General features: G+C 40.2%; 6 protein-coding genes and 1 long non-coding RNA gene across 11 annotated transcripts in view; 5 read left to right on the top strand and 2 right to left on the bottom strand.

Annotated features, from left to right (window-relative positions):
- Window positions 1-476: 476 nt before the first annotated feature.
- Window positions 477-9,221, top strand: LOC114562973 (phosphoethanolamine N-methyltransferase 3). Of its 3 annotated transcripts, none has more exons than XM_028589695.1 (12): window positions 477-560; window positions 3,016-3,187; window positions 3,400-3,555; window positions 4,357-4,493; window positions 4,721-4,872; window positions 5,019-5,207; window positions 6,238-6,327; window positions 6,440-6,529; window positions 6,612-6,734; window positions 7,184-7,315; window positions 8,865-8,981; window positions 9,072-9,221. In XM_028589695.1, the coding sequence occupies exons 2-12, from the start codon at window positions 3,027-3,029 to the stop codon at window positions 9,180-9,182; spliced, it is 1,458 nt and encodes a 485-aa protein (XP_028445496.1). In that variant the 5' UTR covers window positions 477-560; window positions 3,016-3,026; the 3' UTR covers window positions 9,183-9,221. The 3 variants fall into 3 exon arrangements, with proteins under 3 accessions (XP_028445496.1, XP_028445495.1, XP_028445494.1); XM_028589694.1 differs by lacking the exon at window positions 477-560 and adding an exon at window positions 970-1,107; XM_028589693.1 differs by lacking the exon at window positions 477-560 and adding an exon at window positions 1,264-1,527.
- Window positions 9,222-12,818: 3,597 nt separating this feature from the next.
- On the bottom strand, window positions 12,819-14,599 carry LOC114562498 (uncharacterized). The gene is made up of 3 exons (XR_003693505.1): window positions 14,232-14,599; window positions 13,928-14,142; window positions 12,819-13,568 (listed from the first exon to the last, which is right to left on the bottom strand). It is a non-coding gene; the product is annotated as an uncharacterized LOC114562498 (long non-coding RNA).
- An 11,903-nt stretch (window positions 14,600-26,502) lies between these two features.
- zgc:152774 (MORC family CW-type zinc finger protein 3) lies at window positions 26,503-50,107 on the top strand. Its single transcript, XM_028588887.1, has 18 exons — window positions 26,503-26,588; window positions 28,337-28,475; window positions 28,587-28,659; window positions 31,626-31,758; window positions 34,479-34,699; window positions 34,840-34,987; window positions 37,531-37,684; window positions 40,458-40,586; window positions 42,046-42,165; window positions 42,283-42,386; window positions 42,677-42,805; window positions 43,687-43,803; window positions 44,510-44,587; window positions 46,512-46,551; window positions 46,677-47,050; window positions 48,204-48,684; window positions 48,860-49,035; window positions 49,630-50,107. Exons 2-18 carry the CDS (start codon window positions 28,437-28,439, stop codon window positions 49,799-49,801), a joined length of 2,688 nt encoding a protein of 895 aa, XP_028444688.1. The 5' UTR covers window positions 26,503-26,588; window positions 28,337-28,436; the 3' UTR covers window positions 49,802-50,107.
- A 918-nt stretch (window positions 50,108-51,025) lies between these two features.
- f8 (coagulation factor VIII, procoagulant component) lies at window positions 51,026-68,729 on the top strand. 2 transcript variants are annotated; one of them, XM_028590045.1, is made up of 29 exons: window positions 51,026-51,346; window positions 51,620-51,906; window positions 52,064-52,297; window positions 52,600-52,700; window positions 53,040-53,162; window positions 54,343-54,555; window positions 55,123-55,305; window positions 55,475-55,578; window positions 56,092-56,212; window positions 56,333-56,621; window positions 56,718-56,883; window positions 57,040-57,127; window positions 57,312-57,523; window positions 57,718-57,862; window positions 58,214-58,423; window positions 59,078-59,889; window positions 60,031-60,173; window positions 61,559-61,724; window positions 62,018-62,257; window positions 62,487-62,715; window positions 62,826-63,008; window positions 63,586-63,702; window positions 64,212-64,283; window positions 64,929-65,014; window positions 65,130-65,285; window positions 65,827-65,971; window positions 66,172-66,317; window positions 67,769-67,951; window positions 68,260-68,729. In XM_028590045.1, exons 3-29 carry the CDS (start codon window positions 52,125-52,127, stop codon window positions 68,413-68,415), a joined length of 4,962 nt encoding a protein of 1,653 aa, XP_028445846.1. In that variant the 5' UTR covers window positions 51,026-51,346; window positions 51,620-51,906; window positions 52,064-52,124; the 3' UTR covers window positions 68,416-68,729. The 2 variants fall into 2 exon arrangements, with proteins under 2 accessions (XP_028445846.1, XP_028445847.1); XM_028590046.1 differs by lacking the exons at window positions 51,026-51,346; window positions 51,620-51,906 and having other exon boundaries at window positions 51,924-52,297.
- A 10,833-nt stretch (window positions 68,730-79,562) lies between these two features.
- slc16a2 (solute carrier family 16 member 2) lies at window positions 79,563-104,401 on the bottom strand. Its single transcript, XM_028589701.1, has 7 exons — window positions 103,156-104,401; window positions 89,029-89,173; window positions 87,738-88,236; window positions 86,525-86,668; window positions 85,000-85,228; window positions 80,293-80,556; window positions 79,563-80,189 (listed from the first exon to the last, which is right to left on the bottom strand). Exons 1-6 carry the CDS (start codon window positions 103,577-103,579, stop codon window positions 80,309-80,311), a joined length of 1,689 nt encoding a protein of 562 aa, XP_028445502.1. The 5' UTR covers window positions 103,580-104,401; the 3' UTR covers window positions 79,563-80,189; window positions 80,293-80,308.
- LOC114562979 (LRRN4 C-terminal-like protein) lies at window positions 104,091-117,506 on the top strand. 2 transcript variants are annotated; one of them, XM_028589702.1, is made up of 2 exons: window positions 104,091-104,230; window positions 116,069-117,506. In XM_028589702.1, the coding sequence occupies exons 1-2, from the start codon at window positions 104,189-104,191 to the stop codon at window positions 116,858-116,860; spliced, it is 834 nt and encodes a 277-aa protein (XP_028445503.1). In that variant the 5' UTR covers window positions 104,091-104,188; the 3' UTR covers window positions 116,861-117,506. The 2 variants fall into 2 exon arrangements, with proteins under 2 accessions (XP_028445503.1, XP_028445504.1); XM_028589703.1 differs by lacking the exon at window positions 104,091-104,230 and adding an exon at window positions 115,248-115,351.
- A 529-nt stretch (window positions 117,507-118,035) lies between these two features.
- The window catches only part of tstd1 (thiosulfate sulfurtransferase like domain containing 1), a 2,328-nt gene continuing 1,290 nt past the window's right edge, over window positions 118,036-119,073 (top strand). Inside the window, exon 1 of the mRNA XM_028590044.1 lies at window positions 118,036-118,137. Coding sequence (XP_028445845.1) covers window positions 118,125-118,137 — 13 coding nt within the window. The 5' untranslated portion in view covers window positions 118,036-118,124. The remainder of the gene's footprint in view (window positions 118,138-119,073) is intronic.

Below are 119,073 nucleotides of genomic sequence, written 5' to 3'. Positions count from 1 at the left end.
AGTTTGTAACTTGGCAGAAAATACAACAGTGGGCCTGTGTAGACCTGGTTTTAACATCGGCCTTGAGTGATCCAATCACAAGTGGACAGCTGTAAATAACCCATTAAATCGTTGGAGGCCTACAGGAGTGAGGATAAAGAACCACTAATACCACAGTGACAAAGGAGCTATGAGTAGCTAAGAGGACTTGCACTACAGATATATATTAATAACTAAAATGGCAAGACTTACAAGACCTTATTGGCATTTATTGTAGAGATTTTTCACAAAACGCTGTACAAATTAACTGCTTATAACCACATCTATAATGAATTAATAAATCATGTATTATTAGAAAGCCATTGGTTACAACATACACTGTAACGCCTTATGAGGTAGTGGTACCCAATCATTTTTGGTCTTCACTGCACTTTCACTCCCTCTTGCGTTTCACCATCACCTTGACCACAATCTAAATAATTATTGACAAGTGATCGCTGCAGGCTTGGACCATTTGTGTAAAAGACCGATTTAACATCAATAATTGAATTGCTAACTTTTCCCTGATGGCTTATTAGAAAGTGAGAAACTCTTAATTCTTTTTTAAATGATTGTATTGCTTTTCACCATCACCTTGTTTGGTTCACCACTCCTGCACATATGAAATTATGTAATTCGCCAAACATCGCTGAAAACGTTTGCAGCTTTAAAGGCAAGCTGCACCTCAAGAGTGACTCAGCAGCTTTTTTTGTTTTAACTGGGGCTCAAAAACAATCATTTCATTATCGATTAATTAATATAGGCCAATAGATTTATTGCACGAATTTTCTTTAAAATCAGAAATTCGTCTTGCATCGTCACCCCTTCGAACCTTGAACCTTCGCGTGGCCTCTTGTCGCATCAAAAAAAAAAATGTAAACAAGGCCGATATAGTTTAACAATTATTGTTAGGTCCCGGGGGATCTCCACCTTAACAGCGCAGAGGTTTTCAGCTGCAGCATGACGCAATGTTGCGCCATGGGCGCATGCCACGGCACAAATACTGTTGATCAGCAAAAGTTGCCTATCCGGAAGCCGATGAGTGGAGAGTGCCGCTCTCTCACACCACTTCACAATTTAACATAAACCGTGAGTGTGCATCATTGTCAAACTAATCTCTATAAAAAGTCGTCGGGCCCGTAGCCGATGGCTTCCGTGATTGATGACACTCGTGTCTTTAATGGTGGTTTATTAGCTCATGTGTGCACACTGCCAATGGTATAACTTCCATAAACGTGTCTCTGATAGTCCGTAGACACTCCCCTCCCCGTTCCACCCCTGTCCTGCCTTGTCCTCATGTTGGGCGCATCCTAATGGCCAGTTTCCCACCTGGCGACCATCTCCTCCACGCGTTCTGTTATTTAAAGAGCACCATACACGCTGAAACCTGCACTCTGTCAGAGAGGCGTTACTCATAGTAGCCCTCTTTTGTTAATTGCCAGACTACATTGGAAGTGTAGAATAATTTTGCAATAAGTTCAAATCCACCAAAGACCACCATGGAAAAAGGTATGAGTAGAGTAAATATGGATTATTTTACTGGTGTGGAGACCTGCTTGTAACTGGTCGAACTAACTGTAACTAAGTCTGATGTAACTGATGTTTGGACTTTGTTGGAGCTGCCACATGTTTTGTTTAAATTGTTCACTCAGCTGGTGGAAGTAATCCTACTGTGACACAGTGCTGGAATGTGATTTGACTAAAGTTTTCAGCTGTCAAATGATCCCTGCAGTGTTTGTCTGTTTGGATGTCATCCTGCAGTTATCCTAGTGCTTAGTGTGTAACCAGGTAGAAGACTATGAAGACATTTACTTTACCTCAGTTATCATCTTTTTACTGGAGCATTGGAGGTTAGTACCCACTTTATGATGTGCTGCTGGCAGCTTAGCAACACATTCTTTATGAGGTTTCTGTGGATTTAAAGCAACAGAAGATTGGGGGAGAAGGAGGAGAAAAAAGTTAACTTTTATGTTTTTCCTTTGTACAGTATCATTTCTGTTGTTATTCCTCATAATATTAAGACCTTATTACAGGCTACTGTTTTTTTAACCACCAGTGTATTATTGCAACATGTCCTGAAGCTGATTGCATTTTCTGCTGGTACATATTACAAACCAATGACTTTCTTGGTTTTCTACCAAGTTGATGACTTTAATGCAAATATTTGTAGCATTTTGAGGCATTTTATTTTTTTAGCCACATTCACAGTTACCACATTATGCATAAATCGCCCTTTTGACAAAGCAAGTAAACCTGATGTATCATAAAAGTAAATACTGCATACCTATACAGACAAAAGCATGCAAAACATCAGAAAGTGTGATTGAGAGCAAGTGAAGATGAAACTGTGTGTGTGTGTGTGTGTGTGTGTGTGTGTGTGTGTGTGTGTGTGTGTGTGTGTGTGTGTGTGTGTGTGTGTGTGTGTGTGTGTGTGTGTGTGTGTGTGTGTTATAAGATTGATTGCTTGAATTTTAGCTCGAAAGTAAAAGCATTTCTGTAAAATGTCACTTATAAATTGAATGAATATAACATGAGTGGACTTGTTTTTTGAACTGCTTGATAGATGATTCACAGGCCCAGGAGTCCATGAACTTTGCCACATATTCCAGAGAAAATATAATAAGGCAAACTACTTGTATTTTCTAGTTCTGTGTTTGCATTTAAGACCCAATTATGAATAGTTATTTGAACATCCATGTGGTATAGGGAGTGGTATTCAACTGTTTTTTTTAGTCTGATTACAGTTTGGCTGAGCATACATTTGTACTTCAGGAGTTGTCCTTTTCTCTTGAAAATGAGCTAAACAGAAACGTACAACACTGTTATGTTTTATGTATTTATGTAATGTAGTCTTGTTGCCTTTTTGTTTAAACAAGCAAGAAAAAAAGTAATTATACAGTTGCTCTTTTGTGTCATCCTCCTCCTCTAATAATGAATAGTATTATTGTATTTTATGGCTTTTTGCTAATCTAATCTGGACACCTGTGTGCTTCACAGCTCGTAGCAACATGACAGAGTTTTGGAAAGAGCACTCCAAGGCCGCCACAGTGGAGGAGATGATGCTGGACTCTCGTGCCAGGGAGCTGACCCAACATGAGCTGCCCGAGATCCTGTCCGTACTGCCCAGCCTGGCTGGATCCAGAGTGCTGGAACTGGGAGCTGGCATCGGGTGAGCATGCAGCTGCATTAGACTTGTCTGTAGTAGTGGATGTGTGTGAGCAGCTTGTTCAGGGTTTCCATTTAATTTAGGGGCCTGAAGCAAAAGGCAGATTTCATAATTCAGGGGATCAGATTATGCTTTTGATGTTGTGTTGGAGAATTAATCTAGAAAACAAACTAGAAGTAAACTAGATGGATTTACACTGACGTGTGCCTCTGCAGTCGTTTCACCAGCCACCTGCTGACCAAGGCTGGCCATGTGACTGCTGTGGACTTCATGGAAAGCTTTGTGGAGAGAAACAGACAGGACAATGGTCACCATAGCAACGCTACCTTCATCCAAGCTGACGTCACGAAGCTGGATATCCCCCAAAACAGGTGTGTGTTAAACTTCATTTATATAGCGCCTTTAGTACAACATTGCAATACAAGGTGCTTAACAATACAGCAATAAAATGAAAATAAATTTAAAATAAAAACAAATTGATGAATGCTAAGCTAAAAGGGTAAGTTTTAAAGTTCCTTTTAAAGGTATTTACAGATTGTGACGCCCTCGGCTCTTCCGGTAGGGTATTCCAGAGGCGAGGACTATAGAGACTAAATGTCGCCTCCCTGTAGTTCTTTGTCCTCACTCAGGGGACAACTAAATGAGCTAATGTCGGAGGACCCGAGTGATCTAAGGCACGCATATGTTGAGAGCATGTCTGACAGGTATTCAGGCGCTAGTCCATTGAGTGATTTAAACACCAAAAAAGGATCTTAAAGTCTGTTCTAAAACTAAGATACAGCCAATGAAGGGACTTTAGGACGGGTGTAGTCTATATCCTTGACGTTCCACCTCTGGGATTGCTCCGTAGCTGACGGAAATTCCACCGGAGTTCACTCATTTAGGCCGGATGTCCGTTGCCTTGGGCTTTCTTTGTGTTGTCATTTTAAACTCGATTTATGAGGGCTATGGTTAACCTTTTCTCAGATCTCTGCAGGGTAAATCCAGACAGCTAGCTAGACTAAATGTCCAATCTGAGTTTTCCATTGCATAACTAAAGCAACTTTTGAACGTACACGTTCCACCAAAAGAAGTTTGAAGTTCCAATATCTGCGCTGAAACCAGAGCGGCTTTATTTAAACAATTTTAGCTTTTTAATGTATTTTAATGTTTCCATTCATTGTTCCCCTCAGCATTGACTTTGTCTTTTCCAACTGGCTGCTGATGTACCTGAGCGACACAGAGCTGAAGTCGTTTATAGAGAAGACGCTGAGCTGGCTGCGGCCCGGTGGCTTCTTTTTCTTCAGAGAGTCCTGCAACCACCGGTCAGGTACTTAGCTAACAATAAAACGTCCACATCTCCCTTATGAATAATAATGGTTTACACATTAATGAGAACTGAATCTCACTCAAGAAATTTAAATAGGGACATTTGCTCTTTCTTTCTCATTTACTCTGTTTTTCTCAGTTGATTATGAATGTTCAGCAACAGTAGCCAATATCTCTTTCAAAAACAAATGGTGAAGGATTCGTTTTAACTTGCAATGTTCTACCAAGGTGACTCCAAGAGGGACTTTAACCCCACTTGCTACCGCACTGAGGCACAATACAGCCACCTGGTATCATCACTACAAGTGGAGGTGCCAGAGGGGGGCCAAAAGTTTGGTTTTGACATTGTGTTGAAAAAGAAAGTTCAGGCCTATGTTGAGGTAGGCATTTAAGTCTTGTAGTAAAACCTTGGGTATGAAATTGGACATAGCAGTGTGAGATGTAGGCGCAAGGATGTGTAGTTAACCCTCTCCTTTCTCCCCTCCTCTCCATCTACTTCTCCATCCTTTTTGTCCTCCTTTTCCAGATGAAAAATAATCAGAATCAGATCTGCTGGCTTCTGGAGAAGGTTCCCCGCTCCTCAAGTATCCAGGACGGATTCAAGACCTTTCAGCAGTTCCTGGACAACCAGCAGTACACCAACCGCGGCATCCTGCGCTACGAGAAGATGTTCGGGGCTGGTTATGTCAGCACAGGGGGGCCCAGCACCACAAAGGTAGGAATAAAGGAAGGAATCAGTGAATAAGTGCTTCTTGGAAAGGATACAACAAGAATACTGAACAAAGCGAGTAAAGCGAAAAGCTTAGCAAATAACTTATGTGATGGAAGTTGATAATGTTTGCAACAGTGTAAAATAAATGTCTAAATGACTTCCACTCAGGTCCACCACTTGAAATCCAGGTCCCTATTGAAATATCTCAAAAACTATTGGATGGATTGCCATGAAATGTAACAGTTAACTCTTTATCTCGAGGCACCATCAGTCAAAATTCCAATTTGTCCAATACTTTGGTTTACGAACAATTACCAGCTAAAAATACTCAGCTGTACTTTGTGTCGTACCAACTGTTTGCATGCCAACATGCTGAACTAAGATGATGATCATGTTATAAACATTATACCTGCTTAACATCGGCATGTAAGCATTTTCCGTAGCATGATGACATTAGCATTTAGCTGAAAGCCCCACTGTTCCTGAACGCAGCCTAAGAGTCGAAAGTGTGGTTGTAGACTCTAATCAAAAATTATACTGTCCGCTGGGGTCTGCGTGACGTTAATGTCATCATCAGAAGGTGTGCGCGTAGGTCCTGTGTAGAATTGTGCCAATTTTTTGTGCCTGTGCGGACCCACTCTGCAACAAGTGGTAGCGTAGCGATCTACTGCGCATGTGTGGAACGTGTCCTTCAAGCAGATAGTATAAACAGAGCTACTGTGCGACCGCCATGTACACATCTGTTCCGAGTATAATCAAGCCTTTATTCTTCCTACCAAATGACCTTCAACAGCAACAGAACCAGCCTTTATCGTAGCAGCTTTATCAGGTATAAAAGTTTCTGTTCTATTTTTTTTTTGTTGGGGAAGCTGTGCTATCTTTCTATAATGCACCCTCTCTCCATGCCACATGAGTAAACATATGCCAAACAGACTTCAGACCTGAGAGTGTTTTATTCAACATTATTATAGACATATTTCCATGACTAAGAAAAGTGACATATGACTTGTATCCTTTTTTTTTGTACTGACAGGAGTTTGTGGACCTGTTGAACCTGAAGCCCGGACAGAAGGTTCTAGATGTTGGCTGTGGCATTGGTGGAGGGGACTTTTACATGGCAAAGGTAAGGAATCTGACATTTGACTACTGTAGTTAGGGTAATGCTTATAATGATGATAGAGGGATTTTCTAATGATTGAAACTACAGCAAAGCTGATGGTTATGTTACTTTTCAGACCTTTGGAGTGGAGGTGCTTGGCCTGGATTTGTCAAACAACATGGTGGACATCGCCATGGAGAGGGCGATCACTGAGAAGCTGCCATCAGTATGTCTAAATGTTCCCTTGTCCATTTAGTTTAAATACCACGGCTAACAGTTTTAAATAATGTGCATGCGCTCTACCTCAGGTCCAGTTTGAGGTGGCTGATGCCACAAAGAGGTCGTTCCCAGAAGGTTCCTTTGATGTGATCTACAGCAGAGACACAATCCTGCACATAGATGACAAACTGGCCCTCTTCAAACGCCTCCATGTTGAGTATTTTCTCATACTTTAAACGGTAGCATTAAGCAGTGGTGGCTAGCCAATAGAGGGTGCCAGGCCAACGCCCCTCCTGCTCCTCTTCAAATTTAATTTAGTTAGGGAGGGGGAGTATGTTCAGTTCAGTAACAAAAATGAGTAGGGACAATATGAGCTGTTGTATACATTATAGTAACACACATTTTTTTCATTGTTGCCAATTATATTATTTTTCAGCAGAAAGTCTGGTTAATTTTTGTCATATCCCCCCTGAAATAAATTCCACCAGTAGCCCCTGGCATTAAGTCATTACATTGATTTCCAAAAAACAAATGAAAAGAACATTTTTATGTCCTACAGTATACTGTACATATTTCGTTGGGAGACTAGTGCCTTTTTTGTGACTTGATCCGGTCTAACTTTTCTGCCTTGTTTTTCATTCTCTGTGTTCTTTGTATCCAGTCATGGTTAAAGCCAGGTGGAAAGTTGCTCATCAGTGATTACTGCTGCGGGGAGAAGCCCTGGACACCGGTGTTTGAGGCCTACGTCAAACAGAGAGGCTATGTCCTCTATACACCCTCACAGTATGGCAAGGTAACTATTCAGTAGAGCCTACTTATGTAATAGTTTGTAAAAGGGCTACACTGCCCTACGGGGAGCTAAAACCCTTTGGTCCTCTTTACCAATATGTAACGAGGCGATTGGCACACAAATTATTGCAGAGCACACTGCAGTGTCTGTTTTTACACTGTATCATCCAATATATAAATTAAGTGATATTTTTCATGTTTCTTTTTTCCTCATTTCCAGTTATCTTTGTACTGTACTAATAAATGCATAAAAATCCCTAAATAAAAAACACAACTTGTAATAAATGAGCTAAAATGCACAATAGAAAGAGTATGATCCTTTAACTGTGTGGCCTCTGTACATAAAACAAGCTAAGATCTCAAATTAAGTTAAAATCTTCTATTATTAAATAGAAGTTGCATACTTTTAATGAATCCTATGTCTGTTTTACCAAGTCCCTAGTTTATATGCTCAATGTTCCACTTCCAGGATTGCTCCTGTGCCGCAGGAAATTCCGCCGGATGCATGTCTTTTCGCCGCTGTCCGTTTCCTTCCTCTTTCTTTATGTTGGAATTTTAAAACTCCGGTGGATTTATGAGGACTATGGTTAACTGCTCCTCAGATCTCTGCAGGGTAAATCCAGACAGCTAGCTAGACTATCTGTCCAATCTGAGTTTTCTGTTGCACGACTAAAACAACTTTTGAACGTACACGTTCCATCAAAACAAGTTCCTTCCCGAGGCTATTTTGCAGAGGCTCCGTGTGGAGCTTAGCGCCGCCCATGACAATTGTGATTGGTTTGACGTGATGCCTATAAACCAGAGCACCCGGAATGCTGTGTGGACTAGCCAGACTACCAAGTCCCTAAACATGCCTGTCATGTTTAGATGTTTGCCTCCACACCAGACAGATATGTTAAAGGTCCCATGGCATGAAATTGTCACTTTTATGAGGTTTTTTAACATTACTATGAGTTCCCCCAGCCTGCCTGTGGTCCCCCAGTGGCTAGAAATGGTGATAGGTGTAAACCGAGCCCTGGGTATCCTGCTCTGCCTTTGAGAAAATAAAAGCTCAGATGGGCCAATCTGGAATCTCCTCCTTATGAGGTCATAAGGAGAAAGGTTACGTCCCCTTTCTTTGCTTTGCCCGCCCAGAGAATTTGGCCCACCCATGAGAGAGAGAGAGAGAGACATCATAGCTTTCAAATGAGCAAAGTGGCAGTTGGTCAAGGCCACACCCCCACCCTCCACCTTGCCCCCCCTCTCTCCTCCTCAATAGCATTTAAAGCTACAGACACAGAAATGGCACATACTAAGGAAAGCTCATTGTGGGACTGGCTCTAGTGGCTGTAATTCTGCACCAAGGCTGAATTTCGGGAAAGAGACTTCAGATACAGTATTAGGGGACCACTAAGGTCTATATAAAAGCATCTCAAAAGCAGCATGTCATGGGACCTTTAAAGGTTTGTTGCTTTTCAGTGAAGACTTTCTGAAACAACAAGATTTGCTTATTGGGTAACTCTTCTATACAGACAGCCCACTCTACTTCACCCATTCTGTCTCTTCTCCTGTAGTTCCTCCAGGAAGCTGGTTTCTGCAATGTTTGCTCAGAAGACCGGACAGCCCAGTTTATCCAGGTGATAAAGACAGAACTCCAGAGAGCTGAAGTCATCAAGGATGAATTCATTCAGGTTAGCATGCACGTCCTTTCAACCTAACTGAACCTAAATGTCTCTCTTCTTTGGATGAGTGCTTATCATACCTGTGTCTGTCCTCTGCAGGAATTCTCTGAAGAGGACTATTTTGCAATAGTAAATGGATGGAGTGAAAAACTGGAACGTTCCAACAGTGGAGATCAACGATGGGGACTCTTTTATGCGACAAGGGATTGAGTGATTGCACTAAGAATTGAGAAGACAATAAAATAAAAGAAAAAAGATTTCTTTCCTTATTTCCATATTGTCTATGCTTTTGTCTGATTAATTGTTTGTTTAAAAAAATATGGTTTATTTTTTCATTAAGGATTAAAAGTAATTTGTGAAGAAAACATGCAGAATTTGTTAAACCTGAAAGTTACAGCAGCAATTAAGAAACAGACAGATATAGACAGACAGACAGACAGACAGATACACTCACCTAAAGGATTATTAGGAACACCATACTAATACCGTGTTTGACACTATCCTATCAATATTGGCCAACATTTCTAAAGAATGCTTCCAGCACCTTGTTGAATCAATGACACAAAGAATTAAGGCAGTTCTGAAGGCGAAAGGGATCCCCCCCACACCATTACACCCCCACCACCACCAGCCTGCCCAGTGGTAACAAGGCATGACGGATCCATGTTCTCATTATGTTTACGCCAAATTCTGACTCTACCATCTGAATGTCTCAACAGAAATTGAGACAAATGCTCAGGGCTCTCAAGTCTCACGCATTGGGCGTGAGACACACGCATTTCAACCCGTTCACCTGCTCACACGCCACACCTTGTATTTCTCACGCAGAGAAATTACCAGGATAACGCCCACCAAGTTGCGCCGCTATTTTTAACAGTGGAACAGGTAGAGGAATCAAGTGAGTCCCTTTGGTCCCCCATAGAGTTCAGAACGCCCTGCCACCACCCGCGGCGCTACCATTGGTCATTTTAGGTCCGGGCCCGCCCATTTTGACCCATCTAGCAGTTCATCCAATAAGCAGCCTGAGGAAAGCTTTGAGTGAAAGCTTCTCAGCCAATCAGCGGCTTCTACCCGCCTGCCCACAGGCTGCGTTGTCACCAGCAAGTGATCCAATGAAATGAATGACGTTTGTGCGCAAGCTTTTCAAGCAAGCTCAATGAGACAGACACAGAGTGTAGCTATTAGCTAGCTAATATGAAACGCAAAGCGAAGCAAAGCAGCTTGTTTTCATCTAAATTCAACAAGAAACACTCCAAGGAGCAGGAGGAGGACATTTTAAGTAACACGGTTACAAGTGACGATTTACCATCCTGCTCGGCCGCGCTCTCCCCATCAAGTCCTCCCGTAGCCACACCATCACACCAGCAAGGCAAGTAATGTCTTAACGTTATTAGTGTCTGGCTGTCTGAATGAAGGGGGAACCTGAATACATTTGGCTTATTTTAATTGGCCCGTCCAGTTTTCTGGAGGCCCACCTACAATTAAAATCCTGGCGCCGCTAGAGCCTGCCACGCACAAGCTGAGTGAGTGCGGATTTCAAGTTGCGGCTTTCGTTGCTGTTTGTGACTTTGCCTGAGATTGAGTGACAAGTGTACTCGGTGTACTCGCCCTGTTGTTTATCTGGCTGCTTTGGCAAGCACTTTTAACATTTAAAAGCTAAGTTTGACTATCCGGAATTAACATTGTAGATATCAACAACGTCTTTCTGACTAGTCGTAATTACATTTTGGATAGTTGGAATTGTCATTCAAGATATCTGTAACGTAATTGTGACTAGTCGAAACGACAGTTAGAGATATCTGTAATTCAGTTTTGACTAGGCAAAACTGAATTACAGATATCTGCAATGACGTCATTGGAAACGACATTCAACTCGTCACACATCTTAAATGACAATTGCGGATATCTGTAATTCAGTTTTGACTAGACAGATTGAAAGTTAAAGATATCTCAAACGTCATTATGACTAGTGCAAATTATTGTGCATGACGTTGCTCTATTTTAGATAAACAGAAATACGTAATTTCCCCTCCCCGCCACAATCAAAGTGAATGGAAGAAGGAGCAGTCATGGCGTTGGCTGTAATTGAAAAAACCACCAGAAAATGGCATGAAATTGAACGAGCCCTCACACAGGGGATTTGTGGAGAGAGAGAACGTCGTTCGTTCTATTGAAAACTGTGAAAGAAATCTCGGAAGAATTGAGCATTTGCTGTCACCAGACACAAACAACGAACTCAAAAGCAGTTTGGCTCAACTGAAAACTCTAATAGACGCAAATTTCCGTGCTGGGGAAGACCGACGTTTCTCTGTCAGGTGCATTAGTTCAGGTGAGTGTCTTTATCACTGCATTCATGCATTATTATATGCATTACCGTATGGGGAAATGATCCGACCTAGCCGGCTATCTACGGCCAACTACAACGTTAACCTATGGGGGCAATATTTGTAACAGCTTTTGGGGCTTTTAACACTCAGAATTTTTCAAGAGCTCATACTGTCTATGATTAAGAGCTCCGGAACGTGAGTTGGGTCCTTACCAAACTCAAATGGTGTAGGAAAACAATAACCTTTGTTTTTTTGCAGGCAGGCAGTCAGCCTGTTGTTTAATTCCGAAACACAACAACAAGGTAAACAGAGCTAGCAGACTGCCTGCAAAAACACAAACCATGAAATGATCTTTTACCGGAAGGCTAGTAACCAAAAAATAAAAAGCCTGTCCCAGTTGCATCTTGATATCCTAATACAAATGAATTATGTTTAGCAATAATTCTTTATATTTATCAATTTACTGTAGGCTATGTATCCATGTAACCTGACTACGCCAGATGGATTGCTTCGCATTTGCTCGGCATATCCATCTGGGAACTTTCCGTTGGAGAACTTTTGGGAAGGGGCAGAAATACTGGTTAGCTGATTGGATGAACCATCTGTTTATCACCTATGTTGGTAATAGACGGGCCAAATCAACCAATCAGATCCACGAAGCGTATGAAAATACAACCACAAGCCCGCCCCTGCTGCTGCAGGCAAAGCATAGCTCGTTAGCTCAGCATGCAAGCAACATGTCGGTAAAGGAGATTTTCCGTTTGTGTAACGAGAATTTAGGAATAAAAGGAACCATTTCAGGTTCCCGGACCATATTCCAAAAGAAGGATCCAAGAGAAAAAAAGCATTAGCGAGCGGCTAACAGAATTAGGGCTACCGCTGTCTGAAAATACTGGTTAGCTGATTGGATAAACCATCTGTCTATCACCACCTAACCCAGCTCAAAACCAACGCTGATTGGCCCGGTCGTTTGGCTAATGGCTCCAAATTTTCTCTGCCTCAAGATGCCAGACTGATCTGCAAGTGGAAAACTGGAGCTCGCGAGATCAGGACGGTCTCACGAGGCTAGTATCCATGTGCTTATTTATGCAATCATTAAATTTATTGGTCTTACACCGTTATGTCCACTGCTCTCAGCAATAAACACTGTATTTTTGCAATTCCACAAGTCTCTCCATTTCCAGTGATGAAAAAGCTCTTTAAAAAAAAAAAAAAAACACACAAACCATTTTGATCATTTTTCCAGTGTATATATATATCCCCCCCTTCTGTTGCCTTCCCGTCAACCGCCTTTTTTTCACAGTTTGTTTTTGCTTTTTCCAATGTTTTTAATTGTAAAATTGTTCTTCTACACATGTGCAGCGCTTATTTCTACGTCCCATATTTTCTGATATAAAACAAAAATTGAAAACGGGTCAATTTGACCCGAAGTCAACACAAGGGACATATATATATATATATATATATATATATATATATATATATATATATATATATATATACAAAAAATAAACCGTAATGCTGCTTAAACACGTAAACTTAGGGAGAAGAGGCCGACCAGCCATTGATGTTACCAGAGAACACATTGAATTTCTGCTGAAGCAAGGCCATACAATTGCAAAAACTGCTGAAATACTGGGATGCTCCTCATCATTTCTGTACAATAAGTCAAAGTTGATGGGTATACCTGTTAGAAGTATGCTGTCTGCAATAGATGATGGTGAACATCATGTGAAAATCATGTCAATTTAGAATCTTCAAAAATATAAAAATATTTTCAAAAGAAAAAGCAAAAAAATAAATAAATTTGAGTTAACTGAAAAACTCAATATTGAATAACCTATAAACTGAAGTTAACTGTTAGTCATGCAAAATGAAAAAAATTACTGAATCTAAAAAAATAAATAAAAAAAGATTACATTCTGAACCTTTGACTTGCTTCAACACAGCATTCTATCAACTAGCTTCCAAGCAAAAATATAGCTCAAGTGAAAACTGAATTTCCATTAATAAATTTTACACACTGACATCATGCAAGTCCAAAGGTTGGAGCTTGCAAAATTCCCTCCATCATGTATTGTTTGAAGGCTTCATAGGAAGAGTGCAGTGGCAGGCGGAGTAGAAGAGCACAAGTATTGCTTCTGGGAAGATTCTGTTGCCCTCATGAAGGAACTGAATTGACGGTGTGGAAATCCCAGCGGAGGTACTGTTGAGGCTCCAGATGTAAACTCCAATACCTTCTCCAGGGTGACTGGACTGCATTCTCCTTCTGTAACACAAGAAAGTGGAGAGAAATAGTAATTTAGGTCCCTTAAACACATTAAGGTTGATTTAATTTTTTGCCCAGCCCTAGTCTTTTGTATGTGTTACTTTGGAGCAATTTGGAAGTTGCATACCGACAGGACTTTTTGTGGTGAATATCAACCACAAAAGCCTCAGTCAAGTACGTTTTTGGTAAAATATTACACAATATTAACAAGTTTAAGGGAGCTACCCATGTTCACACAGCCAGACTTCAATGTCACTTCAACTACAGCATAAACTTTCCTGCCAACCAGGACAACAAAATAACCACTAATAATTGTACTTATGAAGTCCGTGTTATAACTTTTACAATAAATAGTACACCTTCAATTTCAATTAACCAGTCACGCCAAAAGCATATTGTCTGGTTTTCTCGGTCTCTCCTGTTGCTGCCCTGTACAGAGAAGTCCACGTCAAATAAAGTGCATAGGTCCTTCGCCTGTAGTGGAATCTCCTCACTGACAAACATGTTGTAGAACACTGCTGGATTTTTCCTCAGCTCCTCCAGTAAACCAAGGGTTTTTAACCCCTCAGCAAACCTATAAAAACATGGGACGTAATGTGTGAGTCGTCCTTGGTCAATGACAGGTTCATTTTTCGGAAAGATGAAGACAGGTGAGGCACTTACTGGTCCAGGGCAGTCACCAATCTTCCATTGATGAAGAAGTCTGCAGCTGACTGTACAAGGGAGTCCTTCTCCTTCAGGCTGGAAACATGTCTTAAGGAACCTATAATGCTGAGACTATCTGCTGCCTCTGCAATTGCACTGTTTGCCTCTCGGACTGTTGTTGCTTCCTGTATCTAAAAAGAAAGAGAAAGAAATACAGAAAAAGACAGAATGGAAGACAATGAAAGAGTGAGTGAGTCAGTCCAAAATTGGCGTGCAAGAATACCTTCCTTTTATAAAATCAGATGTTTAAGTAATATAGCGCTCGTGTTCATGAGGATCTCCACAAACATTCTCATGAAAACAAATGTAAATGGACTGTTCTTATATAGCGCTTTTCTAGTCTCAACGACTACTCAAAGCGCTTTAACATAGTGCAGGAACCATTCACACACACTCATACACTGTGGCCGAGGCTGCCGTACAAGGTACCACCTGCTCATCAGATAATCAGTCACACACATTTACACTCCGATGCGCAGCATCGGGGGCAACTCTGGCTTCAGTGTCTTGCCCAAGGACACTTTGACACGGGACTGCAGGGCCAAGGATTGAACCACCAACCTTCTGATTGGCAGGCAACCGCTCTACCACTGAGCCACAGCCGCCCAAAACAAGTGCTATATTGCTTTTTTACAGCAGTTCCACTTGCATCTGAACATGTTTAAAAAGATTCATAAATAGAAAGTTAATAGAAAATAACAGGGCTGTGTCACAGTACTGTACATTCAATGTATAACCTTTTCTCCTGCTTACTTTTATTAACTGTTCCCTGAAAGTATGGTCACCAACTTCCTCCACTGTGGCGGGGGGTGTTGGTATCCCACAGATTTGATGGAAAAGCCTTTCGGAAAAGAAGTGTGGACCGACTCCTCCATGGACGACACACAGAGCAATGATTTTTGCCACCCATGTGTAAAGTTTAGTCTGCAAAGCTAAAATTAAAGACATAACTGTAAAATATTGCTCTGCTGTAATGCTTCTTAAAAATGCAATACCTTAAAATGCTATGATTAATAGCATTTTAATCATGATTAATAGCATTTTAAGCATTTTTAGTGCTACAACGAATAATAAGTATTGCACCTTTCGAAACATCAAGTACAAAAAGACAAAGAAATGAAGAATCATGGAAAAATCCTAACTGAGAATTAACAAATCAAGGCAAAATTAAACAAATAAAGGCAAAATTATACAACACAAATGAAACCTGCCCAACACAAAAAAAAACAGAATACAATAAATCAGACCAGAGAAATAAGGGAGCAATCATTTTTAAATGGGTTTCTGTGTATACATTTCTAAAATTCTGCCAGTTGAATGAGGACAGTCTTTTGGGCTTCCCTACCTTGAGTATCAAGAGACAACTGCCGGTCTTTCTCATGGCCCTCAAAGATATTGGACTGGTGGACAGCCCTCATTAACAGCCTTAGGTACTCTCTTGTCGGGCCGCCTTCGTCAACTGCCCCTTCACCATTGTCATCTTCATCCACAAACACAACATCCAATTTTGCTTCAGGGTTGAAGAACCTACGCTTGAACGCCCGCAGGCTACACAGTAAAACATTCTCCCTGCACACATTTATTTGGTTGCTTGTTGGACAGAAGCTTCCATCAACTTTGCTGACCATTTTTTTTCAATATAGTTTGTAGATCAATCCTGCAACCAAAGAAGTTCATGCATTTTATTAATAAGCCAAATATGTACCATATTTTATAAGTTTTAACCACCTGATTAAATGTAACAGGATATAGAAAATGCAAAATTTACATTAACAAAAAAAATTAGGTCAAGTTAAGTGAAAAGCATACTCATCCACAGGTCCTCTGAGGTGATGTGTTGATACAGGAGACTGATTTTGTGTAACTGTCTCATCTTGTTCATCAAGAATAATGATGGGCAGATGGAGGGAGTGATGGTTCATCATGAAGAGTCAGGATTTCTTGTGGTTGTGAGAACAGAGTGAGTGGTGGCTGGGAGGAGGGCTCAGACAGCAGTGAGCGGGTGGAGGTCTCACACAGCAGTGGCTGGAGAGAGGGTACAGAGAGACTTGGCTGGGTGGTCTCACACAGCAGTGGCTGGAGAGAGGGTACAGAGAGACTTGGCTGGGAGGAGGTCTCAGCCAGCAATGACTGACCATGAGATGTATCGTCTAGGGCATGAGCTCCATCATTTTGTTGATCCGAGAGAATTTCCTGAAAAACATGCACAATACATGAGCTTGCACAAACCAAAAAACATTCCGTTTTCATTTGAGACAGGAAATAAAATTCTACACACATTTACTATTACATCCTGATTTGAATACCAAAGTACATATAGAGTTGAGGATGCTTTTATGCCATGATCCATTATTGACCCGGATGAACTGCTCTCAATTGATCTGGAGGATGTGGCTTCTTGCACTACAAAGATTTCACTGGCAATATCATCTTGTCCCACAAAGTCAAACAAGATCTAAAAAAATTTGAAAGTGTTACACTAGTCCAGTTTTACAACCCACTGAGAAGACACTTGATATTTCTCAAGCTGAACACACATCACCTGGATTGGCTCTGACAAGCTGAATTTCCTCCCATTGATGTGTCCATTTGGATATTTAAATTTGATTAAAACCCCATCTGAGGGTTCCTCACATGCAGACATTCGCTGACGTCTTGCCTCAATAGCCTGAAATGCGATTTGTCTCATTAAAAAATAAAAAAAAAATCTTCAGCTAGTTTATCAAACTAATATATTATAAACAAACCTTTTGACGTCTTTCCTCACAGGCCTGATAGGCTAGTTTCTTCCTCTCCTATTAAAAGACTACATTAAAATGTATGTATGCATTCTGTAAGAGAATGTAAATCATAAATAGAACTTTGAAGTATTACCTTCTCCTGATCCACCAACAAACTTGTATTATACTCCTGGTCTTGCTGAGCACGTATTGCTCGCCATTCTTGAAGAGCCTAAATAAAAAAGAAATAAATTAAAAAAAAGAATTTCTCACAAATCACCATCAAAAAAGTACACACACAAAATGAATAAATACTTTAAAAAAATAGATTCTATACATTGTCAAAATTGAGTACCTGATTTGCAACCACACTTTGAGCTTGGGTACTCTCAGCCACAGGCTGAGTTTCATCTTGTACTAGAGCAATTGGGAGCGATGGGAATGAATTAATGGATATGGCAGAGGATGTGGATGCCACCCGGTAGTACACAGAAAATCCAAATGATTTCTCCTTCAGCAAGAGAACACACTCACTCATATGTAACTACTCAGACAGAATACATACATAACACATTAGAAAAAGACAATAATGTGTATATATCATAGTGGACATAACAAAACATCATTAAATGTGCAACCATTTTAATATGGACCTGATCTGAAACCACTTGTGAGGTCTCATCTAATGCTGGAGCTGCGAGTGGTGGGAATGAATTCTGGGACATTCAATTCAATTTTATTTATAGTATCAAATCAAACATAGGTTATCTCGAGACACTTTACAGATAGAGTAGGTCTAGACCACACTCCAACAATTACAGTAATTCCCTCAAGAGCAAGCAGTGCGACAGTGGCGAGGAAAAACTCCTTCTTGGGAAGAAACCTCGGACAGACCCAGGCTCTTGGTAGGCGGAGTCTGACGGGCTGGTTGGGGGTGTGATGAACAGTGGCAATAATAGTCACATTAATAATGAAACAGTGACTGGATGTAGCGGGAAGCTGCAGGGTTCAGCAGGAAGCAGCATGACATTGCAGGGCACCGCTTAGCTCGGCAGGGAGTGCAGCAGGACCACAGCAACAGATGGAACCAGGATCTTGGTGCCAACGTTCTCCAAGGAAATACGCTGGGGGAAAAAACATAAGGACTCCGGGGAGTAAACTCCCCAGAAGCTAGGATTAGTAACAAGCATTTCTGGGACGGGATACACACAAATAGTAATAGTAATTGAAAGGGAGAGGAGAGAGCAGCTCAGTGTGTCAAAGGAAGGAAGGAAGTCCCCCGGCAGTCTAGAACTATAACAGCGTAACTATAACAGCGTAACTAAGAGAGACAGGTCATAAGGAGAGGTAGCTTTTTCGGGCTTAGAACTCTCCCCCTGCCGGATCGGGCTTGGCTGGCCTGCCTCCCTCTACTTTGTTATGTATTATTAATCTAACAATTATGAAGAGAAGCAGGTGGGCCAGTTAGGTGAACACTGCAACTCCTCACTCCCTAACTATAAGCTTTATCAAATAGAAGAGTTTTAAGTTCATTCTTGAAAGCAATTACAGTTTCTGCCCCCCGAACCCAGATCGGGAGCTGGTTCCATAGGAGAGGAGCCTGATAACTGAAGGCTCTGGCTCCCATTCTATTTTTAGAGACTCTAGGTACCACCAGTAACTCTGCATTCTGGGAGCGCAGTGCTCTAGTGGGACAATAGGGTATTAGGAGCTCTTCTAGATATGATGGTGCTAGACAATTTAGAGCTTTGTAGGTCAAGAGAAGGATTTTAAACAGGAAGCCAGTGCAGAGAAGCTAATACAGGAGAAATATGATCTCTTTTCCTAGTTCTTGTGAGAACACGCACTGCAGCATTCTGGATCAGCTGGAGAGTCTTAAGGGACTTATTTGAGCAACCTGACAGTAGGGAATTACAATAGTCCAGCCTGGACGTAACAAATGCATTTAAGTTTTTCAGCGTCGTTTTGAGACAGGATATTCCTAATTTTGGCAATGTTACGAAGATGAAAAAAGGCTGTTCTTGAGGTTTGTTTTAGATTGGCATTAAAGGATATATCCTGATCAAAAATAACTCCTACATTTCTGACAGTAGTGCTGGAGGCCAGGACAACACCATCCAGAGTAGCTATGTCTTTAGATAATGATGTTCTGAGGTGTTTAGGTCCCAGTACAATAACTTCAGTTTTGTTAGGGTTTAACATCAGAAAATTCAGGATTTTATATCTTTAATGCACGCTTGAAATTTAGCTAGCTGACTGGTTTCGTCTGGTTTGATTGACAAGTATAATTGGGTGTCATCCGCATAACAGTGAAAGTTAATTGAGTGTTTCCTAATAATATTGCCTAGAGGAAGCATATATACAGAGAATAGAATTGGTCCAAGCACTGAGCCTTGAGGACCCCATGGCTAACTTTAGCGTACTTGGAGGATTTATCATTAACATTAACAAATTGAGATTGATCAGAGAAATAGGACTTAAACCAGCTTAGAGCAATTTCTTTAATGCCAACCAAGTGTTCCAGTCTCTGTATCAGGATTGAAGGGTCAATAGTGTCAAATGCAGTACAAAGATCTAGTAAAACAAGAATGGAGACAAGTCCTTTGTCTGCAGCAGTTAAAAGGTCGTTAGTAATTTTCACCAGTGCCGTCTCTGTGCTATGATGCTTTCTAAATCCTGATTGAAAGTCATCAAATAAACTATGGCTATGTAGAAAATCACATAACTGATTAGCAACCACCTTCTCAAGGATCTTGAAGAGAAAGGGAAGGTTAGATATAGGTCTATAGTTTGCTAAGACCTCAGGATCGAGGGTGGGTTTTTTCAGAAGAGGTTTTATCACAGCTACTTTAAATGACTGCGGTACATAACCTGTTAATAAGGACATATTGATCATATCTAGTAATGAAGTGTTTACCACGGGTAACGCTTCTTTGAGTAATCTCGTTGGGATGGGGTCTAAGAGACAGGTAGATGGCTTAGCTGAGGATATCTTAAACATTAATTGTTTAAGGTCTATAGGATAAAAGCAGTCTAAGTATATGTCGAGACTAGTCGTTATTTCTAGCGACTCTGCGTTTAAAGGTGAACCGTTAGAAGTTGAGGGCAAAAGGTGATGAATTTTATCTCTAATTGTTATAATTTTATCATTAAAGAAGCTCATGAAGTCATCACTACTCAGAGCTAGAGGAATAGATGGCTCAGTAGAGCTGTTGCTATCTGTCAGCCTGGCTACAGTGCTGAAAAGAAACCTTGGGTTGTTCTTGTTTTCTTCTATTAGTGATGAGTAATAGTCTGATCTGGCCTTTCTTAGGGCCTTCCTATAGGTTTTGAGACTTTCTTGCCAATCCAAACGGGATTCTTCCACTTTTGTGGAACGCCACTTACATTCGAGGTTTTGCGAGATTTGTTTTAATTTGCGAGTTTGGGAGTTATACCAAGGTGCTAATTTCCTTTGCTTCATCATATTCTTTTTCAGGGGAGCAACGGAGTCTAAGGTCGTCCGTAGGCAAGTCGTAGCACCGTCTACAAATGTATCAATTTGAGAGGGACTGAGGTTAACATACAGGTCCTCTGTTATGTTAAGGCATGACAGAGTCAAACCAAATTTAAACTGACGCCAGGGTAGCTTTGGCAAACAAAGTTGTTCAATTCAGATAAACTCCAGTTTAACCCAATCTTTGAGTTTGTGCGTCCAGCCTCTGATGACTCATGCACAGGTTTTCCTAAAAATGGAAATGTAAACATCAGTATAATCTGTTCCTAGTGGCAAAGTAACATTCATTAGTTGCTATATACAAGATCGTTCAGGACTCCTAGCAGTCCTGAGAGATCTTGCCCTGACTCCTATGTTCAAGTAAACAGTTTCAAAGACAATACATTTCACAAATCAAGGCATCCAAACTGTTTTCAGACATAATCGTAGTGTTGCCAAACCCCAAAAGTAGACCTGTATGACTACCACAATTAATCTAAGATAATTTGTGTTTCTAATAAGTTTACAGCTTTAAAACTAAACAAACCTTACACTCTCACTCACAAGGCCATCACACATTTGAGCATAATATGTGAAAGAACATAAACATACGATATATGGTGTAGCTTAGCCTCTGAATGCACCACCCAAATCCTCACACATTAACCATAACCACCATTGACTAATTTCAGATAGTTGATGCAAAAGGTTTCATTGGAAGGTATTCCTGGACACTTTCTAAGTGATGCCTTGGCATGAGAAAGTGTTGCATAGGTGTTAACTATTAAAATGGCTACATGGGAATTTATGAAAATGCATCAAAGAGTAAACTGCTCTATAATATTTCTTTAAAACAAATGCTAAATGTATTTTAACATAGTCAAATGTTTCCCAATATAGAGACAGTATAACAAATGGGACCAGACAGGGTCAAGCCAACAAAATTCAAAGCAGCTCATTCCATAGCTTCCTTTGCAAGAAGGTTAGATAAGGTGTAAAAGTAAATAACACTCAATTATTATGTGCTTCAATCTCACATTTACCTAATCCAAGTTTAGCCAGTTCCTCGAGTTCTTTTGTGGGAGGCAGAAAACCATTATCTGGCCCTGGAAGGAGGAAATGTTTTGCTTGCCAAATAGGGTTTTCCCTGCGGCCACCAGATCCTCCTGTAAACACAAATACATAACTGTCAGCAGTCATTCTTGGCTAAAATGATTTTTGAGCATTAAGCGTACATATTTATGGAGGCTGGTATATCAGGCCAGTACATTATGCTACAAATAACTTTACTGTGAGGAAGCAAGATAAGTAAACCCAGCAAAACAAGCTAGGAAACCAAAAACCGTGGCCAAAATACAACCTAGGGTCTTTTTGTGAATGTACACGAGTCAAACGTTCGTTTAAAAAGGGTGTTGACGACAAAAGCTGCACTTGAACTAGAGCATTTTTCGTGTACAAGGAGTTTACTTAAAATAACGTTTTTAACACTGGAACTTTGCTAGATAGCTAGCTAGCTACACATGGCAGTAGCCATGTAGCTAGCTAGTATTTTAAAAATAGTGATTTTTGTGCTAGTAGTGCCCCTAGCGTTGACCCTAAAACTAAACAACCGTCAATCTTAAAAAGTGCAGTTTTTGTCGTAGTTAAGTATAATTTTAAACAGACGTTTGACTCGAGTACATTCACCAAGACCCTAGAATGCATTTTGGCAACGGTTTTGCTTTAAGTTAGCATATTATTAAACAGCTACCCCGTACTTCTGCAAACACATTAGCAATTCTGATGTTAAAAAAGAAAACTTACCCCGAACTCGATGAACTTGCCGGCGAAATAGTTGTCTTGTTGTGGAAAGTAACGTTGAATCATTATTTCTCGCTACCAGCTCCTGTCTTGCACGGGCTGCAGCATTAAAAAGACGATTAAAAACTCTTTCGGCCTCTGGCTGCTCCGACATGGTGCTAATCAGTGCTAATTACAAGTTAACAGTTAACAGGTGCTCTGCCTAAAGTGGGATGCGGGCCTAATTTGCATGCAGATATCTGCAACGTAATTTCGCCTAGTCAAAACTCAAATTCAAGATATCTTTAATTACATTTTGACTAGGCAGAATGAAAGTTACAGATATCTCAAATTTCAGATATCTCTAATCAAAATTAATTTCAAGATATCTATAACTTGATAATAGATATCTACAATTAAATTATGACTATCCCTAACTGCAGTTTAAGATATCTACAACGCCATTTTGACTAGTCATAATTCCAGTTACAGATATCTACAACGTAATTTCGCCTAGTCAAAACTTAATTTAAGATATCTCAAAATGAACATGTAGATATGTTGAATTGAGGTGAATTAAAGATATCTTGAACTGGAGTTATGACTAGTCAGAATCAAATTGTAGATATCTCAAACTGGAATTACAGATATCTACAATTCAGTTGCAGATATCCGTAATTCACATAGTGGATATCCGCAACTGAATTGTAGATATCTGTAATGACAAACCCCATACAAATGAATGTCAAAAGTGACGTAATTTGTCCTAGGAAGAATGTCTTTGTGGATATCTGAAATGACAATTATGGATAGGAAGAATGTAGTTGCGGATATCTGAAATGTTCTTTTTGACTAGGCAAAACTGAATTACAGATATCTGCAACACATATCCAGTCAAGATGTTAAATGTTAAATGTTGCCATGACTTCGCGAGTGATGACGTCACTGTTCCAGTTGAGGGGAGAGAGAGCGGATGACAGTTGGCTTGAGTTCAGTAGAGCACACGGCTCTGTAGAGTCGTGGAATTATGACTTTATATACTACATGTACATAGGAACAGGAAACCCTGTTGTGTGTCTGCCCTTTTTCTGATACTGTGTTGGCAGAAATCAACATAGAGAAAACACTGGGTAGCTTTGGCGCCTGTTATTATTATTATTATTATTATTATTATTATAGCCACATGTTGCATCGGCTGCAGGGCTACTCTGACAGTTTTATATTTTTATAAAGATACCCATTTTAGGTCTACCAATAATACTTTTATAACAGTACCCATAATAATTTGGAATATTTTTAGTTTTTTCTTTCCTTTTATTTTTACTGCACAACCTCCTGGCCCCCACTGTGAAAACCTTTGGCCTCCTAGGCTATTTCATTATATTGTATCCAGACAATTGATAGTATTAATTATTGCACACACACACACACACACACACACACACACACACACACACACACACACACTGAATTAAATAAAATAAAAATTATTTGTACGAATTTATGTAGGGCTGCTCCCTCTTAGTGGATTAGTCGACTAATCTGTGATTTTGGTCTTAGTCAACTTAGATCTCTTTAGTCCATTAGTCATGTTTGATGCTTTTTTCATGCTGAATGACTTATTTCCAAGAAACGTACGAGCACATCTCTAGTAAACACAAGAATTAAGGGTTGACATTTTACCTAAGAGATATCACCGTGAAACCTACTTTGATTACTTTCATTAAGGCAATTTTTTGTTGTATTACACGTTTTCTGAAATATGCAAAGGAGGCGTTATCTTATTCAATATATGCATCCTTTTGCATAACTCTTTGTAGAAAAACTCAGATTTACAGATCTGTCGATTAAATCAACTAATCGATTAGTCCAGTGGTTCCCAACCTTTTTTCCTTGGCAACCCCCCTACTCATGTCTAAGAAAAGCTGAGCCCCCCCCCACCCAAAACCGAAGTTGAGGTAACTCTCGAGATAGAGCCTCTCTTTCTTTTTTGATACAGAGGAGTTATCAGCACTGTTTCTCCGGCATGTTTCATTCATAAAATAGTGATGCCGTGGCGGCAGGAAAATTGAGGATACAACAAAATATATAGTTTTCATACAGACTTTTGTATACATTAGATATTCTAGTGTATTATAATTTGTTTAACATGTGCAAAAAAATTTTTTTTACCTCAACCTCAAACCAGATAAAGACTCATGCCCCCCCTGTGATCTTTGCCGCCCCCCCTGGGGGTGCCCGGACCCCAGGTTGGGAACCACTGGATTAGTCGATACAATTGAATGAGTGTTAGTCGACTAAGAATTTCTTAAATCGAACATAGGCCTACATTTATGTCATTTATCAGATCAGACTCCGTCCCCACCCAAACCCCTGCCGCCAAAATCTCACTCTGAACTCTGTTCAAAACTTGAGAGCCCTGAATGCTTTACTGCATACCTCGGGTTGGTCGAGTGGTTATTTGAGTCAAAGTTGATCTTCTATCAGCTGGAATCAGTCGGCCCATTCTCCTCTGACCTCTAGCATCAACAAGGCATTTTCGCCCCCCAGGACTGCAGCATACTTGATGTTTTTCCTTTTTCAGACCATTCTTTGTAAACCCTAGAAATGGTTGTGCGTGAAAACCAGTAACTGAGCAGATTGTGAAATACTCAGACCAGCCTGTCTGGCACCAACAACCATGCCACGCTCAAAGTTGCTTACATCACCTTTCTTTCCCATTCTGACATTCAGTTTGGAGTTCAGGAGGTTGTCTAAACCTGGACCACCCATATATATATATATATATATATATATATATATATATATATATACATACATACACTCACCTTAAAGATTATTAGGAACACCAGCAAGATTTCTCGTTAATGCAATTATCTAATCAACCAATCACATTGCAGCTGATTCAATGCATTTAGGGGTGTGGTCCAGGTCTAGACAATCTCCTGAACTCCAAACTGAATGTCAGAATGGGAAAGAAGCAAATTTGAGCGTGGCATGGTTGTTGGTGCCAGAGGGGCTGTTTTGAGTATTTCCCAATCTGCTCAGTTACTGGGATTTTCACGCACAACCATTTCTAGGGTTTACAAAGAATGGTCTGAAAAAGGAAAAACATCCAGTATGTGGCAGTCCTCTGGGCGAAAATACTTTGTTGATGCTAGAGGCCAGAGGAGAATGGGCTGACTGATTCCAGCTGATAGAAGATCAACTTTGACTTAAATAGCCACTTGTTATAACCGAGGTATGCAGCAAATTATTTGTGAAGCCACATCACGCACAACCTTGAGGCGGATGGGCTACACCAGCAGAAGACCCCACCAGGTACCACTCATCTCCACTAAAAATAGGAAAAAGGGGCTACAATTAGCACAAGCTCACCAAAATTGGACAGCTGAAGACTGTAAAAATGTTGCCTGGTCTGATGAGTCTCGATTTCTGTTGAGACATTCAGATGGTAGAGTCAGAATTTGGCGTAAACAGAATGAGAACATGGAGTAGTACCAATTGGGCATCATTTAAATGCCACAGCCTACCTGAGCATTGTTTCTGACCATGTCCATCCTATTATGACCACCATGTACCCATCCTCTGATGGCTACTTCCAGCAGGATAATGCACCATGTCAAAAAGCTTGAATCATTTCAAATTGATTTCTTGAACATGACAATGAGTTCACTGTACTAAAATGGCCCCCACAGTCACCAGATCTCAACCAAAAAAGAGGGTCAAACACGGCATTAGTAGGGTGTTCCTAATAATCCTTTAGGTGAGTGTATATAAATAAAGAAATCTTAATTCCACTCCATTATAGACAGAATACCAGCTGAGATAAGTTGCATTGTCTTTTTAACCAGGGCAGCAGTTTTCAGATTACATTATGTGCTTACATAATGGGGGGGGTTGCGCGATTGCGACTTACAATGACTTACAGAGATACATAACGGCTACAAGTGTATGCACTATACAGGATTTACCCTATTGTACTTTATCAACAGGAATTGATAGGTCAAACAGCCAACAGCCATCCACAAATAGTCGATAAACAAAGCATCAGGCTGTCTTTGAGATTTCACATGAACAATGGTTAAAGTTACTCAGGCTACCGAAGAATACCATAAGAGCTTCCATCCTTAACAAACAGCCATGTATATCGGCTCTTCCAGTCTCTCCACGCTGGTTGTTCCAATTTAATGGGAGAAAGAAGCAAGAGGGGTTAGGATGATGACCGGCCTCTGACGAGCTGTTATCACCTCCATCTTGAGCCAGAGAGGACATTATTTATTCAGCTTCTTCTTGTGTTGCACCACCCGGCGGGAGGTGTGCCAACATGGCTGGCAGCAGGTGAATCAGTCGTGCTATTAACGTCATCGCTACACAACTTAAATGAATTAAACTGCCTAGTTTTCTTTTTGCCATGGCTATATGATGCTTACTGCGGAATGGATTTCAAGGACTTTGTGCGCCGTTTAATGGCCTCCAACATTTATATTTTATCTACGAATCTTTAAGTTAACATGTACTAAACATGAGTTGGATTTGCACCGCAATGTATAAATAGCATGTATAGTTATCTTTATTGAAGTGAATTAGGTTTAAATCGCCGTCATGCATGAATGAATGATATTTTTCCAATTTTACACATTATCCACAATGATCGCGTTACACAAAACTGAAATTGCATGTCAAAGTGACACATTGTCAATATTTTTAGAGACACCCACAATTTCACAAATCACGTTTTCAGGGGAGGCCATGTCTTAAGGGAGCCGAGCTCCCCCTAGCTCCCCCGTAGTTCGCACCCTGAACAGAATGTGCCTCTGTAACACTGGATGAATGGTTGCTGATAATGGGCAATGTAGATATTGCATTAGGCTAAAGATCAGTCACTTCTTTCTACAACAGTCGAGAACCCTTTTGCAATTATGTAAGCACATAATGTAATCTGAAAACTGCTGCCCTGATTAAAAAAGCAATGCAACTGATCTCAGCTGGTTTTCTGTCTATAATGGAGTGGAATGGAAATTTCTAAGTGACCCCAAACTTTTGACCGGTAGTGTATATAACAACAATGATCACAGCATTACAATATTGACATGTTATTGATATGATGTAACAACGGATAAAGCATTTATATATCTTATTTTGATCAAATTAAGTTGGTTCTTATAGGAATATACTGCAAAATTAGCACCACAAGTTCTGTTGTTAACGGGCTGTTGGCTCAGTGACTACCACACAGTCTGCAAATGAGCTCAACAGCCGCACAGTGTAAAAAAGGCCTACATACAGTTACTTACTTAATTAAGCTGTCAAACTTGTGTTGAGAGCTCATGAAGTGTCAGTATAAATCTCCTCTGCGAAGTGCAATGAGCAGGAAACCTAGAAAGGACCTTATTATAAGGCTTGTGTCTTCTGAAACATGTAACTAATTACCAAATGTGTCATTTTAATTGACACACAAGACAGAACTGTCGAATTCCCGTATGTTCTTGTTGAATGTGTTACCATTATCTAATTGTCCAAACATTCCTGTCTGTGAAGCTTTGGAATGGAAATTCTGGTGAAAACTTTCTTTACGACATCGCTAAAGGACCAGCCTTTTGGTCGCAGATATTTTTGTTCTTCTTTGTTGGCTTTAGCTTTTTTTTGTTGAAAGCCTGATCAGGCAATGTTCAGGCATGGGGGCAGAGAGATGCACATATCATTTTGTGATATTTTGCCGTCTTTTGACAATAGATGGTGCTAATTGGTGCTTCGGTTTTGTATTTTTCCCACAACTACTCTCTTTTGGGTGTTTTTACATTATTTTAATAGCTTGGTAAAACATAAATTATCACACCAAAGAGACACACTGACAACACAACAAGGGCACGTGGCTTTTCAGAAGAACATTGATGGGACTAGGAAAAGCAAAATTGTGTTTGAGAACTGTATCAATCGCAGGCAGTGTGACAGAGAACTAATAAGTCATATCCTCCAAAATGTAAAAAAGCGGGCAGGGGGGTCCTGTTAGAATGTTTGTGTTCCAGTGAGCCGTTGCATTCGTGCTTGTTCTCCTATTTAATCTCTCAGTTGACTTCCTTTGACAGCGTAGACAAGAGGAAGCAACGCCCACTGCGTGTGACTGGTTAACGTGCCAGAGCGCAGAAGTCACAGCCACCACAGCATGCAAAACACTCAGTCGCAATAATGGCGAGGTTAAGCGAGCATGGGATTCGTCTTAGTTCCGTACGTATTTTTAACAGGATTTGTAATCTGTACAATATTCACTTGAAAAATAACCTTTCTAGAAGAATTGAAACTAAAACTATCTGACTTATTTTTTCATTTCTTTTCAAGATGAGCCCTTCCTTCCTGAACAGCAACTCTACAAGTCACACCTGGCCCTTCAGCGCGGTGGCAGAGTTAATAGGTAGGTCTCAATATGAAGGATTAGGCCTAAAACCTAGTCCCCGTCTAGCGCACCTGCAGCTCCGCTGCGCTCTGTACTTGCTGGTTTGCTTGCTGTCATGTCATCCACTCTTCCGCTGTCGCCCGCAAAGTGGACTTTGAACAGATATTTGTGTTGCTGCTAAAATGGACCTTATGGACTTCCTCTTTCCCGCAGTCAACGGCTGTATTACTGTTACAGCCTCACGGTGTCTGTTAACAGCTACCTTATTAAGAGATTGTAATTTTATGTTACAATAGTCATAGTACTCCGAAAAGTTTTATAGTAGCCTAATCGCATATGAAGTCCCCATATCTGTTTGTTGTTCAGATCTCTGTGTTAAAAGGGACGCAGATTCCATACTTTGGTACAGCATATGAATTAGGCATATGAATTAGGCTACTAGAGGATTTGTCCCTCCACTTGAAACAAAACGGTTTCTGGCCTGTCAACATTGTCATTCCTCCACTCTGTGCTCTATCATTGGTTCAGACGTGCTGACCGTCTGTTGGCTGCTCTGTGTTTTAACAGGAAGAGCAGTGTGCTGTATGCAGATTGCACAATTGTATATGACATCACTGCTTTCTCTGCTCACAGTCCAGGGCATTACACCTGGAGTTTGTTTGCATAACAAAACGATGTGTATAAAGGGAATGCATGTGGATCTAAGCATAGTTACACAGTAATACACAAAACGTTGGACAATCATAGCCCAGCAGCAAAGTCAAGCTCTGAGAACATTATGCCTTAATGTTAGTTGAGAGTGTCTGAGATGTGTTGATTAAGATATGAGATGAGCAATAAGATGAGCATGTCAAGTAAGAAAAGTAAAGGGTGTTGTGAAACAATTTTATCTATCAAACCTATCATGTACTGGCTGGAACTCTGTGAGTTGATTCTGGAAGCAGTTACGAGATCTCGGAAAACTAAGCGACACAGCAGGATTCAGTTCACAGTGTTCACACAAGGATATAGGGCTGCTCGATTATGGAAAAAAATATAATCACGATTATTTTTTGTCAATATTGAAATCACGATAATTTAACACGATTACTCGTTGAATTCTGGAAAGATTATTGAACTTAAAAAATCAACAGTAAAAAGAAAAACACAACTGTGAAATTTGCCTTGATATTTTTCCTATTTAAACTTTTTTTTTCATTCAGAACAAAAGAGAAAATAAGAGTTTACTTGCAAAACGTAATGAGCTAAATTAATTGTTTTTCCTCGATTATTCTGTTTTTGTGATCATTGTGAGCCAAAATCATAATCACAATTAAATTTCGATTAATTGCACAGCCCTACAAGGATATATACATTTTCTAGATTATGTGAGAGTAGAAAGATAAGAAAGAGGCTCCATAGGAAAGGAGGATAGGTTCAAGGTTGATTAACTAAGCTAAGTCTTCAGAAAGGAAAACGGTGTTACAATGTGCTGGTTGTACATTGCACAAATGTAGCGAGAGAATCAAAAACATGGGTGTTGATATCTACTGTTGGAAAGAACCCTTCCCAGTCCTGCAAGCTATTGTAGCGATAACTACCAAAACAGCCCAAACTCAGTTGGAGCATGCATTCTCTTCACAACATGGTGTCATCAGACATTTTTTTCAAAAGTGAAATTTGGGGTCTCCCCAGTCCTCAAATTGTGTACATTGTGAATTGCCATGGCTTATACATTCATAAACTAATGATAAAGAAAACAACAAACCATGAATTTGAAATGCATATGAAATGTATTGCATTGCACCTCAATCTAGGTTCATGAGAAGAGAGAGAAGGGGGGGGGTAAACAATCTAGCACACAGGATCTGACACTTTTTTACTGTACAAACCATATACACATCAATAGCTGTGTATCAAATGTTTCCCTGTACATAGCTTAGAGCAACATAACGGAATACTCTCTATGTGTTATAGTAACAGTCGGAAAAATGTTACAGGAAATTTAACGTTAAATAGGACTGTAACACACAGAGCTGACGAAGATAATTGATTAATAAGGTTGAACATGAGTTTAGCTCCAGCTGAAAGTGGCAACTAGGTATGTTTAAGGAATGTATTTGTAAGGATTTTAAGTTTATTTGATGTGATATTTATGTCTAATTTTGCTAACTTTGTGTTGTTATTAGCCAATTAAAGGTGCACTATGAGTTAATGCATGGTTTCAGCGCAATTTCATTTTTATCGCAAATCGTAGGCATCTCTCCTTGATCCGCTAGCTGCCTGTCCCCCAATACACTGTGAAAAAGCTCGGTCTCGGGAGACAACACAGCGGTCGTAAATGTCAAACAAACGCTAGGGGCACAGGCTGTGCACCAAAATGCAACAAACCACTCCAGCCAATCACCAACAAGATGGTTGGGGGAGGGGGTTAGTGACAGTTAGTCAGTTAGTCATGACAGTTACAGAAACATGGGTGGAGGGGCGAGCTTGCTCTGTTTTGTTTGGTTTTTACTTTGAACATCAACAGAAGTGACGTCATGCAGGAACTCATAGTGCACCTTTAACGTAGCGCATGACAAAGGAAGCAACTGTAACTAACCAATTACAACCCGAACTGTTGTACGTCCATCACAATTTAAGTTCCAACTTTCTGATTCAACTTTGAGCTATCTACGTTACCATCTTATCGTTGCTGTGTATGCACACCGTTTTCCTGTGCAATGATGGATTATTGTCAATATTTCTGTCGGGCTCACTTTCAGTTTTTACCCCAAAACACTTTTCGAGTGGCTTAGATTTATACCCACTTGTTAAATTTGTCATACAGTATGTTGTAGAAAAAAGCAGTAATTACAGTTTTTTAAAAGCAGATTTATGCTTGAACGCCTAAATGCATGTCTCCCTTCCTCTTGTGTACCAAGAGTGGACCTCCCTCCAAACCCCAATGTCTTTGACGTCTCTCTTTCGAGGTTGTTAATTCATTTCTTTCTCCCATGTTCTAGACAATGCATTAGATCCTGGTGTACTAGCTAAACAGATCTGGATTGATGTATTTGATGAAGGTGATCACCTGTGTCTAACCTTCACCGATAATGGCAGCGGCATGACCCCCAACAAACTGCACAAGATGCTCAGGTAAGACACACACATGCATATCAACATTAAGTTAACATGTAAATGAAAAACCCTTTAAAGATGTATTGTAGGATGTTAATTCAGAAACATTTTCTTGCACATTGTCATTAGACTGCATTTTGGACCAGGCACACATTCTCCCACAAATAAGCAGATATCTCAGTGTCGATTAAATTCACACAAATAACAATTACAACTACACACATATACATAATACAGGGCTCTCAAGTTTTGAACAGAGTTCAGAGTGAGATTTTGGCTGCAGGGGTTTGGTTGGGGACGGAGTCTGATCTGATAAATGACATAAATGTAGGCCTGTGTTCGATTTAAGAAATTCTTAGTCGACTAACACTCATTCAATTGTATCGACTAATCGATTAGTTGATTTAATCGACAGATCTGTAAATCTGAGTTTCTCTACAAAGAGTCATGCAAAATGATGCATATATTGAATAAGATAACGCCTCCTTTGCATATTTAAACACATTTCAGAAAATGTGTAATACAACAAAAAATTGCCTTAATGAAAGTAATCAAAGTAGGTTTCACGGTGATATCTCTTAGGTAAAATGTCAACCCTTAATTCTTGTGTTTACTAGAGATGTGCTCGTACGTTTCTTGGAAATAAGTCATTCAGCATGAAAAAAGCATCAAACATGGCTAATGGACTAAAGAGATCTAAGTTGACTAAGACCAAAATCACAGATTAGTCGACTAATCCACTAAGAGTGTGTGCGCAATAATTAATACTATCAATTGTCTGGATACAATATAATGAAATAGCCTAGGCCAAAGGTTTTCACAATGGAGCCCGGGAGGTTGTGTAGTAAAAATAAAAGGAAAGAAAAAACTATAAATATTCCAAATTATTATGGGTACTGTTATAAAAGTATTATTGGTAGGCCTAAAATGGGTATCTTTATAAAAATATAAAACTGTCAGAGTAGCCCTGCAGCCGATTCAACATGTAGCTATAATAATAATAATAATAATAATAATAATAATAAAAGCTACCCAGTGTTTCCTCTATGTTGATTTCTGCCGCCACAGTAGCAGAAATAGGGCGGACACACAACTGGGTTTCCTGTTCCTATGTACATGTAGTATATAAAGTCATAATTCCACGACTCTACAGTGCCGTGTGCTCTACTGAACTCAAGCCAACTGTCATCCCTCTCTCTCCCCTCAACTGGAACAGTGACAGGACGTCATCACTCGCCAAGTCATGGCAACCAGATAAACAACAGGGCGAGTACACCGAGTACACTTGTCACTCAATCTCAGGCAAAGTCACAAACAGCGACGAAAGCTGCAACTTGAAATCCGCACTCACTCAGCTTGTGCGTGGCAGGCTCTAGCGGCGCCAGGATTTTGATTGTAGGTGGGCCTCCAGAAAACTGGACGGGCCAATTAAAATAAGCCAAATGTATTCAGGTTCCCCCTTCATTCAGACAGCCAGACACTAATAACGTTAAGACACTACTTGCCTTGCTGGTGTGACGGTGTGGCTACGGGAGGACTTGATGGGGAGAGCGCGGCCGAGCAGGATGGTAAATCGTCACTTGTAACCGCGTTAGTTAAAATGTCCTCCTCCTGCTCCTTGGAGTGTTTCTTGTTGAATTTAGATGAAAACAAGCTGCTTTGCTTCGCTTTGCGTTTCATATTAGCTAGCTAATAGCTACACTCTGTGTCTGTCTCATTGAGCTTGCTTGAAAAGCTTGCGCACAAACGTCATTCATTTCATTGGATCACTTGCTGGTGACGACGCAGCCTGTGGGCAGGCGGGTAGAAGCCGCTGATTGGCTGAGAAGCTTTCACTCAAAGCTTTCCTCAGGCTGCTTAAAATGGGCGGGCCCGAACCTAAAATGACCAATGGTAGCACCGCGGGTGGTGGCAGGGCGTTCTGAACTCTATGGGCGACTCACTTGATTCCTCTACATGTTCCACTGTTAAAAATAGCGGCGCAACTTGGTGGGCGTTATCCTGGTAATTTCTCTGCGTGAGAAATACAAGGTGTGGCGTGTGAGCGTGTGACTTGAGAGCCCTGCATAATATATATAAGGCAAGGCATTTTTTATATAGCACAAATTCAGACACAAAGACAACCTAAAGTGTTTTACATTATCACAAACATTTAAAACAAATAATACAGAAAATACGACATAAAAGAGAGAGAAAAACAAACAAAACGGTAGATTTAAAAGACTTCAAAAGCATAGAAGTATAGTAGTATAGTATAGTATATATTTACTCCAGATCTGCGGGGCATAGAAACTGAAAGCTGCTTTAACATGTTTGGTTCTGACCCTGTGGGCGGTGTGCAAGCTTGTCCCAGGTGATCTTAGAGCTCTGGGTGGCTCGTAACAGAGCAGCGTATCAGACATGTATTTTGGGTCTTTACTAGAGTGACATGAATTTAATTGACAACAAGTTTGGTAATCCATTAATTCTTTAGGTGTATAAATAAGATAAATGCTAAACATTTCACATCTCAAATGTGAGGATTCGCTGCTTTTTCTGTCATTGAAAAGTATATGTCTTTGGGTTTTGGACAAAACAAGCAATATGAAGGCACTTTTTCACTGTAAAAATCTATTGATTATGGATGACAGTTTATTCTACAATAAAAATGATAATTTAATCATTATTTTGTAGTATACTGTATACACACAAAACGTGCATCCTTATTTCCTCACTCTCCCTTTCACCCTTATGTCCAGCTTTGGTTTTACAGAGAAGGGTTCAGGTAAGGCCAGTCAGCAGGCCATCGGCGTGTATGGGAATGGTTTCAAATCTGGTTCCATGCGCCTGGGCCGCGACGCGCTCATCTTCACCAAGAACGGCGGCTGCCAGACTGTTGGAATGCTGTCTCAGACCTACCTGGAAAACATCAAGGCCCAGGCCGTCATTGTCCCTATTGTTCCCTTCAACCAACAAACCAATATCCTTCATGAAACAATAAGGCATGAGAAATAAACAAAATAGAAAAATAAGACTTTTTTTTTTCTTCACACTGATTGGAAGAGAATATGTTTGTAATCTTGCAAGCTCCTTTATGTCCTGACCTTAACCCAGTGTTACGGTCTCTGGTGGTGACTGAGGACTCGGAGGCCAGCCTGGCAGCCATCCTCCAACATTCCATCATCACCTCCCAGGAGCAGTTACATGCACACTTTGACTCCATTCTCTCCAAAAAAGGCACCAAGATATTAATCTGGAATATCCGCAGGTCAGAATCATACATTTTCATATAGCTGGATTTATGTCAAAAGTAAACAATAAAAGATTTTTTTCACCTGCATGTTTGTAATTTAAAATTCCCTTAAAAGATTTGCGAAATACACTAATCACTTTCTTGCAGAGAGTTAGATGATAAGACTAATAAAAGACTCTTATATCGCCCATTATATATGAACTACAGCCAGGAGATGGTTACCTAAGCATAAAGACTGAAAGAATGGGGGAAATTGTGCCCAGCACCTTCCATCACATTTATTAACATGTTTTATTACAAAACTTGCCATTTCTACACTTTTTTATTGAGTAAACAACCATTTAAGTGTTCATTTGTGAGATTTAAAGCTGGTAGTAGGCCGATTTTGTTAGCTTTGTAGTGCCAGGCTAGCTGTTTTCCCCTGCTTCTAGTCTTTATACTAAAGTAACCATATCCTGGCTATAGCTTCATATTTACTATACAGACAAGACAGTGGAAAAGATCCTCTCTTCTACTTCTTAGCACATACCCAATAATCATATTTCCCGAAATGTTTAAACTAATCTTTTAGTTTGAGTTCACAAAAAAATTATTGGTTTAAGTTTAGATGTGTAGTAGACAGTAGGTCTAATGTACCGCACATGAGATTGATAATGAGTATGCAAACACAGACTCGAACAGAGACAGGCGAATTAACAAGAACACACACATGATATTTGTTTAGGCAAAACAACAGGTTGAAAAACAAAGCATCATCATCATCATGATTACAAATACATCCGAAAATGCTTCTCACCTTCATTCACTTTAAGTGAATGTAACCTTGGCCAGGAGGGGTTGATGTCGTCAGGCGGTACCCATCGTTCATTGGGTGTTTCAACCCTTATCCGCAACACCCTCCCGATGGTGGGTCGGCAGTGGTGGCCAAGTCATTGCCCATCTTCCCCTCCTGGCTTCCAGCTCAACTCCTCCCTCCTGCTCCATACCCAGCAAGAGGGTCTTTCCGCTGCCTCTCCCATCCTGCGAGCTGCTGTCTTTCTCTCCTTCCCTGTCATTCCAATGGCTGTAAGCATTCTCCACATTGACTGAGCAGGAAATCCTCTACAGCCAACCTCGACCAGGAACAGCCATGCCTGCCATCCTTTCCCCCTACAATCATACAGAAGGTCTTGGTATTTGGCGCTCTTCCTTTCAAATGCCTGTTCACACCCCTCTTCCCATGGGACTGTAAGTTCTATGAGGATGATCTTCTTTGCCTCTTCAGACCACAGTACCACATCTGGCCTCAGGGTTGTCTGGACAACCTGGGGGAACCGCAGCCTTCCTCCCAGGTCGACCTTCATTTCCCACGATTGGGCCTTCATTGTCATCATAATATTAAATTTGAATTTAAAGTCCTTTTCCAGTGTTTTAAGTAGTAGTTTTTAGTAAGTATAAATACATGGTTTTCCCACATAAAAAAGGGACTAGAAGCACATCTCTCTCTCATTGAGAAATTCTGGATCTCTTCACTCAAATATGCAAAAAAAAAAAAAACGGTGCGTCTCGCCCACCACTGCAGCAGTAGGTTAAGTGAAAGAGCAATGGGCATTAAGATGGCCAAAAACATTGGAGATATTTAGCCATACATGTTTGAGCCTCACGCCAGGTTCAGACGGGGGGGTGATAGTTTTGGCGTCCTGTACCCGGCGTCAGTCAGACCTAGACTCAAGTGAGGATTCTATTGTGCACCAAAATCGGCAACTTGCAAATGTATCAGAATGGTACGTATGGTTAGCATCTTTTATTTGTTTCTGTTGTTTGTTAGCTTGTAACCTGCAGTGGCTGACACAGCTACGATGACAGTGTGCTTTCCCTCTCTCTACTGACAAGCTCGCTCTGCACTGGAGGTTTTCAGGTTTCTATTACGGCTTTTGAATATTAGTCCGTGATTGGCTTTTGAATCTGTGACGTACAAAATATAGGTTCCCCGTGATACGATACGAATCATAGATTTTAGGGAAGTGCATAGAAATCTTCCCCTTTAGTAAAGGAATGTGAACACTTTTCTAGTGACAAACTTTGCACAGATAGGTCAGTATAGTCAAGGTGTAGACATTTTAGTTGATATAAACATAAGAAAAACCCATTTTTGAGTAGAGAGGATCTTTTAAAGATTTGAATACCTTTTCACACGTGGCTTTCTTAAGAAAAGTTCTCTAGATTCAGAGAAACAGTTACAAAAACATATGTAGGAGTTTCTCAGACATTCTCCTATTTCACTTCCTCTTTATGTTAGAGTCAGAAAAGTGTCTCCACTATGCTCATTGTCATCAAACAATACTAAGCACCACACTTAACAAGATTAGCCGGAGTAAATAAAAATCGATTGAACTCCAATGCACACATATTGATTTGGAATCTTGGGGCCCATAAGACACTTTAAAAAACCCATGGAATGGACTGGAAAATCTGCCAAATGTTATTATTGCTGCTCTTAAAACAGTAGCCTGAGAGCAGTGATATAAAATGCGTCAATACCTGTTTTAACAACTCCTCCCTTTGATGTTATCCTAAAGGGCCAAAGATGGCAAGCCAGAGATCGACTTTGAGACCGATGTGAGTGACTTCCGTTTGCCCGAGATTCAGATCGAGGAGCTGAAGAAAGGTCTGAGGAACAGTGGGTCCCTGAGAGCCGAACATGACATCCCAGAGATGCACTACAGTCTTAGGGTGAGTGGAGAAATGTCACCTATGTGAGTCAAGAGAGATGTTGGATGTTCCACCTGTTTGCAAGAAATCTTTGAAGGTCTGGTTCTGACAAAACAACTCCCCTTTTCTGTTTCTACAGTTATTGTTCTTTAGGTCCAGTAGATCATATCTAACCAATGTAAAGGCTGATATTTATGGTGGTAGTCTTGTTCAAGTTCAAGTTCAAGTTCAAGTTTATTGTCATATGCATATTAGTACAAAGTACCACAGCAATGAAATACAATGTGCCTTAGCACTCCCTCAGCACCAGTCAATAATAACAATTTTAAAAACTTAATAGTATTAAAAACATTATAAAATATCCAACATAATATATACAAGTGACTAAATTCAGACCACAGCCCTCCTTCCTGTTGTGTTATTGTTCAATAACCTTATTACCTGAGGGTAAAAACTATCCCTAAAACGTGTTGTGCGCGTTGGGATGCTCTGTAGACGTCTCCCTGATGGAAGATGGGAGAAGAGATTGTGTGCCGGATGACTAGAATCCTGCAGAATACCTTGTGCCTTTTTAGTGCTGCGTTTCCAGTAAATTTGTTGGAGCGATTCAAGTGGAACCCCGATGATTTTAGATGCAGTCCTGACCACTTTTGTCAGTAGATTAAGGTCATGTGAAGTAGCCCTACCAAACCACACTACAATATTACCTGTCAGTATACTCTCAATTGTACAATGGTAGAAGTTCAGTAGAATGTTAAGAGACATACCGTATTTCTTAAGACACCGCAAAAAGTAAAGCCTCTGATGTGCCTTCTTAATGGCACAGCTGATATGGAAGGACCATGTGAGGGTGTCTGAAATGTGGACGCCTAAGAATCTATAGGTGTTAACAATTTCAACTGGAGAGTTGTTAATAAAGACAGGTGTATGTGTAGATTTGTTCTTCCTAAAATCTATGATGACCTCCTTAGTTTTCCCCACATTGAGAGACAAATTATTTCTTTGGCACCACATGATCAATTTGCTTACCTCATCTCTGTAGGCAGTTTCATTATTGCTGTCAATAAGTCCTATCACAGTAGTATCGTCTGCAAATTTTACGATACTATTAGTGGGATGTTTAGCAATACAATCATAGGTATACAGACTGTATAATAGAGGACTGAGACAGCAGCCTTGTGGTGCTCCAGTGTTTAGCACTATAGAGGCTGAGTATGTAGTGCCAACTCTAACTGTCTGGGGACGGCCTGTTAGAAAGTCCTGTATCCAACTGCAAATAAATTTGCAGAGGCCCAGGTCTAACAGCTTAGATATTAAAATGGAAGGTCTAATAGTATTAAAGGCACTGCTATAATCAACAAATAGCATCCTGACATACCTACAGTATCCCTGCCCTCTAGATGTTGGAGTGCAGTATGTAACGCCAGGGATACAGCGTCATCCACAGCTCTATTTGATCTATATGCAAATTGTAATGCATATAGAGTCTTGTGTGTTTGTGGTAATTATAGTATAGTATAGCTTAGCAATACTACTACAGCAAATACATACAGTGTATAATTACAGTAAATTATTGTACTGCTGTTTTAGTATAAGTATGGTACTGATTTATTGACGTGCAAGAGTCATGTAAAACACTCTTAAAGAATGATGCCACTTTTCCACTGCATGGTACGACTCAACTCGCTCTTTTTTGGTTTTCCATTAACAAAAGTTGTGGATAGTACCTAGTACTATTTTAGGTACCACCTCGGTCGAGGTACCAAAGGAGCTGAGCCGATACTAGAAGATGGAGTTAAAACGTTCTTCTGTTTGGTTGTCGATGAAAGGATTCAGCGATTGTCGCATTGAAGATGATGTCATGGCAGTTTCACGCGCCGTTGCTTTGGCGATCAGCTGAGAATCCCACCTAAACTATCCGCATTTGAAAACAAAACAAAAAAGTACTGGTACAAAAAAAAGTAAAGTGAGTCGAGCAGAGCTGCACCATACAGTGGAAACACGGCAATAGTCTGTCAGTCTGTCAACAAATAGTCTGTCAACAAAGGCAGTAGAGTTTGCCCAGTTAATATAAAAGAATAAAATAAAAGTATAGATGTTCATATTTTTTTTAGCACTTCTCATCAGTGTTGGCTTACAAGTTTCAATTGAAAGTTCATTCGTGGATACAGAGTTTGTCCTCAATACTGTATTTAGGCTTGTTAGGACAGTTAGACCCTGAGAGAGTTCTGCATTTGTTTAGTTTTGGTAGTTAAGATGGGGGTTAGAGTACAAGTGGGAAGAGATTTAGTGGTTGTGGTTAAGGTTTGGGTAAGCGCCTACAGTACATAGCAAATATAAGTCAAATGCAATGTGTGTGTGTGTGTGTGTGTGTGTGTGTGTGTGTGTGTGTGTGTGTGTGTGTGTGTGTGTGTGTGTGTGTGTGTGTGTGTGTGTGTGTGTGTGTGTGTGTGTGTGTGTGTGTGTTTTCAAGCATGAAAGAGCACTTCTTCACTACCGGAGAAGTACCTGTGGTTTTGTAGTAACACTGACCCAGTTTCCTTTTAAAGCCATGTTCAAATTTTTGTTCGTAAATCCCATCTCGGTTTTGACAATCTTAGAGTCATTATAAGATTCATAATTAGATGTAGTGTAAAAGCTCAAGTTATGTACCTTCAGGCTAATATACCAAAATGTTAGTAAAGAGTGTTGACAGATGATGTCAGACCAAAAAACATTAATTAAGAGTATGTGTTTTGAATTTAAAATGTCTTGCTTTTTACACACTCTCTGTCTGTTTCTGTGTTCTTATCAGGCCTACCTCAGTATCTTATATCTGAAGCCGAGGACACAGATTATACTGAGGGGGAAGAAGATTCTGGCTAAGCTGGTGTCGAAGAGGCTGACACACATTGAGCATGACGTCTACAAACCCCATTTCAGTGTATCCCTACAATATCTGTGTGTTAGCTAATGTGTGAGGATAGTGGTATAAAGCCAAGTCATTATCTGTATTTGCATTTATTCACATGCAAACAGGAAGTGGGAAGTTAGTTGATTTTGGAGATCAGGTAGTGTTTCTTTCGCTAGGATCTGATAAGATAACATATGTATATGAGAGGAGAAGATGAAACTTCATGTGGTCTTCATCTCTTTTTAGAATGTATTAGTTTCATTTTTATATTTGATGTTTGTCTCATATCCTCTCAATCACTTTACATGGAGAATTTTGGAACAGTTTCTTTGCTTTAGCCAGGCAAAGACTTCCCACTGTATTGGTTTGGCATGACCAAACATGTTGCACAATACAAGTAGTACAAGTATTACAAGTTCTTGATGCAAGTTAGGCATGAGGCACAATTAAAATACACTACTATCTTGGCTATCAGGGATTTTTGTTATCAGTTTTTAAAATGGAAAGACACAGTGGCTCTGAAAATGTTTGTTCAACAGTATCCATCAAAACTTTGAATACCAACTTCATGTGCCAAAATTAACCTGAGTCAAGTTAAAGGCCATGCAAATGCAGAACTATGCTCAATTTCATATCTACAGTGCCTGAACAGTGAATGATAATGCTAACACATTTCTGTAATTTGGAGAACTAAGTCACTTATGAAACATTTGCTAATTGTTGAGCTGATTATCGAACCTTGATACTTTTTTGGTAACAACTGAAATGTATCTATAGTAGAGCGTGGATCGGGCCGCGTTTTTCTGTCCGAGCCGAGTCCGCGTCCAGCAGAGCAGTAACCGAACCTGACCCGAAACCGACAGGCATTAAGATATTTATGTCCAAGCCCGACCTGAGCCCAACACAGTTAAAATCTAATTTTTTCTCATACTAATGACACATGTATGTTTGTTTGTGTGGAAAGCCCGCTTTTATTAAGCAACTGTAGGAAGGCATTCGGAAATGTCAACAGATGAGCGCATCTTCGCACACGGGGAAACAAGCGCATGTTAACACAGGCGCGCACAAGAGGCCCAATCTTATAGCCATTGAAATTAAATTAACATTAGCAACAAACGTTTGCATCGAGTGAAACAGGCCCATTGGCTACCTACATAATAAGCTGTTTCAAATTTAAAATGTTGTGACTGAGCCCAACCTGAACATAATTTCTAAATATCTGTCCGAACCCGTTGGGCTCAGGTCAGGTATCAATCCTCTAATCCAGTGGTTCCCAACCTTTTTTTCTTGGCGCCCCCCCTTATTATGTCTAAGAAGGGTCTAAGAAAAGCTTGCATTAATATTCCTGTAATTCATATCAACCATAATATGGGATTTTTGGCTTTTGCTTCTGTTGAACTCTGAAATTGTGAGTTTGCAAAATAGTTAGTGATATTATTTTGAAACTTGCCAATGTCCAGTGTTGATAACCTTTACTGGTGTCTGTCAGAAAGAGAAGGTGAAGGTGACCTTTGGGCTAAACCCGAAAAACAAAGACCACTATGGCATCATGATGTACCACAGGAACCGACTCATTAAAGCCTACGAGAAAGTGGGCTGCCAGCTGAAGGTAGAGGAAAAGGATTTTCTGTGTGTCTTCGTGCATGACAGACGCAGTGCTCTGCAACACATTTGGTAATATTGGATACCTGCCTCCGCTTAAATCTCACTCCCCAATTTCCTGCAGGCTTCAGGTCAAAGAGCAGGAGTTGGCGTCATCGGTATCATCGAGTGTAACTTTCTCAAACCTGCCCACAACAAACAAGACTTTGAATACACCAAAGAATACAGGTACAACACATGCATGCAAATCAAACAAAATCAAGATACATACAAGACGTTTTGTGCTAATATGAGCTATGGAGCTAACTAGCTACTTAGGTTGATGCTGCATACTGTGGTTATCAATATGATGAAACATAGCACTAATGACTAATGCAGCTTTTTCTGGAAGTGCATTTCCCTCTTCTAAAGTAATAAAAAAAATTGCCTTATCCACTCTTAACTTGTGCCGTTGTGTTTTACAATATGAGGAAAAATAGTAAAGCTATGTATTGTCTTTTCTTTTTTCTTATCCCAAGACTCACCCTTGGTGCTTTGGGCCTAAAACTGAACGACTACTGGAAAGAGGTGACGGAGAAGAAGGCCAGAGAACGAGAGTTTCAGGCTCTTGAAAAAGATGACAGTGAAGCCCAGTGTGATGCTGACAAGTGAGTGTTGACTTCTCCTCACTTAAAAGTGTCGTCATAACTTTGCTCCAAAATATGTGAAAGGCGCTTAAAATAACATGTGAAAAACATGTTCAATTTGCTGTGCTACTGAAAGAGGATTTTGGTTCATCTGGTACAGTACATCTGGCTCTAAATCTGTACCCGCAACTGTCAAACCACTGGGAGAGTAAAATACCTAGTCCACATTCTACAAGCCTTTTATGGATAATGACAGTAACAATATAGGAAGATGCAGGTGTTAAGATAATTATTTATCAAGGAATGGACAGAATCACTGGATCAAATATCGTTTTTACTTGCAAGTAAAGAGTCAGTTTACCTCACTCACAGCAGAGCAGAAAGGTGACTGAAGTTTGTTCACAACAGTGTCTTTTTAAAGGAGTTGGGAGTCAAGTTAGTTAGCTTTTCTTCTTATCTCTAGTCAGGCCCGGCATCTCCTCCACATTATGCGCTCTGCCCTCAGGGATACATCCTGTGCTTTTTGCAAGGCCACTCAGCTTTCATGATAAACACATGAAAGACAGAAATACTAAAACAGAAATACTAAAACAGCAGTTTGGATGCAAATGGTTTAACAAAGAAACTGAAGCAAAACGGTTGTAAGCGTAATTTTTATAACAGAAGGTCAGTTAATAACCCTCTCATGTAGGAGCTTGTCAATTCAACTGAAAGTGAAAATAGGTTTTTTTCCCCAAACGCTTGAAACCAGAGTTGAGACGCTGCTTCAGAGAAGAGTAAACATGCTCAGACACGGAACTTTAAGGACCTTTTAACCAATTAAGCTTTATTTATGGACTTCCCCTCTAATGCCAGCTTCTGCTTACTGACACCTTTTCATGCATGTATGTCTGTATTTACAGGGGTCCCATGTGGTTACAGTGTGAAGAGTGCCTGAAGTGGCGAAAGGTCCCTGCAAGTCATTACAGTGTGGTTCCTGAAAGCTGGGACTGCAGCCAGAACCCCAATCCACGTTACAGGTGTGTATTTCTATTATTGCTTTCCTTGGATTGGATCATTTAAGACATCAAATGTTATGTTTGAGATACACTGGATTCTATTGATTTTCTATGGAGAGCAGAAGATCCAGCCGGCGAGTTGACTGACCATTCGTCATATCTGATTTTACATAATCACGACTCAACTTTATGCAAAAGTAGTCAGTCCATCGCACCAAGCTTGAGAAACTCAGATCAAACTGTCCACCTAGTCAGTGTTGATCAAATACAAAGATTCTGTTAGTGCATTGCCTATTTCTCGCTTCAAATGTTTTCTCAAACATATTCTTAGTGTACTGTTTAGCTTTAAAATTAAAAAGTTTGTGACCCTGTCGCCATGTTGAAAACAATTGAGCAAAAAACAGTCACCACCACCACGTCTATTCAATGAACTGCAGGTTTTTTCAATTCTCTCGTCTATTTTTTTTTATTTTTTCCATTTCCGTTGATCCGCCATTACCTCCTGTTCCCTGTGTGGAGTCCCCTATGTGCTTGGTGATGTACAATTTTGGTTTGCATTTTCTGAATTAAAAATGTGCGTGCATGCGTGCGTGCGTGCGTGCGTGCGTGCGTGCGTGCGTGCGTGCGTGCGTGCGTGCGTGCGTGCGTGCGTGCGCTGAAACAGGAAGGCCAAGCGCTGAACTTCAGCAGTAGTTGAGTTGCTCAGCCAGGTCTCTTTTACTTTCAGAAGCTGCATTTCACCAGAGGAAGCAGAAGACAGCGAGGAGCTGCTAACACCCAGCTACCAGAAAAACCACAAGAAACCGTAAATTCCCATTATATTTCTCTAGACCTCTCAAACTTTGTCTGTGTGAGAATTTGTACACAGACAACCGTTTTACACTTCTACTTTTCCTGCATGCCTGGGTGTGTACTGTATGTGGGTTCACGTGCCATTTTGTGGTTTCCATCTGTCAGTTTCATGCTCTTATTTCCGGTTTATGTGACCGTGTGTCTAGTTTTGCTATATTCTGCCTGACAGTGATCACCACAGAAGGACTGAAATGAGAAATCCGTCAGTTCTTCAAAACATGGTGACTTGTTACTCATAAATGCAAAGGAATTTGATTTAAATATTGATAATAAAAAAAATTGTCACTTTGTCAATTTTAAATCCACCACTTTTTCAAAAGTGACCTATTGTGCTATATTTCAGATTCATACTTGATTCATTCTTTTCTATTTTTCTCATACTGCCCACGGCTGCTGCACCTATATTCACCCTCGGTCTGAGACACTCTGTTGGAGCGCCTTCTTTTTATGCCCACCTCCCAAAAAAAGCCCAGTGAGCGTTTCCAGGTCTCCTATAAGGGGGTAAAACGAGGAGTGTCACAAGCTGTATCATCACATTGGCAGTAAAATCATGTCTGCAAATCATAGAACATAAGGATGATTGATTTCTTTCACTGAAGCATTCGCAGTCGATCTTGGGTCAAATATATTTTATACGAAAAAATAAAGATATGTATTTGGCTCCATTCAAGCTTACTCAAAACTTTCTGTTAGGCCGAGCGCACCCAAGTTGCACCGAGGCAGAAACCATCCATTTATTTCTAGCACCCGTCTGCTGTAACCCCCCAACATCACAGCTCCAGTTACGTTGTGCACGTGTCATACCCATAGACTGTAAAAAAAAAAAATAATAGTGACATCACCCATTGGTTTGTGGACTGCCATTTTAAAGCCCGGAGTTTGCATTTTGTCCGTCGCCGTCTTGGTATTTTGGAGCCAGAAGGGACAATATTTGGACAAGAGAGAGGGCGGAGCTGGGGAGGATGGCTGCGATGTGCCTACTACTATTTTTCCATTGCTTCCCTACTATCCTAGTAACAGATAATTTGACTAGCAATCGGATCGGAGACAAAATAACCAATCAGAAATGATCTACTCCAATTTTCTGAGATGCTTTAAAGCGCCCATATTATGCTCATTTTCAGGTTCATAACTGTATTTTAAGGTTGTACCACAATAGGTTTACATGGTTTAATTTAAAAAAAAAAAAACACCATATCTTTGTTGTACTGCACAGCTCTCTCTCACTGCTGTAGATACTCTTTTCACCTGGTTTCTGTTTTAGCTACAGAGTGAGACCTCTTTTCTTCTTCTTCTGTACTATCTTTGATTGCACTGCACATGCTCAGTAGCTCAGATGTAGACCATGTCAGCTAGCTAACTCTAGAGACAGTAAAAGAAAGCCTGTTTCTCCAACTTTGGTCAGTTACACGGCAGGATTAGCTGGGAGACTTCTAAATGAGGGTGCACATGTAAGTAGTTCTTTTGTAGATTATGGTGAACTTGTGTGTGTTGTAGCAGTGCTTTGCTATTGAGAACGACGTAGGAAGGACAGGACACATTCAGAAACCGTATCTCACTCAAAACAACATGGATGGATTTTTTTCAAAGTTTGTATGTGTGTGGAAGCACTAGAGACACAAAAGAACACCCCAAATCCCAGAAAAAGAGTTTTTTTCATAATATGGGCACTTTAATTGTGGCACACTGTAACTCCTTAAGATCTCAGGTGTCCAAGGGTTTGGGAGAAAAAAAGAGCACGGAATCAGAGGGAGGGAAAATAAGTCAAACTGAGTGGGAGCCAGTTCAATTATCAGAGTTTAATTTGGAGTTAAACCTCTCCATATTTTGAGTATCTGCTCCTCTTCCCTCATTAACTTCTTTTTGTTTTCCTGCAGAGAACAGCCCAAAAGCAGGAAACGAGAAAAATCATTGGAGGTTTGTAAAAAGTTAGAAACTTTATGCAACCTTACTATTGATAAAGGTCCCAGTATGCTGTTTTGCTATACAACTCCTGGATATATTGTGTATATTGTAAGTGTGCTTGGTGTTTTGTGTTGCAGAACGAAGTGGCTGAACATCAAATCCTCTCGCGCAGTTCATCAGAGCCGAGCCAGCCCACTTTCAAACACACATACACGCCTGATCACATAAGAACACCAGGTCGATGCCACACAGAGGAAAACGCACCAGAGCAGACAGGCACAGATCACCTGGCATATCATCATACAGACACACACGTATATGATGATGCACATGGAGTCACAAACACGCAACTGAAGCCCGTTAAAAGAGCCACAGTCATTAAAGACAAGACACAAGTCAAACATGTGGAAAATGAGACAAATGATCGCAGGCTTGAAGATAAAGAGAGAGACAAAAAGAAAGACAAAAACATGAAGCTGTTGGAAAAAGAAGAGAACTCGTACACATTAAGGTGGGTTATGTTGCATGTGTACTGTGTGTAAGTTCAGACTTGTAAAAAATCGTTCTTAAAGATATTTTCACCAGTGTATTTTACAGTAGTGCTGTCTTTTCAATGGCATTTTTTAAGTTTTACGGGTTTTGTCTCCTCCTTTTTAGCCATTATTTGTTTTTGTCATTCATTGATTGTTTTTGTCATTCATTGATTTCATTTCATGAAAAACGTACAGAAAGATGTGTTGTCAGTGTGTGGTAATGCAGTTGGAAGCTGGAACTGTTGCTGAAACTTTCCACGTTCAGCAGATTAAGGACACTCCAACGGAGATTGCTGCTGACTGAGGACTTAGACATTTCTTTTTAACTATGTCTGTTTAGTTATCAGCAGTCTTCAGGGTGTGTTTAATGCTTTTACTAAAATCTCTGATATTAAAGTGTCTTTGTACACAAATCAAAGTTCTCCCTTCATAGATGATCTAAACCTGACCCTGTTAACATTGGGCCAAATAACTGCAGGGTGGCGCTCAAGTAGGTGAAAAAAAGACATTGTGGCAGATTGTAGGCTAGTTAATTAGACCTGTCCATTAAAAGCATAACTCACATTACTACGGACATGCCGTGAATTGCCAGGTCTGAGAGTCAACACAATACAGACAAAAAGCTGCAAGAGGATGGGATCGATGGTCGCAGTCAGAAAATGCTGCTCAGCATGGCATTCGTTTAACAAATGAGATGGTCTGTCAAAATTAATCTTTGCATCATTTATTTTGCCCCTCATTTATTTAAGCTATAAGATGTAGAATTCCTTAGTAATGTCCTTTTTGCAATTATACAGTAACAGTATAAATTAATAAAGTGTCAGTAAGTTAGTTATTTTCCCCATTTAAAAAAAAAAAAAAGAAATTGATTAACTGAAGGGTCAGTAAGTTGTGGGTGAGGTACCATCTTTGCATCTCTTTCAGCCAGAAACCCCGGACACTAACATGGAGAATTGTCAGCGTTGTCTTTGTTTTCAGCTGCATTATCTCGCAATAATAATAATAATAGAACTTTGTCAACTAAATGAAGCCCATGAAATGCTCAGTGTTATGGATTACCTGTCTCAAGGATGCTTAAAATGTTTAAGTTAATTTCCGCATGCTAAACAAACAAACTTTCATCCTCCGTAGCCTCAAAAGGAAACCAGGATCATTATTTTACTGTGTGAAAAAGAAGCCATGTCTTTCGGAGGAGCAACAGCCTGTCTCAGAAGTCGAGACACTGTCCTTGGAGAAGACCAAGCTAGACAGTGGCGGCCAAGTCGAGAAACCAAGTGACGTGGCTCAGCGAACCCCCACCTGCCTCACCTGGACCCACTCACTCCCCTTCACCCAGACTGTGATGGTATCTCCTCTGAGTCGAACAGAAGGCCAGCGGAGCAGACCACTGCCTCCAGAAGGTAGTGACCGGGAAGCGAATGCGCAGAAGCTGGCTGGGTTGGAGAAAGAGCTGCAGAGGCTACGCAGGCTTCTAGGTCTGGAAGTTACAAAGACAACTCAAGGCACGATGACAACTGCTGACATCAGTGCTGAACAGCCAACACAAGGGCTGGTGACTCCGCCAGCATCCACAGCAAGCAGAGAGGTCGGCTGCCAAACGGAAGTGGCTGAGGTCAGCTGAGTTTATACCAAATATTTTAGGTTCATTATGATGATACAGTAAATTACAAACAAAGTGTTTGATAAAGATGCTTTATTCTAGGCTACCTGCTCAGACTCGTTAATCTTAAATTAAGCTCAAACAGCAAACTCTTGAGTAATCTTCTACTCTGCTTCCTCTGCATCAGAGCTGTACTTCATCCAGCAGCCTGGCCCGGGCTCCAGGACATCAGGGGGTGGTGGTCCTGGGTCAGAGAGCTGTGTGTGGGCCCAAAGAGCAGCCTGAGCAGAACACACCTAAGAAGAAGACAGAAACTCCAAGCAGGACGAGAGTCAGTGACAGCGAGGCCGGTGAAGACAGCAGGTGTGTATTCTAGACAGACATAGAGAGACACCACTAACTGTATATAATGACTTGTTTACTGGTCAGAAATTAAGTACTCAATCATAGCTTTTATTTGAAGATTTTGGTAGTGGATAGCAGTAAAAATAAAAACAAAAAAATGTCAGTGTCTGTAAATGTATTTACTATCTCTGTATGGTACGGACACATTAGCAAATGAAAATGAACATCAGTACAGTGTGGTTTGCCTTCACTTCATGTTAAATGAGTTTTTGCATGACAAAACTGCTGAAAAATCTGTCTCTTTGGACCTTCAGTAGTTTGATAGTTGTTTCCTGAAGCCGGCAGGATTACATTTGTGTGCAGGGACATAAATGCCTTAAAGATAAACCAATCCAAACAATGTTAGTATGAATGTCTGCTTTTATCTTTACCATCATCTAGTCTCACTTCTCGAAAAAGATTTAAGTCATTTCCTCTTTGGCACTTATTTCTACGTTCTTCTTCTCCATTTTTGCCATTTCATAAATAAAATGGGAATTTCCCTTAGACAGAGTTTCACCTGATCGACTAAAGTGTTGAATAGCTTTAATAACTAAGCTGTTTTCCAATCAGATCTAAACAGGAGAATCTGCACACCATCCGTCACAACGTGGTGGCGCTTCTCACCGTCCTCCTGCCCCAACTGGACCTGACCGGCATCAGCCTGGACACCTCCGACGTGGACAACATCCTGCAGCAGATCATAGAGGTCAACTCGTTGAAACTGTCACCAGTCCTGTTATAAAATCCAGCAAATTTCTGTTGGCAGAGATTGCCTTGTTTTTCCTTTATTCTTATGCAAAGTTTGAGTTGGAATTTTTTTTTTCTTTTGTTTGAAATTCTTTTTCTTTTTTTTTTTTTAAGTGTGATGATTTGCTATTTTTTGTATTTTGCTTTTTTTACTGATTATTTAAAAGTACAATATGTAAGGGTCTTAATTGAAACCATGGATGTAAACATGGATTTTTGGTCCTACGCCTGAGGTCAACATATTCATCATGCTTGTTTCTAAATTTGTTCACACGTCTGCATTAAAATACTGAAACCGTTACATACTGCCTCTTCATTTTCAGCGTAAATGAACTCTGTGCTCTTTATCAGTCCAATGCAAAAGTTCTACAGTACCTCTTATTTGCCACAAGGTGGGAGTGAAGCCTAGTAAAACGTGCTTCTCTCAAATCCACATTTTGAGTGTTATCGTTAGGACAACCTGGGACATCCTCTCATCATTTAATTTGACCATTTTTTTGTTTTTGGACTACCGTGTTCTCTGCCCCCTATTGCCCAAATGTCATTTCAGTTTTGTATTCTCATGCTGTAATATTTCCTTTTTTTTTTTATAAATTATAAGGCATTCATAAGAGTATTTGTATTCTTGATGTTCTGTTCCTTATGGACAGGGTGGCTGAAGAAATCCTTGATTTGTATGTACAAAAGAAAATTTGCATCCAACAAAGAATTTTGTGTTTACAATATACATTTGTTCAGCATCAGCCCTGTCAGTTAGTTGAATCCTAAATTAAGTAAAGGACATTACATTATATTATGTGTTCAATCTGATGTGTGGCTTATTATTATTACAGTTTTTGCATTACAATATTAACAGCACATCACACAGTCAGCAAAAAGCTTGTTGTGTCATATTTCATCAACTCTCACAGTTTGGACCAACAATTACTATTTAGCCTATTACCTTACATCGTTTTTCACAAAGTATCTTTCACTACCCACGAAAGTAGGCTACTTCCAATAAGCCATGCTTTTAAAAGGTTTTTGGTAAATTGCAACTATTAATGGTTGATTTATCATCAGTTCTAACCCATTAATAACAGTCCTTTGACTGGTATTTACCATGTATGTCTTTTAATAATGCCGTTATAAATGTTAACAAGTTGGGTATCGTAGAAAAGATTTTTTTGCACACCTCTTTTGTCGGGCAGGTGCCTAGGATATGATAGGATCAAAAGTAGCAGATCAGGAGCTTAGAAAGAACCCCGCACTGACCATTACGCAAGCAATAATTTAGACGTGAGTGAAGTTTCATCTAATTTAATCTACCGGTAATTAAACAACTGCAGAGAAGGATTTGCGCTCCATGGCAGTGCCCCCCAACGGGACTTTTGGCTACATTTGGAAGTTAACAACAGATGATGGGCCCTTGGAGGGAGACCCCGCGTGTCTGACCCAGCTGTATCAGAGCACCGTGTCCCCAGAGAGGGACTTGGCCTCAGGGCTGGTGGGCACCCTGCTCATCTGCAAGTATAACACGATGGACACCAGAGGACAGCTGGTGAGATGAACCCTTTTATAATAATAAATATGTATCAACATAGCACTTGTTAACAGTAACAGAAATATTTAAAGTTTAATAGTAGGCAATGTTTCGGTACTAGACCATCTTCAGGCAAAATGGTCACTGCCTGTTAGTTAGACAGTGTGTGGGAGTTTACTTCTTTGAAACCTTTGTTAGTGGAATAATGTTGACAGAGTGTATGATGTGAGATAAAAACCAAACAACAACATATCATCAATTTTATAACTGTTCATTTTCCTTTACCTTCAGGTATAAACGGCGCCATGTTCAGCGGCCGTCAGTTTGTGGTGTCTGAAACTGACGTCACCTTCTGGCATGTGGCCAATGTGGGCACCCAGAGTAACTTCCTCTCTGTTTACTTCACTGGAAACCTATTTCAGTACCAAGGCCTTTACCAGTCCGTCCTCACCATTTATTTAGAAAAATACAACGTTTCAGTCTTATACCTTTACCTGATGAAGGTCTAAGACCGAAACGTATTTTCTGAATAAATGATTGCTTGCTAATGGTCAGTGTGCGGGATTCGTTCTAACAGGGTATACAATGTATTAACACTAACATCTATTTAACAAATGGATTTGCCCAATCTCCTCCACCACCTCCACACTCTACACGCCCCCACGTGCAACTTCAGCTTTCCTGGCTGTAAGTGTTGCTTTCCTTCTCTCCTCCCCCTACCTTTAAATGTGTCAGCCCCAGGAGGAGCCGCAGAGCCGGGCAGTGTTTGACCCGGGACACGGGGGAGCTGAGCGCGATGAGAGCCGAGATACTTCTGGTCCTGCTGCTGCCGCTGCTCTGCTTCTCTGTCAGGGAAGACAGAAAAGCAGAGCAGCCTGCCGCTGCCGTTAGAGAGTATTATATAGCAGCTGTAGAAATTGGCTGGGACTATGTCTACCTGGACGATGTTGACCCAGCGTCCGAGCAAAGGTGAATATTTTCTTGTTTAATTTAGGCAAACCAAACTCTGATGTTGTCATTTAGACCTAGACATAGCCAGTTTCAAAGGCGAGTATTGTTGAGTCACGTCTGTCAGGGATCTATAGGCTTGCTTTGCTTCCAATACAGGCTCGTGGTTTTGGGGGGAATTTATTAGAAACTGGTTAAAATAATGGCAAATTTAGAATTCATTAAGATGGTCAACAATGATTAAGAGGGGAGTTTTTAAGTGTTTCCTTGCTGATTTCTTCTTTATATGATTTGATTGGTTTGTTTTCTTTCGTATTTTTTAGGAAGAGATCCAAAGATATTCCTCAAAAATACGTCAAGGCAGTTTACAGAGAGTATACAGATTCAACATACACTGTCCCCAAGCCAAGGCCAGCATGGACAGGTAGGACTGCTCTTTTGATATTCTCAATTTTCTCAATCAAACAAATATTTAATTTGGTTTTTGTTATTATTCATATTTTTATTAATGGTTTATACTCCGCTATTAATTAAATAAATAAAACAAAAATATTAGCCAGAACCTGACCTGTTAAATTTTGTAGATTTACAGTCAGGAAAATGATTTGAAGACTGATGTTGTGGACAATAATAGTGTTTTTGTTTAACTTTTCAACACAAAGAACAAAATGTAACAGTTTCAGAGCATGTATCTTCAGATTTGTCTTAAATTAGGGGGTTATATTTTTGACTTCTTTAAGAAGGTTGTGTCCTCTTGTTGCAGGTATTCAAGGTCCAGTGATTGTTGCCCGAGCTGGTGACTGGGTGGTGGTCCACTTTAAAAACCTGGCCTCTCAGTCCTACAGCATCAGCCCTGTGGGGATCACCTACTGGAAACAGTCTGAAGGTAGATAACTGAATGGAAGGAGCTGTTGTCATCCTTTGAACCTTTTTTTTACTTTTCTCACTTACAACCTGAAAATTAGTCAGCATACTTTTTCTTGTTAATTTTTTGACTCAGCATTTTGACTCATAATTTTTAGTGTGATGTCCATGTTACAGCGTATATGAGTCAATGGCAAAACGCTTACTGGTCCAATTCTACTTTAACAGCTTTAAGGGAAAAAATGCAAACTGATCCTCTTACTCACATGCTTCTTTTTTTTTGCTGAAGTCTGACATAATTTTGGGTCCAAAAAAAGAGAGTCATTCATGGAAGAGGCAAGGATGTAAATGTCACATTACTACTAACCAGAATCATATCAGAAATAACAGTGTGATAATAATCATTGAGATATTCAAAAACAAAGTTGCCTCCTTATTCTTGAGAAATTACAGCGAGTGACGGTTATAATTATTTTGTGTGTGCAGTTTTTTGCAACATGTTGGAGCCAAACGGTCAGTCGTACTGCCTGATAATGTATTTAAGATGCCTTTGAATTACAATACCCGACTGCAAAGGAAATATCCCTGATCTGAGAAGCTTTTTAAGGTTAATACCTTTCACAGAAGGCATTGGCATATGTCCTAATGCTGCTGTTGATCCAAAGCAGTCAGTTCTTGTAAACGGCTCATGTCTTCCTGCCACAGGGTAGATTCCTATAATGGAGTTCTTCATAATCTGAAAAGCTGTACCTGTCACATCCAAGAATGACGTGTCATGAAGCAGATTTAATCGCACCAACGTGTGTGTGTTAAAACGTGTGATATTAAGGATGAGAGGGAAATTTGCTGCTCGTGGGTGTGCGTGTGCCTGCACATGTCCAACTTAAGTCATTATTGCACCTTATCATTATGAGTCAGTGCTTCTCCTGGATGTGTTTTTCGGGCAGCTTACATTGTGGTCTTACTTTCACCTTTATTCCAGACAGTAAACCAAGGTTTTTTATAGTGAAAGTTTCAATTTCAAACATTCCCACAATTTCCCCAACTTTATGTCATTTGTGTTTCCTGCGATATCATTATGGTCCTCTGTAGACTATTTTTGTCCTTTAGTATAGTATAAAGATTAGACCCGTTTTTCTGCTGTGACCCACCTCTACTGCTGAATGAATACAGAGGAGTCATGCTGCATCTTTTATTTCCAGGAGCCGTGTATGATGACTCCACAGCAGGCCAGGAGAAGGAGGATGATGCTGTCTCTCCAGGAGGATACTATAAGTATGTATGGGACATCAGCCATAATGACGGTCCCACCATCAGTGACCCAGAGTGCCTCACCTACTCCTACTCATCCCAGGTGGACACGGTCCGAGATGTAAACTCAGGACTCATCGGTGCCTTGCTCATCTGCAAACCAAGTCAGTGTGTGGTTGGGCAAAGGGCACATACACAGCATCTAATTTCACAAACATTATATCTAGTCATGTCTTGTGATCTACATAATTCGTTGTTCTTTAAAGCTCCCACATTTGGTCACAAACAAAACTGGACAAAACTACAAATGTTGACCTCATGGTGGTGCTAAAGGAAAAGTAAAGGGGAATCACAGAAGTCATTAAATTCATCCTGTGGGCACCATGAAAATGTGTTCAAATTTCGACAGCAATACACCCAATAGCAGTTGGGATATTTCAGTCTGGACCCAAGTTGTGAACCGATCGACCAACAGATCGACATTGCCATCCCTAAAGTGCAATGCACTGGATAGATACACTCGTACTGAACAGGGGTTTATCTTACTCTATAGAAAAAGGAATTTAAAAGGAGAAATAATATTAGATATTAAGATAAAGATACAGATGTGCTTGCAATCATATTATCACACCTTGCATCGTGTGTGTGTGTGTGTGTGTGTGTGTGTGTGTGTGTGTGTGTGTGTGTGTGTGTGTGTGTGTGTGTGTGTTTCTGTGTGTGTGTTTTCCCAGGTGCCTTCACAGATGATGGCCAGAGGAGGAATCCAGCGTTTGTCCTGCTGTTTGCAGTGTTTGATGAGACCAAGAGCTGGTATGGAGGGGTCGGAGAGAGAAGGAGCAGGGAGAAGTTCAAGAAGAGCATCGGCAGAAAGGAATACCACACCATCAATGGATATGTCAACTCTACATTACCCGGTAATGAACCGGACTGGCTGTAGACAGGGAGTTTGTTAAGTGTTGCTCACACTGTGCTCAGATTATCAGTGGCTGTGCTGTATGCCGTCTGCACAGGAATTTTGGCCTCATTTTCTCTCTCTCTCTCTCTCTCTCTTTTTCTCTCTCTCTCTCACTCACTCTCTTGTAGGTTTGACAATGTGTCAGGGCCGTAATCATGTGTTCTGGCATCTGATTGGGATGGGCACAGCTCCAGAAATCCACTCCATTCAGTTTCAGGGTCACACTCTGCAGGTAATTCAAGTTTTCACCTAAAACATAGTCATAGCAAACAGATTTAAAGGGTAAAGCAGGATATTTTTTAAACTCTTAAATTAAGTATAGTTTTCTGGCTTGATTAATACAAATTTAGAAATGACTAAAAAAATGTAAAGTAACAAATGTTTTTTCATGATGATTGTTATTGGCAATGAATTCAATTGCAGAAGGATTTCAGTACATTGGGAGAAAGGCACATACAGTCTAACAGCATTAAACGGTATTTCCTATCTACTCTAAAAAGTTTTTTGCAGGGTTTGGAGATTTAAAGGAATAGCGTGACTTTTTGTTGGTAATATATGGAGCCAGGAGTGGATTAGCCTAGCTTAGCATATAGACTGGAAGTAGGGGGAAACAGCTAACCTTGCTCTGTACAAAGTTCCAAAAAACACCTTTCACGGTAGAATATTCCTAGACTTTCCCATTATCAACCCAATTTAGCATTTTCTGGCTTTAAAAAATCTGATACTTTGGATTGTTATTATTTAGGTGTTGACCCATCGTAAAGTCAACATGGAGGTGACCCCTATGACATTCATCACTGCAGAAATGAGACCTGCTACTATTGGCCGCTTCCTTATGAGCTGTCAGATACATGCTCACCGCTACGGTAAGAAAGGGCCGCCGATAAGTCTCCTAGACTTAAGACAATCTGTTTCCCTCATTAAATTAACTTCACCTCCTCTATGTAAATGATAACTAACTTGTTGTGCACTACTGCTCTACCCAGATGGTATGAATGCTTTTTTCACTGTGGAGAAATGCCTTGACCCTGTCAGTCGGCCGGGACCTGACCTGCGTAAAGTCAAACACAAAGATTACGGGGACAGCAGTGAAGACAGCAATGAAGACTACAGTGACGAAGACGAGGATTCGTTCAACACCATAATCTTGCAGCCTAGAAAACCACAAGTGCAAGCGAGAGCCAGCGGGGGACAGTCACCAATAACCTGGCAGCATTACATCGCCATTGAAGAGGTCACCTGGAACTATGTCTCTCATCTCAAACCCACAACTAGGTAGGAAAGATGGAAGAGGGGAAGGAAGAAGAATAACAAAAAGGGAAAGTTGATTTGAATTGAATTGTTTTTTTGTTTTTTTCTTTGGCTCATCAGTGAGTTGCAGTCTGGATATTTGCCTGCAGCTCCCCATCACCTGGGCTACAAGTATAAAAAGGCGGTGTATGTGGAATACACAGATGGATCATTCACTCAGAGGAAGAACCCAGCCAAGACACTGCTGGGTCCACTTCTGAAAGGAAAAATCAACGATCAAATCCAAGTGAGTCAGGACAGAAAATATACCAAATGGCCTTTTGTGCCTGACTGAATTTGAGCTACAAAAAAAAAGACATTATCAATCATAGTAAAATAGAAGCAGTATGTAGTACTGTATAACTTTCTACTGATCCACCATTGGTTTGATTTGTGTCTCCAGATCACTCTCAGAAACCTGGCCAGTCACCCTTTTAACATCTACCCCAATGGCCTTACCAAGATCTCTCCACTTCAAAGCTCCGGAAATGGTAAGCTTAACCAACAGCCTCTCTAATCAGTAGTTAATATCATTATCAGCAGTGCAAGCTTATACTTAAAGGCCTGTAATTTTGGCAACAACAATTTAATGTATAATGGGGTTGCTGCAATCCCCTAAATTCCTAACATCAAAGTTTCATCTAATCTTATCTACCGGTAATTAAACAACTGCAGAGAAGGATTTGCGCTCCATGGCAGTGCCCCCCAACGGGACTTTTGGCTACATTTGGAAGTTAACAACAGATGATGGGCCCTTGGAGGGAGACCCCGCGTGTCTGACCCAGCTGTATCAGAGCACCGTGTCCCCAGAGAGGGACTTGGCCTCAGGGCTGGTGGGCACCCTGCTCATCTGCAAGTATAACACGATGGACACCAGAGGACAGCTGGTGAGATGAACCCTTTTATAATAATAAATATGTATCAACATAGCACTTGTAGAAACACTGTTAACAGTTAACGGTTAACACACTGTTGAATGAATTATTTTACAAAAAGATGCATGCTGCCATGTTGTCTCTTACCTGCACTAATGTAATATAATACCCTGTGTGTCTTTTACTGAATCTACTGTTGTATGCAGTTGGGCCCAGATAAAGAGTGGAGCCTGATATTTGCTGTGTTTGATGAGAACAGAAGTTGGTACATCAACGAAAACATGCAGAAGTCCAGCCAAAACTCCCCTAACACCACGGACCCTGAATTCTACAACTCCAATGTCATTTACAGTAGGTTCACCTCAGAGTTATATTTGTTTATTTACTTCTTTCAGTACTTTGCACATCTACAACGTGAGAAAGGTGCGTCGGAGGGGGACAAGCAGGTCAAAAGTTGCGAAGAAAACTCCTGCACACTGTCTAACTGGCAGAAATATTTAAAGTTTAATAGTAGGCAATGTTTCGGTACTAGACCATCTTCAGGCAAAATGGTCACTGCCTGTTAGTTAGACAGTGTGTGGGAGTTTACTTCTTTGAAACCGTTGTTAGTGGAATAATGTTGACAGAGTGTATGATGTGAGATAAAAACCAAACAACAACATATCATCAATTTTATAATTGTTAATTTTCCTTTACCTTCAGGTATAAACGGCGCCATGTTCAGCGGCCGTCAGTTTGTGGTGTCTGAAACTGACGTCACCTTCTGGCATGTGGCCAATGTGGGCACCCAGAGTAACTTCCTCTCTGTTTACTTCACTGGAAACCTATTTCAGTACCAAGGCCTTTACCAGTCCGTCCTCACCCTCTTCCCCATGACTGGCATGACCATTGACATGGAAACTGATCTGATGGGTAAGACTGAAGTCTGTGAAAGTGAAGTTAAATGTATTACTTCAAGATTAATGATGCTAAAAGGCCAGAGGCTCTCTAACGTAAGTTTTGGCTAGTTGCACTTTGGTAGGTCAGCTAGGCTAACTATACTGTACATAGTACAAAGAAGTTTCAAAGAGTAGTTCAAAGAATTTGACCGGGTCATGAAAAATGCAGTGAAATTTGTTTTAGTAAGAACATAACAACAGTTTACACAATGAGATTGTCAAGTAAAATTATAACTGTCACTATGTGTAGAAAATTTCTTTTTTTGGTGCTCCCCAGTGGATTTCAAACTTCCAACAAAAACAAAAATAATTATTGGAACAATTTCTAAGACACTATAACCAAATAAAAATTGTACACACAATGTGTGTCATACAGTCAGAAGAAGAAGCCAGGCTACACAAGCTGTGACCTGCTGTTAAAAGTGCTTCTTTCCTGAAGCACTGACATGTCGATGCTGAGAAATAAGACAGCAGCATATCCTGACTTATTGACACACATCAACGCATCAGGATACTGCACTATTGCCTAATAACAGCTGATGTGTGGGCTTACATAGAAAACAATGGATGCATGAGTTTTGACGCGTCAGTGTGTGTTGCTTTTGAGTCCTATTAATTCTTCTCTCAGGTGAGTGGGAGATCAGTGCCTACGATGGCAACCTCAAGAGTCGGGGGATGAGCATCCGTTACACCGTTCGTCAAAGCGACGATGGAAGCCGAGTCGATCATGATGGGGTGGAAGACGATATCTCTGATTATGTCGATCAGATAGATCTACAGCCGAGGGGAAGAAGACCTGAAAATCGCACACAGTTGGTTCAAGTGTGTAAGAAAAATGTTGCTAATAACAACACTCAATCAGTAAACACTTCCAGTCAAAATGTCCCTGATGGGGAGACTGGGGCGGCAGAACAGTCAGCATGTCAGCTGGAAGCAGAGGAAGGAATCCCACAGGATATTTTGGAGGTTATAGAGAGAGATGGGCAGTCAACCGTTTCTCAAAATGGGACTGAGTCTGGCGGAGAGGGGGGTGGCAGGCAGAGAAGACAGGCAGAGGGCAACTGGACAGATGTAGATATCAGTTCTGGAGCCTCAGAAGATGGAAGAACTGGGATAGAGGTCACAAAAGAGGCTATGGAAAATAGAACTGACACTGGTGCCGAAGAAAAAGCTGAGGAGAGTAGTGAAATGTCAAGTGCGAATAATGGGACGAAGGGAGAGCTTGAAAAGAGCAACGAGATCTTACTGGACAACAATCCACAACTGAACGAGAAGGTCTCAACTGTTGCCCTAAGCATTTCAGAAAACATGGATCAAAAGTTAGTAAAACAAAACCACATTCAGTCTAAACCTGAGCGGCTGAAATACATCTACATTTCTAATCACAACAACACACCAGCGATTGATCTGTCCCTTGAGTATGATGACTACAGCCAAGAGGTACTATTTTCTGTGTGTGTGTGTGTGTGTGTGTGTGTGTGTGTGTTTTAAGCATATATATTCATTCATATGTTACATACTGATTGTCACAAATTGAAACACTTCCCTCTCACCCACAATACATGCTACATTTTATTATAGGTGAACGGCACATCAGATATGATTGCCACAGATTACATGGACCTGCGCTCCGGAGAGACCCGATATCGTTACTACTACATTGCTGCAGAAGAGATCACCTGGAACTACGGCATCAGAAAACCACATCAGCTCATCAATTCCAGGTAGGAATAATATTTCATCCAGGTTTCTGTGCAGGACCTTAAAGGCATTGTTTTTGGAGAAATAGACTTATTCACTGTCTTACCCTCTTGCTTAGAGAAAGAATGCCATTCTCATGTTTACAATAAGCATAGAGCAACAGATATTAGCTTAGCTTAGCACAAAGACTGGAAGCAGACAGAAACATCTACTGCATCCGAAGTTCAAAAAGCTGCCTACCAGCACCTCCTAAAGCTCACTAATTATCATGTTGTGCCCTGTTTGTTTAATCTGTACACAAACAGAAATGTAAAAAAGACAATTTGTGGTTTTATGCTAACTTAATTGTCTCCCAGCTCCACATTTAATGCACGGACATGAGAGTTATATCAATCTTCTCATCTAACTCAGCAAAAATGAAAATGAGTGTATTCCCCAAAATTTCCCAAAACTATTTATTTATGTTTTTATTCTCCTTTTCCTTTCTTGTTGCACTTAAATGCTAAATGTTATGATGTCTAATTTTTTAACTTAAGGAATGTTAACATGCTAATGTTGGCATGTTAGCCTGATAAAAAGCTAATGTTCACATGCATGTGCATGCCTACTTTAGGCATGTTACCATGCTTATGTTGGCATGTTAGCATGTTAATGTTCGTGGGGAACCCTTTTGATTTAGGAAACAACATTGCAGTACCTCTGGAGCCAGCCTCAGGCCAGACTGTAAAACATTTTTTGCCCTGGTGATATTATTATTATCGTCAATTCAAAAGTTTTATTCCTGCTTATTCTAGTTTTTTGTTTGTCGGAACCTGGTAATGCTTTGGATGTTTTGGTTCTTTGATAGCAATGTCCCAAAGTTTTTGGCAAAGTCAACATTACTTAACACACAGTCAACAGTCAAAACACAAAATGTTTCACAATTACAACAGAAGAATTAATTTAGGGTACAAGCGGCCAAAATGGGTTTCCTCAGGAGGGTGGCTGGCGTCTCCCTTAGAGATAGGGTGAGAAGCTCAGTCATCCGTGAGGAGCTCAGAATAGAGCCGCTGCTCCTTTCCGTCGAAAGGAGCCAGTTGAGGTGGTTCGGGCATCTGGTAAGGATGCCCTCTGGGCGCCTCCCTAGGGAGGTGTTCCAGGCACGTCCAGCTGGGAGGAGGCCTCGGGGAAGACCCAGGACTAGGTGGAGGGATTATATCTCCAACCTGGCCTGGGAACGCCTCGGGATCCCCCAGTCAGAGCTGGTTAATGTGGCTCGGGAAAGGGAAGTTTGGGGTCCCCTGCTGGAGCTGCTCCCCCCGCAACCCGACCCTGGATAAGCGGACGAAGATGGACGGATGGAAATAATTTTAAAATCCAATCTAATCGATGTCTGAAGCAGCAGTTTTGATTCAACTCCTCTCTTTAGAGAGATGCGTCGAGGGATGAGGAAGTTCCTCCCAGAGTATAAGAAGGTGGTGTTTCGAGCCTACAGCAATGAAGACTTCCTACTTCCTCTAGACAGAGGGGAGCTCCATGAACACCTGGGAATCATGGGACCTTTCATCAGAGCCGAGATTAATGATCTCCTCACCGTGAGTGACACTGTCGCTGAACAAAATAAAAGAATAAACCAGTAATGCTTATATGTAGTCTTGCTAGTTACTTCCACTTTAACAATCTTCAATTTTACTGCATATGTTTCATAAAACATGAAAACAAATGTGAACACAACAAACAAACCATTGAATATTGAAACATAACTAGTTGATGTAACTCTCAGTTCAAAACTGTTTCTCTCTCTTCTCTCTCTCTCTCTCTCTCTCTCTCTCTCTCTCTCTCGCTCTCTCTCTCGCTCTCTCTCACTTTATCTTTCCTCTTATTAAAGGTGGTATTTAAGAACAAGGCATCCAGGCCTTACTCCTTTCACCTTCAGGGAGTCTATGACCGCAGCCAGGGGGCCGGTATTAGCCAAAACCATGCCTCCTCTGCTCCACCTGGGGTTCCAGGAGAACCTGTGGCTCCTGGGGAGGCACGGACCTATAACTGGAGAGTAACCAAGAAACAAGGACCAACCGACAATGAATTTCCCTGCAAGACTGGAGCTTACTACTCTACTGTGGACAAGGTATGGATAGGTCTTCACCTTTAGCCTGTTACTTTACCTTTTGCCATGGATATACAACATGTACTGTATGTCTGTATTAATTTGTATAAAATCCTATCCTAAATTGATTTCCTCCAAAGAAAAATATATATTGATTCTTAAGTTTCATCTTTGTTTCAATGAATGCTAAACATCTTGAGGTACAGTTGTAGGATCAGAAAAAAAGAAGTATTTCTCTACTCTGTTCCAGGAGAGGGACCTTCATTCTGGTCTGATTGGTCCACTGGTGATCTGCAAGTCTGGTATTCTCCGGACTCGTCAGAACACGCAGCGAGACGTCCAGGAGTTTGCCCTTCTCTTCCACACCTTTGATGAAACTAAAAGCTGGTACCTGGAGGAGAACCTGCGGCGGCACTGTGCTCCACCCTGTCAGGCCAACACTGAGGACCCCGGGTATCACATCAGCAACAGGTTTGCAGGTGAAGGAAATAGGATTGATCGTTGGTGTCACCTTGTAATGAGCATACTGCAGTCTCAAACGTTTTCTTTAAATTTATCATATATAAACAATGCCTACATTTTTCCTCAGCAATAAATGGCTATGTGGCAGAGACACTTCCTGGTCTGGTGATCGCCCAGCACCAGCTCGTCAGGTGGCACCTGCTGAATGTAGGAAGTGACGGAGAGTACCACACTGTGCACTTCCATGGTTTGCCTTTCACTGTTAACACTGATAAGGAACACCGTATGGGGGTCTACAACCTCTTTCCCGGTAAATGCACACATATACACATTGTGTTTCATATATATACTTTATATAACCTTTATATACATTTAAACATTACACCTCACGCTTGCAAACTCTCCATCTCATCTCATATAAGACACACATTAAAAACATGCAACCCATAAACAGATGTTTGCCCCTGCATTTACCCAAACGTTTTGCTGGTTTAAATTTCATTTATAGAAAGCCAATATTTTCCAGTACCCTGTGCAGTACATTGTTACTGCAATCCATACAGTTTCCATTGTAAAACATGTTTTTGGACTAAAACCACATTTATTCATCAGCCTGATTTTGCCTGAATTTATTCCACAGGAATGTCTGTAGGTTTAAACAATACAATAAATGTGTTTATGTGATCCACCCTCTTCATTTAATATCAATAAGACTCAGTTTGTTTTGTTAGCTAATGGCTAACGATATGAATCCTGACACCAACTGAAAAAATTAAACCATAGAAAATAATCTAGCTTCCTCCTCTTTCTTATCTCTGTTTCAAATAATTAGCTTACGTGCACTCTGAAAACCTTCTTCATGTATTGCATTGCTCTATATTACCCAGGAGTGTTTGGCACGGTGGAGATGTCACCCCCCAGAGTTGGCACGTGGCTGGTGGAGTGCACTATAGGAGACTACCAGCTGGCCGGCATGAGGGCTAAACTACTGGTATATGATCGACGTAAGTACATGCTGTGTCACATATCTGTGTAAAAATATGAATATATTATTATTTATGTAATATATCCAACTCACATCCAACAACATATTTTTAGTTTTTTGTAGATTCATTATTTTATTTTGTGGTGTTTAATGAGAGAACTGTAAATACTTGGCCTTGTGGACATGTATCCTTGTGTATTGAAACACTAGGAACTTTTATTACTCACAGTTGTATTTAATGCCAACACTCTGTGCAATTAAATGTTTCATCACATCGTATAAATTATGTCAGTGGCTTTCCCCACATTTTCCACACACAAGTTTGTAATTAATGGGGCTTTTAAATAAGTGAGGACATCCCTTATTGCTAAGCCGAAGAGCTAAGGTAAACCTGTAGAGTCACATGTATCATCATTTCCAAAAATGTCAAAATAGACAATGTATAGTTCTGTACTGTCCAGAGATATTGAGTGCACAGAAATGGATTTGGAGAATGCATTAATGAGCTGGAATTTTCTCAACATGCAGTATGTGTATTGCCTCTGGGGATGAAATCAGGAAGGATCGAGGATCCCCAGATCACAGCATCAGATCACATCGGTAAGAGTTTTTTTAATTTAAAAAGGCAAACACAAGAGACAAAGCTCAATACTTGCAGAGAGAGGAAGTGCTTACCACCAGGGTGCATTTTGTGAAAAAAGCAAAGTGGGGATTTTTTTTGGATCATGCACAACAAAACAAAACAAAAGAATTAAATCCCCCTTCCCATACCATGGATATAGTGCCGCTCGGCCAGCCGTGCCAAAACACTTACGGGGCCCTATTTTAACGATAAGCGCACGGCATGAAGCGCATGGCGCAGGTGCGTTTAGGGCATGTCCAAATCCCCTTTTGCTAGTTTGACGGCGGAAAAAAGGGTCCGTGCGCCGGGCGCATGGTTCAAAAGGGTTGTAATTAGTAGCCGGCGTCCCGGAGCTCTGTAGCAGCTAAATACAACCAGCAGCTGCCGCTCGGATTTTATTGTTCTATGACACTAGACTGTTCACTTAAAAATAATTTATGATATGTAGACCAGAAAGGGGGGAATACTACGCAGCCCCCCCCTCACCAGCAAATCGCACCCTGCTTACCACAAATATCCAGTGCGCTGAAAATGAAAACACCCCAGGGAGCTTTATTAAATCTAAGACTGGAAATGATCCACACTAGGTAGGGTTTTAACTGTGTTTACACACGTGTGTCCAGGGAACTGGGAGCCGAGGCTGGCGAGGCTGGATCAGTCTGGTTTTATCAATGCCTGGATAGGTAAAAACCAGATGTCATGGATACAGGTAAGATATACTAATGCAAGTTGAGTATTCTCTTTGTAACAGAAATACAGAAAGATATAAAGAAAAATACAGAAATAGAGCACAGTGAAATGTAACGTAATGTGTGTGTTATTAGGTTGATCTACGGAGGCCCACCCTGCTGCACGGTGTGCAGACACAGGGAGTCAGGTCCAACCTGAGGGACAACTACATCACAATCTTCAACATCTCTTACAGCCTGGACCAGGAGACTTGGATCAATTACAGAGGAAACAGAACCAGGACGAACAAAGTATGTCCTCCACAGTGGTACACACATACTGGATATCTTGTACAGTTAGGGTTAACATTTGACAGCAATAAAATGAGTCATGGAAGTTCCCACATTAGCAGATCAAAACCACATACAAAATATGTATGTGTATTTAAATGTGAAATTACCCATTTGTTGAAATACAGTATTTCAAAAAGTAGCTTCAACAATCAGCTTCCTGTTGTTATCATTTAGGAAGTTCCACCTCCAGAACACCAGTTACATGACAACGCACGGATAAGAAAAAGTGAAACATGCTATTGTAAAACATTGCAAGTGTTCTGTGACGGCTTGATTTTCTGAACCCTAAAACAAGAGGACGTCTAGTTGTCTCTCAGACCACCTGAATTACAATATGCTGAAAGATTATTATTGCACGTCCTGTATAATCATGACATCATGCTGTTTCATTGTCAAATAAATACTGTACAGTAAAACATGTTTAATGTAATGGGTTGTCTATCTAAAGCAAGTTTCAACGATCCTTGAAGTCGGAGCTGTTTGTGTGGCTCTGTTTTAGGTATTTTATGGCAACATGGACAGCTCCAAGGTGAAAACCAACTTCTTCGCTCCACCATTCGTGGCCCGCTACATCAGGATTCAGCCTGTAGACTTTGTGCTAAAGCCTGCTCTCCGACTGGAGCTGCTGGGCTGCGATATCAACAGTGAGTTGCACCAACAGCAGCATTTATCGCAGAGTTAATTTTACTGTATGAAAGTGCAAAGACTGACTCTGTTTGTGTGTGTGTGTGTGTGTGTGTGTGTGTGTGTGTGTGTGTGTGTGTGTGTGTGTGTGTGTGTGTGTGTGTGTGTGTGTGTGTGTGTGTGTGTGTGTGTGTGTGTGTTTGTGTGTTTGCGCGTGCAGGCTGCTCTCTCCCTCTCGGGCTCCAGAAGCAGATTCCTGACACCAGCTTTAGTGCTTCCTCATTTCATTCCTCTCTGCTGCGTAGCTGGAGCCCCAACCTCGCCCGGCTCCACCTGGAAGGCAGCGCCAATGCCTGGAGGCCAAGGGTGAACAAAAATACACAAATACTGTACCATCGCTATGTAATTTATCCCACGAGTTAGACAGTAACATAAAGAAATAATTTGACATTTACGGAAATAGACTGGAGAAGAATGACATAAGTGGATTTACGCCACTCGTACCTGTCTGTTAAATATAAAGCTACAACCAGGAGACGGTTAGTTTAATTTAGTTTGGCATGAAACTAACATCAAAAAAAAAAAAAGCTAGCCTGGCTCACTGGTTGAAAGTTTGCATTCATGATGGGTTAAATGAAAAGTGTTACACCTGTAACCACACACAGCACTGATGTCACAGTGTACTGACACACCCTGGAGTACACTTCTACAAAAAAACTGCCCCTTTTGTTTCGTTGAGAAACACCAAGGCAAAGTGATATTGTGATATTTGTTGTTTGCTTTCTCACGTTGTGATAGAAACCACTGATATGGGGCGACCTCTAGTTCTCCCAGTAGAGTGTTAGCACCATGAGGCGGAGCCTTTAGCAGCCGCCTGGGTTAGAATCCAAGCTGCGGCCCTTTGCCGTGTGTCATGCCCTCCCTCTCTCCCCCATTTCCTGTCTATGCGCTGTCACTATCGTATAAAGGGAAAAGCCTCCAAAAAAATAATCTTTAAAAAAAATAAAAACACTGATGTGCATAATAATAAGACTTAATACCATTTACTCTCCTCTCTCTATCCTTTATTATCTTGTTCTGTATTTCCTCCTCCTTGGCTTATCATTTTCACACTTTGCAGCACTGAGCTGTAGAGGTGTGATGTGTCCCTCTGTCAAACTGTCGACCTGTTATTAAAGGTCACACGTCAAACAGTAGCACTGGCGAGCCATGAATAGGGGTCAACCACTGTGGGCCAACTGTTATCTGGAATAGCATTCTGAAATGGCCTAAACAGATAGCCAACAGTAGCTTTAACAGCTGCATCCCTTTTTCCAAGGGAAGAAATCCCGACATTAACAGTTGGTTAATGTTGTTTGTCTTTCTGTGTGAAGCCACATCATGTCAGTGGAAAATAGATGCACTGACAACACCACTTTCCTAGTGTATAAAATTCCAAAACCTCTTAGAGGGATGTGGGAAAGGAATTGTTGTGTGGTGTTCAAAAGTTTCAAAAAATTCCCTTCATGACTTATTTCCAGTCCTTCTGCACATAATATCATGTAGTTCTAATTTGGACACAACAGACAAAATAAATGAACATTTTATTTTTGCTTGTGTGATTAAAGTTCATTGCAGAGAACAGTACCTTAACTAGGAAAAAACTCCAACACTTTGTGATTGAAGGGGAAATTATTAAGTGAGATTAGTTTAAGAGCACACTCGGACTCTATACCCAGTATACCTGTTTGCAGTTCTAGTTTTTTGTCTTTGTTCTTCTGTATTAATAATATTCTTTCTGAGATCTAAAAATGTTTCCTCTGCCCTTTCCACCCCAGAACAACAACCCTCACGAGTGGCTGCAGGTTGACTTGGGGAGAGTAAAACGCATCACGGGTGTCCTAACCCAAGGAGCACGATCACTGTTGACCCAAATGATGGTGACTGAGTTCTCAGTCTCCGTCAGTCGTGATGGACACTCCTGGAGCAGTGTGTTAGAGGACAGCTCCCAAAGAGAAAAGGTACGCATCCCAGTTTACCAATAAAAGCAGGCCAGTCTCAGTGATGCTGCTAACATGATCCAAGTTCCTGTACGACATTAAAAGAGTCCAATACAAGTGCAATGACTAACATGTTCTTCAGTCATTTTATTTATTCCTTCAGTTAATCATTAATGCAGATGGCCTAAACTATCTCATGGTTTCCTTAACACTCTGTTTTATGGAGCTGACAACCCACCAAAGGAATTCTATTACATCATGTTCGGTCTTCAGTGTTTGTGTATTACTTGTATCCATCTGCTGTTTCTTTATTTCCTTCATTCCTCCAGATCTTCACAGGAAACAGTGATTCAGACGATGAAGCACTCAACGTTTTTGATCCTCCTCTGTTCGGCCGCTACCTGCGCATCCACCCGAGGGGTTGGATCAACGACATCGCCCTGCGTCTGGAGGTCCTGGGCTGTGACACGCAGAACGCGCTCTGACACCGTCGGGCAAACTCACCAATGCCACGCAGCACCATTTTAGTAGCATAATCCTGGTTTTATTTTGGAGTTTAACAAGTGATGAAAGAGAAGCTATTTCCTCTGTGGCCACCACTTTGTTTACATTTCCACATTTTCACAATATTTAGTAAATAATCATGTTTGATGTTGTGTTTCAAAAGGGTATCTAGTGTTGGTAGAAACAAATATATTTTAAGATGTGAGTTTAAACAGAGCCACAGTTTTAAAGGTCCCATGACATGGTGCTCTTTGGATGCTTTTATATAGGCCTTAGTGGTCCCCTAATACTGTATCTGAAGTCTCTTTCCTGAAATTCAGCCTTGGTGCATAATTACAGCCACTAGAGCCAGTCCCACAATGAGCTTTCCTTAGTACGTGCGATTTCTGTGTCTGTAGCTATTGAGGAGGAGAGAGGGGAGGACAAGGTGGAGGGTGGGGGTGTGGCCTTGACCAACTGCCACTTTGCTCATTTGAAAGCCATGATGTCTCTCTCTCATGGGTGGGCCAAATTCTCTGGGCGGGCAAAGCAGAGAAAGAGGAGGTAACCTTGCTCCTTATGACCTCATAAGGAGCAAGATTCCAGATCGGCCCATCTGAGCTTTCATTTTCTCAAAGGCAGAGCAGGATACCCAGGGCTCGGTTTACACCTATCACCATTTCTAGCCACTGGGGGACCATACACAGGCTGGAGGAATGCATATTAATGTTAAAAAACCTCATAAAGTCAAATTTTCTTGCCATGGGACCTTTAAAATCACAGCTGAGCCACACATTTGAATGTAAGCGTGTGTAAATATTCCAGATGGATGTTTAAAGTTTGAATGGTTGATGTATGTTGTATTATTTTTCTGCTTTATTAGAGATTACACTGTATAAACAATAAATCTCAAAGGGTTTCACTGGCATTTATTACACACACCTCAGGCAACAGCTTGTGTACAAAAACACACTTCTGTTTCAGCCAAATTCAAAACAATTGTGTGCTTTCAAAACTCTTAACCAAGTTGTGTGTTTGAACATTTGAACAGCTTCAAACAAGAACATATCACTTCCAAGCTCTCGATGTTCTGCTTCCTGTCCTGTTCTTCATTCAGGAGTGGTAGCACTTTCTCTATTTGCTTTTGTTTTCTTCCCTTTGTTCCAGCACATTATCTCAGTTATTTCTTCGTCTTATCTGTCTTTAATCTGTCCAAAATGTTCCTGGACTGTTATTTTGGCTTATCCACCTCCACCAGGCATTCCCTGCAGAAACAATGAACAGTTCTGCTGCAACATTGTTATGTTACGAGTTGAAATTCTCAGTCTTGATAAAGAAAGGGAAAACCAAGTACTTCACAGCTGAGGATTAAAATGATGAGGTGACTGGAAGGAAAACAATATGAACAATGTAGTGTGTGCTTGTTTGTGTCTTAACTTGTATGTTTTGGGCCCGACTGTGTGAAACGTGAAAACATGAGTAGCCTTTTATCACCACGTTATCTGCGCAGGAAGTTTCCAGGCAGAGGGTGTGTTTCGTTTGGAGGACAGGACATGCATTGGTAGAGACATGGCAGCAACACATTCATGCCTGGCTGTCACATTTTATCTCTTTGAAAACAATAACACAGTAATCTCAGCAACAGACAGCACCTGTATAATGGTTAATACACATGATCTGAACCAAATGAAACAGAGGTGAGCAGAGGCCATGGCCTGCTGTCCAGGTGCGATTACCTATCAGCTGCAGGCCAAACTGAGGCTTTCAAATGATTTACTCAACTCCAAATTTTGTATTTACATCATATATATATATATATATATATATATATATATATATATATATATACTAGGTGCATCAGTTTCCCTACCTTGAATGCAGCCTTTAGTTTCAGTTTGTTCTTGTAAATCAAAATGCAGAGACATTAAAAGTTGCTTGAAACTGTTAAACCAACACAGAGAACAACATATTTTATTTTATTATTGATCAATGTCCTCTCTTTCTCCATCTATATGCATTCCTGTCCCAATGCATGTTACTAACTAAGCTTCTTCCTGGGAATCCATCTCCTTTCTCGCATCGCAGATTTCCTTGGATTGTGGTGGTACCTGGATTGTGGCTGCGGCCGCTGCCATGGTCCTGCTAGATGCCCACTGCTACTGTTATTATTATTACTATCAGTCATAGTTCTATTATTATTGTTACTGTAATTGCCCCCTCCTCCCCCCACCCAACGGTGAGGCAGATGGCCGCACACCAAGAGCCAGGTTCTGTCCGAGGTTTCTGCCTGTTAAAAAGATGTTTTTCCTCAACGCCGCTGCAATATATGCAATTGCTATCCAAAACAAACGTGCTCTAGTGACAATCAGATAAAACAAAGAAAAACTGGAACCAGTGAACAGATTATCAAAGATGTTGTCGATCATCAAAATCAAACCATTTGATTAAACAACTAATCTTTTCAGCACTAACTAATGCAGGTGTGACAACTCATATTCTAAGACGGCTAAGACTTGAGAGTTGACTGTCGAAATGGAACATTTGTAATGCCAAATTCAATTCTGTCCCAAGTCTCAAATCTATTTATAAGTTCATTTTCAGACCGTACTGAAAGTATCTAAAAGCAATTGGCTGCCTAGAAGCAAGAGAACTACATCTAAAATCTTTTAGTGGAAAATGGGTGGCGGTAACAGTGATAGTGGTAGTAGTAGTAGTAGTAGTAGTAGTAGTAGTAGTAGAAGTAAGTACTGTAGGTTTTGTGGTTAATGGGCTAAGGTCCAGAGTGGTAACCGTCTTTGTTCTTCTTTTTTCAGTTTGCAACAGATCAGAAGCCCAAGCTCGTCTCCAACAATGAAGAAAAGGTTGGAAAACGTTTTGTACATATTTCTGAAAAATGTATGGCTTTCATTATCAACTGTTTTCAAAGAACCCATCTTTTATCATTCCAGCCAAGACTACTCTTTACAAAATGTCGACTGCCGGATGCCACCAAAATTTCCCCATAATGAAACAGATTTCTACACTTTCCTTTGTCACAACGCAGAGGAATCTACAGTATCTCTGTTAACAGATCAGTAAGGAAGTACCATGAAGGGAGCAGGAAAGAAAATAGTGTGACACAACAAAGTTTCATCACTTTCTCTTACATCACTTCCTGCTTTGGTCCTCAGACCCCTGAGGACCTTTCCTTTTCTTCTTCTTGGTGAGAGTTGCACAATACATGTCTAACAACTAATTACTAAACCATTTACAATTTGTTAAGAAGCACGTTCTGTGTTACACTGGAAAATCATCATCTTGACATTAAGCCTCTGTCCTTATACATTCTCCAAGTGAAATGTATTTTTGAGCACGTAGTTATATTTCAAAATTAAAGGTGCTCTAAGTGATGTGACACATTTTTTAGGCTACAACATTTTTTGTCACATACAGCAAACATCTCCTCACTATCCGCTAGCTGCCTGTCCCCTGAACACGCTGTAAAAAAAAACAGTCTCTGTAGACAGCCCAGGCTCCACAAACGGCAACAAAAACAAACCGCGCCAACCTGCCCCACGAACCATAACAAACAGTGTTCCAGCCAATAACAGACAAGCAGGAGTTGGTTGAGTCATGAATACGCATTGTGGAAGTAGCCTAAGTGCTAACGCTGCTGAACTCTGTTTGTTATGGTTCGTGGTGCAGGTTGGCGGGGTTTGTTGTTATAGTTGCTGTTTGTGGAGCCTGAGCTGTCTACAGAGACAGTGTTTTTTTACAGTGTGTTCACGAGATAATGAGGAGATGTTTGCTGTATGTGACGAAAAATGTTGTAGCCTAAAAAACGCGTCACATCACTTAGAGCACCTTTTAACTACTGTATGTTACTATTTCTAGTAACTAATAAGTTAAAATCAGCATTCTTTGTAACTTTACTTTTTTTTATTTGTGTGTGTGTGTGTGTGGTAATATCTAACCCTAACCCTAAGTTTCCAGTGTGACCACACTAATAGTTAACATGTAAAACTGAAAGTAACATTTCAGCCTCAGAAAACTAAATTAATACTTGTCATATGTTTTATGTATGTTTTCAGGGAATATGGAAGTTATTAAGGACCCCCATGAATTAATAAAACATAATAATTTAGATTTTGTAAATATGGATTATGCACACAGATTAAGTTGGCTGTTGACACATGACACATTTAAATTAGATGGTACTTAGAGAAAGCCTGAGATGAGGAAATTAGCTCTTTATATGTAAACTGAACATACCAGTTTCATTCTACAGTTCATTTGAAATTCTTTATTGTTCTTTTTTTAATAGATGTATAACCGGAAGATAAATGTTTTGTAAAATAGTGGGCCTGTTGTTCGGCAGTAAAAACTAAACTATGTATATGTTATTATAAGCTGTCATAAAATTAATTAGTTATGGTAATTTAGTAAATCATGTGTAATGAAAATGAAACATTTTGACATTGAATGTATTTTAAGATCCTTTACAGAAAGAAATGAAGGAGGGGGGACCCCTACTGGACAATCTACATTGTTACATTAATTATTTAAACAGTGGTTTCCTGTTGTGTATGGAGACACCTATTGGCCAGTATATAGTATATAGTGAATACAGTACAATGTCTACAGTCTACATGTGTACAATCTGTACCCATCCAAATTATTTAATTCATCACAAAATAAGGGATAGACAGTAAGCTTAAGGCAGCTTCATCTCTGGCAGCCCTGAGCTCTAGCATTACTTAGTCAGCTTTATGTGACGGGCTGCTGCTGCTCCCCTCAGGTCCTGGTAGGTGTAGTGTGTATTAGTTCAACTGGGTGCACCAGGCCAGTCCACCCAGAATGCCTTTAGGATCATTCTGCCTTTCTCTCACTCTATCACTCAATCTTTGGTGTAGTGATCTGGTGCATTCTGCCTTATTTTAATATACAGACACTTGTTTTGAGACAGTTTCATGGTTTAGTAAAAAATGTTTAGGTTGCATTTGATCTAATAACATTATTTTTTATTTCATTTTTGGGATAAAAGAGTCTTCCACACTGTATTAATACTTAATCATCAAAAAGAGAAGAGACTTATTGTCTGCCTTGTGACATGTACAACAACAACAACAACAACAACAACAGATTCCTGTATGCAGATAATAAGCTCTGCTGCTTGGAACTGATCAGGCAAAGTGTGATCTTTCAGGCTCAGCATGTTTGGTTGCCTGGCTGTGAGATACTAAAGTTAAAAAGGAGAATGGGGAGTCAAGGGAGGACTTGCTGCCTGAATGAACTCAGCCACGTTGCCGTGGTGATCAAGATCACACGATTGAAAACACATTCGGTGTCCCACAGCAGCAGAGGGTTTACGTCTTTGTGCATTCAAAGTGATCTGGGGTTAGTCTCCAACACGATTGCCTGCAGCGTCTGACATGGAGTTGGAGAAATTAAGGGCTGAAAGTACATAGCCAACAAAAGAGTGACTGGCAATGACAACATGGGTTGTTTTCAAATTACATCTTTATTGTTGGTTTAATACAAAATAAAATGTGCCTCTTATACAGAATCCAAATTGCTTCTTAATAATAATAATAGTTTTTCTAGCAGCATGACTTTAATTTCAGATCTTGTGGCATCACTGGCCTTGTTAGAACATTTTGTAAAGTGACTAAAACAGAAATATGTATTTATATAAAAAGGCTATAGCTTGTGAAGGGAGGACAGCTTTAAGAAGTGAAGAGAGGCAATAGAGGTTTAACTGCAGCCACCTTAGAGGTTTAGAAAAGGAAAGATTAGCAGAGCCCCGCACTGAAATATTACTCATATTTCATCATGTAAGGCTGTGGGAAAGCCTGGGCTAAGTGTTGCCATGGCACCATACAGAGATATATATATACACATCGGAAAAAGTTGAGTATTTATAGCTGTGAAAGCATGATGCCTACAGTCAAAATATAGAAAACAATGCACAAATAACACAGGGTTTCTAAAACATATGGAGCACATAAAGAGATTATTCAGGTGTGACCAGAAACAATAAAGATCAAATTATGTCTGGTATTCTTGCTGGAGGTGGTCCATGGCTGTTTATGAAGTGTTGGACTTTTTGCACAAGATGGCTCAGCTCTGTGATATATAGACCTCTTCAGGCAAAGTAGAAAGCAGTTAAACAGAGCAGAAAAGAAAATCACCTGACTTGAAGTCAACCCCCCTAACTACTGTAATATTGAGCCTCATTATTCTACTCTGCGAGGGTCAATATTACAGTAGTTAGGGTTGACTTCAAGTCAGGTGATTTTCTTTTGTGCCAGAGGAAAGACTAATGAGGTGAGACTGAGAGTCATGGTTCGGTTTTCTGTTCACTGACTGATAGATATCAGCAGTAAATCCAAGCAATTGCTATATAAAACGAAGCCATTGTTGAGTAACATTACAACCTGATTAAATAAGTAAATGCTTGTTGATTTAGTTCATTTGATCTGTTTTGCACTAATCTTGGAAGAATGTAACAACCAAAGAACAAATAGTGCCCGAATGTGCCTCTCTGTAGCTCTGACCTGCATACTGTTCACCACAGGAAAGCACATGAAGAAAAACAAAAGCAAACACAGGAGAGAAATGTTTTCACCATTTTGACTGTAAGGGAAAACAGCTAAAATTCCAACCACAGCTTGAAAATGTTCTATTTATATATTTTTTTAAAAAAGGTCCTAAAACATTAAGTAGTAATTTACAGTTCAGGTAAGGGGCTCTACTGTATGTTTAGCTGGTCCTGAAACTACTGCAGACTACAAACAAATGCAAACTTTGACTCCAAACGCTTGTTCATCACTTAGACTTTGACGTGACTTCAGAAAGTGAAGCGGTCACAGAAGGTGGACCGCGAGTCCAGCAGCGCTGCATAGATGAAAAGACTTTGGCAAGCCAAACACAGATGTTCTGTATCATTCTACATTCATTCAGCTCCTTTACGTTTATATATAATTTCAAATCTGAACAGATAAACCGACTCAGTGGGTTCCAGTAGTCATTCAAAACACACTCAAAACGTCAACAAAGAAAAATCAATTATTAAAAATAAATGTATGGTTAACTAGAAACCATTACATATTATATATGTTGATAAATGTCAGTTTTCTCTATATGAATCTAATAACAAAAAGGAGCCCTCAGCTGGTTCTGACCAGAAACTGGGTGACTGAAATCAAGTGAGGAGGCCAGGAAAAAATCTAGGATTAACAATGACTATACTGAAAGCAAAAACAGAAAAAAGGACTAAAAAGTCTTGTTAAGATCTGAAAGATGCACTATACAGTCTCAAATCTAGCCACTCTGATCAGATCTGGTTGTGGTGGATCACAGCTGAGTTGGTCTCAGGCAAACAAGATTGTCCTAAAACCTATGAGGTCACTTTATAAACAAGCCAAAGGTCCTGGGCAGTAAATCTCGACATCATCATTGTGATGTACTTCCACAATTCAATTTTGTACTCAGATGTCCGTCTAGTGCATAACGCTCTTCCACCATTGAAGAGCTGTTTAGCTCCGCTCTGAGCCCCAGAGGGGAGATTGTTGCATTCCTAAACGAGGCTCCACCTTTGTACAGTCTGCCTTTTGCTTTTAAAGCCGTTAAAGAATCAAATAAGCTACCGGGCAATCTGAAAACCTGCACACACAACCTGCTTTTACAACTTTACATATGCAATATATATATATATTATGTGTGTATGTGTGTGTGCCCTGCATTAATATGTTGTTAATCCATTTGTAGTGAAAATTATGTTTTGTTATTGTGTTCTTTCACCTGCCCAGGGACTACAGATGTAAATGAGCTAGCAGCTATCACGTACATAGCATATTCTTTTCTTTGTTTAAGATTAATGCATTTTTGTAAATGGTCCCTGATGTAAATACATTTAATAAACTACACAGCTGGTTCAGTAACTAAAAGACAGATCTGAGGTTACTGCTGTGACTCAAATGTCTTGCTTCTAGTTCTAGTCTTCAAAAACATGTTTAAAAAAAAAAACAGCAGCGATGTTATCCCTCCTGTTGTCCTCCGGTCAAATTTGTCAGTTTTGGAAAAGTTTCTATATCAGAAAATTTGGATTTCTTTCAACCACATTGTCAACAAATCAGTAAAATAAATGATCAGTTCACTACTTTGATTGAATTTTGGTGTTTTATTCAATTGTATAGCATTTTGGGAGAAAGAAATCATAGAACATTGAAAAAATTGACAAAATGTCTAAAAAAAAAAGATTTTAAAAAGTGGGGGGAGTACAAAAACGTCAAAAAGTGCAAAAAAACCCGACAAAAAAAGTGACAAAAAACATTGGGGAAAAGTGAGAAAAAGTGTCGACCAATTTTAGTTTTAAATTTTGACCCAGAAAAACAAAAAGTTGCAGGTCAACGGTAAGACAACATGAGGGTTAAGCTGCTAGCTAAAGAGATGACAACATATTCAACACAAAAAAATGGAAAACAAACATGAGTTCACAGTCAAAAAAACACAACTAAATAATTCTATTTAACGTTGTTGAGACGGATACATTTTGTGCATAGAAACCCAATCAACCTTTTGCAGCCGTCATTAACCGAATGGCTGAGGTCCTCCAGAGGGGGAAGCCCCCTGTAGAAGTTCTCATTCACTCATTCATTTGCCAGATTGTGGGACTTTACTGACACAGGCCTCTAGTTTGCCAGCAGTAAACTAGTGCAACTTGTAAGTACTGTAACTCTGCACTGTTTTTTTCAGTGGCGTAGTAACAGAATTTAAAATTACAATAGAAAGCTTTTTTTTCAAATGTCTTTCTTTTTTCTTTTTGTAAAAATGTCATCATTACACTGGATGCTGTCAAATTAGAGCTATAAGGGTAATTTTCAGATTTTTTAATGCAGTTCTGCAGTTTTATAGAAAGCATCTCCTGCATTCATGACATAAAAAAATTATAAATAAATTAAATACATTTTACAGTTAACCATTATTTATTAGGCAGGAGGATCTTGATTCAGTTAAATAAAATGCTGTAAAATGAGAAAGTGATTGAATTGGGCTCAGTGTTGTCAGGAGCTTCATGTTCAAGTTAGTGGGATTGGATTGAGGCTGATGACCCTCGATGCTGATTTATGATACTAGTTATACCTTACATGGCCGGTAAGTGGAAAATTCAGGCAGCCGTACTTTGTAATTACCACTACCTTTTGTTTTTGTCTGCAAGCGACAGCTGCAAATAGGGGCTTTATGCTATGTTTTTTGCCACGCTTTAACGTTTAAATGCTTCTCCACTGCTTATGGTTGAGTGTCTCTTTTATCTTTAGTTAAGGATAATGGACATTAATATTACTGCATTTATTCAATCACCGACAGAGACATGAGGCTGTGATAAAGAGAAGCGAATGATAACCACCAAATATGCAGGTCGAGTTGAGAGAGAGCAGGAACAGTGAGGATCAAGAACAAAGGAGTAAATGGATATGAAGGCAAAATAAGGAGGAAGGATAAATCTCTAAACGGATTACGCACCAACTGTTTTGGAAGTTTGACATTTCCAGTTTTGTGGTTCCTTAACAGACACTAATGAGGTTTCGGAGGAAGCCATGGTGATTGAAAACAGGTGTTTGGCAGCTTTGTGGCTCTTAGACATGATTCCGATTCCAACAACAAAACCAAAACACAGATGAGTGAAATTATAAAGTAATGAATAACTTGTTTAGCTGGATTGCTGAAGGTTGTTTGATTACTGAGGTATAGATGTATGTTTTCCATTCAAAACTTTGTCCTATAGCATTAGCCCCAAAAATACTACACTCAGCAGTGAGGTTTGTGTAGCTTTTAGGCTCCAAAATGTTGTAACACAGAAGCTGACTGAGTAATGGCAGTGACAGCAAAGAGGGGAATTGACAGAAAGTAATACCCTCTGAACACCAGAGCAATTCAATCCTTACTGTGTACCAATCCTCCTCTCTGCTATTCAGGTATGCATATAACCACAGAGTGTTACTCAAACAGTTAATTATTGCAGCTCTACTTCTCATATGTTCATTAAAGTTCATGGTTCAAGAGAACTTGTAATCTAAGAGTGCAGAGGTAAGTGGTCCTTTTGTTTCATTACTGCCTCATGACATAAAGCTAAACTAAAGCAGCAAATCTATTAGATTATCTGTGAAATGGCCTGATGAGGGCTCAGGTCGTTTGGCAGCTTTAATCTCAGTGACAGACATCAACCGAATGTAACGCAGTAACTACCTCTACTATCAAAAGTGCAGATGCACAGGTCCCGCACATAAACACACACATTCACACAGAGGAAAGGTTTGGAATACAATGATACGGAGTCTGAAGTCTGAAGTTGACCAAAATCAATGCTACCTACAGCTGTCAATCTCCAGTTAGGACTGCATGATTCCAACTCTTTCCACTTATACAGTGTGTACACTACAAAAAAACTAATATGAATTATTTTTCAAAGCCATTACAAACACAGTTCATGCAGATTTGTTTAGCATCCTGCTAAAACTTCAAAAGGCCAATAACTGTAGAGTTTGCTGATTGGAAGAAAAAAAAAATGCTGAGAGTTAAGGCTGTACAGACTCACGAGAAGACCTATCAACTGTAGTGTTACTTAAGTTTCATGACCCACCCCTAATAACTGCATTAGTTAACCTGCCACAAGCTGCAAAGTCACTGACCTAAATTCAACAGCAGCCACAATCAAGCATCTGTCTCCCATGCAGCCAGGCTGGTAGAGGAGCTGAAGTCATTTCGCTGAAGTATTAGTGTGTGGTTGAGATGAGGTGATTGTGGCTGGTGGCTGATCCTCTTGTGACATTTACATTAAAAAGGTCCCATGGCATGAAAATTTCACTTTATGAGGTTTTTTAACATTAATATGCGTTCCCCCACTGGGGGACCTGCCTATGGTCCCCCAGTGGCTAGAAATGGTGATAGGTGTAAACTGAGCCCTGGGTATCCTGCTCTGCCTTTGAGAAAATGAAAGCTCAGATGGGCCGATCTGGAATCTTGCTCCTTATGAGGTCATAAGGAGCAAGGTTACCTCCCCTTTCTCTGCTTTGCCCGCCCAGAGAATTTGCCCCCCCCCCTCCTCCTCAATAGGTATAGACAACAGAAATGGCACATACTAAGGAATGCTCATTGTAGGACTGGCTCTAGTAGTATTAGGGGACCACTAAGGCCTCTATAAAAGCATCCAAAAAGCACCATGTCATGGGACCTTTAACAGGTTTCTCTTCTATCTGTCACAGCAGAAAACAGCAGAAGAGAATAAAGCAAATCACCCAAGCTACACAAGCTAAATAAAATGCATTGTGTTAAGAAATGTAGATGCATGAGGTGCTACATAAAGAAAGTGTGAATTTATCCCTTCACCAATTCTTAAATGCCTCTTATCTCAATCTGTTTATATGAATCTAGAAACAAAGCATTGCATTTCTTTTCAAAGTAGCAAAATTAATGCTGTCGGTTAAAATCTCTTCATTTCTTTCCTCTTGGAGGTATTTGTTACTACAGAGTCCCCACTGATTAAACAATCCTTGTTGAGACTGTGTTGTGCTTATCCTCCGTATACATTCCCATCATCCTACGCTGACGGGCCTTCTTTTGTCCCCTCTGTGGCTTGTAGCCGGAGTGCCCTTTTCAATTTCTCTCCACATGAAAATAACAAACAGCCCATGAGAGTCCAGGAGGGTGAGAGGGTTAAAGGTCAGCCAGCAGGAAGTCCATGGTTGAGAGGAGGGAAATCTAAGGATGAAGAAAAAGGTGCTGGTAGGCTGAATCCCTGAAAAACAAGCAAAAAGAGGAGTGATGTAAAAGAAGAAGAAATATGTGTGCTTTTTATACTTCCTAGTGATCTATGCTTGATGTGTATAAATATGTGTAACCTTTGTTCGGTGCGACTCAGATGTGTGTCTCTACGTCAGTATAGCCAGGCAGGATGTCTCCATTGGAGCAGCTCTTGGGCTCCTCCACTGGTGGGGCGGTGGGCAGCATGTGGGCAGTTGTGGACGTCTCCTCTGGTGACGCCGCTGCCTGGAGCCGGCGGTGTATCAGGGGAACAAAGAACAGCACCACACCCCCCACTATAGGAGGCACCCCAGCCAGGGAGAAGGCCACCGTGTAGTTCCCAAAGTAATCGTGTAGGAGACCTGGGCAGTGGAGGCAGTGGGACACAGTTCACGTTATCGTGTCTTAAATCACTGAAACACAACATCTACTTAACAAAAAAATCACTTTTTTATGTCCTCAATGATCAGGCATGTTCAGTATGAAGCTGGAGCCATGCAGTGATTAGCCCAGCTTAGCTTCAAGTCTGGAAGCAGGGGGAAACAACTAGCCTGGTCCTGCTCAAAAACGGTTTAACCCATACACAAAAAGAAATACAGAAAAGGCCATTTGTGGTTTTAGGGGGAGAAGTGGCCCAATACAGCCACGATGGCACCACACCTGGCAACCGCACTCTGACAACAGGCGTCTTGAAAGTCTTGTGCCGGGGCTGTTGTCCACAGAGAAAGAGTTACAGCAAATAACTAATAAGTCTCTAAAAACCGCTACGTGCTCAACTCAGATTTCACCTTGCTCCACTCAAATCGCTCCCCACTCACTCCAAAAAAAGGAAAAAAACTATATTTTAATTTGAGCTTAAACTCCAGCCTGGCATCCAAAAGAACTGAGCAGCCAAATCCACATTTTCCAACTAGATTATTGGAATTATTTTTTTTCAAGTTACAAACTTCTGGGTTCAGGTTGGGATGCTTCAAACTCATGGTGTGAGCGGTAGTGGAGTGTAATTGGAGCAGAATGAGCTGGAAATATGGTGACGTGCCACCTTTTTCAAAAATCCGCTCTGCACTCGCTCAAAAATGCTTCTGCTCACATGCTCCGCCACACATTGTTTTTACTGTTTGAGAAGGGTTTAAACAAATAAGATACAGCATGTTACGGCTTAGTTAGTTGTAAAGGTGCTAGTAGGCATATCTTTGAAGGTTGAGCCAGGCTAGAGGTTTCCACCGCCTCCAGGCTTTACAGTTTTTTTCAATTGCTTAAGCACAATTTTGAAAACAGGGACAGGGTCTTTTTCAAAACACTACACACAATTAGCACAACTACACATCCAATTAGCAGAACACCTCAGACTCTTTGCAAAATAAAAAACTCTTGCAAAAACTATACACTAATTTATAAAAAACATATTTTGTTACCATATGAAACACACACATTTCATTTGACTTAATTATGTTTGAACCAAAGACACACTGCTGTTTCTAACCTAAAAACACTTTTAGCAATTTTACTTCTCAGTGATTAGAGTACTGTAAATGAAGTACACAGAGAAAGAGAAAATATGCAATAAGTTCACCAAACACTACACAAGACCAATGCTGCAGACTGAGGAAAATATAATTTATTTCTCTCCATATATACAATTCAGTCAACATAGTCGACATGGAGAATCAACAACAAAACATGTCCCAGTTTTCATGCTACTACAGTAGTGTGCATAACACGGTTAGCTCCACAAACAACAGACAAACCTAAAATATTGTATTCAGTACAGGTTACAATCACAGAAAAAAACAGACAAACAAAAAACAAAAAAAGATCTGAAAAAATACAGAAAATACTAGACATTATCTCTTCGACTAGCTGGATCTGGCCAGAGAATTTCATCAACATCACAGGCGATATCCTCATTGGCAAGACAACCATCTTGAATGTCGAATCCATCCTTCCACAGCTGCGGCGTCGACTTGGTCACAGGCGTCCTCCATGGCCTCAATGAGGGGTACCTGAGTCTGGGGCCGGAGATCGTAAACCCTCGCGTGAATATGGGCCCCATTTCCTCCTTGTCGTTCTCGACCCTCAATCCTCAAATGTCACAGGGAGGGGTATCAAAAGTGCTGATATGGTGCATACAATGAGCAGCGGATTACTGTAACTGTAGACAGATTTTCTTTTACCGTTTTCCTTGTTGAAATGTCCTCATGACAGATGCCGCTGTATATCTACTAAGATTTGGCTGAACTCTTAGTCCAGCCTCCCTCAGCATCAATCCGTGGTCCACAAGTGTTGCGCGACTTTCATTTGATAAATTTGGTCCTCTTCTTCTTTGATCATATTCTCCGGCTTCAGGTCTTCCTCTCCCTCTCCCTCTTCCTCTACCTCCACTTTGGCCTCTACCTCTGGCTGGGCCTCTTTCTCTTCTTCTAACTCATTCTCCTCCTCTGTGGATTCCCCCTCTCACTCCTTCCATTTTGGTTGAAGGCAGGTGAACTTACCTGCTGCATTTTATATAGTGCTTAAACCTGATTGGTGTGTCTACAATTAAGCAATCATGTGTTTTCATACCTGGTGGCTATGTTTAACCAATTGGCTCATGGGTGTGTTCATTTGAAAGCCTTTGCTTTGAAACTGCAAGGAAATGACATCATGATAGATTTCTGTGTCAAATGCATACAAGTGTGTTTAGTGTTTTCCAAATCACTGTGTGTGATGTTTTGCAAAAAGTGTGAAACTGACAATGTGCTTACAGTTGTACAAATCTAGGCCAGTGTTTTGCTCCTAGAGTGTAAGGTTTTTGCTAATTGTGGGAAAGTTTTAATTTTAGTGTGTAAGCAATTGTAAAAGACTGTAATGCTAAACTAGGCTAATAATCCCCTTGGGCTCCAGCTCCGTACACACACACACAAGAGTGTTTTGTATCATCTAACTGGGAGAGAAAGCAAAAAAGCAAAACAAGAGCGAAGTGGCATCAGTTGAAAATTTAGTTTTTGATGACCTGATCTTGTGCTTTAATGTCATACTTTGCTGCAGTTATGTAGAAGTGTGCTCCGGTGTGTGTCAATAGACCATGACATAATCAGAATTAACTGAATATAATGACATTTTCAAGGGTCTTAACCTGCTAATGTTAAAATAAGTGGCAACACAAGATATGACCACAATAATTCTGTAACATTGGACATCTCAACAGTGGAGGTCAATAAGGAAATTGTGCTAAAACTGAAACCTCATATCAACCTATATTTATCTGCATGTGAGCTAAGGCAAACAAAGTATACAGACGGTGACAAAGCAAAGTCAAGTTCAACACACAGCGCTGCATGTTTAATCTACAGCTGAGCTTGTGACATGAGAGCAGGAGGGGTGTGCACTCACATTGTTGATTGCATCATATGCATTCTTGCTCATGTTCTGTACAGACTGTACAGAACAACACGTGATAATCACACACAGACTTTGAGGAGTTTAGCTGCCTTTGTTTTGGTGGTAGAGTAAATGCTTTTTATACCAGACAAAATGTATACTAAGCATTATAATAGTGCAGGTCTTTGTGTGTAGAGACAAGAAGTGCAATCATTTGGCTAGTTAGTCTCCACATGCACTGCATGGCGTAGTAGTTACTGACTAAAGTAGAACGACTTTTAGGATTTGATTTCCAAGGTTTCCAAGGCTTCTCCAAAGATGTTATCTAGCATAGACAGTTAAATAACTTGACCCGTTGCTCTGGACGGAGACCAGTGAAGGATATTTGAAACACTTTTCCGGTGATGGCTGAGCGTTACTGCGCTGCCTCCAATTGAGCTTGAAGACGTAGATGTGACGTGAGCAACGTGTCTGAAAGTTTTAAGTCTTCTGGTAGCTGTGCCGAGAGTAATCTCAATCATTCCCAATCTTGCCGAGACGGAGAGCGTGGGTATATGTAAGGTATATTATTGCTAACTGAAATGCTAGTTAACATTAGTAATTAAACTTAAACAGCTAATGTAAGTCGATACTGCCTGTGAGCTTCTCCTGTACTATGCGGTAATTCCTCTACTGTGCGACAGTAAGTCTCGTGGTTATGACACAATCGGAGCCATAACGTGAGATACAAGGTAATGGATCCTTTTACACATTATCGTGTTTCTTTAGAAATAAACAATGGACAAAGAAAATCTTTAAACGCTTCAGATGTAAAGTTATTCGCTGTCAAAGTGACGTCAAAATGAATGGCAGTCAATGGGATGCTAACGGCAGGTGAGTGCTTGTTAGCATCAAAATGGCGCCATATGAGCTACGCTTGCCAGACGCTCGCTTACCCCCTTGGTTTGAGAGGACATTGTGTTGTTGCGGTTTTTAAATGAGAATCTGTTTTTACAGCTTGAAACCATTAATAACAACCTCTGGTACGGGGAGCTTAGGCCACAAAAGCAAATTGCGTGTTTTGTAGTAAAAGCATTCCAGGACGGATATGTGTCAGATCTTAAAGAGTTGGCAAGAGAGAGTATTAGGATGCCTGAGGAGAGAGTGAGGAGGTAGAGGAGACAGAAGGGGAGTTTAGTTGAGAGATTACTCTGTGTGTGCTTTTCCCTAGAGACAGCCTGCAGTTGGCCACAAGCCCAAATCTCTCTACAGTAAACACAATCTGCTGAACAATATCCTGCCCTGCATTTGTCTTACTCTCCTTTTACTCCCCACATTCTGTTTTACTCTGTTAAGATCAGTCAGTTTCTTACTGCCAACATCCTGAAGTCAATGCAAGGAGCCAGATCACTGCGATCTTGTTCTGGATTGCACTGTATAAATCAGTGCTATGTTTTCCTTCTCACCAGCGATGGGTGGACCCGCAGTCATAGGAAGAGACATGAGACCTAGAAGGTAGCCTATGGCCTGCGAAGCCTGCATGGGCCCGACCAGCTCAAACGCTATGGGAGCCATCATGGTGAGGAAGCAGCCGTCACACAGCCCCAGGAACACGCACACAACCACCAGCCCCTCGAACGCCAAGCACTGAGGGATCATCATGGACATCAGGCCCAGAGCCATGAAGGACACCACCTGAAACAGACACATTCAGTGTCTCTATTATTTCTGTTTCTAACGGACATGGCTTCCTGTTTCATAGGCCATAGCTGCAGTAGGTGTTTGCTTGTTTCCAGTGTTTGATTGTTTTAGTTACCAACATTAGCATTGTTGACAGTAAGTGAGGGGAGATTATACTGTACACTGTTTTTAGTTGGATTAGTTTCTATCTTTGTTGTGCTTGATCATGGCGAACAGCCTCCAGGCCTTTTGACTTCATTGTGAACATTTTATTCTGGCGACAGATTGCACCGTCAAACTACTGTTAGGACCTGGTAAACACCTACATATTTAAAATTCACAGAGGGGGATTTGAAAGCTTAATGTGGAGATGAAGATATATAAAGCTGAGGAATTTAAATACGAATTTAGGTATACGCTTTGTGTAGTTGTTAGCAGCAGTTGAAAGCTGCCTGCCTGTTTGTACGAATCTAAACAGTCAGCTAATAATGTTGCACTACAATGAAAACAGAGTTCATGAGTTTAACATTGGCGCTTATCCGCCTCCCATTAACTTCCATTTTGTGCAAGAGATGGGGCAAATAAAATACTTGCTTCCGGTGGAAAAGCAAATTCACAAGTAACTTTGGTGAACTTTAACCGGCGAAGTCGCACCCTCACCCGACAGCACAGTGTTTGTGGTTGACCCTAGTTGAATGTCGCTGGCTGAAACTCTGAGTGAGCAAAGATGGAGGAGACATTGATTGTGTGACTTTGCCCTAATACGCATTTGCGAATTAGCCTGGCAAGGTCATCAAAATACCAAGTCTCTCTGTTTGCAAATCAAAATACATATATAATGCTCAACCAAGTGACACTATATAACCCTTTTAATAGACTACCATTAAACAAACCTTGGTTCATGGTGATAATATGTGTGCCAGAGGGCTGAGTAAAATGAAGTGAAAGTTCAAATAACAGCGACTGAAAAAAGAGCCTTAAAACACAACTGTTAATAGTTAACCCCAAGTCTTCTATTTCAGATTAAAGTTAATGGGCAGGCTTTTAATTTTAATTGTTAGCTCTATGAACACGTTATATTACAAGCTATTATGAGAGAGTAATTATACTACAGTAATGTATATTGTAGTGCTTACAAAGCTTAGAAATAGTCAGAAATTAGACTTACTTTTGAATGATTGTAAAATGGTACGAAGATATCATTAAAATCATCACAGTAGCTAGTTTCAATCTCAACACAATGCTTCAGGCCCACATACTACTTTTAATTGCATGAGTTTTCACATGTTATGCCTTCAGACATTTCCTCACCTGCATGTAGATCTTTTGAAGACCAGGAATGAGGTCTCCGAGCTTCCCGAAAGCAAGGCGTCCCACCCCAGATGAAGCTCCTATGCAAACCAGGAGTACCCATTCCTTCTGGGTCCCCTTGAACTGCTCCTTCACAAAATTCATCTGAGACACGGAAAGAAAAACAGACATAGTACTGCGTGAGCTTTGGCTGTGTGTTTGCTGGTTAAATGTGATTGTGCTGCACAAGAAACTCACCAGATGCTACTAATAGTAAATGAGATATCACACAAACTGCTAGTGAACTTTCTCATTATGTGCTCCATACCTAAGTAAATTAACTAAGCAAATGGGTGTGCATTTGGTGGGGTGGAGGAACTGTCCATCCATAACCCCAAAGCAAATGTCTAACAATAACAATATGTCTTCATTCACAGACCTTTAGAACAGCAGAACAGGAAGACCAAATGCATATAAGTCAGACCCTCCCACTCCCCTCAGTCCTGACCCCCAAATCAGATCCAAAACATTTAACCGCCCTCTGAAGTCTTTTCTGAACTTGTGAAATATTTGCTCTGCTTTGAAGGGCTCTACATTCATAATGACCATAGGATAGGCATGTTTAGGGATACAGAGAGGCCATACAGGAGAGGTTTCCTGAGGTGGTCGAGCCAATACAAAGACCGGGGCTGTGTTTACATCTGGGCCCGGGCCTGAAACAACAGGCCTGACAGAGGGAGGCCGGAGCTGGAACATCCGACATCTGGATAGAGGTAGATCAAATTCACAGCTCCACGCTGCAGCTTTACATATCATCCTCATCCTTCACTATCTCACCATTTCACACCAAAGTCGACCATATGTCCACATTTTGTTTTAAAATACCATGAATTGTGGATTCCAGTCATCATGAAAAGCAAAGTTACTGAGCTTTAAAATCACATTTTCCCTTTTTTACGGTAAAAAATAGTAGTGTTATTTTACCTAGCCTGCAAACTGGCATTAGAGGGGCACTTTGGTCGCTCGTTCAACAAGCTTAGGTGCCTGTCAATCACAATTCACATAAATCACAATATTTTGAAAAAAAAGTCAGATAATCGTGTGTCTGACACACTGATTAACGTTTTTTCAAAATATTGTACCCTTTTAACTTAACATAACCCAATTCAGGGCAGGAGCAAATACACGTGTGTACTTATAATTTGACTACAAGCTGGCCCATTATTGTTCTTACCAGATGGACATATGGCACGAAATAGCCCAGTACAGCTGTGGCTACTCCAAACGACCACACCCGGTATGTGACGATGTGAAACACACGCAGGTTGAAGTACTTCCTGACACCATCCAGGACCCTGCTCCACCTGCTCCCCTCCTGAGCAGTGGCCCCTGGTTGGGTTTGGGGTTTGGCAGGGCCAGGACCCATGCCTGGGGGTCCCATGCCTCCTCCAGCAGGCAGTAAAGGTTTGAACATCAGCGCCAGCAGGGCCTGGACCAGCATAAAGAGGCTGAGGATCTGGAAGGTCCTGCTGAGGCCAAGGGGTTCCACCACCTTGTTGAGAAAAACCGGGAGGCCCATGGAGAAGAGGCTGGCACCGGCCGTCACCACACCGTTAGCCAGGCCCAGGCGCTGGCGGAAGTAATGGCCGAGGATGACCAACGAGGGCTGGAAGGCGAATGAGGAGCCACAGCCGAACAGTATGCCATATGTGAAATAGCGAAGGCTCAAGGAGCTGCAATAGAAAAAAGACCATTTGTTTTTCTTTAACATTAATTCATTTATAAACTGAGGGTCATGGGATAGAGGGTGTTGTATGCTGTACAGATTGGAAAGCCCTGTGAAACAAATTTATGATATTGAGCTGTATACACATTTTTACTTGACTTGATTATACAGTATAAACAAGCTGAAATGGTTAGACTCGTTTAGTAAAAGGCTTGCAGTCAAACAAAAAGTGTAAGAACTGTAATTCTGGCTGTTCATTTCAGATTTTAATAAAAAGAGTGGAGACGTCTACCTAACAAGCTGTTAAATTGGTAGAATTGCTTTTTTATTGTTGTATCTCAATGTTCTTCTTGTTTTCTCTCTTGCTTTGTGCACCTGCTATGAGTGTAAAACTAGTGCAAGAAAGTGGAACATGGCAAAGAGTTCCCAAATATGGTGTAAATATACTATATCCTAAATTATATTTTAAAATAGCACCTTCAATGCTTATTATAACCTAATGCAGGTTATAATTGAGTGAGACTGAACTAAGCAGTTTTCCCTTTTACCAAAATTATGACAAAACATCTTATTTGAGTGTCATTAAGATTTGGTGATTGTCATAGCAATGTTGAAAATGTTTTGATTTGAGTATTCCTAACTCAAATCGTATGGAGGTCGCATGGTTCCGATTTTGCACCTCATTATGCAGCTGTAGTGAAGAAATCTTATGATCTAATCCTCTAATGTTAATACATCCGAGGCACAAACTGGGGCTAGGGCAAGTGGTGTCTTTAGTAATAAATGTAGAGTAGCTTACTTTGCAAAGGATGTACTGAGCAGCCCTATAAAAGCCACCACTGCCCCGCTGACAGCTGTCTTCCTACAGCCGAAGCGGTCTGTGAACATGCTGACCACCGGTGAACAGAAGAAGATCATGCCCATGGCCAGGGCCCCAACCCATGCTGGAGAGAAAGTGGAGAGAAGAGAGAATTCATTATCAGAAACGTGGAAACCCAGTATGTTCAACTAAAGTAAATAAATATTACACCCATTTGTACACCAAAGTTTATGTAACATGAAATGTGTGCTGTAAAAAAAATATGGTATTGATATACAGGATACAAGTAGGCAATACAACTGACATACAGTAAACAAAAAATAATGAAAAGAAATGTATTGCCTTTCCTGCATGAAAACAATACACTGGTTTATTTTGTCATGTGTAATCTCTCAACAGTGTCTACAGTTCCCACAAGCAGCTGGAGAATTTCCCTCTGTGATCTCAAAGGAAGCCACAGTCAAAGGTAAACATGTGCTTTGTATTGAATCTCTCATTACATTGTAGGCATTTCTTGACTCAGACAGCATGAATACCTTCATTTCATTAAAATGTAATATTTGCAGAAGCTTTGAAAAACTAAAAACCTTTGTATGCACTAGTTTTTCTTGGAATTGTCTCTCTCTTGCCACCCTTATCTGATGTGATTTGCTATTAATATAAATGTATTTAATTGTGCTTTGAATTGTCTTTCCTTGCATCATGTACAAACATCGGACACACTCTATAAGATTTCTCATGATGATAAAAAGCACCATGAGAAATCTTATCAGGGGCCTGTGGTTAGCTCACCTGGTAGAGTGGGCGCCCATATATAGAGGTTTAATCCTCGACGCAGCGGCCACAGGTTCGACTCCGACCTGTGTCCCTTTGCTGCAGGTCATTCCCCTTCTCTCTCCCCTTTCAAGTCTAAGCTGTCATACCCAAATAAAGGCCTACAAAAAAATAATCTTATCAGATCAAAAAAAGTGGACAGACCAGGCCTGCTGTTTGTCCATCCAGTGTTAAAATATAACGAGCCAGAATGGTCCAACAGAGCCCTGCGTACCCTGAAGTGCAAACAAACAAATGTCTGGATCGAGTCTCCCCCGGGGAGCAAAGGTAGATTTAATGTCTAACGTGGTGTCTGGGCTGTAGGCCACACTGATCCAACAGCTCAATATGAATGAGATCAGAGCGGCAGATACTGTCGCTAACTGTCTGATTTACCTACTTACACACACGCACACACATACACCGACACTCTGACTTCAGTGTGAAACATGAGCTTTACAGCTCTCTACGTGTACAATGTCTTTGTTGTGGAGGTTAACCTAGACATTCTGTACTATACATTTACACGTGGTACACAGTGTACACTACAAAGTCATATTTTGTATAGTTAAGGGTGGGACTGCACCCTAGCCTTCCTCTAGTTTTTTATACAAATGGAACAAGACAGGGGAAATTGTACTATTTAGCATGAACTCACACCCTTTTGTAACTTTCCCTATAAAATATTTCAAGTGTCATCTCGAGGTGCAATATTCACAAAAAACCTATTCATTGGTCTTGTAAAAACCTTTTCACATCACATCTCAAGGCATACAACTGATACCTGACATATATATATATATATATATATATATATATATATATATATATATATATATATATATATATATATATATATATATATATATACACAAACAAATATATACTCTTAAGACGGAAATCAATGGCAAATATGCAGGCGATCAGACTAATCCTCTTTACTTAATAAGGAGTTTGGGTTTGGCTTCCCAAAGCACCTTAGCATTACAATTGCACCATATTGTAACACTGGTACTTTTTTCACACCGAGGGCTCAAGGGTGAGGGACAACGAGGTGTATGCTAATGCTAGCATGACAAGGCAAACGTTGCTCTAGCTAATCCGTTCTGCTCTCCTCCAGCTCCAGTGTTAGGGAAATTATGATACATACTTTCCCTCTTGTTATTTATTAAACTGTTTGCATAGAATAATATTATAGTGATTACTATTCTTCTCTCTCTCTCTGTTAAATTAAACTATTTGCATAGTAAGAAAATATAACACTACTTGTTCCCACAAGACAACATGGAGTCATTGGCTATCTTATCTGGGGCTCAAGGATAGAACATGCGTCTCTCTCTAACCAGATAAAGGGGACGCCATTGAGTCTGACCAGATAGAGGAAAAAACATTTAAACTGACAAGATAGACAATTGACGACATCAAATTCTGTTATGATTGTATTTCACACATAAATAAGCTACTGTTTGAGGCTTACGTTAATCACTTTCTGTACTTCTGTAAACTAAACTTTCATACAACTTCAGTGGTCTCTGTCTATTCTTGATAATGTAATTATCCTAACATCCAGTCAGACAGGCAAGCAAAGAAACGCCGTCGCCACACTATCCCCACACCTCTCCGTAGCAATCTGTTTTGGTCTCCATCTGGCTCTTTAGATGCTAAATGTGTTACTTTGTTCCCTTGCTAGTCACTAACTTTGCCTGTGTACCACTTGGTGCTGAGCAGGTATCGTACAGTAGGTTCTTAGAGCTTTTTTTGAAAAAACAGCTGCCTGCTGTGGCTGAAAATGACACTGATGAGATTGAATCAAAACAGTTAAGTCACATATTGTAAAACCAAAACAATGAGCTGAGAGATGCTAAATGCACCGTCAAGCTGAGGGGAACTGCAGAGCACTGGAACACACCGCAGAGACTACAGCCGATGGCTAAGTACCACATGCGTTCTGCTCCTATGTGAGAGGAAATAACTCTCTATACCAGCAAGCGGCTGTAATATCTTCGATTTTCAAAAAGGGAAACCAGATACAAACGCTGCTATGATACCCACAACAAACAGCGTCTGTTCGATTCAGCAGCAGCGGAACCGAACAGAGCCTATGGTTTCTCTGCTTCCTTACCCTCAGGATGACAGCGGACACCAGGAGATTGCTAACCAGACTGTCCATTTCCCAGGCTGTCATCCGTTCTCTCTGCAAAGAATTCTGTCTGCGGTGGGAGCTGGGTGGCCTATCAGGTGGATTGGCAGTTCAGCCAATGGCTGACCGCGTCCGACGCCGATTAAAAGGCCGACAAAGGCCGACCCGTGGCGACAGTGCGGGACACACCGCACAAACTAACTAAACTCTGTCTGTCTTCAGGCAGATTTTGTCACCGCGAATGCACTGTACAAACCTTTACAAGTGTGTAGTTGAGAGAAAACGAAGGCTGAGATTGAAGACGAGTGTGGTCCAAGCAAGGGTGCCTGAAGTAGGGGGGTAGGAAGTTTTTTTTTTGCTGTCGTGGCTGGTGTGATTCTCTACTTTATATGAAAATATTGATTACAGCAGCTTTAAAATATACTAAACCCTAAAATCTTCCATAACTGATAATGAAGCAACAATGTTGAGCAAAAGTGTATGTTATGCTGTACTACACATTTGTTCTGTTTAGCTCTTGCACCAAATTTGGCCTGAGGGGCGAACATATGGCTTTCCCATATGGAAATAAGATGAAAAGCCCCTCAAAACATTAGAATGCTCCCTTTGTGTTTTGGGAGTGCTGGCTTTGGTCAATAATCTCTCCAGGTAGGGATACTGTACTGTGTACATGACAGCACATTTGCATACATATTGGGCTTGATGGTGGCTCTCAGGGAAAGGCCATAGTAGTCATTAAATTAATCCGCTGACTATAGTGGTGAAGATGATCCATGAGAATAGCATGCAGCCTCAAATGTGTATGCAAAGCCACATAGCACACTGTCAGAAATAAAACATATAACCTGGAAATTTAATGACATATGTACATGGTCCTAAAAGTTGGAATCGCAGAAATTAATGTCCACAGCATTGCGTGCTTCTAATATTGCGATCACTTTTGCCATCACTGGTTTTTCCCCAGCTTCTCATATTCCTTCTTATTGATGTTGTCACTTAAGACAGCTCAATCTATTACCAGCACCACATTCTGTCCTTTGTCCATTACCACATGTCCAGATGGTTTATCTGGAAGGATCACAGGATGTTAAATCTGTCATTCTCAACCACCCATTGTTGGGTCTCCCATCTGCATAGGCTGCTCTATGTTTGCTGTTTCCGCCAGCATCATTGCACGCTCTCTTAGCGGTTCATCCTTAAAATGTTTTACAGTCGATCAAGTTGGTCAGTCTGGTCCTATGCGTCTTGGATAACTACTCTACTTTCCATCTGTAGTAGCATATGCTTTGACAGTACTGCTTAGTTTTGGCTCTAGGTGGGTCTGCACTTGGTAGTAGGGCTGCTCGATTATGGGAAAAAATATAATCACGATTATTTCGGTCAATATTGAAATCACGGTAATTTAACACGATTATTAGTTGACTTCTGGAAAGATGTTGCAATTATTGAACTTAAAAAAACAGTGGAAAATGTTAAATAAATCAACAGTAAAAAAAAAAAAAATAAGAAAAAAACACATACAACTGTGAAATTTGCCTTAACACTTTTCCTTTTTAAACTTTATTTTTTCATTCAGAACACAAGAGAAAATAGGAGTTTTACTTGTAAAACGTAATGTGGTTACTTCACTGCGGTTATGGGTACATGTTAAATGATTGATTGTAGAGTAGGGCATTATACTAAGAACTGGGTGGTTAAACTGAGCAGTGACTGCCACCATGGTTGAACACAAAAAAATGACAAAAACTTAAATTTTATCAAAACAAAAACCAAGGAAATATGTCACATTACTGAAACTATGACTATCAGTTTTTTTTAGCTCCTCTAAGGTTATCCCTGTTTGGATATATTATTACAGGGAAACAGGACCACGCAAAATGACAGTAGAGCAGTGGTTTTCAGCCTTTTTCCTTAAAGGAATAGTTTGAATATTTTGAAGTGGGGTTGTATGAGGTACATATCCATAGTCAGTGTATTACCAACAACAGTAGATGGCAGTCAGCACATCCAAAGTTTGGAGAAACAGACCAGAGTGCCAACACGGAAGTAAAGCGATTAACTGTTGTGGATGGGCACTGTTTGGGTCAGACTTTCAGCAGTTAACGAAGAGACAACATATACACTTTTTAAGACCAATGATATTGGACCCACACTTTAACCGTCTCTAATTCAGTCTGTAAATCTGTCTGTTCACTTTTCAGAGCACTGTCAGTCAAATCCATTCCACTTGAGGAAAGTCCTAATAAATTAAACTCTGTTCCGTGTTGTAGCTACAGCTTTGACTTCCACGCTGCTGCTCCACTTGGCTCATCAGAGTCCATATAAATTAAACTCCATTCTGTGTTTTTATTACTCGAGCATGCTGCACAGTGCACTCCCGCGACACAGCAAGGTAAACAAAGCATCATATCATATTTGGTGGGTCTGCTGTATGCTCACATCCTGTCACTAAACAAGCTGGTATTTAAGTGAATGTTCATCATTTGTTCGCCTGTTGCTTTTAAAAGGCATCATGTAGTCTTTGTTGAAGCACTGAATTGCATTTACAATTACACTATGTTGTTCTAACAGTTGTCTGATGTTTTTACTAGGCTAGTTAGCTAGCTACCGTAATGTTAACATCAATCAACCAGTGTTAGCAGCTCTTCATTATCGTTATTCTCACTGAATAGCAACATTGTTGTGTGTGTGTGTGTGTGTGTGTGTGTGTGTGTGTGTGTGTGTGTGTGTGTGTGTGTGTGTTCAGCCAGCCAAGCCAACCAAAAAAGCAGAAAAAAGAAAGACAGACATCCGAACAAAAAAGCAATTGCTTAATTAAAAGGTACCAGAATACAGGAAATGGCATCTACCTCAGTAAAAAAGAATTACACAATGACTATGAATAAAATCAAAATCCTGTGTTTTCTTTTCCCTGACACTATGTCATTGTTCTATTAGGTCTGGTTGTTTGAACTGCGTACTTTTCTAATGCAGGACGAGGCTGTTAAGAAGAGAAGGAAGGCTCTGTGAATATAGCTTGTGTTCAGGTCTTCACTGTGCCCTTATCCTGTGAGTATATGATAATCCTTACTTGAAAAATAACGAATGAAATGCTGAGATAAAGGCCAACTGTATATTTAAAAATCTTACACCCCTTAAAATCAAGTAGGCCTCAGGACCCCCCCGTGAAGCTCTGGCGACCCCCAAGTTGAAGAGCAGTGGTATAGAGTAATGTGAAAAAAAAACAAAGACAAGAGAACAGACAGTACTGTTGAGGCCTACTACACTAGGCTAGAGAATTAGTCTTCCACAATGTACTCCTTTCACTGTCCACACAATTATTTATGCTGCTTCACAATAAAATACTTCAGAACAAGAAAATTGTATAACTGGAGGCAGTGCGGCAACCGTGGCAACATGCAAGTACAAGCAGTACTATAAATGAACGCAAATTACACAATTACTTCACTGAAGCCCACATCCATAGGGTTTCTTGACTGAACCACTGGAGAAGATGATTGCAGTCCCTGTTTGAAAGTGTACTCCATGTTACTGTGTCAAAACCTAAGCACATTGTCTACAACATACAAGGTCCAACCTACAATCAGAGGCTAACAAAGCAACAGAGAGATGTCTCATTCCTCCACTCTCTCCCCTCTTTGCTGGCCAACCCCTACCTCTAAAGCTCATGTCCCCCAGCCCTGGCACAAGCAAAAGATCTGTGAATAGACTGAGTGGAGTGTACTCATTATAGACGATTAGGTCTGAACACTTCCAACCAAAAGGAAAAAGGACACAGCGAGGGACAGGGAAGCAAAATGAAAATGTGTGTGTGTGTGTGTGTGTGTGTGTGTGTGTGTGTGTGTGTGTGTGTGTGTGTGTGTGTGTGTGTGTGTGTGTGTGTGTGTGGTGATGAGGAGGCTCAACAAGCTTATTTATGTGATGGATGCAATCTGACAGCGAGGGAGAGGGGCTCTATAGGAACCATCTGTTCAAGAGAAAGAGAAATTTACCCAGTCGACATAAGACGATACAGTGTATATCTAATAGGATAAGACAAACCAAATATACTTCAGTAATCTACCATACTTCTGTCTTTCTGTGTGTATGTGTGTGTGTGTGTGTGTGTGTGTCCTTGATTTGAAGGTGTGTCTACTTTGACTGATCAGTGTGATGTGTCAGTACAAAGCTGAAACTGGTCCTTTATTAGTTCAATATCTTCATAAACACCCTGCATGCCAAACAAACCAACTTTTCTACTTGATGTCATTCAGGTCCTCCCACAAGTGTGTATTTACGTAGCTGTGATGAAACAATTACCTCTGGTTGTAACATTTATGAGCACGCAGCAAGGATAGAAGCTTCAGTTTGAGAGTCATTAAAAACACATGAATGCAAAACAAGCTCATTCAGAAGGTAGCTGGCTGACACCCAGCCAAAGCAGAATTGTATAAAGCAAATGATTGCAAGTGGCAAAAAGAAAAAGTAGAAATAAAATGAGAAATATTTACTATGTGTCATTAGAGTTCCTCATACTTTCAACAAAGTAGTTCTACTTAGGCCCCGTCCACACGTACCAAAACAATCTTTTTTTTTACCCGTCTTCCCTGGATTCGTTTCAAGAATAGTTGCGTCCAAACAAATCCACTTGTAAATGACTCAATATGCTACTTCATATGCCAGGCCTATAGGCGGCGTTGTTTCTGCTACAGACATTGACAAAAAACGGAGAAGAAGAGCATAGTCACTTCCACTTCCCATCATAACATGACTAGCTAGATTATAACGTTCTCTTAATACATCCGTGGACTATAATACCTTTCACCACTGCTCATTTTATGAAGGCCGCCGCAAGAAAACGTGTCTTTGTTTACATTGTATAATGTGCTGTTGGATTGCTTTTTATTTTGCATGATTGCTGCGCGCTAACGTTAGCTAGCTCTAACATCGGCAGTCAAACAAACATCAATGATCCATGAATGATGTCTTTTTAATAGCCTTTCTACATTAAGCCGTGGTAAAAGTTACTATTATCCGTTCAAGGAGTTTATAAGCAGACAGATTAGCTAGCTAGTTGATAAGTTGTCTACTTCCACTTTATAAACAGATAGCCATAGCAGCTAACGTTAACGTTACTTCGCTGCTGGAGTGGTCAGCTACTTTAGCGATGTTTAACGTTGGCTACATAACGTTAGCAATATATTTTGTGTAGAATCCAGAGGGAAGGGTCAGGGAGCAGAAACACAGTATTTAGATGAAGTGAGCTGGTTTGACCACGGAGATGGGACATGCTCGCTTAGCTTCACCGCAGTTGTGGGCGTCAGCGGCCGTGGGAGAGGGTGTAAAAGAGGGGTGTGGCGATGACATCATCGATACGGATCCGTATTTACCATCCATACGAAGCCAAACAAGAGCCGTTTTCGGATTTTTTCACCCTGAGACCAGGTTTCAAAAAAGTGCGTTTTCAGGCAGTGCGTTTGCAGGATTCGTCTGGACGGTCGGCCCAAACTAGGGCCGAACGATTAATTGCATTTGCGATAATATCGCGATATGTTAAAACGCGATTTCCTAATCGCAAAGGCTGCGATTTGGTCTCAATTTGATGACTCGCGAGAGCAAATCAGTCTGCACTACGCAGAGAATGCATCAACTTAGCACGCTAACGCTATACCGTACCTTGAGCTGATCTCTGTCATTCAAACAATTCTGAGTTGAAGTTTAAAACTTACCACAGCCATTTTAATAAAATGAAGGGTTTTGTTCGGGCTCGAGTCCATACATGCAGTTAATGGATACAGGCACGCAAAACTGAAGGCTCGGTTGGCAACGAGTTAGCTCTGATTAGCGGTTAGCTCCGGTTAGCGGTTAGCTACGTTATAAAGATATGGGTGGAGGAGCTGCCATTGAGAGTGGTAACAATCAGACTGATAAATGACGGTTCGGGGAGCTTTCACAGCAGCGTGGCCGCGGTGTTTCAACGGTTTTATTAGTACAGTTAATCTCACGGCAAGACCACCAGCAGCTAACGTAACGATAGCCTCTCTGAGCTAGTGCAGTGTTGACGGTGTCGGCACGCAACTTCACGAGGGGGAGGGGCTGGAGGCAGCTCCTCTCTGGGTACTGTAAAATATATATATATATATATATATATATATATATATATATATATATATATATGTGTGTGTGTGTGTGTGTGTGTGTGTGTGTGTGTGTGTGTGTGTGTGTGTATATGTATGTATATGTATGTATGTATGTACTGTATGTATATATATATGTGTGTGTATATATATATATATATATATATATATATATATATGTATGTATATGTATGTGTATATGTGTATATATGTATATATATATGTGTGTGTATATATATATATATATATGTGTTTTTACTTATTTAACCATCTAGTGTGTAATTGTGTGTTGTTCATACTATACAATGATTTATTGTTTGTCTTTGTTGAATAATACAGAAGACAAAGAGCTTAAAAAAATAATCGAATATCGAATCGCAATCGCAATATTTGGGGAAAAAATCGCAATTAGATTATTTTCAAAAATCGTTCAGCCCTAGCCCAAATGATGCCCAAATGATGTTTTTTTGTGCGTTTGCACAAAAAAAACGTTTCCGTGTGGATGGCCCCTTAAGCTGCTACTGCATCCTAACCTTATCTAATTGGTTAATTAGCATACAGTAGTTTAGTTTAGGCTACATAGTTTTCATATCGTCCTCCAAGCTACCAATAATTACTGCTCTCCAAACTGCTTGCGTTGACACTAATAATAATAATAATAATAATAATAATGCAAAGGGGGTGTATGGATATATATGTATGTACACGAGTGTAGCAGCCCAACTCGGCTCTCAGACTTCACTCCGGATGCACGATCTGTAGTGCTACTGTAAAGGCTGTTTATGCTTCTGCGTCGAATTGACGGCGTACCCACGCAGACCCCTCTGCGTCTACACCAGAGCCTACGGCGTAGCCTGACGTGCACCTCTCGAAAAATTTAACCACACGTCGCAGCGACGTTTATTTTAGTCATTTATTGACGTTAAAAGAATCCCACATTCAACAAAAACCATCCCACGCCTGTTTCTGATCATCTGTACCTGTTTATGAGTATTTGGAGCTCTTATCCGACCTGAACCCTTTCCCCTTCCCTCTGGAATGCAAAATATTTTTACAGTACTCCCTCATCTGCCAAACTGGGATTTAAAGCTGCCCTGGATGTGCTCGTGAAATCTGGGGCAGCGGAGCTACAATACAGCACTACACAGAGCACAGCAGTTTGCCAGTGATTGGAGGAGTTTGTTTGTGACAGCACGGACACCTGTTTGAATCCTGGCCGTAATAATCTCTTTACCAAGTTGAGACTTTAAGTTAAGAAATGACCACTGATATGATGAAAGATTACATTCTGACCACAATTAAAGAAATACAGTATTGAGACACGCAACTTTATCTTATTTAATTGAAGGCCAAAGGGCACCCCAGCACTGAATGGATATAATGGGACATAAGAACTGCTAATTCTGTAAGAATTTTAGTTTTAATGTCCCATAATGTTCTGAATTGCTGTTTTACAGGCTTTCCACCCTTATTTCAATACAATTCCAGTATAGACACTAATCCCCTGAGAATAAACACTTTAAATACTGTTTATCTGCAGCTTCAATATAAAAACTGTTTTAAAGTGATATTGATTTTACCCTCATAGTGATTGCCAAGCCAAACACAGAACAAGGTTACACAGGAGGACAGTGACATGATAAAACACACAACTGTGACATCCGAACACATCCCAATCTCAGACTAGTTTTACTTTTATCTTACCATTGTTACTCAAATATTACTGCAGTCACTCTGAGCTTTTCTGAACTACTGTATACAATTTAGTGTGTGTGTCAATGTGTAAGTGTAGCGCAGAGGTGCTTGTATGCCTTCTGATATCTTTTCATTTTTCCTTTCACTTATGTTGTTGAAAGTCTGGTTTCCAACCTATGTGTCAAGTATATGTTATCAGTGTCTTTTCAAAATTTAATAAAAAACTAAAAAAAAAAAAGGAGCCTTTACCACTGTGTGACTATTGTTGTTAAACTGTAACCTACTGTTTTCTTCTTTTTCTGGGGGTAAAAGGTAAGCCTGGCTGCTAACCTTTTCCTTTCACATATAAGAGCAACCAAGAATAAAATCCAAGGAACGTCTGGAGATGAATTCCACACAAGCCAAAAAAAAAGAAAAGGGGGTACCGGTAATTGGATGGAAACACATCGATAGCAAATGTCTTCTGTTATTTTTGTCACATAAATTAGAAATGACAAAATGCCATCCAACCTGTTCTTACGTAAACAACTCAAATGAGTCAAATTATGCCTGGAGCCTTTGGTTTTCACTTTATGTTTTTTTTTTTTTTTCCTCAGTAACGGTTTTTTGTGCTGATGAGAAATGGTTAAACCTGTTCCAGGAAACAGTCTTAGAGCAGTTATCCCTTCCAACATCTTGACATTGTTAAAGATTACAACCGGCTGAGATAAAAAAATAAAATAAAATAAAAATAAAAAATAAAAGAATTGCGATGCAATTTTTAAACAGCCTAGGGCGTCACACTAGTTGACATACAGCAGGTAACGTTAGCCTACCGTAGGCTAGTAACATTAGCTGGCTTAAACGCGGTTTAAATGCTGACAGCTAAATGCTGTAAAGTGTGTTTGTATTTCATCAGGACGTTCAGCAGTCTGCAGCTAAAGACAGAGGAGACTAGCTTGTGACTAGCTTTGAGACAGCGTGGACACAGCCACTGCAGTCTACATCCACGTCGTTCCACTTCCGGGATTGCTCCATTGCCGCCGGAAATTCTGCCGAATTTCACTCTTTTCGGACGGATGTCCTTTACCTGATTTATGAGGACTATGGTTAACCACTCCTCAGATCTCTGCAGGGTAAATCCAGACAGCTAACTAGACTATCTGTCCAATCAGAGTTTTCTGTTGCACGACTAAAACAATTTTGGAACGTACACGTTCCACCAAAACAAGTTCCTTCCTGAGGCTAGCTAGATGCTAAGCACCACGGCTCTGCCCGGTGCTTAGCATCACCCATTATGATTGTGATTGGTTTAAAGAAATGCCAATTAACCAGAGCATGTTTTTCTACCACAAAACTAGCCAGACCCTCCTCCACAGCGCTTTGGAGGAAGGTCTGGCAAAGCGAGACTACCGCCACTGTAAACAACAGAGATGGGACTAGTGTTGCGTTTAGTATGGCTCCGTAAGCTTGTGTTGCATTCAATGTTGTTGTAAAATACCCATTTGCAATCTAGTGTTTCTTCTTTTTGTCGGTTTTGTAGAAACTTTGTGGTGCCCATCTCTTTGGTTTATTTTTTACAATTTCTAAATGCACACTGAATCACCATGTTGCCAAGTCCTTAGTTTCCAATCCAATGCTTCAATACCACTGTACTAGACTACTACTACGTGTCCCAACTGTAGTGCGCTTCTCTTTTTACTTTTCAGCGCTGTACTACTAACTGGAGCAAAGTAAAATTCTGCCGCTGCTGCAAAACTAGTCACTCAAAATGTAATGCGATCATTGAGATGCAAGGATGGTTTTATTTCTAACATTATTCTATCAACACAGACATTTATATTGATAGTCTGGCGTTATAATTTATTTGCCTCGGGTGTACTGTGGAGTGGGTAAGACTAGCAGGCTAGCAGATACTGTTGACTTGCGCTAGCAACTGGAAGGACTGGATGAAAAGTGTTGAAAACTGATAAATAACACACTGGCTAACTTGGAAATTAGGTCCTATGTCCAAAAGTCTGAACCCCACCTCTCCCCACCCCCCCTTAAGATAAAATACTATTTCAGTTGCACTTTTGATAAAAGGACACATATGCTGTTCTGCACAGTTTATATAAATAAAGGAATAAACTTCAGTCATTTCATTCTGTTGAAAAAAATCGCGAGAAAATTGTATGGTGAAATTGTGAATCATATCGTGAGTTGAGGTTATCGTTACATCCCTAGTTATTGATGGAGGGAGGTTTCTTTCTGCATAAAACAAGACTGAACATAACATAAGGGATTTCTATATTAAGATGTATCTCCTTGCTTGCTACAGTTTACGGCTGTATCATACTTCAAGTTTGCCCCACGTAGTATGTTTAGAGAGCATTCACCAAAAGCTTGGGATATAATCTAAACAAAATGTTTAAACTGAAGCACGCAGGGAGACAGAGGGGTAAATGTTGGCCTTAATGGAACACAGAATAAGTGGTTAGCAGCAGCTTTATTGTGACACAATGAATATAAATTCATGGGATTAAATTATCAAAAGGTTTTTAAGCTTATGTACTGTGTGTATAATGTGGCATTTATGTCTGTCTTAATTTTAGCATAGAATTATTGTCATGTGATGTCTCTCAGTCTCATGTCTTTTAACTGCAAAGTTCAAACAGTGAAAAAAAACAAATAAGAAATGTATTCTGTGGAATATTTAGGGGTGTAAAAAACCTGAGAAGAAAGTTTTTACAAGTAAGAAAGTTTGTTGGGTCACACTTGTCAAGTGCAGTTAAAAAGTTTATGTTTTTTCCTATCACTTTTAACTTTTGGGGGCAACGACTTTATCAAAGAGACTTTTGTGACTAAAAGAAATAGATTAGCAGCAAGTTAATGGAGTTAAATAACACTGGTGTTGATGAATGGATAGCTAGTAGATAGTTGGCTAGTTAAATGCCTGTTAATGATTGATGTGATTGATAGTGCTCTCCAAAACATGCAGTTGACCAACTCAAACAAGATTGACCAACTCAAACAAGATTAGGAGCATTTTAGAATGCATCAAGACTTAACTATACAAAAACAATATTCAGACTTTAAATGTATTGGCAATTGGCACATAAGTAATATAACACTGTTTAGTGGGCCACTTTAAGTTATTGATCACTTGAACTCTGAACTGACCCACATCTTTTTTAGAGGCATAGATGCATGTGATGAAATGTATATAGTAACCTATACAGCATACTATACTATTAAACTTTGCCTATGGGTAGGCTAATTGTAATCAAGCATGCATCTAAGACAAATGTACTTCTATCCACCAGTTGATATATTTTTTCATCTCCTCCTCAGACTCGCCTCAGCAGAGCGTCTGGTACTCACCCACTTTGAACTGAGACGTCTGGTCGTCTGGGTCTACATGCTCATTCATCAGCATCATATGCAGGATGCCGAAAGAGTTTTGAATGCCGAAGATCGACCCATTGCACCAGGTTGCTGCAAAAACCACCAGCCAGCCGAAACCTCCTTCTGGTGGGACGAATGCAGGTCTGTGGCCGTGCTCTTCCACCTGGAAAACCGCCTCCGATTCAGAAGCCGGGGAGAGTGGAGGCTTGCTCCCGGCCTCGATCAGCTGCACGGTGCTGTCTTCCTGCACGATTTTACACTCGCTGCCTGCCGCCTGGTCAGCCTTGCTCCGGTCTGCTTCTTGGGGAGCCTCTCTTTGCTCCGTCTGAGAATCTGGCTCCTCCGTCCGGGACCCTCCGCTGGACGGCTGCGCTTGATTGTCTAGCCCGTTGATTCCCATGCTGTGCTGATGTCTGGTCGGATGGAGAGGTTACTGTGGGCTCTTGGCGCACGTACATGAGATATAGGTCACTGACATAAGAGCACAGATTTGGATAACAGATTTGATTGGCTATCTGTCAAAATGTGCAATAAAGACCAGCGCTCCTACACGCTGCTTGTAGCCCCAGTCTGAGCGTCAACTTCAACGAATAAACTCCAACCTGCAAACGTTAAATGTCTCATTCTTTTGGAGGTCTGGTTTTTTTTTTCAGGAATTAGCAAGCACCGCCTAGTTGTCTTTTAAATGTAAGCCAGTGTCACTAGAAACAGCCTACAACCATGTATTTTCTTTTGCTGGCTTCCCTGCTCGGTGCCAACTACGGATCAACCTGTGAAAACGTCCGCTCAGTCTCAACAGCGTGTCGTCCAGTCACACAGTCCGCAACATCCCCGGTGATTATAGAAACGATTAGGCGCTCCTCCTCTTTCATCTGGTATCTTTACACGGTGTAAATGTATAATAGGTAGGCCCGTGTGGTTCTCGGAGGCTGTTTCAACAAAGCTCCGGCCGTCATTCAGTGGCGCGCCTCGCCGTTTCCACCTCCCTTCCCCGCCCAGTGCCAGGCGGATGGACGGTTCTAACCAATGGCGGAGCTTCAGTACAGTTACGGTACGGTTGTGGGATGAGGTTGCATTTCGTGTCTTAACTGATTCACGTAAAGATCCGAGTACTTCTCGGCTTCAGACCTCGTATAACGACATTAGCTTCCCTCTTCATAATGGTAGCTAGCTAACTAACGCTAAAGTCCAGTAGTTAGCCGTCGACGGTGGCGTTAACAGTGTCTTCGGTTAGAAAAGATATATTTAAGAGGATAAGCTAGCCTAGCATATAGCTAGCTAGCAACATTCACTGTGTCATCAAGACGGCTTTGAGTTGTTTACGTTCATGTAGTCGTTAAATATGTCTCTATTTTACGGTGACAGTTCCAGTAACGTTACTGTGAATGAACGGTTGTTGTTGTTGTTTTTGCCGGTGCTTCTTTAATGCCTAAAACATTGTGCTTTAACTGATGTTGTTAATGGTCTAGCTACTCCTGTCCCACCCATTGACATATAGGTCCCACCCAGGCACGGATTTAGAAAGCAGAGGCCCCTGGGCACAAAATCTTGGAGGCCCCCCCTCTCAGAACTCGTGGCCCAAACTCACACAGCATCTACACTTTTAGAAACAGTGAAAGTAAGCTGTCCAACTCCATTTCTTGTGATGTTAATTGTGACTCTATAAAACAAAGGACAAAATGGAAACTATCACAGAACAATGAAAATACAGCCTAATAACATAACTAAGAATAACTACAGTCATGTCTGTACAGTCTAGCTTCCCACAATAGCACAACATCAATGCTAATCTCAACAGAAAACATCCAGTCTACTGGTCTCTTCCACAGAGCCAACCCAACACTAGTAAATCACACCAAAAACAAAGGCAAGAAAAAAACGTAGTGGTGACCACAATTTGATCTAAAGAGCTGACTTTGGAAAAACAACTGATTGTTGAGCACCTCTTTTACTCTCTGTCACTGTCTCCCCTTCACGGAGAAACAGATGATCAACGATCTGCTAGCCTAATGGTAACAGAGCTGTGTTTGTCACATTGTAATCAAATATATGAATGAAAATAGGTTGAGTATAACTTATATATACGTATAGACCTATACAGCTCACTCTCAGCGTGAAATGTAGTTCTCAAATTTAAGTTGCACAACTTAATGTATGGCAACTATTTTATTCTATGTCATAATTTCCTGGCATTTAATGACACCTGACAATAACGCCATTGCTGATGTTCAGCTCTACATCTCCATCAAATCCATCACCACGGCAACTCACTCCACTTTGACCATTGGCCTCAGTAAAAATTAAATCATGGATGCAAACCAACTTTCTCAAACTTAACTGTGACAAATTGACACGATCATCATTGGTCCCAAATTCCTCTTCAAAACATCGCACAACTTTTGCTTCACCATCTATAACTGCACTCTGTCTCCCTCCTCACACATCTACACCATCAGGATGCTTCACCATCTATAACTGCACTCTGACTCCCTCCTCACACATCCATCAGGAGTTATTTTTGACAGCAACCTCTTCTTCAAAAAGCATGTCAACTCCAGCTAAGGTGGGTGTTCACAACAACGTTAGGCCTACATGAGAGTGTCCACTCTCCTCTTAAAATTATTATAATCCATAATTGTAATAAATGGATTATTATTACACATGGATTTACTGTTGTAGTTGTTGCTATGTGGTTTAATCTATAGGCTATAATTCATCACTTAATAAGCGGATAAAGTATACTATGCAGTTGTCATACAAGTGTAGTGGAGTAAAAAGTTCAATATTCGTATTTCACTATTTCTTACAGTTTTTAAATGTAGCACTTGAAGCAGTTCAGCATATTTAATGAAGATGTATACTTAGGTACGTGATCCTTGTCATTTTTTAGTTGTATTCACATGGTTGAATGCACTCATTGTAAGTTGCTTTGGATAAAAGGGTCGGCTAAATAGATGTAGGCCTAAGGCGGGGTTTTCCCTAGCATTATAATGCTTAGGCGCAGCACCCAAGCCGTTTTGGGCACTACATAAGGCAAATGAATGTAAGGCAAGGCAAGGCAAGGCAAGGCAGCTTTATTTGTATAGCATTGAATGTAAAATCAATGTGAGCATCAAAACTAACTTAATTACTTTTCTCAGATCTAATGATTGTAGTCCCCAGTGGACTTCTTTAACAAGTTTAGATTTTTGAGTGTTATTAATTGTCTGCTCTAGATTAATTTATTTTTTTTACGTTTTGGACACATATATGGTAATAATAATCCAAAATGATGTGAAATTACGAATTCTTTTTATTGAAAAACGTAACATTTTCTTGAAAGAGGCCCCTAAACCCCCAGACCAAATACATGCACCTACGTCTTTCACAAACCTAGGGAAAACACTGGCCTGATGTATATAAAATATTGATCTGCAAACTATCAAGTGGGTATATTCTAAATGTAGTATAAAATGGAAATACTCAAAGGTACAGGTATTTTAAAATTGTAAATGTATGTAGTTATTTTCATCACTGTCATCATTTACTGACGTAAAACATCTGAATTCTCAAAAACAGTACCATTGGAAATCAGGCTAGGATGCTAATTATTTTTTGTTTCTAAACATGTAGGTCAACTGTATACAATTTCCAAACAAAAGATGTTCTGCCTCTCCTAAATTCATCTTCATGAAGTGAAAGAGAGTTCCCAGACAGATAATTTCTAGGGGTGGGAAAAATAATCGATTCTTAGATGCATTGTGATTCTCTCTAGAACGATTTGATTCTCGATTTAGATAAGTTAATAATTTAAAAAATATAATTTTTTTTATTTTTATTAAATGTGTTGATTTTTATTTAAAAGTTAGTCTCTAGACAAATACAACTCAGAAAACAGAGTGACTGAAAGAGGATGGGATAATGGACAACAACTTAGAGTTTAGGCAAGAGTGCAGAAAAAAAACACAAAAATGGTCAAAAGAAAAAACAAACATGATCTAATAAATCATACATAAAATAATTAGGCCAAACACATATAGGCTGTTCATCTACTTTATCACATTACATCTGACACCTTCATGTTCTAAGAAGCCAATTATCCACCTTTAAACATGACTGAGATTACTGGGAGAGGTGACTTTCACAAACATGTTTAATGCTTAAGCATGGAATGACTACAAAATAAAAACCTCAGTAGACAAAACATTTCATTAAAACTTGTGTGTGACAAATATATGTCAAAATCTAAGCTTTGTCTAGCTGCTTTGTCTAGGAAGTGATTAGCAAACTCTGAGTAGCATACTCAGATTTATATGTATATTTTTAAAAATCATGCATGGAAATGTACATAAAAAAAATTGTTATGCATCAATAATCGGTTTAGAAATGAATCGTTGGCCTCTGAATCGGATTCAAATTGAATCGTGAGGTGCCAAGAGATTCCCACCCCTAATAATTTCACACTTGGAACAGAGTTTTAAAGTGAGAGACAACAAAAGAATTCTTTATTTATGATTATTGGGGTGTTGTAACCCCCCCTGTAAATTACGCCTATGGTCAGAAGTATGTATGCGATATTAGGGTTAAGAATGTGAAATAGGTTTCAACCACACTCTGCCATTTTGATCTTCTGTGTTTGGACATCATTTCTTTCCTACGAAGAATAAACTAATCAAGTCAGCCTATTTACCAATCCATTAGATTCATTTAGATAACCGCAAACAGGCAAGAACCACTGTACGATTTTTCCCAGAGATACTCCACGGGACTTCTGTTATTTATTTTTTCTTTTTTTTCTTTTTTCGATACAGTATGTGATAGTAGCTGACAAATACAAGTTTACACCACTAAGTGGAGCTATAACTCTATGTAAGGGTTTTGTTCAGGTTTCAAGTTGACATTCAGTCAGCTCAGGGCTCCAGACTGCGACCAAATGGTCGCATTTTGCCACCAAAATTTGAGAGTGTGCGACTGAATTTTACATCCAGTCGCACATGTGCGACCAGCAAATTTGCCCCCGTTTTTTACACGTTAAATGTCGAAATGTAGGTACCTGAGAGCGCGTAAGCGAAAGCTTATCTATCCTCTCTGAAAATTGACAGAGAGCGGTGCTCCGACCAGAGGTGCGATCGGCGCAAACTACGTCGGCTGTTTGGTTGAAGTCACAGTGAGTGATGCCGATAAAGTGGTTTCAAGTATGGTTACAGTTTTTAAAAACTTCACACAGACAGCGTTTGCTGCTATATGATATTAAAAACAGTCACGGTGCTGTTGATACTTCCTCTGAGACAAGCAGCAGGCTCAACAGTGTGCAACTCTGCCCTGGTAACTGACTGACAGGCTGAGGCTGAAAGGCAAGGCAACTTTATTTCTACAGCACCTTTCACCTTTCAGCAACAAGGCAACTCAAAGTGCTTTACATGAAACATTAAAGAGCAATTAAAAACGGTCATGATGAAAATACAACTGGCTAAACAAGTTACAGTGAGTAAGAAATTAATAATTATTCAATTTAACAGGTTGTAGGGATGGGTTAGGGAGGAGAGAGGGAGGGGTTTTATTTTTATTTTTGTTTAATTTCTTTAGAGTGTAACATATTCTAATAAAATAACATAATGTTCTAAGTACATAGGATAAATAGGTTTGGAATTATTTTTACGACTGAAATAATTGTTTTGTAATTACAGAGGGAAAGTACCGAAAAACGTTACCATAATTTCAGGTATCTGTACCAATATTGGTTCAGATGTGAAAGGTACCCAACCCTAAGGGTAGTAGCCTAAACAATGCATGTTTAATTTTAAGGTGAATTACCAGAGTTGGTATATTTTTTACATTTTGTTTACTTTCATGACAGCAATGGTGCATTCTATGTTGCATCTTCAAAAGTGACACTGAATTTGAAACAGCACATTGTAATTTCTGCATCTATTATCAAAGTATTTATTAGTAATACAGTGGAAATTAGTAGAAATGTGAATATTTGGTTAGCATGTTGATTTACGGTGTGCCCCTAAATTTTCTGGTTGCGCCCCTAAAATTTTCAGTAGTGGGCCACTGTGCTCCTAGTGAAAAAAGTTAGTCTGGAGCCCTGCAGCTCATTAGTTTGTGCTTGTTTTGGTTTATTTCAGATAACACAAAATATATTTTAACAAATTCAAATATGGCTCTTTTTTTTAAGACATTATGACATGTCACAGTAAGAAAACACAGTTGTAAATAATACAATTAGTGATGACTGAATTTAATTTTGCTGCTTCAGATTCAGGGTCCTGGTACATGCTGGCTCACTATCACACTTTCATGACTTATTGGGACACTTGAATAAAACAGAGCCATCATTAATGTTATTAACAACAGCCTGTTATGCTGTTCAGTTAGTCTCACATTGCCAGACCTTTCTCCACAGAGGCAGCACTATGATGCCCCTCTTGCTATAATTAATGGCATGTTTAATATTAAGTCACTGAAATTACACCCCTCAGAGAATTTTTTTTAAACTTATTCAAACTATCTTTTCATAGAATATACTGTAGAATAGGTGTGATGTAGTCCTGATCTAGTCCTGCAGTCAAAAGACTCACAGTACGTTGGCTGGGTTGGATCAGTGGGTAGAGCAGGCGCACATGTACTGAGAGGTTTATGCCTCAACGCAGAGGTCCAGGGTTCAAATCTGACCTGTGACAATTTTGAGCATGTCTTCCCCCTTTCTCACGTAGCTGTCCTGTCTAAAATTAAAAAAAATTTAAAAGACGTACAGTGTCTGAATTGTCTAATATAACATTAATAGGATATATAAAAGGTAATTTGTATGTTATCTTGCCTTACAAAGGTTAATCAACATCTATGGAGATTCACTTAAGCAAGGTGGATTTAAACTTGCTTGTTGTAGGATGGTTTCTGTGATATGATCCTCAGCCCAATCTTTCAATTCTACATATAGTAGTTTGTAATCCCACAAGCATGCAGTGGATGCAGGAATGTGGGACTTAGTCATCAGATGGAGCTGCTATATCATCACATGTTTGTTTTCAATTATCCATTGAGGCTCAGTTAGACTGCATAGCCCACTCTCTCTGGCTCCACAGTGGGGTTTTTTTTCAAAGGTCAAAGGTGATGGGGATATAGCCAATAGTAGCTTAGTTCCTGTTTGAATTGGAATACTTCAACTCCTTAGAGAGGTGTGGGTAGGAGAGGGATTGAGCATCTGTGAGAGGCCCACACATTTCAGAGTTTGATAAAGTCACACTGAGGGATAAAGGCTTACTTGAGTGAGTGAGTGAGTGAGTGAATATGAATGTGAAAGTAAAGTGATTGTGTTTCCACTTGCTAAACAGACCGGAATCCCTGCCCTTAAATGACTATTATCTTATTGACTTAAAACATAAAGGTATTCAGCACTCTGGTGAAATTGTGGCGCTGTCTAGAATCAGATGATGGTGGCGGGGATACGTGCAAGTTGTCTTACACATGTCCAGCAGCATGTTCAGACATGCTGTGGTGGTGCAAGAGGGAAAATGCGCTGGCGGGCTAGTCATTATCTAGAGTAGTATGAGTCAACCACACTGGCTTTCTTTATTCCTCAAGGGCTTAATTGAAGCCACAGTTAGAACAAAACTTGAGCAGGCTGGCCTGTCACGGGCAGCTGAAATTTGTATGCAGTGGACACTGTCTTCTCAGTGATGTTACAATTTGAAGAAAACCTTGATTGACCAACATGCCCATGCCCATGAGTGTTACTGAACAAACAGCTGCCTTTAGTCACTAACACTACAGTATAACTGAATGTAAGTGGTTTAAAGTAGTCATTTTATTATTCTCTGTGATTAGTGATAAGGATACAGTGGTGGAAGAAGTATTCAGATCCTTTACTTAAGTAAAAGTAATAATACCACACTGTAAAAAAAAATACTTTGTTACAAGTAAAAGTCCTGCGTTGAATATGTTACTTTAGGAAAAGTATGTAAGTATCATCAGGAAAATGTACTTAAAGTATTAAAAGTAAAAGTACTCCATGTAGAAAAATCCTCACATTTCCAAACAGTTCTGTCCATCAACTAAGTGTTTATTGGTCTAATCATTTCAGCTTTACTTGTTGGCCTATATATTGTAGGGTAGTTTAAATGTTTTTTTGTTTTTTTGTTTTTTTTTATAATTATCTTTTTATTTAGAAAATAAATGTTGCAAATTTCTTTTGGTCCAGATCTTATAGAAGTTTTCTTTTTCAACCTTGTGGGAAAAAGATATCTTCTCCATAACATAAATATCCTTTTTTATAGCCAACAATTTTTTATCTTGAATGTTCCATGTTTCAAACATTAGATTATCCAAATACATAGATTCACAATTAAATGGAACTTTAACATTAAATACATTTTCTATATGATTGTGGATCTCTTCCCAGTAAGGCCTTATTGCCTGGCAGTCCCAGAAAATATGGAAGTGGTTTGCTCCGTTTGACCCACAAAGTCTCCAACAAGTGTCTCCACTGCCTTGATGTCGTTTCTGTACGGGTGTGATAAAAAATCGTACAGTGTTTTTCCAGCAGAACTCCCGCCATGTGTTTGATCCAGTTGAGAACCATTGTAGCTGACATATGTTCTCCCAGCTTTCCTGTGTGATCGTCACCTTTACATCCCTTTCCCATTTCTTCTTTATGTATTCTGTATTTTCTTGTTTAGATAATTGTATGGAGTTATATAATTTGGAAATAATTTTGTTGTCTGATTTGGGTTTTGTTAATGATAAAAATATCTCCATGAACCATGATTCACCTGTTCCCGACACCACTTTAAGATTTTTATTGAAATAATGTCTCACTTGCAGGTACCTAAAAAAGTCATCTTTTCCCAGTCCATGAACTTTTTGTAATGTTTCAAAACTTTGAAATGCCCCTTTGCTGACAAATGAATAGTAAGTAGTCAAACCTTTTGAGATCCATGTCTTAAATCTGTCGTCAATTCTGTTTGGTGCAAAATCTGAATCATAGGCACACCATCTCATAATTTTAGATGCCTAGGGTAGTTTAAATTTATAATAAAGGATTGTATTCTAAAAACTACAGATGTGTTTTGCATACAGTAATCTTAATTTGTAAAGTAACAAGTAAATAAAGCTGCCATATGAATGTAAAGTACAATATTTCTCTCTGAAATGTAGCAGAGTAGAAAAGTACAAGTACCTCAAAATTGTACTTCAGTACTGCACTTGAGTAAATGTACTCAGTTACTTTCCACCACTGTAAGGATATAATATTCCAGGCAAAGTATGAGAGACAAAACATGTGGAACTTGTTTGTGTTCTCCTCTTTCTTGTCTTCTTCCCTTATTTGAACAAGTGAGGAACTCCTTCGTTTTCCGATGTAATCTTACCCGTACAGAAGTAGATGATCTCACTCATAAAAATAGCATATGAGCTTGTCAAATTGTTTCTAATATCTATGCCTCCTCCAGTGGTTCACTCATACAACATTAATAGTTGTATTAATCACACTATTTATGTGATCACCCTCACAGAAACAGTGAAACACCATATCCCCACAAATTACTGATGTTATGTTTTTGTATGTGATGTTTCTTTTGATTTGAAACTAACTTTGGATTAAGTAGACAGGGTGAGATTTTTCAGCACTCGCACATTATAGTGGTAGTGTAACAATGTACTTACTTTTACAATTAGAAGTGTTGCTTTATGGAGGGAATTGACCATAATCAGCTGGATGATAAAATACTGTATTGCAAATACTGTAGCTGTGTATGTGAGAAAAGTCTTTTAACTCAAAGTTCCAGAGGGATTGTCTCTTTCAGGAATGAATGTTTAAGTGAATCACTCAGTCTTTTGCAACCTGTGCAATCCAGTTACAGGAACTGGATTGTTAAAACTTATCAGCTCCTGGTGTTGCAGACAGACGGACAGGCAGGGGGTGGAAGAGATGGTTGTCTCATGCAGCCAAAACAACCCGAAGCTTGAAGCTGGAAAAACTGTAGATATGAGGGTCATGTTGAGGAGAAGCCCACCTCTTTGATCTACATGCTTGGATAAATATAATATAATAATCAGATTTTTCCACTAAAGTGTGTTGCTTTATAATTTGTGATAAATGCCATATTCCATGGTAATAGTTGTTGAGATATTTCAGTTTGAAAAGAGGTCCCAAGTGGTGGCTCAACCACCCAACAATGAACAACTATGATTCCCTAAAATCTGAAATAGAAGTATGGTTAGTTAAGCATTTCCATTTGCTCCATGAAGTGTCATTTTGATTTTCCATTCAGTCCATCTTTTCCTTCTATACCTGGCTCAAAGCAGCAACCGGTCATGGGAGAACACGGCTGTGTGTCATGATGCCATGTTGAGCTCAGAGAAAAGATCATTTGGAAGTATCTTGCTTTCCACATGTATGAAGACCCATGGTGCATGTGGGCATCGCTATCACTCACTCGCCTCAGGCACCACGTTTCCCAATCCATCCCACATTGCTTCCAGGTATTCAATTTTTCAATTCAATTCAATTTTATTTATAGTATCAAATCATAACATAGGTTATCTCGAGACACTTTACAGATAGAGTAGGTCTAGACCACACTCTATAATTTACAAAGCCCCAACAATTCTAACAATTACAGTAATTCCCTCAAGAGCAAGCAGTGCGACAGTGGCAAGGAAAAACTCCCTCTTGGGAAGAAACCTCGGACAGACCCAGGCTCTTGGTAGGCGGTGTCTGACGGGCCGGTTGGGGGTGTGATGTGGCAATAATAGTCACATTAATAATGGAACAGTGACTGGATGTAGCGGGAAGCTGCAGGGTTCTGGTATGAATGTGGAACTGTGTGAATGTGACAGGTCGTCTTTGCAAATGAGAAGTTGTTCTCAATCGACTTACCTGGATAAATAAAGGTTAAATAAAAAAAAAAACATTGTAAATGCCACAGAACGTCAGCTTCTTTCCCAGAACCTCCTTGATGAACAACAAATTTTACGCTGAACTTGTTACAGGCAGCTTTGTCACTTCTTCATTCTAATTGTGACGCATCATATTATCATCAACACATCATTTTGCTCCCCAAATAAGTGCATAAACCTTTGTGTAAACGCAGTAAACTCTACTCTATTTCCTGTTGTATAATTTAAGTGGCTGTACATTTAAGTCTGATGTGTTTATTCATCTCCCTATGATTTATTGTTTCTTTGAACTCAGCCCTTCTCTTGAAAATATAGTAAAAAATAGTTTTGTCTTCATGTGAATCAGATTTGATTGAAGCCAGTTATTCTGAGATTCCAAGTAATTAGGATTTGTGCTGCGTAGGTTGAGTAAATCCTTTTGAGTTTTGAGGTTGGGAAATAAGCAAGCTCCTGCCCTGGTACTTTTCCTTTCATCAGTGCAATCTGGGCACTTGGAATAAGACAGAACTCGCCCCCTCTGCCAGCTTTATTCCATAAAAGGACAGCCTTTTATCATTCCCCTCCAGCTTGTCACAATGGGGGCCACAAGAGAGGTAGAAGGGGGTCTCTAACAAATAGACATGCATGCATTCCTTCACCCCCCCCACCCACACACACACACACACACACACACACACACACACACACACACACTCTCTCTCAGAGGAACACATAAACACACTGAAGTGACCTTATGTCTTGTTATTTTCCACAACAACACCTGCAGAGCGTATGCAAGAAGTTTAGCTTGTAAAGAGCTAATCAAAAACAGGCTGCTACACCTACGGATTACACAAACGTACTGCAACAAGCACTAGCCTGCCTCCTGCAGCTACACAGCAAATCAGTATGCTAACTAGCACACACAGACACATGCTGGCTCTGAGCTCTGACCCCCCCACCCTCACTCCACTTTCCCTACACACATTAACACAAAAATTCCAAACAAAGAAATATAAAAGAGCAGCAACGGGTAGTTGGAAGTTAAATTACATGTCATTGAGTTGGAAGTTGAGAAAGAGAATGAGGCAAGATGGGAAAAAAAGACTGAGGCAGAGCATGAAAGAGTAAAATGGGAGGGAGAGGCACTGAGGGGAGAAAATGAGGGGGTGTTGAGGAGGAGGGGAGAGTCTGAGAGAAGCAACTTATAAGACGGTGAGAGCAGAAGACTGTAGTGAGTACACGGTGAGAGCAGACAGAGTGGGAACAAGAGAGAAGAAAGACTTGAAATATATACGCTACCATCAAACAGGTACAGTGAATTTTTTTTTACACTTTACTTAAGTCACTTTTATTGGTATGCTGACATGTGTGTTGACCAGATGCAAAATACTGAATGGTTGGATGTTTATATATTCTTAGAGGTTGTCATCAGCTGCATTTAAAAGCACGAGAAAAAATCTTGTGATTATTAGGGTTATTTAAAAAATAAACTAGATTGTGTAAAGTGAAAATTCTGTTCTGGGTTCCCACAGAACTCATCTGGCTTGGTGCCAGGAGAAAATGGAAGTGCTGATGGGGTCAACCCAATATTGTATTTCTTTCTTCCAGCAATCAGCATTTATTTATCCTAAGCTGTTTACAGGATGGAAACTAGAACACCGCAAATGTTTGATTATACACAGAGCCATTTCCAAGCTATAAACTTTGGTAAAATAGCCTCTTTGTCAACAAGCCAAAGAATTTTGTTTTCCAGTCGCATCAAACCATTCCTGTCTTCTGTCAAAGGGAAAAAAATCTTAAAATCTCATATTTATTGGCCTTAGTACCACTGTGGATCCTTGTTTAATTTGGTCTACTATTGGAAGCAAGTTCTGTATTTTGGTTTCTGTGTTTTGACGCAGTGACCAATACTACAATGACTTTGGCTTCTTGATTTAACTTAATTTATTCCACCTTATTAATTATTCATTAATTTATTCAATTCTGGCCTCTATTTTATTGTTTTTCTCATCATTTGTCACTTCAGTCCGTAGAGATGACGTCACTGTGCAGGAACCTGGCTGTGCTTCTCCTTTTTCTGAGTGCCTCACCTCTCCACCAATCCCACCTCTCCACCCATGCTGCCTCTACAATCCCTCCCGCCACTCGACCTCCGATCATATTCATGACTGCTGATGATGATGATGATGATGATGATGATGACTATCACGGTGACAATTACAGCTCTCCTCCTGAAGTCGTGCACGTCGTGAGGACTACCTTGCTCCAACGGAAGGCGCAGCCCTGCCAATACAACCCCTGCTTGGAGAATCAGGAGCCCTGCAAACAGATTTCAGCAAAGACTGGGTGTCTCTGTCCTGGAGTCAGTGGGGTTGATGAGCCTCCTCATGCACCAATCATCCAAGCGCTGCAGCCAATCAGTGAAGGAGATGACAGAGGGAAGATCGAGGTCCAATGGTGTGCTCCATCTTCTGTGGTGTCTGGGTACAGAGTGGTGATAGAGGGAAGTGAAGCCCTGGAGTTTGGGGAGGGTTCACGACGAGGTTTGGTCGGATCTTTGGAAGTTGGGACTAAGGTGTGTGTGGAGGCGTGGAACAGTGCAGGACACAGGCCCTCCTCGGAGTTCTCCTGTAAGCGGTATACTCCTCCTGAATCTTCTGAGCATAAACTGTTGGCTGGGGTTATAGGAGGAGGGGTGGCCCTCCTACTTCTCATCATAGCAGTTGTGATCCTTTGTAACCATCAAATGCGTAAAAAGGCAAAGAAAGACTCCGCTGATGGACTAGGGAACCCTTCTTACACAGTGGGGACTATGTGATCCAGATTAGTTTAGCACTGACAATCCATTCCAGTCACACTGAACAGCAACACTGTAATCAAGAACAAAAGACAAACAGTTCTGGTTCTCATTATGATGATTATAGAATTAAGAAGTTGTTTACACTCCTGTTTCAAGGAATGTGTAAACATATCGGGGTAAAGAGGAGTGGTGTTCATGGAATAACTAATCAATGGGTCATTCTGTTACTTTGTGGTTAGAACTACGGGTTTATTTGCTGGCAAGTTAACCTTTGTAGGTTTAATGTAGTGTTATTTTATCTTTTCATGGTTAAATTTAATTGTAAATATTTTTTCAGGATATAGATACTGACTTTTGTAATAAACTAAAACTTATTTCATAAAAACTGTAAATGGTGTTTGTTAAATATTTGCTTTTATCTGAAAGGTTTAGGCCTACGTGTTGTAACATAAACCAGGGAGACAAATTAATGAAGGTTGGTAGGTGTACGGCACGCTTTAATGTGCCTTGGCATTGATTCTCTGAAGCTTAACTGGAGGGACTGAACAACGGTCAGTCCAAAATGTCCCATGCTTGGTTTGAGATCTGTTGACTGCAGAGTCCATTGCATATGATTGTCACATTTTTTTTTACATTAAAACATTCATTGACCCCTTGTACGCTGTATGGAAGCACCTTGCATTAATTTTTTTTCTTCTCTCATTTATTCATACTTTACCATTTGTATGCAGTAGTGGGAAGTTTTTATATTTCAGAACAGTATTAAAGTACTTTTGCTTTACTTTACTAATTTAATTTTATATTTCATTTAACTATCTAGATTTCAGAGGAAAATATTGTACATTTCACTTCCACCACATTTATTTGAGAGCTTTAGTTACTTTTTTTTATGGACTAAGATTTTACATACAAAACAAATAATCAATTTATAGAATATGATGCATTTATATATTAAACCATTCGGCAGGGTATAACGTTGTTAAAATTAGCTCCACTTCGACCAAGTATATTTTACATTGTGCTATCCTTGCTTTCACGGGATATAAATATTTCAACACTGTCTGAATTTATGTATCATAATAACCATAGACTAAAAATATGATCCACTACAGCTTCAACTTCTCTTTTATTTTGAAAGTCTGCGAGTGTAAAGTTGATTTTATTGGCTAACGACTGAAGCGTTTTCAGCTAAGTCCCGCCTACTCTCGGCGTCTAAGCAAATGCCTTGTCACTAAACCTGAGGAAGAAGGATGTATTTGTTTTTAACGATCATACAAGCAGGATGGAGAGCTCAGGTGAGTCTTTTTTTACTTCTCTTACTGAGACGGATATCATTTAACTACTAACTGCAGCCTATCTGAATTGTTCAAACGACTTAAAAGATCCCTAATGTTGGTTGAGAAACTTTAGTTTGTGCTAAATAGCCTACTTGTAGTATTCTACTTGTAGTAATATAGTGTAACTTGTTGGTTGATAAATAATAGCTTACGTAATGCAGGTGAAGTAGCATCAATACGTTACCCATATTGTCATAGACGGATTGCAATTTGGAGAAAGTATCCTTAGGCTTTTTAAAACTATGATATTTTCCTAAACCTAACCAAGCAGTTTGTTGCCTAAACCTAACCATATTTCTGGCAGGATTAAGCCATGAAGGCTGACTTCTCCCATGTTTCGTAGTTGTTGCATTTAGCTGACTATTTTGTTGTCTGACTGTAAATTGTAACCTGTAGCCTAATGTCTTGCTGTTTCCTGTTGCTGTGGTCTCAAACATTTTACCAAATAACTAGTTAGAACGCAGATTTCTCTAACTATTACATATTACCTGAATAAAAAATCCCTTGCTGTAGGGGAATATTCAGTTATACATTTCTTAATGATTCAGAATGACTCGGCACTAAATAAAAAACCGGTCTTGATAAGGTCAAACCGGAAGCTACCTGTGTCCTCAGAGGATGCAAGCTGCTTACCCAAGCAACAACCTATGGCAACAACCAACAAAGCGGTTTCAAAATGTGTCTGTCAAGTGAAGCAAAACATGATTGCATACCATAACCTGTTACATCAAAGGCGAGTGGGTGCTGTAACTTTACTCCTTATTTTTCGAAAGACACACACACACATACAGACCAACATTGTTGTCTGATGTGTGTGCCAACATGAGGGAGCAATCTTCTGGAGAGGAATATACCCTAGTCTGTTTCGTACCTCTTCAATCATCACCCAAGTCA

Source organism: Perca flavescens, chromosome 10, assembly GCF_004354835.1.
Source record: "Perca flavescens isolate YP-PL-M2 chromosome 10, PFLA_1.0, whole genome shotgun sequence".
Taxonomy (NCBI): Eukaryota; Metazoa; Chordata; class Actinopteri; order Perciformes; family Percidae; genus Perca; species Perca flavescens.
This window is presented reverse-complemented; position numbering and strand designations above follow the sequence as displayed.

Excerpts from the sequence above, each read along its gene's own strand:
- LOC114562973 (XM_028589693.1), top strand. Across the intron at positions 4,494-4,720 it reads GTCCTGCAACCACCGGTCAG|GTGACTCCAAGAGGGACTTT; the intron begins GTACTTAGCTAA and ends TGTTCTACCAAG. Across the intron at positions 7,316-8,864 it reads CACCCTCACAGTATGGCAAG|TTCCTCCAGGAAGCTGGTTT; the intron begins GTAACTATTCAG and ends CTTCTCCTGTAG.
- zgc:152774 (XM_028588887.1), top strand. The coding sequence starts at position 28,437 with ATGGCGAGGTTAAGCGAGCATGGGATTCGTCTTAGTTCC. Across the intron at positions 44,588-46,511 it reads CAGAAAAACCACAAGAAACC|AGAACAGCCCAAAAGCAGGA; the intron begins GTAAATTCCCAT and ends GTTTTCCTGCAG. Across the intron at positions 47,051-48,203 it reads GAGAACTCGTACACATTAAG|CCTCAAAAGGAAACCAGGAT; the intron begins GTGGGTTATGTT and ends CATCCTCCGTAG.
- f8 (XM_028590045.1), top strand. The coding sequence starts at position 52,125 with ATGAGAGCCGAGATACTTCTGGTCCTGCTGCTGCCGCTGCTCTGCTTC. Across the intron at positions 52,701-53,039 it reads GCCAAGGCCAGCATGGACAG|GTATTCAAGGTCCAGTGATT; the intron begins GTAGGACTGCTC and ends CTCTTGTTGCAG. Across the intron at positions 60,174-61,558 it reads CATCAGCTCATCAATTCCAG|AGAGATGCGTCGAGGGATGA; the intron begins GTAGGAATAATA and ends TCCTCTCTTTAG.
- slc16a2 (XM_028589701.1), bottom strand. The coding sequence starts at position 103,579 with ATGGGAATCAACGGGCTAGACAATCAAGCGCAGCCGTCCAGCGGAGGG. Across the intron at positions 89,174-103,155 it reads GACGTCTCAGTTCAAAGTGG|CATGGGTTGGGGCCCTGGCC; the intron begins GTGAGTACCAGA and ends CTTTCTCTCCAG. Across the intron at positions 88,237-89,028 it reads CTCAGTACATCCTTTGCAAA|CTCCTTGAGCCTTCGCTATT; the intron begins GTAAGCTACTCT and ends TTTCTATTGCAG.
- LOC114562979 (XM_028589702.1), top strand. The coding sequence starts at position 104,189 with ATGGACGGTTCTAACCAATGGCGGAGCTTCAGTACAGTTACG. Across the intron at positions 104,231-116,068 it reads GGAGCTTCAGTACAGTTACG|TCCGTAGAGATGACGTCACT; the intron begins GTACGGTTGTGG and ends TTGTCACTTCAG.